Source organism: Platichthys flesus, chromosome 6 (assembly GCF_949316205.1).
Source record: "Platichthys flesus chromosome 6, fPlaFle2.1, whole genome shotgun sequence".
Classification (NCBI taxonomy): Eukaryota; Metazoa; Chordata; class Actinopteri; order Pleuronectiformes; family Pleuronectidae; genus Platichthys; species Platichthys flesus.
In genome coordinates, this window is record NC_084950.1 from 1,745,765 (window position 1) to 1,867,852 (window position 122,088).

At 43.3% G+C, this 122,088-nt stretch overlaps 8 protein-coding genes across 21 annotated transcripts in view; 3 read left to right on the top strand and 5 right to left on the bottom strand.

Annotated features, from left to right (window-relative positions):
* The window catches only part of dnaaf4 (dynein axonemal assembly factor 4), a 6,393-nt gene extending 756 nt beyond the window's left edge, over positions 1–5,637 (bottom strand). The window contains exons 1-10 of the mRNA XM_062389162.1: positions 5,404–5,637; positions 5,156–5,299; positions 4,521–4,668; positions 4,202–4,335; positions 3,928–4,117; positions 3,704–3,846; positions 3,332–3,441; positions 3,087–3,240; positions 1,369–1,474; positions 1–1,284 (exon numbers count right to left, since the gene is read on the bottom strand). The exon at positions 1–1,284 is cut by the window's left edge and continues 756 nt beyond it. Of these exons, the coding sequence (XP_062245146.1) occupies positions 1,166–1,284; positions 1,369–1,474; positions 3,087–3,240; positions 3,332–3,441; positions 3,704–3,846; positions 3,928–4,117; positions 4,202–4,335; positions 4,521–4,668; positions 5,156–5,278 (1,227 nt within the window). The 5' untranslated portion in view covers positions 5,279–5,299; positions 5,404–5,637 and the 3' untranslated portion in view covers positions 1–1,165. The remainder of the gene's footprint in view (positions 1,285–1,368; positions 1,475–3,086; positions 3,241–3,331; positions 3,442–3,703; positions 3,847–3,927; positions 4,118–4,201; positions 4,336–4,520; positions 4,669–5,155; positions 5,300–5,403) is intronic.
* Positions 5,638–11,039: 5,402 nt separating this feature from the next.
* Positions 11,040–20,373, top strand: LOC133954650 (aminopeptidase N-like). The gene is made up of 21 exons (XM_062389076.1): positions 11,040–11,384; positions 12,165–12,471; positions 12,756–12,898; positions 12,995–13,131; positions 13,331–13,457; positions 13,673–13,827; positions 14,386–14,499; positions 14,623–14,766; positions 14,999–15,064; positions 15,332–15,397; positions 15,475–15,647; positions 15,804–15,880; positions 16,385–16,518; positions 16,608–16,663; positions 16,848–16,995; positions 17,123–17,214; positions 17,315–17,422; positions 17,509–17,676; positions 17,778–17,918; positions 18,717–18,798; positions 19,788–20,373. The coding sequence occupies exons 1-21, from the start codon at positions 11,066–11,068 to the stop codon at positions 19,941–19,943; spliced, it is 2,913 nt and encodes a 970-aa protein (XP_062245060.1). The 5' UTR covers positions 11,040–11,065; the 3' UTR covers positions 19,944–20,373.
* Positions 20,374–21,900: 1,527 nt separating this feature from the next.
* Positions 21,901–34,069, top strand: LOC133954651 (aminopeptidase N-like). Its single transcript, XM_062389077.1, has 21 exons — positions 21,901–22,258; positions 24,476–24,782; positions 25,066–25,208; positions 25,305–25,441; positions 25,641–25,767; positions 25,983–26,137; positions 27,654–27,767; positions 27,891–28,034; positions 28,297–28,362; positions 28,633–28,698; positions 28,776–28,948; positions 29,105–29,181; positions 29,464–29,597; positions 29,687–29,742; positions 30,043–30,190; positions 30,353–30,444; positions 30,545–30,652; positions 31,221–31,388; positions 31,490–31,630; positions 32,149–32,230; positions 33,730–34,069. The coding sequence occupies exons 1-21, from the start codon at positions 21,940–21,942 to the stop codon at positions 33,883–33,885; spliced, it is 2,913 nt and encodes a 970-aa protein (XP_062245061.1). The 5' UTR covers positions 21,901–21,939; the 3' UTR covers positions 33,886–34,069.
* Positions 34,070–35,297: 1,228 nt separating this feature from the next.
* LOC133954654 (aminopeptidase N-like) lies at positions 35,298–44,457 on the top strand. Its single transcript, XM_062389079.1, has 23 exons — positions 35,298–35,477; positions 36,755–36,852; positions 37,338–37,454; positions 37,701–37,887; positions 37,964–38,106; positions 38,209–38,345; positions 39,279–39,405; positions 39,530–39,684; positions 39,769–39,882; positions 39,969–40,112; positions 40,222–40,287; positions 40,415–40,480; positions 40,555–40,727; positions 40,874–40,953; positions 41,049–41,179; positions 41,339–41,394; positions 41,823–41,970; positions 42,502–42,593; positions 42,767–42,877; positions 43,123–43,290; positions 43,382–43,522; positions 43,970–44,051; positions 44,134–44,457. The coding sequence occupies exons 1-23, from the start codon at positions 35,335–35,337 to the stop codon at positions 44,338–44,340; spliced, it is 2,886 nt and encodes a 961-aa protein (XP_062245063.1). The 5' UTR covers positions 35,298–35,334; the 3' UTR covers positions 44,341–44,457.
* Positions 44,458–46,614: 2,157 nt separating this feature from the next.
* Positions 46,615–64,283, bottom strand: LOC133954670 (synaptic vesicle glycoprotein 2B-like). Its single transcript, XM_062389102.1, has 15 exons — positions 64,183–64,283; positions 56,219–56,718; positions 55,514–55,740; positions 53,078–53,258; positions 52,768–52,919; positions 52,296–52,429; positions 51,839–51,928; positions 51,354–51,467; positions 50,448–50,536; positions 50,214–50,289; positions 49,838–49,926; positions 48,638–48,771; positions 47,721–47,921; positions 47,425–47,584; positions 46,615–46,860 (listed from the first exon to the last, which is right to left on the bottom strand). Exons 2-15 carry the CDS (start codon positions 56,449–56,451, stop codon positions 46,677–46,679), a joined length of 2,064 nt encoding a protein of 687 aa, XP_062245086.1. The 5' UTR covers positions 56,452–56,718; positions 64,183–64,283; the 3' UTR covers positions 46,615–46,676.
* A 6,429-nt stretch (positions 64,284–70,712) lies between these two features.
* ndrg4 (NDRG family member 4) lies at positions 70,713–101,920 on the bottom strand. 14 transcript variants are annotated; one of them, XM_062389129.1, is made up of 19 exons: positions 101,761–101,912; positions 98,159–98,235; positions 90,566–90,656; positions 88,534–88,698; positions 86,223–86,261; positions 81,440–81,545; positions 79,417–79,537; positions 79,154–79,216; positions 78,878–78,938; positions 78,687–78,773; positions 78,549–78,605; positions 78,304–78,407; positions 78,128–78,184; positions 77,747–77,798; positions 76,538–76,585; positions 75,934–75,969; positions 75,740–75,791; positions 74,882–74,920; positions 70,713–73,873 (listed from the first exon to the last, which is right to left on the bottom strand). In XM_062389129.1, the coding sequence occupies exons 2-19, from the start codon at positions 98,233–98,235 to the stop codon at positions 73,719–73,721; spliced, it is 1,410 nt and encodes a 469-aa protein (XP_062245113.1). In that variant the 5' UTR covers positions 101,761–101,912; the 3' UTR covers positions 70,713–73,718. The 14 variants fall into 14 exon arrangements, with proteins under 14 accessions (XP_062245113.1, XP_062245102.1, XP_062245114.1 ...); XM_062389118.1 differs by having other exon boundaries at positions 78,549–78,773; positions 101,761–101,920; XM_062389130.1 differs by lacking the exon at positions 74,882–74,920 and having other exon boundaries at positions 101,761–101,914.
* Positions 101,921–109,157: 7,237 nt separating this feature from the next.
* gins3 (GINS complex subunit 3) lies at positions 109,158–113,085 on the bottom strand. Its single transcript, XM_062389184.1, has 3 exons — positions 112,816–113,085; positions 111,587–111,820; positions 109,158–110,936 (listed from the first exon to the last, which is right to left on the bottom strand). Exons 1-3 carry the CDS (start codon positions 112,984–112,986, stop codon positions 110,706–110,708), a joined length of 636 nt encoding a protein of 211 aa, XP_062245168.1. The 5' UTR covers positions 112,987–113,085; the 3' UTR covers positions 109,158–110,705.
* A 1,822-nt stretch (positions 113,086–114,907) lies between these two features.
* The window catches only part of znrf1 (zinc and ring finger 1), a gene marked incomplete in the record, with an annotated part of 24,489 nt that continues 17,308 nt past the window's right edge, over positions 114,908–122,088 (bottom strand). The window contains 3 exon segments of the mRNA XM_062389198.1: positions 114,908–116,505; positions 117,277–117,368; positions 118,065–118,170. Coding sequence (XP_062245182.1) covers positions 117,311–117,368; positions 118,065–118,170 — 164 coding nt within the window.

Here is a 122,088-nt window from a genome sequence, read left to right on the forward strand (position 1 = left end):
GGGAAAAAGGGAGAATAGTGGCTTCTCAGGGTGTTTACAGATTTCAGTTGTGTCCCGGGTGTTGAGCGCCGGGTGTGTGGTCGACGCCTTCAAGTGCCACTTCACCGTCACATGGGACCTGAGCTCTGATCTGCTGAGATCTTTTCTGTGGACCCGGGTTTTAAAGCCGGTGTCTCAGAGTTGTTATATTTGTGTTATGTCCCGTTAAAGGAGTTTCAGAAGGATTGGAACCAGCAGCTAATAATGGACCTGCCCGGTGGGAGTAAAGCACCAAACCACCAAGAACCATCCAGGAACCGATCCTTCCCATGACCCAGCGGCACCGGGTCTCGACCCTCTGGATGGTCTGAGCGCTTGACCTCAATTTGCACTTCAGACTCACAGTGAAATAAAACAGCACAGAAAGTGGTTTCAAAGAAAAGCGGCGATTTCCAAATCCCCTCAATCTGAAACCAGCGTGTTACTCAGGGTTCTGTGGGGACGGGACGTGATTGGTCAGGGATGTCAGGTGACCACAAACACTTACTTCTGTGCAGGGGCCTCATTTAGATCCATTACCCCCTTCAGACCCCATTTTGTGTGTATACGCCCCTGCTCCTATCTATGATATCAAACCTGAATCCTGCTGTTCTATAAACGTGGCCCCGGACGTGTCAACACTTTATTTGGATCTGCAGCAAATTACAAAAACTCAGAAATATCAATCACCTGAATATGACTGAATATTATTCTCAACATTTGACCACATGGGGGCGCTGTGCACATACTCATAGAGTCTCCAGAGATACACAAGTCATGTTTTTAGTTAACAAACTTTTTCCTTCTCTCCACAAACACGTTCTGACTGAGTGGGAACTCATATTCACGTTCTGGATGTTTCCCCTGAGATTTATTATAAATATTTTCAACCTTCTCACTCATTTCTGTACAAATGTATTTTCTATGTTATCTCCCCTGATCATAGACGAGAAACTTGTGACTGTTCAGTTCCTGTGGATTAATTGATTATTAGATATTGTTTCTTTGATACCATCATATCATCCTTTTACAAACTCTTGTGAGTTTCTGGAGCATCTCTGAGTTTCTCCTCCTGTGCTCGTCGAGCTGTTTCCTGAGCAGCAGGTGAAATCCTCTGATGAAATCACCATGAGTGTGGTTTGGTTATTTAACCTGTGTCTGACAGCGCCTCAGTTCCCTGGATGACGTCTCGTATTCTCTGTGTGTCGTCCTGCAGCGCCTCGTTGTGAGGGTCGATCTTCAGAGCAGCTTGGTAGTCCTGAAGTCCTGAGGAGACACGTCACAAACAAATGAGCCAGCAGTCTTCAAACCCAAGTTAAAAGGTGTTTATATTCTGTAAAGAGTAGAAACCTTCGGCGTAGAGCTGCAGCTGACAGAACGCTGACCCCCGGCGCACGTGGGCTCGGGTCCTGGCTGCAGCGTTGGCAGCGACCGGTGGAGTCAACAGATCCAGAGCCTGCAGAGAAACAGGAGCAGATGTTTACACCAGTTCAATACAGCTGTGCATCCCCTGCTTTATGGTCTATTCTTTCTGGTCTTTGAGCAACTTTAGTTACTCTATGTATTCTTACTTTGCACAATAAGATTCCAGAAAAAACACTCAACTCATAATCTATGATGTACACTGTGCTGTTACAATGGTACAGTCTGTGTCACATGGTTCATCCACCTGCTGCCTACATTACCCAGAATGCAACCTGACAAAAGGGTGAAGTTTCAGACTCGTAGTCTTCTACTGAGCCTCTAAAGTCCTGAGAGAGAATTGGCTTGAGAGAACAAGTTATTTATCTCATGTGCAGCTTCTTATCTTCTCCACACTAGGTAATAAAATCTCCTTTCAGGACGGCAGCTGTTCCAGAGTCGTCATCACTCACTGGACTCAGCACATTTCAGTCCCTGTTGCACAGTTCTTTACATAATTAAAAAGATTTCAACTCGAGTAAGACTCAAAAAGAAAAACATGTGAATAGAGGACTTCAACTGGAATTGTGTAACTCAGAGGACATTATAAAATAATGCAACACTGAGAAGTCTCTTTAACATTACGAGGGCATTTTCTCCATCATCCCAGAAAACAATCTTCTCTAATCATTCAGAGGATTGATATCGATGAGTGTGTGTAGTTTAGTGCAGCTTGAGTGAATCTAAGTTGGGCTTTGAAGGAATGAACTCTTTTGTAGTTTCTATTTCTACTTTCCCCTTTGCTGCAGTGATAAAGGATCATCTCATCCCGTCTGATCTTCTGTTTGTTCGAGGGATTTGTTCGTATCATCTTCATCCTTTAACATGATTAGATACTTGTGAGGTCAAAGGGGCTCCTGCAAACAACCCCCCCCCACCCCCCCACTGGAATGTCTCTCAGAAGAGCTCATAGCTCGGCCAAGGCCCAACAGACCAACGTTCAACTCCTTTGAGATTGTTAGGACATATTTGTGAAACTGCTGATGCTCTAATGAATCCACATGATCTCAGCAGCGTACTGGTGGTAGTTTCAGGTCTGGAGCTCAGTTACTGGGCAGCAGCTGAAAGAAATCCTGCACCATATGAAACCACTTTTAAATCCACTAGATCCAGATTTTGATTTAAACACATCAGTCACCTTCATGTGCCTGATTGTTTCCATCAAGATCCATGAATCATTCTCTGGGAATTAGGGGAAATATCAAGAATTCTCTGAACTGCACAAACATTTAACATCTCACGTCCCATCTTTCCTTCAAGTTTACTGAACAACTGTTTGGTGGCTTCTGCAAAATCCTGCAGACAAACCAACAAACCAACAAACAAACACACAAACAAATAAACAAACAAACCAACGAACCAACAAACAAACCAACAATTGTGTAAACTACATTGTCTACACGTTGTTTTTGGTTTGTTTGGTGCCTTGTATTTCTTCTTCTACACCTCGTGCACATTTCACACTGATTGTGTTGAGATTCAAATGACAACAACAGTGACCCACACGGCAGTGACCCGGCAGTGAAGGCACCAGCGAGCAGCTTTGGTTCGATTCACTTTGGAGCATGCAGTGGAGAACAGACGGGCACAGACGATGAGGTACAGACCTTGGAGGAGTCCTCGAGGGCCTTGTGCAGATTCCGGAGCTTCAGGTGACACGCGGCTCGGTTTGAAAACAGCGCCGGCAGCTGCCTGTTGAGCCGGATGGCCAGGTTGTAGACGTTCACTGCACTCAGGAAGTCCCCGGCCGCAAAGTACTTACTGAAAGAGTCGGTTCACACGAATCAGAGAAACACAAGGGCTGCTAGATCTGTGGAGGAGATTCCACATGAGGAGAAGGGACTCCACTCACTCTCCCTTGTCCTTTAAGAAGTCCGGGTTCCTGTCCTCCTCCTTCAGGTCCTGCAGCTCGTCAACATCTGGATTCAACGCACGGCGGGCTTCAGCTTGTTTCCTGAGCCACTGGTGGTTGTAAAGTGACAACACAAAGCAACACAGTGAGTTAACACACAAACATCTTGTTTCAGGAGATTACCCAGAATTCAGTGCAGGTCTGAAAGCATCACGACTCAGCGTGAGGAGAGGGAATGAAAGAGGAGACATTCTCCATGTTCACATCCACTGAAGCATCACACTCATTTGAATCCAGCTGCTGCTTTAAGGAACATATTAAATGTAAAAACAGGTTTTACTCTGTGCTGTGTGAGAAGAGGAGAGGACTCACCTCTTCCTCCTCTTCGACCCTTGACTCCCTGAGGGCTGTTGGAAACACTCGAGGGGTGAACACCACCTGGATGTTCCCCGTGCGTCTCGGAGCAGGAACGTCCCCTCGTCTCTTCTGAGGCTTCACCTCTTTGACACTTTGACCTGAACACAGACACATGTTTATTATAACAGACGTGACAAACCGAAGAAGACACAGATTTGATCCAATAGGAAATTACAAACCTGATTTAACATTCCTTCCAGTTTCTTTCTTCTCAGTCAGAGCTTTGAGATCGTGTCTCTGACGCCGGAGTTCCTCTTCGTCCTCAGCTTCTCGTCTCTGTCTCAGCTGCCACGCCTCCAGCTCGGCTGTGGTCCTCGCTCGCTCTGCGTCCTTCGTCTTCTGGACGCTGTCTCTCGCCTCCTCTTCAAGCTGTGATCAGGTAAAAACAAACGATGGCATAAGAGTCCTCCTGTCGGTGCAGTGTTGGGATTTGGACGCCTGGTGATGTTCTACCTTCATCATCGTCTCCAGTGCATATTTCTTCTCTGCTTGCTGCTTCTCTTTCTTGGATCTGGACTCTGAGGAAAGCTTCTCCTGGTATTTCAACAGAGCTCGTTCCCTGATCTCCTTCTTTAGGGCTTTATCATCTGAAACACAAAGAACTAGAAGATGACTTGTATGTAGAAGCTCGGTACTCTGACTAACACACTCAGACGAGCTGTAGGCCCGACAGTCTGTTCATGAAACCTGATTGAAATCCACTCGATCCAGGAGGAAAAGGAGGATGTCACAGTTTTGTGAAATGTCCAGACGTTCAGCTGGAGGCTCTCACCTGTGTTTATTGTCAGATGATTCCAAACCTTCTTGTTTCTCTTCATCAAGTTGAAGATCGCGACCCCGTTTCCCACCTTCGCTGAGCTCCTGTCATCGTCCACAGGTTCCAGCAGGAAGGCCTCAAACAGATAGGGGGGGTAATGCACCTGGGAGACGTTTTATTAATAAAGAGAAACATCTAACGCTCTTATAAAAAATTCTCACATTCAAATCAGTGTAGACCTTTATCATTGTAAATACACTGACACAGAAACACATGCATGTGAGTGGGTCGGTTGTAAACATGTTGAATTAATGTTCCATCCTTGATATGTCCATGTTGGATAAATAAAGTATTTCAACAGTTAAGTTAATGATAGAAAACTGGCTTCAAGTGGCAGATGTGGTATTTATTAGTAAGGTTTAAATGATGCTTCAGATAAATAGATAGAAAAAAAGATAGATAGAAAGATAGATAAACAGAATGATGGATTGATAGATAGATAGATGCTTAAACAAAAAAAATGATTCTTTCATAACGATTATAATATTTTGCTTCACATTTAATTCCTGTACCATTGACAGGTTGTTTTTATGACTAAAGACCGGTTGGTTATAAATATGTGATTATTAAGATGATTATTCTAAGTTCACCTTGATGTACTCGTCTGTGGAGACGATGTCCACCCTCTCAGCTCGGGCTCCTTTCAGAGGAACGTGGATATGAACAGTCAAGTCCGTCTGAGTCCACGAGTGATCGGACACCAGCAGAGGCATCTTCTTCAGACAGGGTCAAGCCTTCAAGAGATGAAGAGCAGAGAAGAAGAAGAAACCTCAGCTGATCCTTCTTCACAGACACGTTCAATCCTTTAAAAAATGAAGAACAGAGAAAAAGAAGAAACCTCAGCTGATCCTTCTTCACAGACACGTTCAATCCTTCAAGAGATGAAGATGAAACCTCAGCTGATCCTTCTTCACAGACACGTTCAATCCTTCAAGAGAAGAAGATGAAACCTCAGCTGATCCTTCTTCACAGACACGTTCAATCCTTTAAAGATGAGAACAGAGAAGAAGAAGAAACTCAGCTGATCCCACTTCCGGGTGCTTGTTCCGTTTGCGTCTCGTTGATATGGCGACCAGAGCTGACGCTGCCTTCGCGTCGATCGGGAAAAATCTGAATCGTTAAAAAACAATTTAATACCAGTTTAGTACCAGTTTAAAACCAGTTTAAAACCAGTAAATAACCAGTTTAAAACCAGCCCAAAAGCTCCGTGTTGCGAGCACATTTTTTCACTGCGGGACAAACGCTTCACTTCCTGCTTCTGATGTAAATCGAATTCAAGTTGTAAAACGAGGAGTACCCTCTTGTTGGCAGCAGGTGGCGCTATCACCCTCTCTACACACGTGATGGATCTGTTCTGTGCAGCAGTTGGAGACATCAAAGGAATCTATGACCATCGACACGGTGACGTCAAAGCAAACTGACCACATGGATCCTGTGAAGTGTTCTTATGAATCCTGGTGGAGTTAAATTATATCGAGTCACAAACAAGTTGTTTCATCTTAACGATACACAACACAACAACCTGTCAAAAGTGACCCGGCTCAGTTTGTATTTTGTAAATCTTTGCAGTGAATGAATTTCATCATTACATTTTTTAAGGTTTTTCCCCAAATGCATCTGTTTTTGATCATCACAAATCCTTATTTCAATTTTTCCTTTGTTACTCTTTGAATAAAAATCATTTTTTTGTATGTACCCTTGTAATCCACAACATGGTTAAATGCATGAGTGTTTCTTTGCTATATTTTTTTTTAAATAAATGCATTTTATCAGTTAATAAAAGTATTCATTAAATATCTTGTTTTTGATTAACACAAATCGTAATTTTCCTTTTACCTTTCTTACTTTATAAACAAAAGTACATTTTGTATTTCAACAACACTTTTAAACACATGGCTCAAAATTACCTGTACAGTTGGGATTCATTTCACACATCTGATGCATGTGAGTCTTATTTTAGTTCATTACTAATGAGAAACCAGGAGGAATTGGTGCATTTTAGGGGGCGCTGTTGAGCCATTTTGCAGACCTTGTTATCCTTCTACTACTGTAACTGTTCCATTCAAAATGTGTTTTCTTCAATGCAAAGCTTAAAGCAGCAGTCACTGTCATTATAAAGCTGCCACTGCCACCTACTGGTGGAACCCTCCACCACCCCTGATTGATTGCAGAAGAACTAATGCAGCAACTTACCATCGATTACAATAACTACAAATATATTTTTACACCCTTATATAAATATGCCTTGGTCAGGGAGTTTCACAATTGGATTGCTCCTGAGTATGAAGATATAAAAGAACCATAAATTCCTGAACCTTGAATTTAGAACCAGATATTCAAAAGAAGCTTTTCAACTCACAACATTACATGATAATCATTAACATCGATGATTAGAAAACATCACAGTCAATGGTTTTATAGTTGTGGCTGATTGTTGTATTTCTAAATGACGACAGAATCCTGTTGCACCAGTTGATCGTAAGTAAACGTGTAAATTCATCAACACAGGAATCTAGAAAGGCTGATGAACCTGTTGCAAGATGAACTTTTACCTCTTCACATTTTTTAAGTTATGTTTTTTATCGACCTCGATGCTGCTGCTCCGCTTCAAGATGGCAGCATTCAGAGAGCGAGGAAGAGGAGCTGTGTCATCCATCTTTATTTACAGTCTCTGCCTGACGTGAGCTGCACTTCACTGCAGTCATGGGACGATGATGCTGCGGTGGGACCACGTGGGAGCAGATCGGAATCAGATCACGGTTTCTCCGACTGTATTTACAGTTTCCAGCTCAAATCCACGGGGACTGAACTGTTTGAGATCGACACTTTACGATCTGTTTCCCAGTCGGTCTTCTTAATGAGCTTCATATCTCCTTCATTCTTCTGTGGAACGAGCCGCTCACCTGTCGTTAGATAAGATAAGAATATTTTATTGGTCCAACGACCAGAATGCAGAATAACAGACTTCTTACTTCCATAAGTAATAAGTCCTCCGCGCCTGCACAGTCAATGAACTTGTGTCTTTCCCTTGACCTGAACATCACAGTCACAGAAGCTTTTATCAGAATGTTAGCGTGATAACCACAAGGCCACAGATATCGTCACAATAGCCAAGGTGATGTTTTACAGACGGATTGTTGTGTCATCTTGATATTCTCTCTCGTTTACCGGATTCTACTGCAACAAATTCACTTATCTACGTCTTATATAACTTTGAAGTTTGGGACGTGTTGTTCTGGATTTTAATAACTCTGTTTATCTCGGAGGAGGGTTGGAGTCATGCGAGATATGAATCTTCACCTCTTGGCTGTACAGCACGTTTAGCAGCTGACCCCGGGATGCTCCTCCTCTTCTCCACAGTGAGACACTCGTACAATCTGAGGTTAATATGTTGCCAAGGAGGAAACGTTAGAAAACCAGCTGCTGTGGTTTCACCAACCAGTGCAACAGGAGTGAATGGGATTACAACGTCTACATGGAGTCACTGGGATTTTATGGAAATACACAAAATATTTCCAGCTTTGAGAATTAGATGTTATGGTATACAGCAGAGATCTTCAACAGGGGGTCCGCGACCCCTAGGGGGTCCACGGAGGTACTTCAGGGGGGTCGCAACATTTTTGGTTGATTAGACACATTTTTCCAAAAAAAAATTGTTCAACTAATTTTTTCACCCCAAATGTAAATGTCTTTAAATAGACATTAACATGAATCCAACATATTGTAGCGAATGGATGAAAAACGTTGAAGACCTCTGGTATACAGAATAAATAATTTTTACAGTATTCTATAGCAAGTTGTGAATTAGAAAGAATACACAATATTTATGCCCAACAAATAGGCTACAGTGTAAAAATCCAAACTGAAACATTATGAATATTTAGCATCAGTTTTTTTTATTGTGTTTTTTTGTTTAACCAATCAGTTTAAAAACAATGTTGTAATCGTTGTAACCTGGTTAACATTAATGTTGCAAATTTAACATAAAGGGTGAATGTGAATGAACTGTTGTAAATTTGGCAAATGAACCAACCAACAGACACAGGTGAGAGCATAACCTCCTGTAGACGGAGTAGAAACATGACACCACAGAAAACTCTTCTTGGTGTAAGGACACGAGGATGTGAGGATATTTTCATCTGATAAAGGGCGAGTTAACTATCGTCTGAGCTCTCGGCTCTTTCCCCGTGTTCTGGAGAAGGACTTCAGTGAATCCATCTTTTGCCCAGGTCCTCGTCCAAGCTGCTGCAAAACGAGAAGCCAATGACCTCTACGGAGTGATTCCGGCAGGAGGAAGGGCGGAGGGTGGATCTGCAGATCCCGAGCTGTCGAGCCGAGCTGAAAGGTTGAGAGCTGAAAATGTCATTTGTCACGACTTCTCTCTCCTCGAATGACTCACGTGCTTCACAGCTGCGCCGCCATAAAAAGATGTTCTTAAAACGGCCCCTCTGTTAAAATGTAACCACAGAATATAACACAAGAAAAGTGACTTGAAGCTGACCTGGAGAATGAGAGAATTAACATTAGTGTTGTCATTCAGGTTGTAAGAAATATAAAAGAGTAAAATACTTTATCATTCCAAAGTTCAATTCTTGAGGAAACACAGTATTTTTTAAGTTTCTTTCTGGCCTACAAGTTCAGCAACTTTTTAATGTTTGATTATTAACATTAAAAGATATTATAAGTATTTTAGTATCAGTCTTCTACTGTTTTCAGGGGAGGTTGAAATCTGAAATCTAGTTCATATTAGTAGTTATTTGATGATGCTGCTACTTATGTTGTTTTACCATTTATTTCTGTCTATATTTTTTATATAATATAATATATAAATATATCCTGGATTGAGAAGCCTCTTATAAATAACATTTTACCTGAGTATGACAATTAAGACATAAAATCCTAAAATCCCTGAATTTTAAAGGCAGAAATTCAAAATAATGTTTTTTCAAAAGTTCAAATCTCAGTACAAAAAAACATGATATTCCAGAAGAACTTAATGTTTGTGGTGTTGAAGTTGTGGCTGATTGTTGTATTTCTAAATGACGACAGAATCCTGTTGCACCAGTTGATCGTACGTTGTTCCCATTTTATTTAATCAACACAGGAATTTAGAATAGAAATAGATTATTTTTTAATTTAAGTTTCATTTACTGTTGTGAGAAGCCGATGAACCTGTTGCATCATGATCGGTGAGAAAAGAAGTTTCACCTCCGCCGATAGCTGAAGCTAACCTTGATACTGCTGCTCCATCAATTATCAAATCACCAAGGATTGAAACCTTTGAGATTTACGATCCGTTTCCGAGCAGTTTTATTAAATTAGCTTTATACCTCCTGTGATCTTCTGTGGGAGGAGTTGCTCACCTTTCATGGGATAAGATAAGATTATCTTTTATAAGTCTTTATAAGTCTTTATAAGTTTTTAATCAACCCTTTCAATTATTTATGTTTGAATTACTCTTGTGAGGACCTGATGAACCCATGAATCATAGAAGATAAGAATATTTACCTGTGCCAAGAAAAACATGTTTTCGTGAACTGAACTGAGTCGAGGAAGAACTCATTATGTTCTGGTGATCAAGATCACGGGGCGGTTTCAATATTTCACTGAATTCCCAGAGAATACCAACGCACTGACATATGTGTGTAATTTGAAAAGTCTGTTAACGGATCAGCCGTAATATTTTAACCATACAAGGTAGACTTGCCTCAAGCTATGAGATTAGGAAACAATCTCCTCCAAATCGTGTCGGCTACGATCGGATCGTTCAGTTTTACATAACGAATAACAATGTACAACTCAAGAGGAAGCAGCTGGGAATCTTTGAAAACATCATTCCCAGTGGTTTCTGGGATGTGTAGTCCCCTCGCTCTCAAAATAGTTATGTTCACAGACGTGTACCATCGCCTTTTTTTCTGTTTTACAATCATGTCTTTGCTCTGAATCAAATATTTCATGGTCGATATTCATCCTGAAGCTGGTCGACCTGGTTCCAGGATCAGAAATATAAATTTAAAGGATTTTCTGAAATGTCAGTGGAGAAAATTGTTGGTAAATTTACTCCCGGAACCAGGGACGTTCTGAAAGTGGACTCTAACTGTTCAAGGCTGACTTCTATCTTTTCCCATATAACCCATATTTTTCACTAAAAGGTTCAACTGTTCCTTTAAAAGCAGCCATTCTGTAATAAATGTCATATATCCTGGTTCAAAAATTCAGAAAAAACAATGAGTGATATTTTTGATTGGATGGAGATAAATGAATCCTCTGCAAATATTCATAATTCTAATAAATGTCTTAACATGAGAATCCTCCCTGTTTACCTTGTGTCCGAGTTTTTTAACTCAGTCACGAGTCATATCACTGTGTCAGATCCTAATCTTCAATCTCACTGTTAATGTATCACCTGTTGCAGTGACTGGGGGGGAAGATGCTGTATAAAAGTTCACCTTCCACCTCTGCGTGCCCTCAGTGTGAGGATTCCCGTACAGGCGCACGACATGGGGAAAGGTTTCTACATCAGTAAAGCTGTTGGGGTGGTGGGGGTCATCCTGGGTGCAGGGGCCCTGGCAACAATCATAGCTCTGTCTGTGGTCTACTCGCAGGAAAAGGCAAAAAATAACGACAATCAGGTTTCACCTACAGACGGACCAACAGTCGGACCAACGACATCCAAACCCGATGTAACGACGCCGGCCCCGTCCAACGAAGCCTGGGACAAGTACCGGCTCCCCAAGAGCCTGGTGCCGGAGCACTACAACGTCAAGCTGTGGCCCCGACTGACGGCAGACCCCTCCACTGGACTCTACATCTTCACTGGTGAGAATCAGTCGGTTTCAATAGCGTTGGTGTTTGAGTTAAATAAAATCCTCCTCTGTCTTCAAGAAATAAAAGCTGCAGGAGTGTGGCAGCTTTTCTTTCAGATGAAACAGTGATGGAGGTAAAGTCTGACGAGAGGTTAATGAATTACAGGATTCTGGATCAGGATGAGTTCCCTGACATCTGACCCTCACTCACCCGTCACCTGAAGGCCTCGTTGACACATTTGTTTTTTAAAACCTTCTTTTATAAAAAGCTTTTACAAATGTGTCACATCGACTCTTTACATTTATTCTGCTTCATTATTTATGATTTCATCAATTATCTTCAAAATTTCTCTGCTCATGTTCATTTATTCTCAATTTATTTACCTGTCTGTTATTATTTCTTCAAGGAATAAACCTTAAATCTACAGTTTCTCTGATTAGCAACGACAACTGATTTTTACAGAACCCTGTGTCCTGATACATGATATATTATTTGATCCTGATAGGACAAATAAGTTGCTCCGAGATAAAGTTTAATTATATGATGTCTGTAGAGGGAGATAACATTTTAGTAGCTGAGTTCTCGTCATCGCTGTGGCAGGTTGCCAGAGACGCATCTGAGCAAACAAGATTTAAAAAACGACTTCAGGTGCCTTTTCAAACAGAGCAAAGAAAAATAACTTACTGACAGAGAGGACTGATATCTATGAGTCTGTGTAATGGGGTGGAGCTTGATTCAATCTATGGGAATGGGATGTGACTGAGTTTCTAAACAAGTTTCATGTGGTTGCAGGTGAGTCCACTGTGGAGTTTAAGTGCACCGAGGACACAGACCTGATTCTCATCCATTCCAATAAGCTGAACTACACCAAACTTGAGAATGGCCAGTGGGCGAGGCTCAGCGCGGTCAACAGCGGCATCAAGCCCCCGGCGATCAAGAGTTCGTGGCTGCAGCCTGTGACTCAGTACCTGGTCCTGCAGCTAGACGGTAAACTCTTGAAGGACCAATGGTACCACCTGTTCACTGACTTCACTGGAGAGCTGGCTGATGACCTGGGAGGCTTCTACCGGAGCGAGTACATGGAGAATGGACAGCGCAAGTATGTGAACTTAATGTGTGAGATAACATGGAGTGTGAATCCAGAGGGTTAAGAAACTCTCAGTTTGGTCCTAAAAATAGTTTTGATACGAATCTATTTCAAAAGGTGTATTTTGTAAGAACAAAAGACCCAACATAGACAGTTCGAAGTCTTTGTGCTGATCCAGGCTAAAGAGTTCATTGATTAAAGTAAATTGATCACATTAATTCAACCGTCTTGCTTTTGGCAAAACTCCATACAAGATGTTTTTCAAACACAAACCTAATTTGTCTTTTTCCTGTCAGGGTTGTTGCGACCACTCAGATGCAGCCGACAGACGCCAGAAAGGCTTTCCCCTGTTTTGACGAGCCGGCTATGAAAGCTACTTTCAACATCACTCTGATCCATGACCCTGTAACGGTCGCCTTGTCCAACGGGGCACAAAGAGGTGAGTTGCACGACAATACCACGTCTATATTCATCCTCTAGGACATATTGACTGAATGAGGAAGGTAATAATAAAAATAACTTTTCTCTTGTACAGACTCAAAGGCCGTCTCCATTAATGGCACGACTCTGAAGCAGACAGATTTTGAGCAGACTGAGAAAATGTCCACCTACCTGCTGGCCTTCATCGTCAGCGAGTTCGGATTCATCAACAACACCGTTGATGACGTTCTGGTAACTGACACATACCTCTGCCATGAATTTTCTTATCTACGACTTTCGTTACAAGTTAAACGACACAAACAACATTGTTTCTCACTAGCATGCGTGAAACAGCTGAAATCAAATTAAAACCATTACAGAATTAATGGTTTCAATAAATGTTCAGGCCAACAGAAATGAATGTTGCGAATGTGTTTGATTCTCTTCTCAGATCCGTATCTTCGCCCGGAAGCCTGCTATCGATGCAGGACAAGGAGAGTACGCCCTCAACAAAACTGGACCCATCCTGAAGTTCTTTGAGGGATATTACAATTCCAGTTACCCTCTGCCAAAATCTGGTGAGTCAGCCACATGATGATCTGGATCTGGGTGAGTCTGGTTTCACCCTGAGAGTAGATCCCTAATCAGTCAGCTGCCACTTTCAACCTGAGGAGGTTACTCTGTGTTTCGCGTATGAAGCCTTTGAGAGGCCAAACAACCTTAAATAGATAATTATACTTGATTATTCTATTCTCTGCGCAATGAACCATGAATGATCTCTTTCCTGAAACAGATCAGATCGCTCTGCCAGACTTTAACGCTGGAGCCATGGAGAACTGGGGTCTGATCACGTACAGGGAGACGGCACTGCTCTACGATGAAGCAGTCTCCTCCAACTCCAACAAGGAGAGGATTGCTACCATCATAGCTCATGAACTGGCTCACATGGTTCGTTGTCATTTCTGGGTTCACCTCCACTAATGTATAATGTCAAATCTTTTCTTTTGTCTGTATCTGTCGAGTGAATGAATGTGGTAAATCTGAATGTGGTGAACAACGATTGTGGAATTCCGAGTGGAATTCGTTGTGTGTGAGAGTGATGTTTGTGTGGAAGTGTTGTGTTTATCTGTCCAGTTCTTTTTGCATAATTCTATTGACCATCAGAAAGACAGACAAAACGGAAACATAACCTCCCAGGCTGAAGTAAAACAAGTATAGGGCCCAGGAGGAAACCCTGGGGAACACCACTGGAGAGCACGGCACATTATTGTGGTGACCCTTCAAGTAGACAGACAAAATGATAATTCTACATTACCTTGAAACAAAGGTCAAGAGGACTTGGATGCCTTTTGCTTCATGTCTCAATTGAAAAATATTCAAGTAGCTTCAAGAATAATGAATCTGAAATGAGTCGAGTCCAAACCATGCCTGCATTCCTACTGTTTTTGTTTCATTCATGCAAATTTTCTTGGCATTGTCACATTTTTCTCTTTAATGTCTTTATAGTGGTTTGGTAATCTGGTGACCCTGAGATGGTGGAATGACTTGTGGCTGAATGAAGGCTTTGCATCGTATGTTGAGTACCTTGGAGCAGACGTGGCCGAACGGGAGTGGAACATAGTGAGTATTTCCCAGTCTGTGTTCTCTCCTTCTCACCAAATGGACAGATCTGAACTCATGTAGAACACTGGAGCTGGTGTCCGGTGGCGTTTTCAGCGTTCTGTCTAATCTGCTCCACAACAGAAAGACCTCATCGTGCTCAATGATGTCCACAGGGTGTTTGCCGTCGATGCTCTGGCTTCCTCTCACCCTCTGTCGGCTAAAGAAGAAGACATCCAGAGACCAGAGCAGATCAGCGAGCTGTTTGATGCCATCTCTTACAGCAAGGTGAAGTCACACTCCTTCCCTTAAACCAAGTTCTCACTTCATGAGTTTAAATGACTTGTGTCCCACTCTCATATCATGTATTTTCCTAGCGTCAATGAACCCAGGTTATGTTTTATATTCCTGTCCTGTAGAACTATTTGATTGTCTGAAGGACTTGATTGATTTGTCACAATGCTGCTGAAACACACCCTAACCCTAACCCTGAACATGTCAAATGACTGTCGTTCCTCAGGGAGCTTCTGTTCTGAGAATGCTGTCGGATTTCCTCACTGAAGAAATCTTCGTAATGGGACTCAGGGTAAGAACCTCATTGAGGAACACGATAAAATAAATATTTTCAAATGTGTTTTCTCTTTGTTTCTCAAACATGAGAATGTGCCCATAATTAGGGTTGAGTTTGTCTCAGTTTTTACATATTGTAAGTTTAAAAAATTGTTCCGGAGCCGGAACACATACAGAAGCACAGAACAATGGTTGACAATGAGAAGGGCCAGGATAAAATGAAAGTTGAAATCAAAGAATTAAGTCGAACCCTGCAAAGCTAAGTAACATCTTTCTCTTGCAGACCTACCTGAAGGAATTTGCATTTGGGAATGCAGTTTACACCGACCTGTGGAACCATCTGCAAATGGCAAGTTCTTTTCTCCAGATTCCTCACATTCTTTGAACCCTTAGAATCGTCTGTTACTTATAGTTTTGTTTCCACAGGCCGTTAACGCCACTGGCACTAATCTGCCTGGAAGTGTCCAGGACATCATGAACACCTGGGTGCTGCAGATGGGTTTCCCTGTGGTCACCATAAACACCATCAGTGGGGACGTCTCCCAGAAGCACTTTCTCCTGGATCCAGACTCTGAAGTCACAGCTCCGTCTCCCTTCAAGTATGAAAACACACTTTCTATCCTCGGCCCTTCTCATAAGAACAACAAAGTCATGACGTACCAGCAAAATATGAATTCTCCACTATCGTCTTCACAAAAGGCAAAATGCATAAACAGCGAAAACTAGACTAATTGATGTATTTGTTTCACCTACAGTTATGAATGGATTGTTCCAATCAGGTGGACTAAGAATGCAACAGCCCAGACACCTTATTGGCTGGAGCAAAAATTAGGTATGATGTACAGACTGCAGCAACAATGTTGGGATTTTAACAAGTCACATTCATTCACACGCACTACTCTTAGATGGTTGTGGTCGGCCTTTCAGCAATCAATAATAAGTCAAACTAATGAGTAATCAGCATGTATCATTTTTGCCTCGAGTGACGAGTCCATATTTCAACTTCCGTTTGAATCACAAAGATATTACCGTGGCAACGAGATTAACAAAGCCAACCAGTTAATTCACTTTCTCATTTCATAAGGAACGTAGATTTTTTTTTACGCACTTCATTCAAAAAACGTTAGCGAATACAACAACTCAATTGACAACAAACTGACGTCGGACACACAACGTCTACCAACCAATCAGAGTCAAGTATAGATCTAGACTCCGGCCACATAAGTGATGACAACAGGACGAAATTCTTTAGTCCCTAAATTACAACGTGAAACCAAAACTAACAATAAAACAACAAGAGAAAATGTTCTAACTCCGACCTCCTTGTCTTCTGTAGCAACAAACGAAGCGATGAAGACGACAGGAGGCGACTGGGTGCTGGCCAACCTCGATGTGGTGGGTTACTACAGAGTCAACTATGACGACAGCAACTGGGACAAGCTGCTAAACGCTCTGAGCACCAATCATAGTGTAAGACACTTCTGACTGATGCCTTCATACAAACATGTTTCCTAATGTTTCCTTTCAAGAGAACTAACAGAGACATGTTGTTTTTCCAGGTTATTCAAGTGATCAACAGAGCGCAGCTGGTGGATGATGCTTTTAATTTGGCGAGGTGAGAATTGTTAAGAGAAAAAAGTTGTAACATTCAGAGAATAAAGTTGCAACATTAAGAGAATGAAGTTGTCACATTTACAATAAACCTCAATTATACAAATCAAGACAATGTCATACATTTCTGCAGAGCAGTAAAGAGTGGAATGTAGAACTTGTATTTTAACATGTTGTAAACTCCACAGAGCAAAGATCATCCCGACAGTCCGCGCCCTCAGTACAACCAAGTACCTGAACCAGGAGAGAGACTACATGCCCTGGCAGTCGGCTCTGGGGAACCTGAACTTCTTCTACCTCATGTTTGACCGCAGCGAGGTCTACGGCCCCATGCAGGTGTGCAACATTAAAATAAGAAACATGAAAATATAAAGAAGCAAAACTAATTGAGTTGCTTTCATGATCTGAACCTTAATGGAAATATCAGATTTCCTTAACTGCAGCATGTTCTCCTTGTTTTTAGGATTATCTGAGGAAACAGGTCGTCCCTCTGTTTGATTACTACAAGACAGAGACTGGAAACTGGGCTAAAGTACCGACTGGACATATGGACCAGTGAGTAAAGATCCCTCAGGCGTCCAGAGCACTTCACAAACATGCTCACTCACATCCTCTTCACGTCTTCTAAGGCTCGTCTTCCTCATGTGTCCTTCAGGTACAATCAGGTGAATGCCATCAGCCAGGCGTGTAAGACGGGCCATGAGGAATGTCTGACCCTGGTGAAGGGATGGTTCAAACAATGGATGGACACAAAGAAAAACCCGTGAGTGTAAAAACCATCCCAATGGAATTCTTATTACTCTTAAATCTGTGCTGTACTGAGATTTAGACACTTCTTCTCTTCTTCAGGATCCACCCCAACCTACGCACCACGGTGTACTGCAATGCCATCGCAGCAGGTGGCGCTAAAGAGTGGGACTTTGCTTGGTCGGAGTTTCAGAAAGCCACCATAGCTAGTGAAGCTGAGAAACTGCGCTCGGCTCTGTCCTGCACAACTCAACCCTGGCTGCTCCAAAGGTCTGCTCAACTTACCAAGATTTATACAGTATAAATACACATTTATACACACATTTATATATGTATTAACTCCTCCTGTTGCTGTGTGTTAATGCTCTCAGGTACCTGGAGTACACTCTGGATCCAAACATGATCCGAAAGCAGGATGCCACCTCCACTATCGTCTACATCGCCAACAACGTGGTTGGTCAGTCTCTGGCGTGGGACTTTGTCAGGGACCGGTGGTCGTACATTTTCAATCAGTGAGTGTGACTCAACATTTTCTGACGTCGCTGCCTGACAGTGAAACGTGAGAAACGTTTTACTGTCCAAAGAGATTCAGCTGTGCTCAGCATCTAGTCCAGAATAGGACACTTTAAATGAGAGTAGAAGGTTATAAACTCAGGTTTATGGAGTGTTAGGAAACACGAAGTGAAGCCCGGCTACACATAAAAAGATTTACTGTGGTTTTACAGTGCAGCTTATCATCAGTGAGATCTTTTATTGATACGGACGAACTTTGGTCACGACTCAAACGATGATGAGCAGCGTTTCAGTGCAGCTCATTCAGATCTGTAGTTGGACATTTCAATGATTATTCATATTCTACAAACTATATACATTTTTCACAAATGTAAGCAGTGTGATAACTGATAAGTATGTAATTGTTTAATGTCCAGACTGACTGAGATAGAGGTTACTAGGTCTGACAATGAGCGGAAATAAACTGGAAGAGGATGATCTTTATCTTTAATTTCGAGAAATAGTTTAAACGTCGAGAAAGAAATTAGCTGTCTGACTTGTAATTCTCTTTTGCACCTGCAGCAACATGATTGATTCCTATATTTCCATCTCCAGTAAAATGTAGATGCTTTTATTAAAAATTTCTTTTAATGAGATTAGTCTGTACACATGTGTTTTTAGTAGGTGTCAGGAAGAGCTATCATGTCCTTCAGATTCTTTTACTTTGAGGTCGTAAATATAGACAACAAACGGTTTAAGGGCAAAACTTAGTAGAAGTGGTTTTAAATAGCAGCTGATGGTTTGATTTCCCCTATCAGGTACGGTGGTGGATCCTTCTCCTTCTCCAACCTCATCAATGGCGTCACAAAACGCTTCGCCACTGACTTTGAGCTGAAACAGGTTCGATATTCCACTATGAGTTTTTATGGAATGACGCAAACACAGCGTTTGTCTCTTGAGCTGCAGTTGCTACAACACCTGAGCATTGAAGTGCTTCTCCTTGATATAGCGAAACACTTTAAACACAGTTGTTATCATACAGGGTTGTGGCCTTTACAGGAAAATACAGCATTGTTTTACAACCTCATAGCTGGTGGTGAGTCTACCTTGGATGGTTAAAATATTATGGCAAAAAATTTAAATATCTCTTCAGAAACTGAATGAGATTTTTCCTTTGGGACCGTAACCATTAACCAAAACCCAAAGAGATGTCATCAAATATCTTGTTTCGTCCGACAAAACTAAAAACTCTCAGCTTTTAAAAACTTGGGGAAAACACAGAAATGGTATCCAGCTGCTTTTATTTAATGAAGGAGGCAGAATCCGCAGGTTACGCCTCTAATTTAAAATCAAACATGAGCTTTGACGATTCTGATCTGACACTAATTTCGTTTGGAACCTTTAACTTGAGCTGAGCATTGAACTGCTTCTCCTTGATATTGGAAAACACTTTCACCACAGTAATTATCATACAGAATTATGGCCTCTACAGGAGATATAGCATTGTTTTACAATTTTGTAGATTGTTGTGAGTCTACCTTGGATGGTTCAATTATTATGGCTTAAAATTTAAATATCTCTTCAGAAACTGAATGAGATTTTTCCTTTGGGAGCCAAACCATTAACCAAAACCCAAAGAGATGTCAACAAATATCTTGTTTCCTCCGACAAAACCAAAAACTTAAAACTTTCAGCTTTTAAAAACATGAGAAAAACACAGATCTGATCTGACACAAATTTCTTTTGGAACCTGTAACACTGGTGTTTTCATGAGTTTATTACCCAGGAGAAGCTTTTCCACACTTTGTCCTCCCAGTCATCGGTGTTGTTATCAAACTGCTGAGTCACTTCCCCAGACGCTCATTTCTCTGTTTTGTTCGTCGTCACAGCTGCAGCAGTTCAAGGCCGATAACTCAGAGGTGGGTTTCGGCTCCGGCTCCCTGGCGGTGGATCAGTCCATCGAGAGAACCATCGGCAACATGAAGTGGATCGCGGAGAACAAGCAGAACGTCCTGAACTGGTTCTTGACTGAAACAAAGCCCTGATGAAGCTGCGTGTTCACCCTTCATGTACATGTGATTAGAAATAAACCTTTTCCAACACAACGAATGTCGCTCGGAGCAAGAGGAGATTTTGCACTCAACTGGAAAAAAGTAGAATCACAGTGTATTTCAATACTTGGAAAATAAAAGTATAATCAGAAATTATGTTTTTATATTTAAAGCCGGAGAGAAGATGTTTTTGTTGTTGTTTGTTTTATACTTTTTAATAAATCACAGTTTTAAATACTTGAAGTCTCTGAAATGAACAAAATTACTGTTCCTTTTTCTCACTTTTGGAGTTTTGTAACAAGTCAAAGTCACTCTTAGTTTTGTTCTTGTAATGTTGTGTAAAGAAAAACATGTTCATCCTCTTTTGTTCATATCGGCTCTGTATTTAATAATGTTATCTTGTAAATTAAAAAGTGGATGTTTATTTTCTTGTCACATTAGAAAATAATTTCTGATAAAGTTAAAGACATTCTTGTCTTTATTGTTCTGATAAAAATATATTTGTATTATTTTCAAGGATTGCAGGTGCAGATAAAAGTATATACAGTATATAAAAAAAACTACCTGTCAATACGAGATTAATCAATCAGGTAATCGATGGACAGGTATACAAGAAGAAAAGTAGAACAAGCAAAGCACGGCCAAGACCCAACAGTCCCTTAACTCAAATACAACTAAATCACACACACTCATAAATATCTACCCTCAAATATGCCCGATTTAAATCATCTTAATCCATGAATTATTCTTTGAGAAATCAAAGAAAATTTCGAACAACGTCCTAAGAAAGTTGTGGCTGACGACAGAATCCTGTTGCACCAGTTGATCGTAAGTTTTTCCCATTTTATTTCATCAACGTAGGAATTTAAAATAGAAATAGATTGTTTTTTTATTTAAGTTTCATTTACTGTTCATGAGAAGCTGATGAACCTGTTGCATCGTTATTCGATAAGAGATGAAAACGTTTTCGGTCGAATTAGTTAATTGATCATATAAAACCTGGCTGAGATCATGATTGACAGCTGAAACAAACCTTGATACTGCTGCTCTATCAATTATCAAATCAATAAGTATTGAAATCTTTGAGATTTATGATCCGTTTCCCAGCAGATTGATGTTTGAATTACTTTTGTGAGGACCTGATGAACCCATAAATCATAAAAGATAATAATTTTTACCTGCGCCAAGAAAAGGTTTTCTGCGAAGTCTGTTCAAACAGTTGTGGTCAATATACCATGAAACCTGGTGAGAGGATGTGAAATATGGAGGAATATATATGACCTAAGCATAATTAAACAAATGATAAATGTATAAATAAATACATAAATAAATGCATAAATAAATAATGAAATACAGAAATGAATACAGAAATGGATTAAATGTATTTCCACATTTATTTATTTCTCTAGTTCTTTGGCGGGCCTAACCGCAGTCTCATGCAGGATTGGTCACCGGAGTGTAATGATCCAGTTCTACTACTTCTGCCTGTTAATGCTGACTGGTGTCCAGTAGCTGTTTGCAATGTTGACCCATTGAGTGGCAGTTGTGCTCAGTTGACCACTACTGCTCGAGGCTGAGGTTGACCTCCTACCTCATTTACATATGGAAACAGAAATACAGAAATAAATATATGTTGAAATAAATATATAAATGTGGAAATAAGTTTAAGACATTGATTCATTTACTTCTGTATTTCTATCCACATTGATTCATTTACTTCTGTATTTCTATCCACATTGATTCATTTATTTCCACATTAATTGATAATAATAATAATAAATGTCTCTCATTACATGAGAATCCTCCCTGTTTACCTTGAGTCCGGGGCTTTTACTCAGTTACGAGTCATATCACTGTGTCAAGTCCTAATCTGCAATCTCACTGTTAATGTATCACCTGTTGCAGTGACTGGGGGGGAAGATGCTGTATAAAAGTTCACCTTCCACCTCTGCGTGCCCTCAGTGTGAGGATTCCCGTACAGGCGCACGACATGGGGAAAGGTTTCTACATCAGTAAAGCTGTTGGGGTGGTGGGGGTCATCCTGGGTGCAGGGGCCCTGGCAACAATCATAGCTCTGTCTGTGGTCTACTCGCAGGAAAAGGCAAAAAATAACGACAATCAGGTTTCACCTACAGACGGACCAACAGTCGGGCCAACGACATCCAAACCCGATGTAACGACGCCGGCCCCGTCCAACGAAGCCTGGGACAAGTACCGGCTCCCCAAGAGCCTGGTGCCGGAGCACTACAACGTCAAGCTGTGGCCTCGACTGACGGCAGACCCCTCCACTGGACTCTACATCTTCACTGGTGAGAATCAGATGGTTTCAGTAGCGTTGGTGTTTGAGTTAAATAAAATCCTCCTCTGTCTTCAAGAAATAAAAGCTGCAGGAGTGTGGCAGCTTTTCTTTCAGATGAAACAGTGATGGAGGTAAAGTCTGACGAGAGGTTAATGAATTACAGGATTCTGGATCAGGATGAGTTCCCTGACATCTGACCCTCACTCACCCGTCACCTGAAGGCCTCTTTGATAGATCTGATTTCATTTGAACTGAGACAGACTTTTTAAAACGTTATTTTATAAAAAGCTTTTACAAATGTTTCACATTGACTCTTTACACTTATTCTGCTTCATTATTTATGATTTAAACTTTTATATTATCCTAAATTTCTGTTCATTTACTCTCATTTTATTTAACTGTCTGGTGTTATTTCTTCATGCTAAAGTTCTTTATAGTTGTTTTCATATATCCAGATATCTAGTATAGTACATTGTATGAATACAGTGTCTAATAATTAATAATTGTCATTGTTGTTGTTATTAGTAGTAGAAATATTATGAATCACTATAAAGTAAAGTTATTTACTGGTGGCGGAACCTGTGTCGCGTTGGCATTGGGCACGGGCGGTGGACCAGGACCGCGGTGGTGGCTTGTGATGGGTCCTCCTGGTGGACGGTGACTGAGGACTGAAGTGGCGTCTGGTCTGGATGGTGGATCGTGGTCTAGATGGTTGCTGAGCATGGACTGTGCTTCATCAATGCTGCTAGAAACTTTGATTATTGATGATGTTGTCCTGCACGTGGCATCTATTGCACTTCTGTCCGTCCTGGGAGAGGGATCCCTCACATGTGGCTCTCTCTGAGGTTTCTACATATTTTTACCCTGTTAAAAGGGTTTTTTGTAGTTTTTCCTTAGTCTTGCTGAGGGTTAAGGACAGAGGATGTCACACCCTGTTAAAGCCCTATGAGATGAATTGTAATTTGTGAATATGGGCTATACAAATAAAATTTGATTGATTGATTGATTGATATTTTACATTGTCTTGCTTTTGAGGGAAAATCTTTTCCAAAACGTCAAATTCAACTTCATCAGAAAATCTTCTTCACTGTAGTTTTGTCACAGTGCGGCTTTAGATTGTCTTCAAGTTATTGATTAGTTGTTGAATGAATAAACCTTAAATCTACAGTTTCTCTGAATAGCAACGACGACTAATTTGTTAGACTCAATATTTCAGTCGTTACATCAATCTACAGGTTTGATCTTTTTGCTGCACAGGATTCTTTCTCACTTCATCAGGAAAGTTTCCTTTTACGGAACCCTGAGTCCTGAAACGTGATATATTACTTGACCTTGATAGGACAAGATAGTTACTCCGAGATAAAGTTTAATTATATGATGTCCCAAGGGGGAGACGGGTCAGAGACGCTTCGAGAAAACAAGATTTAAAGGACCCATATTATGCCCATTTCACCACAGTTGATAGGGTTCCTTGGGGTCTGAATGAAGTGTCTGTAACATATTTTGGTCAAAATACCACAATGATCCTTTAGAACAGCATCTTTTTACCCACTCTAAAAGTGCCCTTCTCAGATTGACCTGTTTTGAGTGCCCCGCCCCCCTCTCAACCCCATGTTTATGCGGCCACTTAGATGTCTGACGGGTATCTGCAGCGAGCTAACGCGCTCCACCGTCTCCCCGGGGAGGGACCGTCTCTCCCCAGGGGGCACAGTGAGATGGTGGAGCCCTGCTCCCTCGGCGCCGTCTCCCCGGGGAGAGGGTGGAGCGATTTAGCTCGCGAGCTAAAGCTAGCCGGGGAGCTGGTGAGATGATGGTGGGGGGTGGTCCAAGGTCATGTAGCGAGACTCCCTACATGGGTATGGTTGGAACATTACGTATTTTTTGGTCGTAATCCCATTCGACGCCATCTAGCGTATCGTTTCTGACATAGAGGAACCACAACAAATTGCGGGAGTTGTTTTTTTCCAGAGTTTTTGGGAAGTTATAGTAGGGATGGTAGACCTGCCAGATACCAAATTAACGTGTAGAAGCACTACAAAGTGGAATTTTAATAATATGTCCCCTTTCATAACGACTTCAGGTGCCTTTTCAAACAGAGCAAAGAAAAATAACTTACTGACAGAGAGGACTGATATCTATGAGTCTGTGTAATGTGGTGCAGCTTGATTCAATCTATTGGACTGGGTTGTGACTGAGTTTCTTAACAAGTTATTTCATGTGGTTGCAGGTGAGTCCACTGTGGAGTTTAAGTGCACCGAGGACACAGACCTGATTCTCATCCATTCCAATAAGCTGAACTACACCAAACTTGAGAATGGCCAGTGGGCGAGGCTCAGCGCGGTCAACAGCGGCATCAAGCCCCCGGCGATCAAGAGTTCGTGGCTGCAGCCTGTGACTCAGTACCTGGTCCTGCAGCTGGACGGTAAACTCTTGAAGGACCAATGGTACCACCTGTTCACTGACTTCACTGGAGAGCTGGCTGATGACCTGGGAGGCTTCTACCGGAGCGTGTACATGGAGAATGGACAGCGCAAGTATGTGAACTTAATGTGTCCGATAACATGGAGTGTGAATCCAGAGGGTTTAGAAACTCTCAGTTGGTCCTAAAAAGAGTTTTGATAACGTTTCTATTTCAAAAGGTGTATTTTGTTAAAAAAAAGACCCAACATAGACAGTTCGAAGTCTTTGTGCTGATCCAGGCTAAAGAGTTCATTGATTAAAGTAAATTGATCACATTAATTCAACCGTCTTGCTTTTGGCAAAACTCCATACAAGATGTTTTTCAAACACAAACCTAATTTGTCTTTTTCCTGTCAGGGTTGTTGCGACCACTCAGATGCAGCCGACAGACGCCAGAAAGGCTTTCCCCTGTTTTGACGAGCCGGCTATGAAAGCTACTTTCAACATCACTCTGATCCATGACCCTGTAACGGTCGCCTTGTCCAACGGGGCACAAAAAGGTGAGTTGCACGACAATACCACGTCTATATTCATCCTCTAGGACATATTGACTGAATGAGGAAGGTTATAATAAAAATAACTTTTCTCTTGTACAGACTCAAAGGCCGTCTCCATTAATGGCACGACTCTGAAGCAGACAGATTTTGAGCAGACTGAGAAAATGTCCACCTACCTGCTGGCCTTCATCGTCAGTGAGTTCGGATTCATCAACAACACCGTTGATGACGTTCTGGTAACTGACACATACCTCTGCCATGAATTTTCTTATCTACTACTTTCGTTACAAGTTAAACGATACAAACAGCATTGTTTCTCACTAGCATGCGTGAAACAGCTGAAATCAAATTAAAACCATTGAAGAATGAATGGTTTAAATAAATGTTCAGGCCAACAGAAATGGATGTTGCGAATGTGTTTGATTCTCTTCTCAGATCCGTATCTTCGCCCGGAAGCCTGCTATCGATGCAGGACAAGGAGAGTACGCCCTCAACAAAACTGGACCCATCCTGAAGTTCTTTGAGGGATATTACAATTCCAGGTACCCTCTGCCAAAATCTGGTGAGTCAGCCACATGATGATCTGGATCTGGGTGAGTCTGGTTTCACCCTGAGAGTAGATCCCTAATCAGTCATCTGCCACTTTCAACCTGAGGAGGTTACTCTGTGTTTCGCATGTGAAGCCTTTGAGAGGCCAAACAACCTTAAATAGATAATTATACTTGATAATTCTATTCTCTGGGCAATGAACCACGAATGATCTCTTTCCTGAAACAGATCAGATCGCTCTGCCAGACTTTAACGCTGGAGCCATGGAGAACTGGGGTCTGATCACGTACAGAGAGACGGCGCTGCTCTACGATGAAGCAGTCTCCTCCAACTCAGACAAGGAGAGGATTGCTAACATCATAGCTCATGAACTGGCTCACATGGTTCGTTTTAATGTTTAATGTCATTTCTGGGTCCTAAATGTCAAGGCTTTTCGTTTGTTTGTGTATCCGTCACTCGGAATTCGTTGAGTGTGAGAGTGATGTTCATGTGCATTCATATTAATTAATTCTGTGGGAAACGCTGCAGAGAAAGTAACAAACTGTATTTTCTGACTCTTATCACACTGTCCAGTACTTTTTGCATAATTCTGTTTACTCTCAGACAGACAGACACAACAGAAACATAATCTCCAAGCTGAGGTAAAAAAAGTATAGGACCCAGAAGGAAGCCCTGGGGAACACCACTTTAATTGATTAAGATTACCTCGGGGCACCACCCTTGAAAGGAAGGGAAAAGATAGCCAATTTGTTGATTAAGTCTCATAAAAGTACTAACTACAAATTTGGAACTCTGATTAAAAATTAAATTAATAACTGTAAACAAAATGACCATGTAGATAGTTAGCCTAGTTAAGGAATATATATTTCTTGACAGTGTAGAGGTTGGCAAAATTCAATAAAGCAACGTTAATGAAAAAACATTTGTGAAAGAAAAACATTTATTCTGCATATATAATACAGTATAAAAACACAAATTACTAACAGTGTACTTACTAAACAAAGATGTGTATGTGAGTGTGTTAGTCAATGTGTGTCAACATGCTTCCAAAATGGTGGCTGGCCACCATAAAGATAACACCCTCCCCCCTTGGAGTGTTTACGACATGTAGCGAGGGTCAGAGATAATTAGGTGAAGAGATATGTGTTTCTGAGTGTGTGTTTCTGTCAAGTTAGAGAAAGAGTGTAGAGTGAATTGCAAAGAAAAACTGTGAAGATCATAACAAACTAACATTAACTTTCAAATATCTTATAACCAAAATATAGCAACAACACAAATCAAACTTATAAACATCACACAGAATCGAATAAAGTCTTTGCTTAGCCTAGAATGATTATTAAGTCCAGTTGAGTTATCCGTCCATGGAAAGGGAAAAGAGGTTGCTGTGCAGTTTGCGGTTCGGTTCCGTCGTCTGGCTGGTTGTGTGGCTCCTGCCTTCGTGGTTCTACTGGTCAGTTCTTCTTTGAAGTTCTCCTGCAGGACATCGCGTCACTGCTAGGAGGTTGGTAGAGCTTGGGTTGCGAGGAGGTTTCCTTGGTGAGAAGAGCAGGAAGCTGCGGGTTATCCTCTCAAAGAGTTGGATGGAAAGAGAAGTTGTGAGCTGTAGAAACCAGGCTTCTCCCTTCGGAGGGATTGTAGAAAAGAGATAGAAGAGAGGGGCAACAGGCCTTATATCGGCCCGGTGACCTCACAGGTCATGGGATCCAGAGTGACCAATAGGAGTTGAAACTTGTGTCCCTGGGGGGTTTTCACACCTCTGTGTGACGTTGAGGCATCCTGGGAACAAAGGTTTTGACTGCACATAAAGGCCAAACTTTGTTTCACAAATTCCATGTACCGACATTCATTCATGCAAATTTTCTTGGCATTGACACATTTTTCTCTTTGATGTCTTTATAGTGGTTTGGTAATCTGGTGACCGTGAGGTGGTGGAATGACTTGTGGCTGAATGAAGGCTTTGCTTCGTATGTTGCGTACCTGGGAGCAGACAATGCCGAACCGGAGTGGAACATAGTGAGTATTTCCCAGTCTGTGGTGTCTCCCTCTCACCCAATGGACTAATCTGAACTCATGTAGAACACTGGAGCTGGTGTCCGGTGGCGTTTTCAGTGTTCTGTCTAATTTGCTCCACAACAGAAAGACCTCATCGTGCTCAACGATGTCCACAGGGTGTTTGCTGTCGATGCTCTGGCCTCCTCTCACCCTCTGTCGTCTAAAGAAGAAGACATCCAGAGACCAGAGCAGATCAGCGAGCTGTTTGATGCCATCTCTTACAGCAAGGTGAAGTCACACTCCTTCCCTTAAACCAAGTTCTCATTTCATGAGTTTCAATAATTTACATTGTGGGGACCTCGTTTGTGTCCCACTCTCATATCATGTATTTGCACATACATTCCTAACGTCAATGAACCCAGGTTATGTTTTATATTCCTGTCCCATAGAACTATTTGATTGTCGGAAGAACTTGATTGATTTGTCACAATGCTGCTGAAACACACCCTAACCCTAACCCTGAACATGTCAAATGACTGTCGTTCCTCAGGGAGCTTCTGTTCTGAGAATGCTGTCGGATTTCCTCACTGAAGAAATCTTCGTAATGGGACTCAGGGTAAGGACCTCATTGAGGAACACGATAAAATAAATATTTTCAAATGTGTTTTCTCTTTGTTTCTCAAACATGAGAATGTGACCATTCATTAGGGTTGAGTTTGTCTCAGTTTTTACATATTGTAAGTTTAAAAAATTGTTCCGGAGCCTGAAACACATACAGAAGCACAGAACAATGGTTGACAATGAGAAGGGCTAGGACAAAATGAAAGTTGAAATCAAAGAACTAAGCCTAAGTCTAACCCTGCAAAGCAACCTCTTTCTCTTGCAGACCTACCTGAAGGAATTTGCATTTGGGAATGCAGTTTACACCGACCTGTGGAACCATCTGCAAATGGCAAGTTCTTTTCTCCAGATTCTTCACATTCTTTGAACCCTTAGAATCGTCTGTTACTTATAGTTTTGTTTCCACAGGCCGTTAACGCCACTGGCACTAATCTGCCTGGAAGTGTCCAGGACATCATGAACACCTGGGTGCTGCAGATGGGTTTCCCTGTGGTCACCATAAACACCACCAGTGGGGACGTCTCCCAGAAGCACTTTCTCCTGGATCCAGACTCTGAAGTCACAGCTCCGTCTCCCTTCAAGTATGAAAACACACTTTCCATCCTCGGCCCTTCTCATAAGAACAACAATGTCATGACGTACTAACTGATACAAAATATGAATTTTACACTATCACAAAAAGCAAAATGCATAAACAGTGAAAACTAGACTAATTGATGTATTTGTTTCACCTACAGTTATGAATGGATTGTTCCAATCAGGTGGACTAAGAATGCAACAGCCCAGACACCTTATTGGCTGGAGCAAAAATCAGGTATGATGTACAGAACTCAGCAACCATGTTGGGATTTTAACAAGTCACATTTTCATATGATGTACAGAACACACAAACAGGGTCTACCAACCAATCAGAGTCAAGTATAGATCTAGACTCTGCCCACGTAGGTGATGACGACAGGACGTGCGTCTGTCAGACGAAATTCTTTAGTCCCTAAATTACAACGTGAAACCAAAACTAACAATGGAACAAACACATGAAGCTTAGTTCAGACCCTGAGGAAAAAACATTTTCTAACTCCGACCACCTTGTCTGTAGCAACAAACGAAGCGATGAAGACGACAGGAGTCGACTGGGTGCTGGCCAACCTCGATGTGGTGGGTTACTACAGAGTCAACTATGACGACAGCAACTGGGACAAGCTGCTAAACGCTCTGAGCACCAATCATAGTGTAAGACACTTCTGACTGATGCCTTCATACAAACATGTTTCCTAATGTTTCCTTTCAAGAGAACTAACAGAGACATGTTGTTTTTCCAGGTTATTCAAGTGATCAACAGAGCTCAGCTGGTGGATGATGCTTTTAATTTGGCCAGGTGATTCAATAACAACAAAATACTAGTAATTGTAGTTAAGTAATATTACTGTACAGCTCCAATTACAAAGATCCTGCCATGTCATTTTCAATTGTTTCTTTAAAGTTATGATGTTACACTTTTATTTTGTAGAACGCAGTATCGGATAACGAAACAAAAGTCGTAACATTAACAGAATAAAGTTGCAACATTACGAAAAAAAACATAAATTATAAAAATCAAGACAATGTCATAAATTTCTGCAGAGTAGTAAAGAGTGGAATGTAGAACTTGTATTTTAACATGTTGTAAACTCCACAGAGCAAAGATCATCCCGACAGTCCGCGCCCTCAGTACAACCAAGTACCTGAACCAGGAGAGAGACTACATGCCCTGGCAGTCGGCTCTGGGGAACCTGAACTTCTTCTACCTCATGTTTGACCGCAGCGAGGTTTACGGCCCCATGCAGGTGTGCAACATAAAAAAAATAAAATATATATATATATATATATCTATATATAGATATATATATATATATAAAGAAGCAAAGATAATTGAGTTGCTTTCATGATGTGAACCTTAATGGAAATATCAGATTTCCTTAACTGCAGCATGTTGTCTTTGTTTTTAGGATTATCTGAGGAAACAGGTCGTCCCTCTGTTTGATTACTACAAGACAGAGACTGGAAACTGGGCTAAAGTACCAACTGGACACATGGACCAGTGAGTAAAGATCCCTCAGGCGTCCAGAGCACTTCACAAACATGCTCACTCACATCCTCTTCACGTCTTCCAACGCTCGTCCTACTCATGTGTCCTTCAGGTACAATCAGGTGAATGCCATCAGCCAGGCGTGTAAGACGGGCCATGAGGAATGTCTGACCCTCGTGAAGGGATGGTTCAAACAATGGATGGACTCAAAGATTAACCCGTGAGTGTAAAAACCATCCCGTTGGAATTCTTATTACTCTTAAACTGCATTATCTGTGCTGTACTGAGATTTAGACCAGAGGTCTTCAACAGGGGGTCCGCGACCCCTAGGGTGGTACTGCAGGTACTACTGAGGTACTGCAGGGGGGTCGTGAAATGTTTGGTTGATTAGACGATTTATTTTTTTTAACCAATTTTTTTCCACATCTGTTAAATGTCTTTAAATACACATTAACATGCATCCAACTTATTGAGATGCTGATTTGACCCTCTGCCTGACAACCTCCATCGGTCCAAGGTCAGATAAGTTGTGTGCTACCCATCAGGGTCGTTTGTTTAAATTGAACATGAATATATGCACCTGTGTTGTATTTGAGTAGCTTCGTATTGAATTCGCAATAACAGGTTTGCTATGTTTATATAATGCACTAGGTCCAGTTTAATATAAAAAACAAATTTATACAATATATATAGTAGAGGGTCCCTGCTCCATCTCTCCACCAGTTTAGGGGTCCTTGGCCTGAAAAACGTTGAAAACCCCTGATTTAGACACTTCCTCTCTTCCTCAGGATCCACCCCAACCTACGCACCACGGTGTACTGCAATGCCATCGCAGCAGGTGGCGCTAAAGAGTGGGACTTTGCTTGGTCGGAGTTTCAGAAAGCCACCATAGCTGGTGAAGCTGAGAAACTGCGCTCGGCTCTGTCCTGCACAAAACAACCCTGGCTGCTCCAAAGGTCTGCTCAACTTACCAAGATTTATACAGTATAAATACACATTTATACACACATTTATATATGTATAAACTCCTCCTGTTGCTGTGTGTTAATGCTCTCAGGTACCTGGAGTACACTCTGGATCCAGACTTGATCCGAAAGCAGGATGCCACCTCCACTATCGTCTACATCGCCAACAACGTGGTTGGTCAGTCTCTGGCGTGGGACTTTATCAGGGACCGGTGGTCGTACATTTTCAATCAGTGAGTATGACTCAACATTTTCTAACATCGCTGCCTCACAGTGAAACGTGAGAAACTGTTTACTGTCTACAGAGATTCAGCTGTGCTCAGCATCTAGTCCAGAATAGGACACTTTAAATGAGAGTAGAAGGTTATAAACTCAGGTTTATGGAGTGTTAGGAAACACGAAGTGAAGCCCGGCTACACATAAAAAGATTTACTGTGGTTTTACAGTGCAGCTTATCATCAGTGAGATCTTTTATTGACTCGGACGAACTTTGGTCGCTACTCAAATGATGATGAGCAGAGTTTCTGTTCAGCTCATTCAAATCTGTAGTTGGACATTTCACTGATTATTCATATTGAACAAATGTTTAACTATTTGAATTTTTTCACAATTATAAGCAGCGTGATAGAGCTATCATGTCATTCAGCTTCTTTTATTTTTAGTTCACAAATTAAGAGAACAAATGGTTTAAAGGCCAAACGTAGTAGAAGTGGTTTTAAATAGCAGCTGATGGTTTGATTTCCCTTCACAGGTACGGTGGTGGATCCTTCTCCTTCTCCAACCTCATCAATGGCGTCACAAAACGCTTCGCCACTGACTTTGAGCTGAAACAGGTTCGATATTCTACATGTTTTTATCCACTATGAGTTTTTATGTAATGAAACATATACACAGCGTTTGTCTCTTTAGCTTTGCTGCTTTAACTTGAGTTGAGCATTGAAGTGCTTCTCCGATATAGCAAAACACGTTCACAACAGTAATTATCAAACAGAATTATGGCCTCTACAGGAGAATAGCATTGTTTTACAATTTCGTAGATTGTAGTGAGTCTACCTTGGATGGTTAAATCATTATGGCTGAAAATGTTGCCTGTTCGAGGTCATCACCCGATTGTTTTACAGATCAGCGTCAAACATTGTTATTTACAGAACTGCTTCGTACAGCTTGGTACTAATACAACATATCGTTAGAAAGCTAAGCTCATTCTAATTCCACTGATATAAACCATATCAAGATCCGATTGCCACAGCCGGTACAATCAACGTCTCAGTCAGACCGGAAGAAGAAAAAAAGACGATAACAAAGTCGACGTCACTCACCTAATAAGCTTCATATTAATCCACAGATCAATAACATTTCAACAAAAACTGTGTTGGTACATTGCCAAAGGTCCAGACGATCCACTCCAGTAACATAATCAGTCCATAACACACTATTACATCTAAAAAAAGGAGACAACCGGCAAATGACTGTGCAACAGTGTCCAGCTGTTCCCAGAGCCCCGTGAGTCAGGGTCGCGGCCCCGTCGTGACTGCTACATGTTGCTTAAATATATGAAAAACGTTTATTTGTATGAATCTTAAACCATATGACCGGTTTTGTCTCCTTTATATAAAAGTTTGATTTTAAGTGTAAAATTAGCCTTTTTGGCCTGGTTGGTTACCATGGTTACAGAGGGTCCTTTGGAGTCTCCCAATGGCCTTTGTGGAAAACTTCTAGACATGCGCTTAGGAAAGAAACTGTCAAATATTCATTTTCTGTGGTATTGTTATGATATTTGAACTTGGGCTAGTCGAGGCTTCATGCTAGGGTCCCATTGTGTTTTCCAGCTTATAAGTCCAAGTTAGAGTCATCAGCAGGCATCTGTTCACCAACAAATATTCAGGCGGAAATACAAACCTTCTACCTCACTCTGTGCCAACTGCTATTACTCAATGCCAGTAGAACTTAAAGTGATTTTGACTGTTAGGGGGCAGAATTCAGAATGTTACATTTCAAAAAAGACCAAGACCATGCATGAACTCCAAATGGTTCAAGAACAGCTTTCAATTTAATTTGGGTATTCCTCAGACAGGCGGTTTAGGGCGAATCTCACACGCCTCTTAAGATATCTTCGGAGGAAACAAATATCTTGTTTCCTCCGAAAAAACTAAAAACTTAAAACATTCAGCTTTTAAAAACATGAGAAAAACACAGAAATCTAATTCTGAACATGAGTTTATTACCCAGGAGAAGCTTTTCCACACTTTGTCCTCCCAGTCATCTGTGTTGTTATCAAACTGCTGAGTCACTTCCCCAGACGCTCATTTCTCTGTTTTGTTCGTCGTCACAGCTGCAGCAGTTCAAGGCCGATAACTCAGAGGTGGGCTTCGGCTCCGGCTCCCTGGCGGTGGATCAGTCCATCGAGAGAACCATCGGCAACATGAAGTGGATCGCGGAGAACAAGCAGAACGTCCTGAACTGGTTCTTGGCTGAAATGAAGCCCTAGAAAATAAAGCATGATCAGAAATGATGTTTTGATATTTAAAGCTGGAGAGAAGATATTTTTGTTGTTGTTTGTTTCATACATTTTTTAAATCACAATTTTAAATACACAAAATCTCTGAAATGAACTAAATTACAGTTTGGTTTGTAAAAGTCTTTTCTCAAAATTGGAGTTTTGTAACAAGTCAACGACTCTGAGTTTTGTTCTTGTAATGTTGTGTAAATAAAAACATGTTCATCCTCTTTTGTTCATATCAGCTCTGTATTTATTAATATAAACTTCTTCTGTTTTCTGTCAATTAAAGATAGGATGTCTATTTTCTTGTCACAATACAAAATAATATCTGATAAAGTAGAAGACATTCTTGTTGTGATCACAACATACTGTATATATATTGTTATTTTCCTCAAGGATTGCAGGTGCACATGAAAAAGTATATAAAAATAAGCACCTGTTAATACGATATTAATCAATGAGGAAATTGATAGATAAAACTCACACTCATATATATCAGTCCCTCAAATATGCCCATGAATTATTCTCTCAATCCATGAAAGTGAGAAAAAGATCCTTGATCAGGATCAAGGTGTAATTTGGTTCCCATCCCCTTTTCCCGTAATCCTGTTTAAAACAAACAATCAAACAAACTAGTGGAAAACAGAACCCCTCTAGCAGAAGGTCGAAATAACCTTGAACCTTTTCCCCTTTGTCGTTATAAATGTCAATTTGCAATTTGATTAAAAGACATCAGTAAAAGATACAGTAAAGCATTGATAATAATAATAAAAGCCATTAATTACAAAGTGCTTCCCCAGGAAATCAAACGCAGACAAGAAAACTAAACATCGAAGACAAGAAGCAAAGGAATACGATGTCAGTTAAAATCAATGACAGCAAATCATATCACATAAAATCTCAAATCAGAGAGATAAAATAATACAACAATTTTCAAAAGTAGTGGCAAAAGAAACGGATAAAATCAACAAACACATTTAAATAAGTCCAAACATCAGCTTATGGTGGAGCTTTCTCTATATTTTAAATTTACAGTTTTTCAGTATATTATGAAGGAAATGTTGCCTTTAAAAGGGCTTAAGAGAGGAATTCATGTTTAGTTACATCAACATGAAGCTGAGAGGACATTAGAACACACACAGACACACACACCCGCACACACACACACACAAACACACACGTGCTGTGCAGACCCTGATAACAGCTGAACTGAACTAAAGCTTTGACCTGTGAACATCGTGGGAGAAGGACAATAAAACCTTTTACGTCCTCTTCATGTGAACCTTCAGCAGACTGGTTTATATAACTGATTTGTCAACAGCCAATAAATTATGTGTTAGACAATGACGATGACCTCACAGAAACCAGGCGAGCTAGTTTCCCCACAGCGGCTGGTTTTGCTCTCAGTGTGGAAACCTGCGAGCTGCGTGTCGGAACATGGGGAAAACTTGCAGAGTCAGAAAGTTGTGCGTTCTGTGCGTGGTCTTGGCCTTGGCCTCAGTGGCGACCATCGTCACGTTGTGGACTATTGCCCTGACGGGGGGAGACGGGGGTGGTGACGTCACAGCTCCTTGGGACAGGTAGGTGACGGACACTTGTCCCCTGTGTCCTCTGCTGCAAGAACCAATCGTAGACTGAAGATGGAGACGCCCACTGTCTCTCCTGCACGGGACGTTATGTGGATTCAGTGCAGAAGGAGCCTCAGCTGTCAATCATAATGTTTCAGCCAAATGACTAGTTAAAACCCAACTCACCAGCAAGATGAACATATTATATCATCGTTATTTCATCCTTATCTCCTCTCTTTTAAAACTGTTTTAATTTATCATTGGTTTATCCTCTTTTAGTATTTTATTACTTTATCTTTATTTCTCCTTTATCTCCTGTCTTTTATTATTTTATCATCTTATCATACCATCATTATCTTTGACAATCCCCTGCTGGTGTTTACTCATTGTAAATTTATGACTTTTATGATAGTGATCCCTGTTGTAATGTTTTGCTGTGTCTGGTTGATCATTTGTTATTTCGTTCACAGGTTTGAAACTAATGTAAAGTAACTAAATACTCAGCTTTAACAGATTACAATTGATTTGTGTATTCAGCTGTCAATCAAGACGTTTCACCCAGTTTTTACATCATCAAATAACTATAAGAACCAAACTCATCAGAAACACGAACACTTGAACAAACATCAGTGTGATGAGAGCAGCCTAAATCAGAGATCTTCAACAGGGGGTCCGCGACCCCTAGGGGGTCCGCCGAGGTACTGAAGGGGGGTCGCAACATTTTTGGTTGATTAGACACATTTAAAAAAAAAAAACACCAATTTAAATAGACATTTACATGAATCCTACATATTGTAGAGAAGGGATAAATGGAGGCAGAAGACGTTATCATTCAGTCAGCAATGCACACACTGCAGCTCCTATACCATGCATGTTTTAAAAAAAAACAAGAATATATGAACCTGTGTATTATTTGACTAGCTTAGTATTGAATGCACAATAACAGGGTAGCTATGTTTATACATGGCACTAGGACCAGTTTTATATAAAACACAATTTTTATGCAATATATATAGTAGGGGGGGCCCTGCTCCACCGCACCATCAGATTGGGGGTTCTTGACCTGAAAAACATTGAAGTCCTCTGGCCTAAATGATAGAAAACATCTGTTATGTGTATTTCGGGTGCATGTCCCATCTGCTAACACGGAGGAGGTGGGTTTGTGACCTGTCCCATGCTGTCATGTCGTCCATCTTTATTTACCCTCATGGTTTACACCCTAACCTGAAACCTACAGAGGTTATTTATGTGAAGTATATGTACTCAGTAGAGTTGTGTGTTCTGCTCAGGCTTCGTCTCTCCAGCGCTCTGGTCCCTGAACGTTACATCATCAGCCTGTGGCCTCGTCTCAGCCGGGACCCGAACTCTGGCCTCTTCATCTTCACGGGTGATAAACGTCTCTTATCTGCTCTGGACTCACGTGTCCCAGTAAACACATAAAACCTCACATGATGGAAACACACATTCTTCATGTTTCTATTGGTACCATCGACTTTTATAGCTTTATTCATAACAGCACATGCTTCCAATTTAAAGTCATATTTCTATTTTGTAATCCTTCTCTCGTCATCTTGTGCTTTGTTCACCAGCCTCGAGAGAATTCTTTATTTTATTTTAAAAAACATGATGCACCATAAATCATGTAAAAGTGTGAGATTGAACCACACTGAGTTTTCATCTGTTGCAGGTTCAGTCTGTAAATAACAACATGAAACATGAAAATAAGCAGATTGTTGGTAAATTCCTCCCAGATGATCATAACTTATTTTTTATCAGTATAAGCTTTAGGTTTGTAGAATCTGCAACATGAGTTAAAACCACTTCTCTTCTTTGAGCTTCTGCTTTTCTTCTCCTTCTTTTGTGCGTCTGCAGGAAAATCCACTGTGGAGTTTGAGTGTGTGAAAGAAACACAACTGATCCTGATTCACTCCAACAAACTCAACTACACCGTGCTGAACAACACACACACTGTCAGAGTCACTGCTACAGGTACACACAGACACTCACACACATACAGTCAGAGTCACCGCTATAGGTACACAAACACAAACACACGCACACACACACACACACACAAACACATATACACAAACTATCGTTGTTGTTCATTAAACTAAACATTGATAAAATATTGATATATTTATTATTTATAAACATTTTAAACACAGTTTCAAGTTATATACAAATTCTACACTTGAAATTTCAACTACTTCCCCCCCACTCTGTGCGGTGCAGGCGGCGGCCCGGCTCCCGGCGTCCAGCTGACCTGGTTACAGCTGGACACTCAGTACCTGGTCATCCAGCTGGACAGTGAACTGACCCCAGGTCAGAGATACCAGCTGTACACAGAGTTCACAGGAGAACTGGCTGACGACCTGGCTGGGTTCTACAGGAGCGAGTACGAAGAGGACGGAACCAGAAAGTCAGTTTTCTTCAACTCCTGCTCTGAAGCAGTTTGAGGGTTGAGATGATTTCAAATATAAAGTTTGATTCCACAGGATCGTGGCCACGTCTCAGATGCATCCGACTCACGCCAGGAAGACGTTCCCTTGTTTCGACGAGCCGGCGATGAAAGCTGTTTTCCACATCACGCTCACTCATCCGCCCGGAACCGTGGCCCTGTCCAACGGGATGGAGACAGGTCAGTGAAGGCAGCACGGTCCACAGAGGATCCACGAGATACAAACCAGTCAGGGCTGATCCCAAATCAGATATCAATTCAACTTCCACCCGCTGGTTCTAGATATTGTGAACACCACAGTAGAGGGAGTGGCCGTGACGCAGACCACGTTCGAGCCCACCAAGAGAATGTCCACGTACCTGCTCGCCCTCATCGTCTGTGACTACACACACCTCCGTGCTGCACAAGGACACACACTGGTAAGTGTCTCAATGGTGTTCCTCACTTTAACATCATCAGTTTGTCAACAAATACTGACAACACAACCGAAGAGTCACAACACAACCAAATACTCACAACACAACCGAAGAGTCACAACACAACCAAATACTCACAACACAACCGAAGAGTCACAACACAACCAAATAATCACAACACAACCAAATACTCGCAAGACAACCAAATACTCACAAAACAACCGAAGAGTCACAACACAACCAAATAATCACAACACAACCAAAGAGTCACAACACAACGAAATACTCATAACACAACCGAAGAGTCACAACACAACGAAATACTCATAACACAACCGAAGAGTCACAACACAACGAAATACTCATAACACAACCGAAGAGTCACAACACAACCAAATACTCACAACACAACTGAAGAGTCACAACACAACCAAATACTCACAACACAACCGAAGAGTCACAACACAACCAAATAATCACAACACAACCAAATACTCGCAAGACAACCAAATACTCACAACACAACCGAAGAGTCACAACACAACCAAATAATCACAACACAACCAAATACTCACAACCAAATACTCGCAAGACAACCAAATACTCACAAAACAACCGAAGAGTCACAACACAACCAAATACTCACAACACAACCGAAGAGTCACAACACAACCAAATACTCACAACACAACCGAAGAGTCACAACACAACCAAATACTCACAACACAACCGAAGAGTCACAACACAACCAAATACTCACAACACAACCGAAGAGTCACAACACAACCAAATAATCACAACACAACCAAATACTCACAACCAGATACTCACAACACAACCAATGACCACCGGGGTCATAGTTAATGGAAAAACAATATGGAAGGTTATTACAATTACAAAAACAAAGATAACCCAGATCTGCTGCTGTGTCTTCAGATCCGTATCTGGGCTCGCCGGTCGGCCATCGATCAGGGCCAAGGGGACTACGCCCTCAATGTGACTGGACCTGTGCTGGACTTCCTCCAGTCGTACTATAACATCTCCTACCCGCTGAGCAAGTCAGGTGCGTCTGCGCTCATCATTCATCATCTCTCATCATCTGACCTTCCTGAGATGATCCATGTTCCTGCTCCTGGTCACAGTCGTCCCGTGACTGTGGGTCATTCAGTCTTCTCCCTTCCTCTCAGATCAAATCGCGATCCCCGACTTTTACTTCGGTGCGATGGAGAACTGGGGTTTGGTGACGTACAGAGAAACCAACCTTCTCTACGACCCTCTGACCTCGTCCATCAGAAACAAGGAGACCACTGTCACCATCATCGCTCATGAACTGGCCCACATGGTGACCTCCTGCTCTCCTGTTGTTCTTGTATGTCTCGTGTGTGTTGTCTGGTTCTCTCAGTGATCAGTGAACTCTGTGCTGCAGTGGTTTGGGAACCTGGTGACTCTGCGCTGGTGGAACGAGGTGTGGCTGAACGAGGGCTTCGCCTCCTACGTGTCCTACCTGGGAGCCGATCACGCAGAGCCCGCCTGGAACCTGGTCAGAACTCGCAGGTCCAAGCTGAAGGTCACATTAAAGACTCATAACCTGAGAATAATCTGGAAACGTTTCTGTCCCTGCTCCAGAAAGACCTGATCGTACTGGACGACGTCCACCGAGTGTTTGCAGTGGACGCGTTGACCTCGTCTCATCCTCTGTCCTCTGAAGAAGACAGCATCATCCGTCCAGACCAGATCAGCCAACAGTTTGACGTCATCTCCTACAGCAAAGTAAACCTGATTCTATACTCTGGATAAATCAGTCCTGTTTATGTTTGATGGTTTTATATATTTTCTATGTGTTGTTATTTGTGTTATTATTCACATGTTATCTCCTCAGGGTGCAGCCGTGCTTCGGATGTTGTCTGATTTTCTCTCCGAGTCGATCTTCGTCCAGGGACTCAGCGTACGTTTTTAATATTACAACAAAAACATGTTGATGTGATGAGTCTTCCTCTAATTCAGTAAAAACCTGATGACAACCGGATTTTAAATGTGATCGTTTCCCTGTCTCTTCCTCCTTTTGTCTCCAGCGATACCTCAATCACTTCGCCTACAGCAACACAGTAGGAAACGACTTGTGGCAACAGCTACAACTGGTAAGATGGAAGATTTCTATATTTTCAAAAAAAGGACGCAGCCCCTTGAATCGAGACTAAGTTTGTTCTGTCAGGTGGTGGAAGCCAACAACGTGTCACTTCCTGGTCCAGTTTGTGACATCATGAACCGCTGGGTGCTGCAGATGGGCTTCCCTGTGGTGACCATCGATACCACCACAGGAGCGGTTTCCCAGAAGCACTTTCTGCTGGATCCAGAGTCAAAGGTCACGGTCGAATCCCCTTACAGGTACGGGTTAGGGTTAGGGTTAGGGTTTCATGAAGTCTGCAGGGATGAGTCTATAGTTTAAGATTTAAGGATTCATTTGTCTCGTTGTCCTTATGCCTCAGTCGGGATGTTAAGTGTATCCCCCCCCCCCCCCCCCCCCCCCCCAGGTACGAGTGGATGATTCCTGTTCGGTGGATGAAGTCCGGTGAAGTCCAGAGAGACAGGTGGTGGCTGATGGAAAAGGAAGGTGTGTGATATTTCACTGATTAATGAAATGTAGATAATGAATTGTGAAGCTCAAACTTTCAGGCTGTTTTCACCGTCTGTTTTTGCCTCGGTCAGCTGTGAACCTGGAGATGAAGACTGGAGGTTTGTGGATTCTGGCCAACGTCAATGTCACTGGTTTTTACCGAGTCAACTATGACCTGGGGAACTGGGAGCGGCTCCTCGCCCAGCTGGACTCCGAGCACCAGGTACAGTGAAGTGTTTTACGTCCTCTGAACAAGGGAAAGCTACTACTAAAGATTTACTTTATTTAAGCGTTGCAGTTGTGCTTCCCTTGTTTCTCCAGTGTTTTATTGATGAGTTGCTTGTGTTTCAAACCCTGTGACTGAGCTGGTTCTGTGGTCCAGGTGATACCAGTGATCAACAGAGCGCAGCTGGTGGACGATGCTTTCAACCTGGCCAGGTGCGTCCGTCCACTTTCAGGTTTCACCTCATTTTCCTGCCTGGTCTCATTCGTACGTTATATGTTTCACGTTTCTCTTAATTCTTATAGTGTTACCTCACAACAGTTTCCCTTTCCCATCATGCACCACTGTGGTTTCATGGACGGCAGACGTCGGTTGTGAATGAATCCGACAGAATCCTGCAGTTCTCTGTTCTTCAGGAGAATTCCTTGAAGTTTACTTTCTCTTGTGATGTGACCACTGAGCAGTAGAACCTTTTTCAAAATTCAATAAACGGATCCATAAAGTTAATAAATAAATATGACCCGATCTGTCAGGACCGTTTTATAGCTCTTTTCTCAAACAATTTCAAAAGACAGATACACAAAAAACATGTGTGTGATTGTGTTTTGTATCTAAATCCTGTAACGGGCTCTTGTCTCTGCAGAGCTCAGCTTATCTCCACCTCTCTGGCTCTGAGGACGACCTCCTACCTGCTGCTGGAGACCCAGTACATGCCCTGGCAGTCGGCTCTGAACAACCTGCAGTACTACGACCTCATGCTGGACCGGACTGACGCCTATCAGCCTATGCAGGTGCAACACATCATATGTAGAGTGACCTGTGTGTTTCAGAGTTTTACTTCTAAAGGATTTTAGATCAGAGCAAATAGATGATGTTTGTCAGTGAATCTCTGTTTCAACCAGAGGAACTAGGGTCTAAATTAAGATACTGTCATTTTTAAAAGCCTTCAGCTGCAAAACAAAAGAAGATTTAGTCACGATAACATCGTTCGCAGTTGTGAATCAGAAAACTTAGTAACTTACCATCGTTGATTTTTGTGAGTCTCAATCATCTCACAGAGAATCTCTGCAGAAGCTCTTAGCGTCTCTTTCTTACTTCACAATGAACATTTTGAACATTTTGAAGAAGTTTTTTGTTCTTGTCATTTGCCGACGTTGATTCAATATATTAGAAAAGCAGTAAATCCATATTTATAATTATTGCACAAATACTCAGTTTTGAATATGTTTAATTAAGTGGCTGGTGCTTTTGATTGACACGCAGCTTCAGTCTGAGTTCAGATTAACCAGCGTCCTTCACTCTCCTCTCTGTAAAACCTCCAGAACTACATGAGGAAGCTGGTGACTCCACTCTTCCTGCACTTTAAGAACATAACATCAAACTGGACCCGTGTTCCTGACGGACTCACTGACCAGTGAGTAAACTCACCTGGAATACAAAGTCATTTTTCTGCCTCCTGATCAGGAGCAGCACTTACATTTCATGGATTCGTGGGTGATTCACCACAGCATGACAAACACCTGTCAACTTTGTTCTGTTCAACTTTAAGAACTAAAGATGTTTTAACAGGTTTGTCTCCCCCTGCAGGTACAACCAGGTCAATGCCATCTCTGTGGGCTGCAGGACAGGACTCACTGAATGTCAGAGCTTGACCACGGCCTGGTTCAAACAGTGGATGGAAAACCCCAGAGACAATCCGTAGGTCTAGCTTATGTTTTTAAGTCATGGAGCTAAGAAAAAGTTTATTTACTTTAACCCAAAACTGTGAAACGCTGAAGTGGCTAACCACTGGTCAACTGACATGAGTCACTTCTCTGAACTTCTGTTAAATCACTGACCAACACAGACGCACAACAAAGATCCAGAGAAACGTGCACAAACACTGAGAAAATCAGTTTTCATAATATCCAGTCAGTCAGTGTATTAACTGCGTCTCTCTCCAGGATCCATCCTAACCTGCGTACGACCGTGTACTGCAGCGCGGTGGCGGCAGGCGACGAGGCCGAGTGGGAGTTCGGTTGGTCCCAGTTCAAGAACGCCACATTAGCCAGCGAGGCGAGCAAACTCATGTCTGCACTGGCCTGCACCAAAAACAAGCAGCTGCTGCAGAGGTGCGTATCCTTCCTCCCTGAAGAGGAGGAGGACGTAGAGACCCAATGAGCCTGGGGAAATGACCAATGTCCATCTTGGTTCTGTCCACAGGTACCTGTCTCACACCTTGAATCCAGCCATGATCCGGAAGCAGGACGCCACCTCCGTCATCACGTCCGTCGCCAGCAACAGGGAGGGACAGAGTCTGGCCTGGGACTTTGTCCGGGATCAGTGGGAATACATGTTCACACAGTGAGTAACGTTTTGACTGAGGGTTATATGTCGACATGGAAGACGTCCGGCGTCGGGCTGGTTCAGGAACAGTCGATGGACGACAACTGACGCCACGTAACAGAAAGACTAGAGTGTTGAGTTGAGTTACCTCAGTGACATTGACCAATAGGGAAACAGATGACATCACTCTGCCTGCAGTGACGAAGACACACACAAATGTAAACAAACTGTTCGTTGTCGGAATATAAAACATAGACTTCGGGTCTGGAAAGTGAAGAGCCTGAAACCTGTCTTCTATGTACTGACCAGCAGGGGGGGACTCCTCTGGTAGTTTCTATAGAAGTCTACAAAAAGTGACTCTACTTCTCACTTTATAACTTTATCACTTAATAAGTAAACATGAAGGAGTTTATGTCTCTAGTCTTCTTCAAACAGCTTATGTTGATTTAGTGAATTATTTTTCAGGTATGGCGTGGGCTCTTTCTCCTTCGCCTCCATGATCAGCGGCGTCACCGCGAGGTTCTCCACAGCTGCTGAACTTCAACAGGTTGGCAGTTGTTACTGAATCTAACTTATTGTGTTAGTGTGGGTCTGTTGTCTGAACTGTTCTCCGTGTCTCCCTCTGCCAGCTGGAGGAGTTCGTGGAGCAGAACAGTGCAGCCGGGTTCGGTTCTGCGACGCTGGCGGTGGAACAGGCCGCGGAGAGAACCAGAGCCAACATCAAGTGGCTTCAGCTGAACCAACAGGAGATTCTGGACTGGTTCAACAGCCAGAGCCGACACCAGATCCAGAGACACAGTGCCGTCACTCGTCTCACATGTAACAAAGACCAATAAACAAGACACCAACATGTTGTTGTGATGATAAGAAACAAAATCCAGTCCGGCAGCAAAGAGTCGGCATTTGTATCGTAACCTTATTCATATAAATAAGTAATTATTATGCTAACATGATTTTTATGTAACGTCGTTTCTGTTCGTCTGTCCTGTCCTTGTGAAATAAATAACAAATGTTGAGATGGACTCAAGGATCAAGCAATTCAAATCTGGAGGTCAAATTTTGCTGCGACCCGACAAAGCACAATTGTTGCCTTGTGAACACAAATGTAAACACACCTTGTGGGAATTCCTTCAGTCCGAGAGCAAACGTTCAGTTCGATATAAGGAGAGACTGATTCTTTTTTGGTGGTCGTAAGGAACTGATTGGAATTCACATCCAAAAATTCAAACAGGAGGTCCTGTGGTTGGATGTATGACCGATACCCCAGCCAGCCACCAGGGGGAGATATAAATGCGTTGGCTTACATCTTAATTCAGTGTCTTGCCTGGACGAGTGGATCGATCCAGTGCAGTAACTTTCGAGGCCTCATTAGAGTTCTGACTAAACCCCTTTTCTTCTGGTTCTGAATGAAAACCACCAAACAGCAGAACGTGGTGACGAGCCACCGACTGTTTATTGGTCTGAGTCGTCACAGCCACAGATGCACACAGCGACAGACAGACATGAATCAAACAATAACTTATTATTTTACACGGGAGAGAAACGTTTCTTCTCCACTGACCAAAAGAAAAACAGTGATTTGAAGAACACGACTTTCAAACCAGGAACCAAACTACGTCTTTTTGTGTTCACAGACGACAGAGTCAGAATAAAAGTAAAGACACATTATTCAGAAGCCATTTCCAACACTATACATCACAGAAAGAAAAACATTAATATCAACACGAGACTTCTTTGATGATTTACAAGCTCCGATGTTTTTATGATAAAAACACATTATAATGTTTTTGCCATGAACGTTTATTAAAGGTTTTAGTTTAGCATGAAACTGAGGGAAAGTTGATGCCGGTTTTATCTGGTGGCGCCAAAACATATCTCACATTCCTCATTGAAATGAATTATTTTCTAAAACTGAAACATTTTCTGTTTAATCTAATTTGGTTTCTGAAATGAGACGTTTTGCTTATATTTCTAAATAGTGATTTAGATTCAGAAAGTGTGAGCGAAGCCGGATGAGGACGAACTTTCCCGGCAGCGTGATCGTGCTCATGCAAAACGACCGCGGCTCACGAGACAAGAAGTTGAGCTTCAACACACAAAGAGGTTTCACCTTAGAAGTGAAACCACTGCAGCATTCACCGATGATACTTCACCGTACTAGTTTGATAAGATGTTAAAAAACTCCTGTGACCGGCTGACGGTAGAGAAATCATGCGCCATCTATTGATAAATATTGGAATTACACGTGTGGTTAGTACTTCAGGTTGACTCCGTTGTTGATGATTTCAGGAAAAAACTAAATGTCTTCAGAAATAAGACGCAGCAAATTCAAGTTCTGACAATAATTTAAGAAATGTGACATTGGAGTGAGGTCCCCCCCCCCCCCGGTCCGTTTGTTTGTTGTTCATATCTCATATCTGTGATTGTGTGATTTGGTGCAGCCTGATTGAATATGAGGGGACTGTTATGCTGGTGGAGGAATGAGTTTTACTCTAAGGATCTTATTGAGTTATGGGCGCTGGAGTGCTGAGGACGACTCGATGTAGAGAGTGACCACGTTCGATTCCATCTCCTCAGAGAACAGAAAGTGTGTTTTCAAGTGTGAGTGACACAAAGTGGAGGGAAACTGTAACTGCAGACGAGTCGAGGACTTCAGCGCTTTCACGATGTCGACACACGTGGATTAAAAAAAACACTCACATTATTATTCATGCACCTACTGGTAGAAGACCAGTTTGATCACGTGATTTCAGAGTTTTTTTGGCAACGTAGAAGAAACTAAATTCTGAGAATAAAGTCATAAAGGAGAATTTACAACTTTATTATATGTAAAATTAAGATTCTTCTTGTAATATTATGACTTTATTCTCATAAAACTTATTTTTTTAAAACCACGATTTTATTCTTGTCAAATACTACTACTATTATGATATTAAGTGTTTTTATTTCAACATGGCTCAAATACTCAAAATAGAAATAACTCCAGTGAGTATCCGCCTCACTTTCTAACACTGAAGAACTAAGCCTCTAAACCCAAAGTGGAAACATCGCCCTCTTCTGTCGAACGTGTAAAAACTAAATGATGCACATGAGAATAAAGACGGAAGTCGTTTTGGTCATTTTTTTTTTACATTAAACAGGCGAGAGCATTTCTTTGAAACGCAGAACGACCTCACTGCAGGATCTTCCCCCGCGTGTCCGGCAGCTTCAGCGCCAGGAGGCCGCCGCCGGTCAGAGCAGCGAAGGACAGCAGGATGGGGACGGCCGTGGTGACGCCCACAAAGCTGGAGAAGATGGAGCTGCCGAGCACCGCGGCCAGTTTACACAGAGCGTTCAGCAGGCCGAACGCCGTGGCCCTGAGAGACAGAGGGACTCGGGTCAGAGACTCAAACTGTCCCCGTCACCACGGAGGACAAATACAAATCTGTTTGTATAAGGATGGATAGATGGATAGATGGATAGATGGATAGATGGATAGATGGATAGATGGATAAATGGATAGATAGACAGACAGACAGAGGGACGGACGGATGGAAGGACAGAGAGATAGACTGACAGAGAGATAGATAGATAGAGAGATAGAGAGATAGAGAGAGAGAGATAGACAGATAGACAGATAGACAGATAGACAGATAGACAGATAGACAGATAGACAGAGAGATAGATAGATAGAGAGATTGATAGATAGAGAGATAGATGGATAGAGGGATAGAGGGATAGATAGACAGATAGATAGATAAATAGATTTATAGATAGACAGACAGACAGATATAGATAGACAGATAGATAGATAGATAGATAGATAGATAGATAGATAGATAGAGAGAGAGATAGATAGATAGATAGATAGATAGATAGATAGATAGATAGATAGATAGATAGATAGATAGATAGATAGATAGATAGATAGATAGAGGCACCTTATAGAAGCCGGGTAGAGCTCCACCGTCACCACCTCGATGCCGTTCCACGCCGCCACGCTGACCCCACAGAACAGACACTGCAGGGCGATGATCGCTGATTGGCTGAAGCTCAGAAACAGGAAGAAGGTGCAGCCGGCAGAAATCAGCATGGAGCCCCCTGTGGAGAGAACACCACGGATCTTTATGATTTAAAAAGTAATGTGCAAAAAGATTTAATATAAAGAAAACTAGAGATGTTTCTTATTGTGAAATAAACAAGACCATCAACCAATCACTGTCCTCCATCTGATCACCTATGATCTTCACTCGGCCGATCTTCTCCATGAAGAGCGCTGAGATGATGTTGCCCGGCAGCACGGCCAGACTCCCCAGGAAGCTGACCAGGTAGATGAGCACGTCGTTCTCCTCGTCGTGGTCCAGGTGGCAGCCCTGCTTGTTGTGCTCAAAGGACGAGTTCTCCATCCGGCAGTTGATGAACTTCTCCTCCCACAGATCTGCAGAGGAACAGGGCCCGTTTGTCTCGTCTCTAACTGGAAGCAGACGTGATGTTTCCTCCGAGTTTTACTGTCTCTCAGACCCAATGACCAGCTGCTCCGGTGTCACGGTGTGTTCCCTGTCCTTATTTAATTAAAGAGGAGTTCTGGTACATTTTAACCTGGAACCAGTGTTTATATATTCGGGTGTAAATCTTATTTTTCAACATAGAGAACAAAGAAAATGTTATTTTCACCAATAAAAGGCTGAAATTGAGTCATTACACACGTCTCACTCTTCTGCTCGTTGCTTCTCTCTCTCGCCCTTTAAGGTTAATCTACGATCATAAATAAACTATTTTAACGCAGTTTTGCGCCCCTGCTTCTGATCATACATCACGATGTATAACTCCACGGTCAGCTCGCACAGAGACTCGCTGATTAAAACAATCACAGATATTGTTTTAATGTCAGTAAATGGAAACTTTAGTTGAGAATTGGTGTGAAAACCATCAAAGTGAACCAATTCCTGTGATGTGAGATTATGGAGATACACGATATCTGCATAATCCCGAACAGTAAAGAGAACTCAGTGATGGATTTTTCTCTTTGACCCACTTGTACGGACAAATGAGACACAGTGGACGTTTCTGGACCATGTGACCCCTCAGAGGACGGACGGGTTCCCAAACCTTTGACCTCTGACCCACGTTTACTCCTCCCCCAGCTGAACCCACCTGTGTTGGTGAAGAGCGTGGAGCGGATGGTGCAGTTCTCAAACACTGTGTCTGTGGACCTGATGTCCTCAAAGTGACAGTCTTCAAACAGAGAGTCCTCAAACTTCACTGACTTCATCTCTATTCGGATGAACCTATGGAGATGGGATGGGACACACGCACACACACACACACACACGCAAACACACACACACAAAGAAAACATGGACTCACTTCTATCGCTGTGGTGTCACAGAATCAGAGAAGACACAATGGGCTGTTATGGGTCAAATCCCTTCACTGTTCAGACATTTAACCCAAAGCCCGTTGAGTCATTCTTAAATTCTGCAGAAAGCATAGAAGTTCAATAATATACAGTTCTGTAGGAATCTGTATATCTGCAGTGAGAACGTCCTCCGGCTCCACTGAGCTGAGAGGATCTCATGGGACCTGGAGGCGCTGAAACAACGTTGTGCGTCTTCACCACATGGACAGAAAACCCCCGACATGCACATGAGTACACAATTCAAACCGTTCACAGTATGCAGAAATACTGTAAGTCTCTGTAAACACCTGGAGGTTCACGCCCCTCACAGGGTCACTCAGTGTTTTATTTGTTCTGATCTCGAACATGTGACGTGAGGTGATGACGAGTCACGTGATGTTTCTGATCACAACAGACCTGAGGATGAACTGACTGATAACTCTGAGTCCTCAGGCCGAGCTGCAGATGGAAGTGACCGTTTAAGACTGAGCTGATGTTCAAATGTTAAAATCTGATTGATTTAAACATCTCAACCCACAGATCAAGATGCTGCTGCTTCACTGGGATTATAATAAACACAACAAACAGAGAAGAACACAATGAAAGTGTTTTTACAGGTTAATATCTGTTTAGTTTCATAATGATTTATTCCTGTTTGGTTGCTATTTTAAAACTCAGACAAATCACAAACACAGTGGCCACATTATGAAACTATGCACATTATTAATATAGAATGAAATTGTTTAATTCTTATTCTGTCGCTTGTAACGAGGATGAAAAACACTGTCCTCAGTTTTACTTTCGAAATAATCTGAGCTACAGAGACGTATCTCATCTCACACTCAGTGTTTGAAACTAACAGATATTATATATAATATATTATATAAAGTATAATAAATGTATATTTGTACATACACTGCTGAGCTGTATCCAGACAGTGAGACCGTGAGACTTACTTGTCGTGGATATATTCTCCTTCTGTGTGGATCTGGTTTTCCAAAGAAAAGTTAAAGTGGAAGTTTTCCACTCGTTCTCTATGCAGCACCTGAGAAAAGAGACAGAACGATGTGAATCTCTTTCCTGCTGAAGTCCAGATGTGAACATCAGGAGCATCTGCTCCATGCTCCTGTGCTCGGGAGCTTCTGATTCAGAACTTCTCTTCCAAAAACACAAATCAGAAACAGGACCGGAGGTTGATGGTAAAGTTTTCTTATGAGCTTCATACATCCTTTGCAGAAAACTACAGAATCAAGCAGTTCCTAAATGTCACTTTAACTTTAACTTCAGATTAAAGCAGAGTCGCTCTGAGTTTCCATGACTTTATGACTTTACCTTGACCTTGGACTTGTATTCCTCGTACTGAAGGTGCTTGATCATGTCAGGGAACCACACGGACAGACCATAGTAGCTGTGATCGAGAGAGGACAGAGTCAATACAACTGAACTTCCACCCAGACTAAATAAACTGCAGCTCCATGATCAGATCAGGGATTTGCTTCTGCCTTGTGAAGCTGCTTTACGGCCAAACAGCAGTTTGAGGTGGCGGCTCTGAAGGTCTGAACCAACCTGAAGGCCATGCAGAACCAGATGACGGCCATGAAGAGGGTGGCCAGCCTCAGCTCTGCAGACACGAGAGACGCCACGTTCTTCAACACCTAGAACAAATATAAATGTAGAGTCAACTCTGTTTAGATTTACTGCTTCTCTCTCACATTACAATTTCAACATATGGGACAATTGTACTCCAGTGCAGATGCTAAGTTGCTGTGTGTGGTCTGCACTATTATACACTCTTCATATACGGAATGCAATGAATGCACCACCGACCTTCTGCTTAGTGAGCAACCCTCTCATGTTTAAGAAAATAACAAAATGGCCTCAGATATGAGCATTTTAGCTTTTGATTTGCAGTTTGAGTCAATCCAGTGGTTTCTGAAAGTGTGTCATGATCCAGGAAGTGGTGAACGGACTCGTCTACACACAGTGAGTAAATTAAATCTACCCATAGTCGTGTGTAGGATGTTTCTGTCTGTGCAATTGAGCTGCAAGCGTCCTGACTAGCACCAGGAAATTGTGTTTGATTGTGTCAACGTCTCAAATACTGGATCACAGCTTCCTGAGTGAAAGACTGAGGCAGTTTTTTCTTGACTGAAAAGATTACCCTGCTGTGCCCTCCTGTGGTGTGCCCCAGGGTTCTGTCCTGGGTCCTATACTTCATTTTCTGTTTTTAACTTTTTACTGCTCCAGATTCTCAGCTAAAGGGAGACATCTTTTAAAATGAGGAAAATACTTCAGGCTGAGTCAGTAGCTTTTGTTTCAATCAAATCTTAAAGCGCACTGTTACCGCATTCACTGATTCTACCTTACTCTAGTTTTTAATCATCATAACAGGAAGTAGGGTTAAAATTTTGGTTTGATGTCTTCGGGGCCTGGTGGTAGCCACAGTCTCAACCAGTGAGCGTGACCACATACCAGTTTGCAGAGCGTGAGCGAGCGCACAGCCCAGCGCTGCACAGACGTCCCAGTCGCACTCTGGATCTCAATGAACTCGTCCTCAGCTGTTTTCGGAGCCTTGATGTGAGTCACCTGAAAAGATGGAGGACAAGGAAAATAGAGTCAAAACAACGTTCTCCAAAATAAAACTAAACTTTGACTTCACACTCTGAATCCAGCTCCAGCCCTGAACTCTCAGATGGAATAAATGGTTCCTTCTCTCATGTCAAGCTCCTCTTCAGATTAAAAAAAATATAACATATTGACTCACAAATGACAAATTACACAGTCAGATGTTACACAGCAGTTTTCAATCTACAACAAATGTAAACAAGTAAGATACTGAAACAGTCCTGAAAAGTATTTAAAATTAGATGTTGGATATTCAAACCCTGAATATCACATATATCTCTTCATTGTGTATTTTAATAAACTTCTATTGTGTTACATCCACACGCACTCACAGTAAAGACTTTTTCCGGTTGTCCCTTGGCTCTCCAGTTGGTGTCGTGAACTTGCTTCAGGATCATCCACGCCTCATCGTGTTTGGCATTCTGCTCAACACACACACACACACACACAAACACACACACACACACACACACACACACACACACACACACACACACACACACAAACACACACACACACACACACACACGCACACACACACACACACACACACACACACACACACACACACACAAACACACACACACACACACACACACACAGATAGAAGTTTCAGCTGTTTTTTATCGCTAAGTCTAATTGTAAGTCTGCATTGAAGGTATAAGTGTTAGTTTGAAGGACACATAAAGTCCATATACAAGTAGAAATACACAGTTTGGAAAACAACCTAATAGTGGAGGCAACAATTTGCCCCCACACAGTGTCGGAGCTGAAGTTCTGCAGTCTCACCTCCAGGAGGAAGCGAGGGCTCTCCGGCATGAAGGTGAGTCCAACCAGAGAGGTGATGGCCGGGAGAGCTGCAACCAGGATGAAGACCCTCCAGCTGTGGAACTGGAACTCTGTGCCCATACTGAAGCCCCAGCCTGTACACACACAAACACACACACACACACAAACACACACACACAGGTGAAAACAGCACTCTGGGCTAAAGGCCTGCAGGTGTGAATCCGCCTCTTGAGAGTGTTGGGGTTCAATCTTTGCCCAAAGATTTGTCTGATTAACAATTGTTCCATATACAATAGGAATCAGCAAGGGGAGTATACAGTGGAAAAATATATCAAATCATCTGCAGCACACAGTCAATGGTGTGATTTCAAATCTGGAAACTCTTCGGTAGATGTTCCTGTTTCCGCTCAGGCAGCGTTAGAGGAGAGCTCTGCAGCATTTGAACAGGTTATTAGCATCTTTAAGTTCTCACCATATCTGGGGATGATGCCCCAGGCAGTGAAGGAGGCGTAGATCCCACCGATCATCCAGAACATACACAACCAGGACAGATGCTCTCCTCTCTTGTCCATCTGAAGAAACTCAGAGAAGTACGTGTACACGATGGGTACTGTCCCGCCGATGCTGAGAGGAGAGAAAGTTCCACTAAATACCAGGAAGTAGATACTAATACACCAATATCTGCTTTTTATTTAACTGGAGGTTTAAAGCAAATGTGAGCTAATGAAGCTGATGTGGTTGAAAGTGCTGTAAAAAGCTTGGTGTGTGTTTGTGGTCGTTACCCGACGCCAGACAGCACCCTGAAGAACAGGAAGAAGCCGTAGCCTTGGGCGAACGAGGACAGGAAGGCGAAGACGCAGTTTATCGCCAACGCCACAATCAGGCAGCGCCGACGGCCGACTTTGTCTGCGAGGCCCCCCCACAAGAAGGCCCCCACCATCATGCTCACGAAGACGGTCAGACCTGCACCGAGAGAAAAAGAGAAAGAGCAGAAATAATAAAGTTATATTCACTAATGTAAAGAAGTAAAAGTACTTTGTTAACTGACTGGGAACGGAACATGTCCTCCTTCTTCACGTCAGCCTGTCCTGACGTCTTGTGGTAGAAATGTTTCAGCTCACTCAGCTCTTTATAAGATTTTCATTAGTGCTGCTGCCTTCACCCAGTAGCACCTCGACTGGTGCCAGGTGCTGGCAGCGTCTCACTGCAGCATGCAGATGGCCGGGCCACAGGGGAGAGCAGTGACTGATCCTGGGTCTTACACTGCAAACACAGTATTTTATATAGATGTGCACCAGGACAGAAATAAAGACTCATATCACGTCCAGTTTCTCTAACTGGGTCTCGGGGATCTGAGGCAGCGCTGAGATGCTACAGCTCCTTTTCCAGAGGTCGGGACGGAGCATCAATAATTCTGACGCTGTCGTCTGCTGACTCAGAAACAAACCCAGACTCTGTGTTATCAGAAGAGGTAGAGAGGGAGAACGGAGGAGTAGAAGCTGTGAGGGTCTGAAGGAGGTCAGGTGATTCTCAGATGAATATAAAACACTTTATACCCGAGAGGAGAAAGTGTTTTTATTTTCTCAGCACTTCTGCAACTTCAGACAAATCGATTCCGTTCGATTCCTCCTTCTCAGTTTGCAACAAGATCGAGAGCAGATGAGATAAAGATAGATGGAGGAGGATGGAAATAGGAAGCATAGAGACAAGAGAATGGAGGGATGGTAACAGGGAGAGAAAGAGAGGGAGGGAGCTGTAAAAGTAAAAGCATCCCTGATTAGTTTCTCTGCCACAGGCCTGTCTGCTGCTGAGTCAGGCGTCTGCAGAGGAGACGACAAAAAGAACGACTGACGATAAACACGATTTAGATCGGCAGGCACGTTAAATCACAGTGAAGCCAAGTAACAACGAACTAATACTTTGTTACTGGTCTTCAGGTATATGTACTTTACTGGAGTATTTTATTTTTACTTTTACTCCACATTTTAAATATCTGAACTTTCTACTCATTATATTTTTTTTAATCGGCTCATTACTGTGAACATCAAGGCAGATTTAATACTAAATGGACGATAACACAAAGTAGTACTTGATGTATATGCATCAGTGGATATCTCGCACAACTAATATTATTATATTGGTATAATTACTTTCATATATAAATATATATTATATACTATATATACTGTACACTGTATACTATATATACTGTACTATTTTTATATACTGTCTAACAATAACATTACCATCATATCATCAGTACTTACCATCATCTGCCACTGCACCTTATCTACCCATTTATCTTATGTTTCTGTTTTTTATTGTTCCTACCGCAATATTTTATATTTTATATTCTATTCTATTTTATTTTATTTTATTTTATTTTATTTTATTTTATTTTATTTTATTTTATTTTATTTTATTTTATTTTATTTTATTTTATTCAAATGTACCGGCTGCTATGACGACTTAATTTCCCTTCGGGATGAATAAAGTAATCTATCTATCTATCTAATGCAACACAATGTATATGTGAGGAAATAAGAACATGGAAGAAAGTAAGGAATCAGAAAACATCTGTAAAAGTAGCTTTTCTACTCTTCATGGAGTAAAGAGGTTGAATCAGCACTTTTTCTTTACTTGAGTCGTTTTAAAGAAATAACAGAACCTGGATGACTGAGAGTCTCCCTCACATGCTGCATATATATATAGTATTTACAGCAGGAAGTCGTTAAGGACCACTAGACTGATTTACACAAATCACTCCTCATCCAACGAGCTGATTCATTCCTGCCTCGGAGCCCATTAGCTAATTAGACTGCAGCACGAGGATTTACAGAGAAGTTTCAGAAACCCAATGACTCCCCATTGGCTGCCTGTGTGTGTGTGTGAGTGTGTGAGTCTTTGTGTGTGTGTGTGTGTGTGTGTGAGTGTGCGAGTGTGTGATTGTGTGTGTGTGTGTGTGTGTGTGTGTGTGTGTGTGCGTGTGTGTGTCAGCTCTCCTAAAAGTGAAGCCAAAACATTTTGTTCTCCCCCTGGTGGGCTGGCTGCAGTATAGGTCCTACACCGTGCTGCCTCCATGTTAACAGATGGGACAACTAAATAATCCAAAAAGACATTTTCCTAAATATGGTATGTGTCGTTTCACGTTCATCATCATGACCACATCTCTTTCAAAGAAAACCCTTCAATCAACACCAGGCCTCTCGAGCTCTTACCCAGCATTCCTTTCTCTGCGTTGGACAGACACAGATCCTTTTCTGCGGAGGGAAGAACGAACGCAACAACAAAACATTCCACTCCATCGGCCATCAACGCCAGGCCCAGCACCACGAAGAGCGTCCACTGGAACTTCCCGTGGCCACAGTCCTCCATGATGTCCTCGTACTGCTCGGACAGCTCCTCCAGCTCGGAGACAGCAGTCCGGGCAGATCGAGCTTTAGCCCTGGGACACAGAGAGAGAACGAGAATAAGAACAATAATGAAAACGCTAACAACACGTGACCGTCTTTGTTGACACTGATAAAAATCTGTGATTCATTTTACACAGTTCTGAGAACAATAGAATGAGAGATGTTGGTTTGTGGTTTGTCAGCTCAACACAGTTCTCGTGTGCATCTGACTGAGCAGAGACGATCCTGTAGTATTTTAATTAATCCAGATGTCGACACAGGCTGCACAACACAACACACAACACACACACATCTATTTCACGCTATGCAACTGCAGCCCAACGTGTATGATGCGAGTAAAGAGTGAAGTGTTGTGCGGCTATGAACTGCAGTGAGATGATAATTTCGGAGAAAGTTTGGTGACTGAAAACAAAAAGGTGGAATGAGGCCACTGCAGTTGTTTTTGCACTTTTCCATGTTTTTCGGTTCAGTGAAACCATAAACAACAGAGGAATCGAACGTGTGCCTCACCGTGCCGCCCTCTGAGCCGCCTTCACCTCGTCAGGGTGAGGTATCCCCTGATACTCTCCCTCGTACATCTGGTCCTCTTCATCGTGTCCCTCCGTGGCGTCGCTCGCTGCGTCCTCTTCCTCCCGAGGGTCCATCTGGTACCCGTACCCGTCAGGCCCCCCCCCTTCTCCGTACGTCCCGTAGCTGTCGCCCCCTTGCTGTTGGTACACGTTGTTTTGGTAGGGGTCGGCCATCTTGACTCACCCAGCCCGCGAGGCTTAGAAATGATTTAAACGACAAGGCGTTCGTTTGACTTGTGGGTTGTTTCTGTTCCGGTGTCGAGAGATGAACACGTTTTTTTTTACGTTAGCATGATCACGATCTTTAGTTACAGTTATCTGGAGCTTCTCTGCCGTAAACGTGACGGCTTCAGTCTCTGGTTGTCGAGGTCGTACTGGTCGTACTGGTCGTACTGGTGGTGACTCCAGAGTCCAGTCGGGTCTCGTAATGGGTTATCACTCCTGAAAACAGAAAAATTCACATTAATTTAGTCTGAAGAGATTCACACAATATTCATCTGCTCCAAACACTCGTCATGTATAAGTCAGTATAATAAATAAGAATTTTGATTTCTCATGAAGAACATTTGCAGGATGTTGAGTGAGAGGTGAAAGGTCAAAGTATATAAACATGTAAACACAGTTCACTCTCTTTCCATCGATAACAACAAACTGAACTGGTGAGTTGATGGTGACGCAGGTCGACCAGCAGCTGGGACAGACTGGGACACATCCACAGTTGATGGTGTCGCTTTTAATATCTACACTGTGTTTCCACATTCGGCCAAAAATAAACTGGACAAAGATTTTATCCAATTAGATTCATGATGTGAGAGCAGAGGACGAGTGAGAGGAGCGGGATGAGATGAGACTGGACCTGGATCAGGACATGAACCATTTGAAAGGTAAGACGCTGTCGACTGAAGGTTTGTTGTCTGGTGAGGGTCCCTCCTCCTTCATGACTGTGACTCTGTCAGAATAACAGCAGAACAGCTGAGCTCTGCTCGTTGAGCTGCTCTGAAACGTCTGCAGGAAACTTCCACAGCTCCAAACACAACATGAGATACGACTTCCAGCTCGTTTCTGTGTTAACAAACACAAGACAGATTCACAGTCACTGAGCCAGACAGCATCCTGCTTCTTTCTCAGCATCGCTGGCTGACGTCAGTTTGAGTCATTGAGGTTTTTTGATTGACACGACTGCAAAGGGCTGTTTGTTTGGTCTCTGGTGATCCTGCCTGCAGGTTCCTTTCTGGGTCAGTGGACTCAGAACCTGAAGTACAGACCTGCTGCTGGACTCAGAACCTGAAGTACAGACCTTCTGCTTCACTCAGAACCTGAAGTACAGACCTGCTGCTGGACTCAGAACCTGAAGTACAGACCTGCTGCCGGACTCAGTCCAAAGAACCTGAAGTACAGATCTGCTGCTGGACTCAGAACCTGAAGTACAGACCTGCTGCTGGACTCAGAACCTGAAGTACAGACCTGCTGCTGGACTCAGAACCTGAAGTACAGACCTGCTGCTGGACTCATAACCTGAAGTACAGACCTGCTGCTGGACTCAGAACCTGAAGTACAGACCTGCTGCTGGACTCAGAACCTGAAGTACAGACCTGCTGCTGGACTCAGAACCTGAAGTACAGACCTGCTGCCGGACTCAGAACCTGAAGTACAGAGCTGCTGCTGGACTCAGAACCTGAAGTAAAGACCTGCTGCCGGACTCAGTCCAAAGAACCTGAAGTACAGACCTGCTGCTGGACTCAGAACCTGAAGTACAGACCTGCTGCTGGACTCATAACCTGAAGTACAGACCTGCTGCTGGACTCAGAACCTGAAGTACAGAGCTGCTGCTTCACTCAGAACCTGAAGTACAGACCTGCTGCTGGACTCAGAACCTGAAGTACAGACCTGCTGCTGGACTCAGAACCTGAAGTACAGACCTGCTGCTGGACTCAGAACCTGAAGTACAGACCTTCTGCTTCACTCAGAACCTGAAGTACAGACCTGCTGCTGGACTCAGAACCTGAAGTACAGACCTGCTGCTGGACTCATAACCTGAAGTACAGACCTGCTGCTGGACTCAGAACCTGAAGTACAGAGCTGCTGCTGGACTCAGAACCTGAGGTACAGACCTGCTGCTTGACTCATAACCTGAAGTACAGACCTGCTGCTGGACTCAGAACCTGAAGTACAGACCTGCTGCCGGACTCAGTCCAAAGAACCTGAAGTACAGACCTGCTGCTGGACTCAGAACCTAAAGTACAGACCTGCTGCTGGACTCATAACCTGAAGTACAGACCTGCTGCTGGACTCAGAACCTGAAGTACAGAGCTGCTGCTTCACTCAGAACCTGAAGTACAGACCTGCTGCTGGACTCAGAACCTGAAGTACAGACCTGCTGCTTCACTCAGAACCTGAAGTACAGACCTGCTGCTGGACTCAGAACCTGAAGTACAGACCTGCTGCTTCACTCAGAACCTGAAGTACAGACCTGCTGCTGGACTCAGAACCTGAAGTACAGACCTGCTGCTGGACTCATAACCTGAAGTACAGACCTGCTGCTGGACTCAGAACCTGAAGTACAGAGCTGCTGCTGGACTCAGAACCTGAGGTACAGACCTGCTGCTTGACTCATAACCTGAAGTACAGACCTGCTGCTGGACTCATAACCTGAAGTACAGACCTGCTGCTGGACTCAGAACCTGAGGTACAGACCTGCTGCTTGACTCATAACCTGAAGTACAGACCTGCTGCTGGACTCAGAACCTGAAGTACAGACCTGCTGCTGGACTCAGAACCTGGAGTAAAGACCTGGTGCTGGACTCAGTCCAAAGAACCTGAAGTACAGACCTAATGCTTGACTCAGAACCTGAAGTACAGACCTAATGCTGGACTCAGAACCTGAATAACCAACCTGCTGCTGGACTCAGAACCTGAAGTACAGACCTGCTGCTTGACTCATAACCTGAAGTACAGACCTGCTGCTGGACTCAGAACCTGAAGTACAGACCTGCTGCCGGACTCAGTCCAAAGAACCTGAAGTACAGACCTGCTGCTGGACTCAGAACCTGAAGTACAGACCTGCTGCTGGACTCATAACCTGAAGTACAGACCTGCTGCTGGACTCAGAACCTGAAGTACAGAGCTGCTGCTTCACTCAGAACCTGAAGTACAGACCTGCTGCTGGACTCAGAACCTGAAGTACAGACCTTCTGCTTCACTCAGAACCTGAAGTACAGACCTGCTGCTGGACTCAGAACCTGAAGTACAGACCTGCTGCTGGACTCAGAACCTGAAGTACAGACCTTCTGCTTCACTCAGAACCTGAAGTACAGACCTGCTGCTGGACTCAGAACCTGAAGTACAGACCTGCTGCTGGACTCATAACCTGAAGTACAGACCTGCTGCTGGACTCAGAACCTGAAGTACAGAGCTGCTGCTGGACTCAGAACCTGAGGTACAGACCTGCTGCTTGACTCATAACCTGAAGTACAGACCTGCTGCTGGACTCATAACCTGAAGTACAGACCTGCTGCTGGACTCAGAACCTGAGGTACAGACCTGCTGCTTGACTCATAACCTGAAGTACAGACCTGCTGCTGGACTCAGAACCTGAAGTACAGACCTGCTGCTGGACTCAGAACCTGGAGTAAAGACCTGGTGCTGGACTCAGTCCAAAGAACCTGAAGTACAGACCTAATGCTTGACTCAGAACCTGAAGTACAGACCTTCTGCTTCACTCAGAACCTGAAGTACAGACCTGCTGCTGGACTGAGATCCTGAAGTACAGACCTGCTGCTGGACTCAGAACCTGAAGTACAGACCTAATGCTGGACTCAGAACCTGAATAACCAACCTGCTGCTGGACTCAGAACCTGAAGTACAGACCTGATGCTTGACTCAGAACCTGAAGTACAGACCTGCTGCTGGACTCAGAACCTGAAGTACAGACCTGCTGCTGGACTCAGGTGTGAAAGCAAGATATCTGAGCCACAGACCGACAGGATCTGAATCCTCAGATGGAGAAGAATAAATAAAATAGGAATCATAAAACAAGACCAGACAAACAGGAAATACAATACACTCATAATGTCCATCACAAAACCAAGTGTCTAAAAAGTGATAATTCAAAACTCAGATCCTTCAGAGAAACACAGACTGAGTAAAGAACAGATCCAAGGTCTGATGTGAGTCAGCAGTTTGACGATTTGATTGACAGATGTTTTATTACAGAAAGCTGGACGGGAGGAAATGAACAATCTGGACCGGCCGAGGTTTGGACTGTTCATCCATCAGCGTCACATGACGGAGGTGTCACATGTCTCTGAGCTGATAGAGGACAGAACGTGGAGGCCAGGTCCACAGGGCGTCTTCCTGAGAGTTTACACTTCTCCTTCCTTATCTTCTACTTCTGGAAGATGCTGAACCTAATCAGTAGAGGAGAAGGTTTCCGGACCTGGAGTCTGCCTCCATCTTAATAAACCATCGGTGGTTTGAACCCAACAAACACGTTTCTTTAGTTTTCTGTTTCTGGCGTCAGATGAAGAGCTGATGAAGAACTGTGTGTGTGATAATTAGTGGTGAAGCTGAGGGGAACGGTTCTGAGACAGATGGTTGGTCAGGTTGGGATCTGATAGTTCACTGGTTTCACACGTTGACGTAAGAATGTGCACACGAACATGGTTTGTTTCACAGCAGCAGGGATTATGTAATCTGAGATGAACCAGTGAGCACAGAAGCTCCTGACTGGACTGAAGCCCGTTCTCCTGTCTTCCATCCACTGACTGTGGAGCCCGGAAAACCAACAAGGGACGAGAGAGATGCTACAAACATGTTCCAACAACATTTCACAAAACACTACACACACCCTGAGCTTATTTGAAGTGTTTTATGTTATATGTAGTCTTTCTATTCGGATGTAGTGTTTGTGTATTTTACATTTCACCTTGTTGAATATCACGTTCATGCTGCCACTGTCATAAACCAGTTCACCAGCAGGTTTCAGCTTTTCCTGTTCATGAAGGGACTTTATTCAGGTTTCTGACTACTCCAGGACACTAGAGGGAGTGCTGGGCTCAGATCGGACAAAGGGAACATTAACAAGAATTGCTGAGTTAACAGTGACCTTTGATGTGTTCTTAGTTTTGCTTTATCATCCAGTCAGTGGACAGTTTATTAGGAACCACTAACTCAAACTACTGGTTCTCGTCCAACAGTCCTTTGAATTCTGTTTTTCTTCTCAGTTCTCTTTGTGTTTTACTCTCAGTGTTTCCCAGCGGTCGCTCATTTATTCCAATAAACCATCAGTCACATCCTGCCAGGTACTGGGAGAACAGACAGCACAGCTCCCATAAGCATTGTGCAGTAGTACTGAGCCCTGCAGGTTTCCATCACTTATTTATGAAACCTCACTGCTGTCGACCGAGAACCTTCTGGAAGTGTGTTCCCTCGTCTACACACTTTTTATTCCATTTTGTTTTATGCTTTTATCCAAAGTCTGTTATTATTATTATATTATTCATGAGACTAATAGGTAACATGGCTGCCGCCGCAGCGAGTGACGGTGAAATGCGTAAAAGCTCAGTCACAACAGCTGACCTGGGATCAGATACGACTCTAATTTCAGTTATGAACCGACGTGATGTCCTGAGCAGGAAGACAAACACATCCCTGAGGAAGAGGAGGCTGAAGAGGAAGCTCCAGCGTCAGTCCAGTCATTGGGACAAGATAAATAATTCATCACGCTCCTATCCACAGCAGGAAGACCCCCCCCCCCCCACACACACACACACAGACACACACTCAGTGCAGTCTCCTGTTTCAAATCGGAGCAGAAGTACGCCACAGTCTGTAACAGCAGCGTGATCGAAATGAACCATCTCATTTCAAAAGACCAGGATTTCACACTATCAGCAACAAATCCTCCATCTTTTTTGTCACATATCGATTTTCACTTCATCGTTAAAGTCACTTTGCAGCAACTGAACATTCAGCAGGTTAAACTAATACATATATTAAAATGTGTTTGAACTAAAACGACCTGATTCAAAACTGTCCTCTGAAGAATATTTGTTGTTTCTTATGAAGCTTTAAACTTGTTGTACCTTGTTGGTAAAATGTCTTTTTTTTTTTTAACAGTATTGGTTTGTTGTTCGAGGCCATTGATCTAACGAGGGCTTGATTTGGTGAATCTCATCTCCGGCTCTGAAGCACATGGAGCTTTCAGGGCATCTCCAGATGTTTTGTTAATTTAACTGAGTGTGAAGGTTCCTGTGCCAGGTGCCTAGTTTGAAGAGCATTGCGCTCAGGGGCCTTGTTACAGATCAGGCCCTCAGAGAATAGAGACTAGTTCTCAGCAAAGACAGTTTGGGTTTGGATCCCAGTTTGCCCGGGGCCCCAGGAGTCCCCTGAAGAATTGGTGTGTGTTAGCATGACGCTAAAACACCATATGAAGCATTTACCTTTCAAAACAACATGGATGCTGGACATTAACATTCAAATTTTGGTTGATTTGAAACGAGCAGACACGTCTCACGTCCCTCTCGGTTTGTCTGCAGCCATGTTTAGATTAGATTAGATTGGATTCAACTTTATTGTCATTGCACAGTACAAGTACTTATACAACGAAATGCAGTTTAGCGTCTAACCAGAAGTGCAAAAAAAGGAGTTAAAGTGCAGAGTATTGTGCGTATTTGAAATGTCAATAAATAAGATATGTACAGTAGCAAATATATATGGAATAATACAGTATAAACAGGTATTGTATGATATAAGAACTATGAGCAGTAATAAAGGAAATAGTACAGTACATGTCAGCTGCTGTGTCAGACAACGTGAGCTAACATGCTCACAATGACAAATATTAACACACTGTTATCAAACCAGTGTTAAAGTCCATATTTCACCAAATATACAGTAGGATGGGGGGGGGGGGGGGGGGGGTAACCACAGTCCAACACAGTATAAAGCAGCATTTGTACCTAACTATCACGTAGATGTTTCCGTCTGGATCATAACGTTTGATAAGTTCCCGGACAGACGTCCCCGTCACGTTCTATCGCTTGGTTTCCTGTCCCGTCTCGTTGTCATGCAGTAAATGAATAATGTCCTCCCCAGAGACACACACAGGTTCTTCTAGAGAGACGAGCTCTGGAGAACTCCACTGTCTGACGCTTCCAGGTCAAGCTTCACAAACTCATTTCTGTTCCATGTTATCTCACGACAGTTTGACGCTACTTGAAGGAAAGAGGAATCTAAAAACGACACATGTGACTTTACACTCATCACCACTCCAGAAGCTTGTGTACGAGACACAGCAAAGACACAAAGACACAAAGACACAAAGCCTGTGTCCTGCTTTTGTTCGTGTGACACAGAAAACGAATCAACAGTCACAGCAAAAACACAAGCGTGTGTATGTGTGTGTGTGTGTGCATTGATTACATAATGTAGTGAGCAAACCATCCCTGCTGAATAGCAGCTTTTCGTGCTTCCAACTTATTAATAAATACGTGTCCTCGTTTAGTTAAAGACTGAAACTCAGTGTCCTCACAGAGTCTTTCTCCTCGTCACAGATATAGATTCAGGATGGGAGCAAATCTTCTGATATCTGATCTGTACGTACTCTGAACAGTACTATCACTACTAAAACAAGACATAGAAGCAGATTACACATGGCAATACTGTGTTTTATCTGATATTTACAAACATGTACAAACTCAAGAGCAAAAGAAAAACTGTATAATAATTACACATATCTGGTTGTGCAGCAAAGTCTCTCTCGAGGTTATTTTTGTGCTGCACCGCAGTTGAAATCATCTAAAATTGATGACGTTAACCCGCTCCACACGGAACACACAGCAGCTCCAGACCAAGTCTCACTCAACACCAGCAACTCAAACTCCAACTGGAAACCAGTTCTCTTACCAGAAGGAAAGTGAAGTTCACGTCCAGGCGCCGGCGTCCGGACCTCACGACGCTCCTCAGATCCACTGAGGCCCTCAGACGTATCACAGAGCAGAGAGCATCACACACAGAGAGGCAGCACTGAGGGATTAGAGGAGGAGAGGATGGAGCAGCCTCTGCCTCCCTCCCTCCCTCCCTCTTCCTCTGCAGCACTCCTCCCTGCGTCCCACCCACCCCACCCCGCCACACGCTCAGTGGTTCAGTCCACCTCTGTGCGCCAGACGAGCGGGAACCTGCCATTTTGACGACGAAGGGGGGACAGAAGGGGGCCGAGGGGGGGGGTGGGTAGGGAGGTGAGCGTGGGGAGGGGATTGGAAGAGGCATATGGGCGGCTGGTGGGCCTTGGGGGGGGTGATGGTGGATGGAGGGAGACAGGGAGGGAGGGAGGGGGGGGGGGTGAGGACAGAGCGGGTGACAGATGCGTTGACTTAATGTGAGAGTGGAGATGGTTGATCAGAGACTTTCACTGCGCTGATGGAAACATGAACACTGAATAAAAACAAACCTCTGATTCTTTATTTCCATTTAAATGTCTTTATTATAGAATATAGTGAATATCTGCCGTAATATTTTAAGCGTCCACGGTAGATTTACCACCAATGTTATATTCTCCTGTAGAAGTTCATTAATCAAATGAGTTGAATGAAATGAAAAATATGTTTTATTTGCAATGTCAAGGAGAAATACTAGACTACCCACAATCCGTGGGGGGGTGGGGGGGCGGGGGTGGGATTAGGCATTCAGCGTGTGATGGGTAAGGGGCTGGAGCAGAGGATGGTCCCCATGATTATAGAATGACAGGGATGTATCTCCGACCATATGGAGCCCCATTAGGTTCTCATTAGTCTGTACAGGCTGGAGGGGAAACAGCTACACACACACACACACACACAAACACACACACACACACACACACACAAACACACACACACACACACACACACACACACACACACACACACACACACACACACACACACATACACACACACACACAGATGTTATCTGGTGTTCACTTTGTCTTCTGGCAAATGGAGGAAAGTGAATAAATAATAATCATGCTCATTAACGGTTTGTTTGTGAAGATTAAAAATCAAGATGCATCATAATCATGTGTCACATGACGGGAAACTCACTTTTCACCAAATGTTATTCCACAGTCATTATTTCTTATTTCCAACCGACTGCTTCGATGATGAATGATGTCATTTCAATCAACTCTGTATTTAATGTTACTAATTATGAATACATATATATTGTACATCTGTTTATTTGGTGGCTGGCAGAGAGTTAATGGTATAAAATATGTAGTTGGCATCGGGTATAATGTTTATTGCTGAGTCACCTGTACAGTATGATGGTAATTTAATCTGTTGTTGATTTGAAATCCTGTGAAATCAAAGCGATTCCAATGTTCCATGCCTCAGTGGTCCAATGGGCCAGATTCCATCTCAACACAACAACCAAATAAAACAACGTACACCAACCACATCTCCACCATCTGACCCCAGACGCCTGGACACGGAGAAGCACTTCCAGCTGTGTGCGACGTGTGTGTTCAATAATTTAGAATCGACTGTGAAGCTCTTTATAGACGCTCCCTTGATGAAAGGTTCCTGCTGCTCTGCAGAATGAGACGTGTCCCAGCACATGTCTCAGCTTCTGAACGCAGAGTGTGTTCAGTTGTGTTGTGCTGCAGATACAAGGAGATGAACCGGCTCAAGACGCAGCTGACACACAACATCACTTTGTGTTACCTTCAGTGCAGAGCAAAGGAAAACTGCACCGTCAAATTCCACGTTTTCCATCATGAACCTGGGGTCTCGAATGAATCGGCCCACGTTTGGTCACAGAACACCCCCCTCGGGCATTCACACATGGTTTGGACCAGCTGGCCTTAATCCCCTTCAGAGCCAACAGAGTGACTGGTGGGTTTGGTTTGATCTGCGGTCGGTAATATACGGCAAAAGATGTCCACAAACAAATAAACACACACTGACACACACTGACACACGCAGAGGATGAGGGGTTGTCCTTAATCCCAGTGGAGAATAAAGCTGATGGCCGAAGATTACACTGGACCCATCACGTCCGCCAGTGGAGCAGGAAGTCAGCTGGAGAAGCAGGAAGTCAGCATCATGAAGACTCTGTGCAGCAGATCTCAGGCCAGCGAAGACGTTGGCATGTTAGTGTAACAGATGGGAAAGTTCCCCTCGATCACTTTGCTCGCTCAAGATGAAGCGTTTGAACTCGAACAAACGATTCTGTGAGTGACACGAGTGTGAAGGCAGCATCAGACCTGTCACTGTTGTTTCATCGTGTTTGAAGACAGGGGACGACTGGTCTGACTGGGACAGGGTGCAGCTTTGTCCCTGTCTCAGGTGAACCAACAATAAGAGGTCCACATTAGACTCTGCTTCATTTCAACGGGTTAAAAACCAGATGCACATTCTCTCTGTGAAGCTCTGGTTATCATCTTAATAACATCTCCTCTCGTGAATGATCTCTGAGCTGAACCCGAAACATTTCACCGGACAGTGCAGTGATTTAAACGATGGAGAGCCGAAACGTGTGTTGCTCTTTTCATCATAGAACAGAACCTAACTAGAAGAGATCTCTGACCTGTAACGCGCCTCGGAGGATGATTCTGCAGAATGAGATCCAGACGGACGAGCTTCCAGGGACGGATCTGCTTCATCTGGAGCCACACAGCAAATTAAATGGGTTTGGTTTGGACCGGACTGCCAAAGATATTAGTGCTGCTCATTCTGCAGCCGGAGCAAAGTGAAGTAGATTCTAATTAATGAAGAGGACGGGGACATTAAATCAGGACTCTGATTCAGCTTCTCCACGTCTCGTCAGCGATTTGTCAAATTCTGAACGTTTCCTCTCAGACTTCCTTCTGCACTGTTTGCTCCTCATAAATTCTTTTGACACTAGATTGTGAGGTACTGTACATAAAGGAGTAGTATTCTCTTACATGGGTTGCAGTTTTCGCTACTATGGAATTGTATATATCAGTGTTTCATATCATGACAAAGGTAATATTGCATAACCACTAAATTTATTTTTGATATCTGTAATATTATATAATCACTATTTTGATGTATATTAACTTTTCATATCTCTAATGTAACCTATTTATAATGTAAGGTATGTTTTAAATGTTTGATATTGGTATTTAATGTTTGTTTTAAAATGTTTGATGTCAGTATGTATGTCTTAAATGTGGACCCCACTAAAGGAAGCTCTGTCTTAGGGTAGAGCTAAAGGGGATCCTTCTAAATAAACAAATAAATAAACAATAGCTGTTGAAATAAATTTGGATTTTATGGTAAATCCACAGCGAACTGTTTCTCATGTGTTTACAGTTTATTTCTAAAAAGCCTCCCGTGATTCAAACGTCTCGGTATCGTCAGTATTTCATTATTTAAACGTCTGATGTCTGACGTAGAAAGTAGAAATTTCACTTTAGCTACAAAATGATGACGAATGTGTTTTTCTTGGTGAAGCATTTTGTATTCAGTGCAGGTTTTAAAGGTGCAGTGATAATCAAGTTATTGAACTTTTCTGTAGTTGATTCATATTTATGAGGCTGTTTGACAAAAAGAAAAACTTAGAGATAAAAGAAGGAGTGAAGTAAAGATCTGAACACGGACACACGCCCCGAACATACGTGACACTCACATGCAGTTAAGTTACAGTCTGAAATTACCAATTCCCCCAGTCACCTCCTTTTTCTCCTGCTTCCTCAGTGTACTTCCTCTACTCCTCCTTCTCCTCCTCCTCTTCCCTTCATCCGCTCTCTCTCTTTCCAATTACACTCCCCACCTGGTTTTCTTCCCTGTGTTATAAATCAGGTCAACCCAAACAGCTCCCTCCCACTCTGCAGCACTGGGAGCCGGTGACACAGTGGGAAACAGGAACACTTTTCAGATAATCTATGAGTCTTCAGAGGCTCGTTTCACTTCAGGCACGAGACCGTGACCGGAATAACAATGAAAACACAAACGTACAGTTCAGCATTAACAGAAAAATGATCTAACTGTAAACTGTAATGATATGATTCATATCCGGGGGGAAACTTCTTTAACGTACTACGATTCAAATATGGACCAAAAATCTGAATATTGTTAAATATTAACAATTTAAAGCTGAATAAAAATGTAGACAACATGACAGTTGTGAAGCAAAAACATCTGTATCGCCCCCTGGTGTCTGGCTGCAGTATAGGTTAAAAAAAAAAACCATCTCCTCCATGTTAGCAGATGGGACAACCCACTGAGACGTCACCAGCTGGTTTGTGAGCTGCTGGTTTGAAGCCTTAGTTTGCAGAGTGTTTGGGGGGGTGGAGACACCCACCTCCACCTGCCTCCACTGGACGGTGCTTTATGATCTATTTGACTCATCAGCTCTATTGGAGGAGACTTGAAACTAGAGACTGAGACATAAACTCCTGAATGTTTCCTGACGTTATAAAGTGAGAAGTAGAGTCATCTTCTCAGGTGAGTCGCCCTCTGGTGGTCATTACAGAGAAAACAGGTTTCAGGTACATGAACTTTGGCTTCACTTTCCGGACCCGGACTCTACGTCCATTTTTATAACGGTCTGTGGTTATGATTGACAGCTGAGACTGGTGGACAGCATCAACTCCTCTGTCTCTACTGCAGAGACTCCAGATTACAGGTGTGTTCCAGATGCAAGATGGTGGTGCCTGCATCTGACCTGTGTTTGAGATGTGCCGTCCATCTTTACAGTCATATCTATTAGTATGATAATTGACTAAATCCATTCATATCCTGTCCTGCTGATGACTTCTCCTCATGGACACGACATCTTCTAGAATCTGAGAAAACTTTACTTTAAAACATTTAACTTCACAAATGAAACCTGATTTGATAATAGGATGATGATTGGCAGCTGTCTGTCATCACCCATCACAGATCATCTAACAACCAGAGCATGAAACCTCTCACCTGCTCCTCGATGCTATACAACATTTATCATCACAGTGAAAGTCTGAGCTTTATTTACTGCTGCATGAAGACATGAAGAAAACCACAGAGGAGGTAAAGATGGAGGGTTCGTTACTCACCTTATCTCCTTCTGGAAATGAGGGAGGAGGCAAGGATTTCCCTTTGCTCTCTCTCCCTTCCACTCTCTCTCTCTCTCTCTCTCTCTCTCTCTCTCTCTCTCTCTCTCTCTCTCTCTCTCTCTCTCTCTCTCTCTCTCTCTCTCTCTCTCTCTCTCTCTCTCTCTCTCACTCTCTCTCTCGCTAGCTTTTTGGATGCTGGAGTCCCCAGAGCATCAACGCAGAGGGAGAGAGAGAGAGGGTGTGGGGGGGAGAGGGAGGTAGGTTTCTTGATGCAGTCTAGACAAGGTTTGAATACTTATCAGCTCAGTGTGTTTGTGAACAGTATCACAATCAGTGCAGCCTCATCTTTGTGCAACACACACACACACACACACACACACACACACACACACATACACACACACACACACACACACAGAGAGACATATATGTGTTTATTTTATATGAACCCACATCTGTTATGATCTAATTGTCACTTCAGGTCATGAACCCCGACTGAGCGGCTTCACGTTTCACAATTTCAGTTCATCCCACAAAAAACACACAACTGTTCACACTTAAAGTTGTTCATCTCTCATCACGTTTCACCTGCAACACAAACTGTGTTGCTGCATTTATGTAGGCCAACAGTAAAGTGACCACATGTGGCTACAGGGGGCGCTGTTGCTCAGTAGAACTATCATAGTTTTGCTTTAACGTTATTACTACATATAGATTTCTTCTGGTACAACATATAAAATGTGTTTATGATTCTGTGTAAAGGTCAGAATGATGAATTCTCTTCCACAACATTTACAAACCACAGTCTGAGTCATCGGAGGTCAACAGATGGCGCCAGTGTCCCACAAAGAGCAACACTGACCTCTGCTGGTGTAGTCTGGCATATAGGTTGGGGGGGAATAAGTATTGTGTGAGAGAAAATACAACATTTATATTATATTAATATAGAAACAGGCCTTATAATAAACATGTTAATAAACCTGTTGTTGTTTATGTCCTAACACGTCTGTTTACCTTCGTTTCACTTGTTTTTCTTCTACTTGTTTTTGGTCTGAGGTTGAGTTAAGTTTTATGTGTTTTTCAATAAGATTATCACTATCATTAATAAACCTGCATGTACAGCAAAATGATCTGCTCATTACAGAAATAGCTTTTGGTTCAGAGCAGCTTTCTGAAATACAGATTTTGGAAGAAGCCTCTCAAGAAAAGCACAAATTATATTGAAGATACTTTATAAAAACAACTGTTCATTAATAGTTGTTTGATTTAATTATCTTACAACTTGCTAGTGTCATATATTTCTTTGGTTTTAATTTCTTCAGCAGATAGAACTTATGAAATACTAACTACGTTTGATCCTGTAGTAAAATCATAAAAAAGACCCAACACCTGAATCTCAAATTCTGACATCAAGTCTTTATTTTTCACTTGTTACTTGATCAGTACATAGACAGAGACAGTTTACCTTGTATATGTATTAATATATATTTAAACTTAACGGTACTTAATGACAACAACGCAGCGCTTCCCCTCCCGATAGAAACAAGCCCACAGGGAAGACCCCCCCTCCCGCCCAATATGAAACACAATCCAGACGAGGAACAGAAACAGAACTTATTGCTCTATACAAATCATCATAATGTTAGTAAGAAGAAAAGAAGCAGTACACGAGAACCAATATCATTATATCAAGATGAGGTTACATCCTATGTTTGAAAAAGAGGAACTCCGAGGGAAGAGGAACGGAATCGAAGTCGATGTTCACGATACAGTTGCGTTAAGAGTTAAAGCGTCCGGCTCAGGTGACCTGCTCTCTAAATAAAAGTATCTACAAGTGCAAGGAGGACTGAGGTCGACACAAACTGATCCAGAAACAGCTTACAGGCGGTGAGGACTTTCAAAATAAAGCGCGAAGCAGTACGTGACTACGTGGAGACGTTTAGGAGGAGCAGGGTTTTCATGTACAGGGTCAAGGGTCAAAGATGTGGGGGGGGAAGAGGACAATACTGTACAGCACTTCATTAAGGGGACAAAGTACATTCAGGAGCCCCCCCCCCCCCCCCCCCATGCAGATTGAATATAAGCTGAGTTAGATGGTAGAAAATATTCAAACTATTACCATTTACAAACTGCGCTACATGCAAACTTCAGTGTTGGTGAAATGAGGAATGACTGTTTTAATCAGACCAGTATCCTCCCATTATCATTATCATCATCATCATCATCATCATCTTCATCCTCATCATCATCTTCATCTTCATCCTCATCTTCATTATCATCTCCGTTCCACATTTTTCAGTTTCACGCTTCGACAAAAAAATAAAAATCACATTCTTTCTCTTTGACATTCATCCTGTTCTACAGAATCTCTCTCTCTCTCTCTCTCTCTCTCCCTCTCTCTCTCTCTCTCTCTCTCTCTCTGTGTTGTGGGAACAAACTCTCCTCCACATCTCTGGCGCCCCCTGGTGCACGGAAACAGCACAAACACCAGCGCTACTTTAGAAAGTGACTTCAGCTGATAGCCCTTTATGGTGGCGGCCGGCTTGCCTGTGAGAGGCGGGGCACCTTGTGAATTGGGTTTTTTGGCAGTTGGGGGGTGTGGGAGGGGTCGTCGGCTGGGGGTTGCCCTACATTCCGAACTTGGCGCCCAAATGGCTCCAAAAAAGCCCCGCCCCTTACAGGCCGCCTCAGGCAAGCGCGCACCTCAGCGATTGGAGGCTCCGCCCCCTTTCTGACAGGGGACCAAAGGGTGTTTTGGTAAAAGGGGAAACAGTTGAAGGGGACAGGGGGGGGGGGGGGGACATGAACACAGACGTTACCTGGGGACGCCAACTCTGAACGCCACGGACGAGGGGGTCCAGTGTTAAAACAGACAGCACCGCACGGCTTCACTAGATCTACACACATGTACTGCACAACACGCTAAGCACAGAGACACTCCTACTGGTGAATTCTATGAAAGCTTGTATGTGATGTTTCCTCTTTGGCTGCGTTCCCTTTCAGAGTCCAGCTCCGTGTAGTTTCTGTTTGGACACAGAAACACTCACACACTGATGATGGTTCATGACTCTACTTGACTTGGTGCTGATGGAAGACGCTGCACTAAAGCTGCTACTACTCAGATACTAGACTGCCCCACGATGTCACATTCACATGCATATACATGTTCATTAATAGTTATTCTATTCTACACTCATGTAGTGGACTTTCTAAGAAATGATGACACACATCTTAAAGCTGCACTCGACAACACAACACTAATCCAGTAAAAACGTTAAAATTGAGTTGTAAAATTATCAGAATGTGTCATGTTCCAATTAGTGTGAATAAGATTAACTTCTATGTGATGGTCCCACTTTGTAATTTAATATCAAACATACATTAGACTGAATATTCATATTTATAATTCATTGGAATGGAAGCAGTTCACAGATTGTCAGGTGGACGTTAGCTGAGCTGCCTGGTGGTGAAATGTACGACTTGTGGTTTCCTGTCACGACATAAGAAGAAGTTCCAGAACAAACTTATCAAACACGATTATTCTCTAAATCTATATTTGTAATACGTAAAGTGTTTACGAAGATTAAATAGGTCCGTCCATTTCCTCCATGTCAGTCGTACACCTGTATCACACGTGTGGAAACACTCACACGCTTCATATTCTAACACAACTTTACAATTGTATGATATGAAATCTGACCACATGCAGCTGGAAATCAGTGTGTGAAGCTACTCAGGCTAATTTATCTCCTCTAAGAACTACAGGTGCACTGGACTACGATTGGCTGCGCTCTGCCGTCTGTCACACTCTGGACACGCCCCCCCCCCCCCCCTTATGCTCACCTGTCACGTGGAGAGAGATACACAACACAGAGAGAGAAACTCACACTTCTGTAAAACAGCAACAACAACAACAACAACAACAACATATATTGCTCGAAACTCTTTCTTTGTCAACTCCCTGAAAAGATAACTCCTCCTCCTCATCCCTCACTTTCACGTACTCACACCACATTGTGAACAGCAGCTCCAGGTCACATGATGCTTTGTTGACTGTTGACAGGCAGGGGGGGGTGGGGGGGTGGGGGGCGCGGCTAGAAGGGACGCAGGCAACGAATGAGGAGACAATTAGCAAACACAAGAACAAAAACAGTTGCCCATATTGTGATGGGAAACGCGAGGGGGGAGTTGAAGTGGATATTCATAAGGTGTGTGTGGGGGGGGGGGTTAGTAGTAATACATACGATATTATACAGTGGGGTTGGGGGGGAGAAGATGGCCGACAGAGAGAGCTGTCTCAATTCTGTCTCCTTCACATCTAAAAACAACACCTCCCCATCTCCCCCACCTCCCCTCCTCTCTCCACCCCTCCCCCCCCCTCCCTCCCTCCTTCCACGGCCCTTCAGCAGGACACCTCCATGGTGTGGGTGACCGGGCCCACCCCCTCGGTGCTGTCGGAGTGGGTGCAGGCCCGAGAGCGCGACCCGTCGATGGAGCTGGCGCTGGTCAGGGAGGCCGTCCTGGAGCGCACCAGGCGGGTCATACTGGCGGAGGGCACTGGGAAGGAAGAGGGGGAGGGGAAAACATGGGGGGGGGGGGGGGGGAGCAGAGATAAAAATAGATTAGCATCACGTTTTTTTAGAAAGATGAAAAAAAAAGAAGTGAGATCAGTTGATGTCGGAGAGATGTGGGGAGTTCATGCTAATGAGAACTAAAGAGTAACTGGTTTCTGCTGCTGGTGAGACGCTGCTTCGTTCAACTGGGACTCGACTGGTTCGGTCTCTGAAGGCGTTAGTGTCTCCACAAGCAGACACAGGAACATGCTGGAGAAACTCTGGGATCACTTTGTACAGTTTAATATATCCGTTATGGAATTGTATTAAAGTACACATCAATATTAGTCAAGTCGTGAATTGTGTTGAGTTTAGAACGAAGCCTGAAGCTCGATGAACTGATCCAGGCTCTGATTATGTTCAGGTTAAATCTGAGCAAAAAGGTAAAAATTTTAATAATTCATCCAATAGAAATGTATTAACATTATATTCATAAATTTAACACAAGTGACATAGCTGCCGTTACGTGAGTTATGGAATGTTTACACCCTAACTTTCTGAATATGTGCCTTAATACTTTATGATAAAAAGAAGAGACATGAAATTCTCATTATATAATATGATCTTTAACTTTTCAAGTTGAATGAGCATATTAAAGGACCTATATTGAGAGTTCATTCTTTTAACAAGTCTATAGCTATTCATTTGTATATGTTGACAATCATTCTAAAGTCAGGAGGCTCCAAGTTAACTGAAGGCCATGCAAAGAGCGGTACTGGAGATGTGATGGTAAAGGAATGGGGGGGGGGGAGAGTAAAGACAGTTTATTTTTCCATGGGAGGAAAAATTATTTTTGATGAAACAAAGATGGGCAAACATAAAGATTCCATAACAGCCCCAAAAATAGTGTATTAGTTGCAAAAATTAAAGATCAACATAAATTCCAAAATGCCAATATCATCCAACAGGGCAGCAATAAGAGGTCAGAGGTGAAGGGGGGAGGAGGAAGTACCTGGCCCTCCACTCAACCTCCGATCCTTCACATAAGCGACTGAGAGAACAGGGCAAGGGAGACAGAGCAGGATTAACACAACTCGTATTCTGTCACCACACACAGAACAACTTCCACTGAAATGAATGTACAGACTTGTGTCGACCGCAGAAACTAGGACCACTGTGTACATTTCCACCATGATCCAAAATTAAGTTAAATCTTTTTACCCCCTAAAAGTGTCTCAAATCGGCGTGGGGGGGGGGGGGGAGGTGGCGTTTAGACGATATCTCACTTCCATGTCGAGAGCAACGTGTTATATCAGCCGCTGAATCGCAGCAATAGTTATAAAAATCTGTTTCCTTAACTCTGGTGTTATGAATAATCTTTGTCACTCGTGCTGACGCTAAGTCACTAACAGCGTGATTTACGTCTCCTACATGTTTACTGTTTTTCTAGTGCTGCTACATTTATGAATAGATTTTCCATTATACCATCTAAATGTGCCAAACTGTCCGAATCATATTTGTCCCACTGCAGTCTCTAAACACTTATCAGTCGAAAACATCCATAAAGTTTTTCCCATCCTCTGCACACTTATGTTTAAAATCCTTTAATGTCACTTTCTCTTGGCTGCAGCATGCACACTATTCCCAGAAGGCATTGTTGTTGTATAGTATTGCGCATTACCGCCCCCTGGTGGATGTGAGAGGAACAGCATGTAGCCATATGTCAGCACTCACACCTGGTTTTCAGATCACGGTGGAAATGCATCCGAACGACAGCCTGCAGGAATGTTTTAGTTCCTTGAATAAGATCCAGCTACTTTTGGTCGAGACCTCTCACTCACAGAGCACAGTTGTGGTTCTAGATACTTACTGTAGCCCATTCCCTGCAGGAAGTACTTGAAGGCTTCGGTCAGCTTTCCAGGCTGGAAAACAACACGTCACAGTTTTCATTAGATCGGACAGTTTAACATGATGCCTTCAGGGTCCGTCTGGATTCTGATTATAGGTTTCATTTGATTGTGCGACAGCCTGTTGAGTGTGTGTTGCTGTTTGTTGGTGTGTTACCTGTGTGAGCTGGGGGAGTCCACCAGAATCGGCCATCTGCCACAACAGGAGAAACAAGCTCACAAATTCAGATTGACACCCTTTCTTGGTTAGTCTCTGTCGATTAACTTTTCCTTCTGAGAAGCAGAATATGAGGATTTATAACCATCTATGACAGATTTTAGGCAAATCCCTGAAATGAGTGTCTTTCTATCAGCAGAGCATTTACTACAGCTACCGACACAGTTACCATAGACACAAAACCATCTGCCAAGGCCACATTCTATCACAAAAAGCACTTGGTATTATTTTTGTGTGCACACGAGAGACCGTTTGTTCCCGTGTTCTGATTAATATGAGATTGGATTCATTGTCTCTGGAGTCCACACATTAATCGAAACATGGCAACTAATTAATCTCTTTCTAAATTGGTTTGATTTGATTCAGAGACGAACTATCACCATGTTTACGTGCTCATGTTGTTAATGGTTGATCTGGACAAACGGTTAAATCGTCACATTTGGTGATTTAAATTTAAGAAAAATAAAAATCTAAAACGTCAACAGGTTCTGTGTGGATGTGCAGCAGCTGCAGGAGAAACCATTACACCGGGACGAACCATTACCTTCAGGAAGGTGGTGTTGGTCGGATCCAGTTTGGAGTTGCACTCAACCTGGAAAAAACAACGACAGAAATGAATAAGCAAAAAAATAAACTGATACAGAGACAAGAAGCCTGATGATGTGTTGAAGTTAGAGATCCTCAGGACGTAGATGTGGATGTTATTGTTTGATTATATGAGTGTGTGTGTGTGTGACCCAGATACTGCAGTGAGCTGCAGAGATGAGTCACTGCTGCAGCCAATAACACAGCCGTACTGTTAACACACACACACACACACACACACACAGACACACAAACACACACAGGCACAGACACAGGCACAGACACACAGCGTCATTCACACACAGACTTTGTTTTTCCTCTCTGTGTGTGTTTGCATGCAAACATGAATAAAGCAAATGCACGTTTGTCTGTTTTCTCTGATTTGTGCTCATAACGTCTGGATGCAGATTCAGATTCAAGTCGGATAATAATTGAAAATCTCCTGCCTGAGGAGCAGGAGACGTAAACACTGTGTGTGTGTTTTGGATTTAAATGACGTCTCTGAACGGATTCGTCTGCGATGCCAGAGGAAACAACACAAATTCACAACTGCTCCTATCGGCGGGTATGAAACATTAACCTGACCTCCATCTGTCACATGCAATAAAACAACCTCTGTCACCGCTCTGTGGCTCCCTATCTCTCCATCTTTCTCTCTTTCCGAGAGGTTTACAACAACATCCCCCCCCCCCCCCCCCCCCCCCTCTGCACCTCCGTCCCATCCCTCCTGCAAACATGCAGAAGATGAACTGGTGCCGAAGCACAAATATCTGGGCCACTTGAAAGTATAACGCTAGAGACAGAGCGTCCCGGCCTCACGGGAACAGCAACACATACACACAAATGGATACACACACACACACACAGATGGACACACACACACACACAGATTGACACAGACAGACTGGAAACAGACACACACTGTGTGGGTGAACCAGGTCTGTCGAGCTGAATGAGGACAAACAGTCTCTGTGAGGATTCACAAAACACTGAGCAGAGGAAGAGGAAGAGGAGGGGGAGGAAGAGTTCAGTGTTTCTCAGAGAGACGATCACCAAGAAGGAAGAAGGAGTGAATTAAAGAAGAAGGTAAATGAGAAGGACCACCAGGGGGCGCTGGTGAAACAGAGCTCCAGCCTGAGGAGACAAGAAAAGGAGAAGAAGGACTCACCACTCCTTCCTCAGCCGGAGCGTTGTCTCCTACCACCAGCATCGTGGGACACCTGCAGGAGAACAGCGGCCATGTTGGATTTGATGGAGGATCATTTCATTTAAGATTTACTGGTTTAGATTTTTGGGGCTAAAGAAAATTATGATTCTTCTCATTATTTCTGAGTGTCGCAGGTTTTCAGGTCGTTTGCTCGTCACAATGTTATATTAGATTTTGATTGTTTTTATTATTTTATTGCTTTTAACCAGGTATTTGGTCTTTAATGCTTTATTTTACACATTGTCTTGTTAAATAGTTGTTTTGTTTATGTAGGAAATAATATCATCAATGATAAAAATCAATGACTTCTTTACCAGAACCAGAAAACAACCAACAACTCACTTCAGGGTCTTGGCGTTGATCACCGTCCCGCTGCGATTCATCTCCAGGTCCCTGCGACTGAAGGAGCAGACATCATGATGACAAGATGAACTGTGTGTGTGTGTGTGTGTGTGTGTGTGTGTGTCTGTGTGTGTCTGTGTGTGTGTGTGTGTGTGTGTGTGTGTGTGTCTCTCCACCTGTTGTACATGTTCCAGAAGAGCTGCAGGTTGAACAGGTTGACTGTGTTGTTGATCTGTTGTCGGTAGCTCTGCACCAGCTCTGTGTTGTTCATCAGCTCCTCCTGCACACACACACACACACACACACACACACACACACACACACACACACACACACAAAATGTCAGTTTCCCGTTTGTACCCTCAAAATTATGAAAACTGAAACAACTGAGTCCATTTTTCTCTGTGGACCGTGAACGCACCTGACTGAAGAGATGTGGCAGCACCACATCCGGCAGCGCGCTGGTCAGACCTGACAGCTGAGGAGAGACAACAGGGAGATTATTACCATGAGGAATCGAACGGTCGGGCTTGATCCGTGAGCTGTGAGAGGCGAGCACCTTGGTGGTGGCCCAGTCGATCCATCCTTTGCCATTGGGGTCGATGTTGAGCAGAACCAAACCCTCCACCAGGTCGGGGAAGATCAGCTGAGAGCAGAGAACACAGACCGATTCAGATGATATCAAATCTAAATATTAAATTCATATCTTTAGAGGATCATTTAGAAGATATGTGGTTTGATCGGACTCACAGCGAACTTGGCCAGAACGTAAGCTCCGGCTCCAACTCCGATCCCAACGATGCTCTTAAATCTAAAAACATCATTGATCCATTAGACGCCGTGTTTTAAAAGTGAAGGAAACACTCTGATGCTCGATGTTACAGAATGTTGATGGTGGACAGAGACACGGATTTATGTATAACAATAACAATAAGATTCGATTGGTGTCACCAGATCTTAAATGTGTGTTCTTTGTGTAAAGTGTGTGAAATTAAACATTTGAATTTAAAAGCGAGGAGCACAAACCCAAAGTGCTGCACCACAGTCGGCAACATCCCGGCCAACTGGTCCATGGTGGGATACAGGTACCTGCAGGGAGACAATATACATGATGACATTAAGATCATAAAGACAACATTAAAGAAGAAGACAAAGAAGAAGAAGAAGAAGAAGCAGAAGAAGAAGAAGAAGAAGAAGAAGAAGAAGAAGAAGAAGAAGAAGAAGAAGAAGAAGAAGAAGAAGAAGAAGAAGAAGAAGAAGAAGAAGAAGAAGAGTTCAGGCTCCTTTACCCCTGGGGCATCTGAGACGCTCCGACCTGCTGCCCCGGGGCGTCCACGTGACAGACCACAAAGTGCTTGGTGATCTCCTGCATGTCCTCGTTGTTGAAGAAGGAGTTGAAGCACAGTTTGTCTGTCGGAGAGCGGGGGAGGGAGGAAAGGAATCAAGGGAGTCAGTCAGAGGCCGGAGGAAGGACAGAGGAAGTGCAGCTGTTAACAGAGATCAGCAAAGATGTCGTCTGGATCTAAAACGTAATAAACTACCATTTGACTTAAATCTCTTTTCCCCCAACAACCCCCCCCCCCCCCCCCGAGGATTCCTCTCCCTAACGAGCTCCATGTCCTGAACCAGTTCAAACTCAGTAGAGTGAACTCTGACGTCACATGTTCGATACTTGTCTCTGCAGATGTCCCACTTTCCGCCCGTGTGCGTCAGACTCGTTGTGTCCTCTGGTTGAGTGGCGTTAATCAATTGGACCAATGGACACGACAACTGGGTCAGAGGTCGACGACCCAGAGGCGGTGACCTCTCCCTCTGTGCCACAGCGCCACCTGAGGGCCGAGGGGAGAAGTTCCTCCCACCACGATTGTGCTGAATCATCGGCGAGATGAAGTCTGCACCGTGACCTACTTCCTGCTTTTGGATTTTTCTTTCTCCCTCTCCGACTAATCCTCCGGTTCTCTCTCTCCTCTTCTTCTGTTTTTGTTCTCCTCCTCTTCCTCCCGTCAGTTTCGGGGCCACGACCTCTTTTCCTTCTCCTTCAATCATCCTCCTCTCCCCGACACTCTTCTAATCTCTTCTTCTCTTTTTCACTCCCCTCTTCTCTCCGGTTCCTTTTATCTTTACCTCTGTGTTTCCTCTGCTGGGCCGTCTGCCGTTTGGACTCATTTTAAATTCATCTTTTCAGTGGAAACATTAAGATTTAAAAACCATTTTCCCTTCTCTGAGTTCCCGCTCCGTCCTGTAAATGCAGCAGAGTCGAGTGATTTATCGCCTGCTCATGAATATTAATAACCTCAAGGTGCTGCAGCGAACACAACTTGGACACTGAGCTAATTCTGAGCTATGTGACTTCATTCTATACTTCCCTGTGTTTGCATCGTGAATTCAATCTGTTCTAAATAAGATGCATAATCGTTTTATTGAAATCCCAAATTTGCAGTTTTTGGATCAGCTCCCGTCCCTGACATGGAATCCTCCAAACCCCCCCCCCCCCCCCATCCCCCCCCCCCCCCCCCCCCATCCCCGTCCCTGTCCCACCTCCACCCGTCAGTGCTGCATTGCTGCCGGCCGCGCCCCCCCTCCCTCTGCAGGATGTTTTTCTGACCTACATTTCATCGATGACTCTCGCACTCAACCCGTTCCTTTGCATCCTCGTCTCCTTGTCTCCTCGTCTCCTCGTCTCCTCGTCTCCTCGTCTCCTCTCTTCTATTTCGGTCGCAGCCCTTTTCTATGTCTCGTTGATTTTGTTCTAATCTCCTCCTCCTCTGATTTTCTGCACATCTGTCCGTCCTCTCCTCTTCACATGGATTTATGTTGTATTATCCCTCCCTTTATTAAATCACTGCTGACTCAGAGTGTACAGAGTGTTGGCAGGCGGAGCTCTGGCCTTTTACAATTTACCACAGAGATGATTTTATAACCACAACACCAGAGTGTTTGTCTTTGTGTAGTGGTTACACAATCAATGAAATCAGTTGTGATTAAATTAACTTTAAACCCTTCAGTCTCTCAGATGCAGGAAAATGGGACGAAACCGAAACTGAGCTGAAATTATTTTAAACTTCATGACTCATTTGTCACTTGTCTCTTTTAATTGTGTGAAGTTGGTGACAACGACGATAACAGGTGTGTGTCTGTCGGTGTGTGTGTGTGTGTGTGTGTGTCTGTGTGTTGGCAGAGTGAAGGCAGGGAGGGAAAGTGTTGCACGGATGCCAATTATCACCTCTGTCACGAGCAGAAACACCTTACACAACAACCTGGAACATCTCGACACACACATACACGCACACAGACACACACTCCTCTACTCACGGTTCAGCCCCACATCGTGGTAGGTGAGGATCGCAGGCTTGTTCCCTTTGGGCGCACCGCGGATAACCACATGCAGCATCCCATAAGGAGTCTCGACATCATGTTCCTGTGAAACACAAAGAACATTCTCACCTGGGGCTTCACACACACACAGACACACACACATGTTCTCACACAGAGCCGTGAGCCCTGATCTCTTTATTTTATTCCTTTAATTTTATCCTCTGGACTGTTCTTCATTAATCTTCTTCTGCAGGAGCTCGAGTGGAGACGTGAACCAGGTTGTAATTTATGGGACATTAATTGACTTAAGAGGCGATAACTCAAGAGTAAAAGATTTCAAATGTGAATAATAAAAATAATTATTAAAATAAAGACGCAAGAATGAAATATAACCTGGAGTGACAGAGCCTTTTCCATTCTAACAAATGTAAAGTGTCTTTGAATATTGTTAAAAGTCAGATATGAATGAAATGAATGTGATCGTCTGATAATTAAACATGATGAAGATGAATCTGCAGCTGGAGTCACTCACATCTGGAAATTAAAACTGTTTTGATTCATTCACGTAGGAACAAAGGATTTTCTTTTTTCTAATACGAGGTTTTGGAAAGAGAGAGAGATCAGTTAAAGCAAATCCCAGTGACTCCTGACCTGGGATCAGTGTTACACAACTTCCTCTTTTGTTTCCTGTTCGTTTCTCTCCTGCAGCTCAATCATCAAATAAAGGAAACAAATTTAAGCTGATGTTTCACAGAAAATCTGTAAAATCGTTTCCAAAGACTTTTTTCCACAAATGACTTTAATCTTCAGGTTTTTTTTGTCCTTCACAGACGAGACATGATCTTTAATAAACACAAAGAGCGAAGAAATGTAGAAAAGTATATGAGTCATAAACACGACGGCTGTTTAGATGTCAGAGAAAAACAACGAAGGGAAATGACAAATTACAAATCTGTGGAGACATCTCACGTCTTCTGTCAAAATGTGATGAGTCATCAGACCAACAGTGACGCAGCAGATTCATTTTACCTGAATAACATTTATAACATATAATTAAATATGTATATCATGTAACTTTACACAAGATTCATAACCAAAATATCCCAGATATAAATTTTAAAGAACAATGGAGGAATTTTATTCAAACAGCCACAACAAAAATAAATGTAAATATCGTAGAAGTTAATTCAGGACTTGCTGATTTGTTGTTGTTGTTTTTCACTGCTCGTGATTCAGAATTCTCTTTTTGTTCTGACCCACATTTTGTCTGCGTTCGCTGGTCAGAGGCAGACAAACTCAAAATGGAGGAAGGAGATATGTGGCACCCCGAGCTGCGTATTGTAGCTGCACACACACACACACACAGATGTACACACACACAAACACAAACACACACAGTTTTTATTCCGCCTGCTTTTAGGGGCAGTGAAGCTTTCGCTGCTGATTCTGACACTTGTGTCTATTTACACTGATCCAACACACACTCACACGTCGGCAGCACAGAAACAAACAGTGCTCATTTCACTCGGCTGCCAAAACTCAGCCTGATCCTCCCGGGGGGGGGGGGGGGGGGGGGCATCGTCATGCATCAGACGGACGTGACCAGTTAATCCAGGAAGATTATCTCTTTATTATCTCTCTGTTAATTCAGCATCAACATGCGTGTTATCTGCAATCAGCTCTAATTTGGGGCCACGACTCACAGCCTCAGCGGCCGGACCCTGGGAAATATGAGGTGACCTGATGACCTTCACACCTCCAGAGAAAAGACACACAACATCTGTCTGTGGGGGGGTGGGGGGGGGGGGGGGGTAAACCAGGTTTCAATATAAGAAACTGCTTCTGTTCATTTCCTTTAATTCCTTTTGTGTGATTTATTTTACTTTGCAAATCACACGAGCTGCACACCTCATATAATCCTCCCCTTCCTCATAAACAGCTTCACTCGTCCTCTTCAAGGCTGAGAACATGGATGATAACAAAGATGGATCAACACCTCCTTCACACAGACACACAGACACACAAAGACACACACACGTGTTTATCTGCAGACACACACTGCAGTGGCACGTTGCTGCACTGCACAGCATCTGTTTACATGCCTTAGTGTGTCAGTGGGCCATGGATGAAGGACCGACCCCTGATCTGACACTGACGCTGCAGTTTCTTCATCTCATCATCATCGTCATCATCAGACAAAGATGAAGACATTTATTCTGACTCATTCCACACCAGATTCCAGATATTTTTTTTTTTTTTATTCAATATTTCCAGCCCCCTGTCTGTGCCCTCAGGACCCATCATGCACTGCTCCCCCGCCACTCACCCCATCCCAGCACTCAGGCATGGCTCCGCAGGGACTGTACTCTCAGCTGATGAAGAGGAGGAGGAGGAGGAAGACGAGCAGCCAGGCCTCTCCTGTTTTAAGGGACTAGGTCCTGGTGAGCGCTTGCACTCGGATGCTGAGCTGAGAGTCGATGCCGCGGGCTGCTGCAGAGTCTTTGTGTGCTCGGCTCCCTCCCTCCCTGTTCAGCTGCCGCCCGCCTCCCTCCCCTCACCCTTTATAGGCACCACAGACAGGGGGTGGGGGAGGCAGCTGACGACTGGCTCACCGCTCCGTCTCCCCCTCAGGATTGGTCTGCTGTCTCGTCAGTCTTCTCTCTCTCTCTTTCTCTCTCTCTCTCTCTCTCTCTCTCTCTCTCTCTCTCTCTCTCTCTCTCTCTCTGATATATTCAGTTCTGCTCATCAACCTTGTTCTGTAAAAGCCTTTTGGCAAAAAAACAAAACCTCTGCCGTTTGTGTAAATGAGGCGTAATGAGGCCGAACCTCTGGAGGACAGATCACCAGGACAAAGGAAAGCGTCTCTCAGTGGAGCTCACATCTCGTCCAAGGCCTTTAGATTCCATCAGGCTGCACCAGAATACACAAACATGTGGATATCAGCTCTCTGAATATGTCTGATCATCAACCACCATGAATGATTGTCTGAGAAATCTGTGAGAATGCAAAACAAAGCAGCGATTCAAGTTAATTCTGGATCCTTGTGGACCAGATGTCTCCTCCTTCCGGCAGGTTGTGTAGAGATCTGTGCAGGGTTGTGTTTGACTGTGATTTAAGAGTCAACAATCTAGACTAACGGCTTAATGTAAAGAAAATGTGTGTTTTAAAGAAAGCAGTGAGAGAGACTGGATCTGTAACTATGATTTGCAGAGTTGTATTTTATTTGATTCATCTTGCAAACCTGCATCACTGCTGCGAGTTGTGTTTCCAGATTCTACAACACTTCTGTGTGTTTGGATCTTTTTGACCAGTGGATTGTGTCGAGGAGTCAGTGACTGAGTCCTGTTGATATCACACTGTGACCTGAAGTGTCTCGTCTGATGGAGCAAACAAAAACCAACAGAAAGTCGGTTCCCAGGTGGAACATCAGGTTTTCAAACAAGGAAAACGTCAAAGTCACTTTTATCACAAAGGTTCTGGTCAAACTGGTGGAACCTGAAGGGAGCCGCGTCAATCATCGCCTGGAAACAAAGATGGACGACATGACGGCTCCTTTAAAGTGAAGCCAAAGTGTCTTGACCCCCTCCCCCCCCCCTGGTGGCTGGCTGCTGTATTTACAGTCAGAATCCGTTCGTGGAAAAGAACGACGAGAGGATTTGAACTGTTGAACTCTCATGTGCAGGAAGTCAAATAAAAGTCTTTACGGATTCTTTAATGCCACCTGGGGGCGCCGACTGGCTAAACTCCACTTCATGTAATAATCATCTTTTTATCCATTAATCTAAATATCTTCAGTTGAAATAAAATGAGCATGAGAAGTGTACGTGCAGATTCACAGGACTGCGATGGTGTCTGAGTGACTATCATGCTGACTGCAGCACACACACCCAGACACACACACAGACACACACACACACACACACTTTGTCATCCAGCAGCCCCCCCCCGTCTCTCCCTCTATCCCCTCTTTTCTCTCCATCTATTCCCTCCGTCCTGTTGACAGAACGCTCGTGGTGCTGACTCTTCTCTCTCGTCCTCTTTCCGACTCTTTTCTTTCACAGAGGAGCTTAACTCCCTCCTCCCTCGGCTTGTTTTAAACTCACCAGTCGCTGCCTGACGGACGGACGACAAACGGAAACTAGAGAGTTCATCACATGACTGATAGGAACTGAGGCGGCCGTCTCCATATTATAAACGGTCACAGATACAGAGGCAGAACCGTTGAGCTGCAGCTGACGCTTCTTGATAATCTGCCTGCGTCCCGGAATGTTTTAAAACTTTAGATTGTTCACTGTAACTCTAAAAACTTTGAGGTGAAATCAGTTTGTCAGGATCTGTGCTCAGTAACATCCAGGTCCAATCCAGGTTTGAAGTCTCTGTGCCTCTAAGCTGTAAAATGATTTCATCCACTTTTGATTAGAGGGTGTTAACTTGTTCATATATACAGCTTATAGATTCCAAGACGGTTTAAAACTCTAGGTGGCGCTATGAGCCAATGGTCAACCCATAAATTAACATAAGTTTCTATTTAAATAAATGTGTTAAGAAATTGGTATTAAAACCAACATGTGTTTAATCATCAACAGTCGTAAAGGACATTTAGTTTGCATTATATATTTAAAGATGATGACGATGATGATGATGATGATGATGATGATGATGATGATGATGATGATGATGATGATGATGATGATGATGATGATGATGATGATGATGATGATGATAACAGATAAAGACGAAGAGAGAGAGGCTCAAACTCTCCAGCAGCAGCAGCTCTTACCTTCCAATCGCCTGCAGGCATCAGCTGGTCACAGCTTTCCTGCACAGACACACAAACAGAGACAGAAGACTGAGAGACGGAGGTGGACACAAAGGTGAGAGACATCATCACACAAAGGGAGCATCCACAGAGGAGCAGCACAACCTGCACAGAGTACAGCCCCCCCCCCCCCCATCCCCCGATACTGGAAACACCCAGAAACACCCTAGTGTGACAAGTTCACCTGTTTCTACACAAACACACAATGTGTGTTTGAACACACATTTGTGTCAAAGTTAAATTAATCAAAGTTAAATTCTGCTATTAGGTGAGTTTAAATTGGCACTTCAGCAATTTATTACTGCAAACTCCAAAAGCACATGGGAGAGAACTACATTTCCCATGATGCAATTATATAATGCTTTCATCAGAACCCTAGGTAAACGTCTGAAAATAAAGATGGCCGACGCATCATCTGTTAACATGGAGGAGGCAGCGTTTATGACCTATACTGCAGGCAGCCACCAGGGGGTAATTTGATACTTTGGATTCAGTTTTTTCAGTTTTGGATTCATCCATCGTTATTAACAATACACAATTAGGTCCATGTCCCATCTGCTGACATGGAGGAGGTAAAGGTTATGACCTTTACTGCAGCCAGCCACCAGGGGGCGAGCAGGGCGATTGTATCTGGACGTCATGATAAATGAAATACATCTCAGTTGCTGCAAAACTCGATGCAGTGCCAATTTAAAAACATGTTCTAGTTTCCAGTATTTTATTTTTAGTACATTAGTTTGTCAGCAGAATGCACCTGTTGTGCGACAGTGTCTCTAAAACCAGATCATTTACTGAAGTGCATGAGGGGGGGGGGGGACAATAGAGTGAGGAAGGAAGGTGTTATTCAGGGTGACGGAGAGTTCATCATCAGGATTCACTCCAGAGCAAATCAACCCACATGGACATCGACTGTGAGGGAAACAAACTCTGGGATGAAAACAGCATTTTGAGCCAGAACAGATTTAAACCTTCACAGACGCCGGCTCCACTCGGTCGAGACAAATCGTTATTGACTTATGAATTCATCTGAAGCGTTTCATCTTGCAGCCGAGGCGCTCGCTCCGTGAGGAATATGATCTAAACTCTCCATTTAAGAAGAAATGTGTTGAAGCAAAACAGGTTGTTTTCTAACCCGTGTTGCTTCAGCACGTGGGGTTCACGAGTGTGTTCCTGCTCTGCCGCCTTCCAGGGCAAAGCAGGAGCATCTGGACAGAGGAGACATGGACATGCACGTGAGGTTAGGAACCAGCAGACACTGAGTCCTGACACATGCACAAGTCTGTGAGTTCAAGTGAGGGGATTTCTGAAAAGAAAATCTGTCAGGATTAAAGATGGAAGTTGCACATATACGATGGATCAGTGGTGGGAAGGAAAAAAGGGGGGAATAGTTTATTAGAGGAGAGAGGACAGGGACACGTCTAAACACAGATTTGTTTCATGCAAGAAGGAAAAATGTTAGTGGTGGCAGTTTGGTGGTCGGACCAGCAGGTGGCACTCTTTCCTCTCACTCCCACCCGGTCCTCAGTGAGAACTGACAGGAGTGTGTGTGCTGTGGCATCTGCATGAAATAACCGACTCTACGCAGTTCTTCAATGTGTCGTTGCTCTAGTGGCTGATTGTTGTGTTGCGCCCACTCGTCCTTTTCTGTCAGGATGTGTTTTTGTCTCTGATCCGATGAGTCTGCGCCTGGAGGCTGTTTTTTTTTTTTTGCAAATGTAGATTTTGTCCTAGTTTTCAGTTGTTTTTAAAGCGTCTCTCTGCTGAAGAGGAGACGCAGTGTGAAACTGAAGCCTCCATGAGAGTCTGAAGCTTTGTGTGTTTGCTCCATAGTTTCATCTGATCTGATAGTTCTGGTTTCACATTGTAAATTAGTGACGAAGGAAGTTTGTCTGACATGCGTACGTCCTGTCTTCATCACCTAGGTGGGCGGTGTCTACCTATACTTGACTCTGATTGGTTTGCAGACGGGCGTGTGTCCAGCACTGTTGCTCAGTAAAAGTTGCATAGTGTTGCTTTAAGTAAATTCTTGACGACTATGCAAACGGCTGTAAACAACCTTTCCATCATTGTATCTGTTTCACTCCTGTGCAGGCACTGGTTGTGTTTTAGTAGAAGTTCACAGCAGCTGTTAGTGGGTGAGTGTTGTGTCTCCTGTGGAGCTCAGTGACGTTCCTCTGTGTCTGAAGTCCGATTTCTCCGCTCGTTGAATTTGATTGTGTGTGTTTGTGTGTGTTCGGATGTTTCTGCTCGTTCCGGTGGATCTGGTAGTTACCGGGATGACCCCGCTGGTCCGACGGCGGGTCTGGAGGAGCCAGTGCCGTGCGATGACATGCCAACGGTGAGTGGGGCGGCTGGGGGGAGAGGGGTGGTTAAGGGGCGCGGGGCTGGCGGGGCAGGGGAGCCCCCCCGAGGCCTCATCCCCTTTATCCTGCTGTGTCTTGAAACAACAAGAACAACAAAGTGGTTATTGAGGTATAAACCGGAATAAACATGTTCTCAACAAAGACACTCAAATCGAGTCTGTTCCTGTAAAGTTCCTGTTCCAGCATCATCTCAAAGGTCAAAGTGAAGATCTACCACTTCATCCTGGAGACAGAAGACGTGTGTGAGGAGAGACGATTCATTTCCAACCTGAAAATCTAAATCCAGGAACCTGCTGCACCAGAAACTCTGTGAATATAAACTTCAGAGAGGAAAAGTCTGAAACGTTCAAAAGTTCAGGAGCTTTAAAATCTGACCAGACACCAGATTGTTCTGAATTTATTTCCTCAATAACTAAATTATATTTTCTCAATGTGATACTCCATGACTCATCTATTTATTTAGCTTTACTTTAAACATACAAAGTGTAAAGATTGGAACTGGTTATTAAATATAAATTATAATGTTTACACACAATATAAATCATTGAATTCTAATTTATAATTTAATGAGGATTTTCTTTTTTACAAATTCTCATCTGAAATCAAATTTGAACAATGTATTTCTATTTGCTAAGTGTCATGCAAGTTCTAAGCTGTTGTTTTTTAAATTAAATCTGAAAGCGTTTTTATATCCACTTGAAGTGAACCCACATTATTCCAACCTCACCGAGCTGTGAGTCTGACCCTAACCCTTGTTTGAACCAGGAGGTCGATGCTCAGTGACCTTCTCTTAAAGGTCATTTGGAGGAGACCTGTTGGGGAGCGAGAGGCGGGAGATGAACCCGAACACGCGTCGCAGCTGAAGTCGTCTTCGGCAGAACAATGAAACCCAGCGACACCATGAGTCACGCTAACATGTCCCAGGGTCGATGGGGCAGCGGCTGACGACCCGGATCGTAACGAGCAGCGGACCCAACGACCTTCTGCTCCACGAGCCGATCAATATGGAATTAGACATTTAAAGTGATGCAGCACAGGAAGCTTTTCAAAACGAGAAAATAAAACCTGATCTACTGTTTCTCCTAAGAGCCTCGTAACGATTCCTCCAACAAGAGGTTCTAAAAGAAGAACCGCTCCTCCTTCCAGAGAGCGGACCAGCCTCTTCCAGACGACTCGCTCTACAGAGGCCACGACTTCCTGGAGTCCTTCTTCTTCCTGGTTACACGTTCATTGTGTTTTGCCTTTTCACGAAGGCGCAGTAACAGTTAAAGCTGCAGAGTTTGGGGATGTGACTCATAACTGGCCTTCAGACTGCCGAGCAAAGTGTTAGAAAATCACCCAGCAGCTACTCGAGAGCATCTGACTGCTCCTGGATCTGTGCCCTACTCAGCAAATGACGAAGTCTGACTCTAAAGAGTCTCAGGAATCAGGAATCAGCCTCTAATGGCTGTTTGGAAAGTTTAAGGAGATAATGATTCACTTTCAGACAGATTCTCACGGGAAGACGCCTCCGGTTCCATAACTCCTGCAGCAACAGGCCCTCGAACATGAAGGGCCCCTGATTCCACCTGTTGCCGAGGTAATGCATGAACTGCACTAAGTAAGTGCTCTTTATATAACCACTTATATAATTATATAGCCTGCTCTCTATTTCTCTTCCACCACTCTCTCTCTCTCTCTCTCTCTCTCTCTCTCAGTTCAAGTGACTCTCATCTTCTCATCGTGTTGTTGTCACTTTCCTTGTAAACAAGCTCCATCGTCTGATTATCATCCACATCTCAGCCAATGAGCACCGAGACGTGTCTCTTCCTCCTGTCCTCGCTCAGCAGCAGGTGAGACAGGAAGGAGCAGAGGACACAGGACGGAGCAGAGGACACAGGGCGGAGCAGAGGACACAGGGCGGAGCAGAGGACACAGGGAGAGGACAGGAGGTGGACTCACCAGGTCTGAGTCCGCTCCTCTCTGCTCCGGCAGCAGGGGCTTCTCCTCCGTGAACTGCTGCTCCTTCATCCCCGCCATCCTGGTCAGCAACCTGTAGTCACACAGACACACACAGACACACACACACACGCACACAAACACACATCTTAAATTACACTATCATTTCATTGTGCTGGGTACTATCTTCATTTTACAAGAATTAAGGCTTTGTGTAAGAAAAACAAATCTTAGATCACGAGAAAAAAGCTGCAGTGTCAGAAAAAAATTGTAATTGAGAAGAAACTGATGTGGCACTATAACGAGAATATTATATATTACTAATAATATCACAGCAAAAAGGGTAGAGTCATAATATTATGAAAATAAATTCATAATATTGTGAGAATAAATTTGTAACATCAGTCCAGAAAACTACGACTTTGTTCTCGTACCGTTATGAAATCTTTTTCTTCACATGTCTCTAATGTGTGTGTCTCACGTGTGAAACATGATGATGACAGATCGGTTTCATTCAAATGAATAAAAACAGAGACGTCCTCGTACAAACAACCTCAAACTTCAACAATGGTGGACCTGTCGGTTCGACCCCCGAGTTTACAGCATGGCAGCTTCCACGTCTTTCTCATGAGGAAATCGTCACCTCCTCCTCCGCCATTATGTCTCGAGCCTGCACTGCACTGCACTGCCCTCTAGTGGTTTATTACAGTTTAACAGGTATGTGACAGTTCCATTGTTTAAAATGGACGAGACTTGTTTCTTACCTAAAAGCAGCAGAAATGATTCTTAATAGAGTTGTAAAGGCTCATTTATACTCAGTGTAAAAAACTGTTCATTAAAAGAGGCCCTCTGCTGGGCATTGTGACGACCCCACTAGTTGATCAAATCAGTTCAGGTCATTTTAACTGGAGACTTGTCCTCTGAGTCTTCTCATCATTTCTATCACTGAGCAACCAAAGTCATCGGGAGGCCTCAGCTGCACCGTTCAGAGGTGGAGGTCGGGACATGCTGACAGCAGCAGAGAATCTACTGAGATCAGACTCTTTCTATGCACGTAGGACATAACAGAGCACAGGTGAGGCAGCGGGGGGGGGGGGGGGGGCAGCGGCAGAGTCTCCTCCAGGTGAATGCTGTGCACATGACGTCTGCAGCAAAACAACGAGCAGAGCCACGACAGCTTCAGGGCAGAACATCGGTCATCAACACTTTATCTGTCAGAATCTCTCCTTTGTAATGACATTATCTTTCCTCCTCTTTCTCCATCTCCTTCCCCTCCCTCCTCCCTCTCTCCCTCTCTCCCTCCTCCCTCTCTCCCTCACTCCCTCCTCCCTCTGTCCCTCCTGCTGTGACCCTGTTATTAAATGGCTGTGTGACCTTTCCGAGGAGAACAGACCAAACAACAGCGCCTCTCTTCCTCCTGCAGCCAGGAGGACTGCACATCCTCCGGGTTAGTGGATGGGACATGGACCAATCTAAAAAGATGTTGTGTAACTTTAGGTCGTTGCTGATTTTACTGATTATTTGTACAAACACTACTTTGAAGTAGCCACTATCCCAACCCTCGTCTCTTCTCTCTTCAATCATCTCGTCTTCTCTTCCACCGCTGCCCTGTCGCTTCACTTCTTCCTCTCTCAGCGGGTCGTTCACACCATCCTCATCCTGCACCTCTGTCCTCATCCCTCTCTTTCTCATGTCTCTGTTCACGCTGACGTGCTTATGTAAGGCAGCTGGTTGTGAAATCAATTACCATTGCATTATCCAGCTATATTTGGCCTCGTGACGCCAGAGGCGCCGGTGGAAAGATACCAGCGCTGTCCTGCTCTGACTTTATTCTTTGTCACCAGCTGTGGTGAGGTCTTTGTTGGGATTGGATCTGGTGAAAGCATCAACGCTCCACACACGACGACTCTGTTGTTTATGTTTCCAAAACTCCTCTCAGGCGTCAGTAGAATTTGATGTTGTCGTGAAATAATTATTCTAAAAAACAAACAGGGGTGAACCCTCCTTGTTGGAGGATCGACCAAAATCACCTTCTTTTGAGTTCTAGTTCGGTTCATATCCCATCTGCTAACATGGAGGAGGCCGGGTTTATGAGCTATACTACAGCCAGCCACCAGGGGGCGACCGGGACGCTTTGGCTTAACTCTTGGGAGCTGTCATGTCGTCCATCTTTATTAAAAGTCTGTGGTTTATAATAGGAACATTTCCTCGACCTGAGAATGTCCCCGGAGCACGTGCACCAGACCTGTGTTGCCATGGTAACAGTTATATAAAAACACCATCGGGGGGGGGGGGGGTGGAAATGGTCTCAGGTTGGTTCGTACTGCAGACGGCCTCCAGGGGGCGATGGAGACACTTTGGTTTTTATGGAGCTGTGGTGTCGTCCATCTTTTTACAGTGTGGCAGGTAAAACGTTTTGTTTGTCTGTTGTTTGTTTATATGTTGATTATATTGACACGGTGGATCCCAAACGGACCCGTCCTCTTTTCAGTTCCGCTCCTTTTTCTAAATCTGCCTAGACAGCGTTGCTATGACAACCAGTCTCAGCCCCGTGGGGTCTGGCTCACCTTCTCCTTCCCTGCTTTAGATATATATTTATATATATATATTTATATATATTTTCCCACCATCTTATAAGCCTCAGAATTAAGTATGTTTTCTCTCAGGTTGTCTTCCTGCTCTTCACACTGGGTTTATTCCTGATGAGATGTGTGAAGATGGTTTTTCATAGGGTTAGGGTTAGTGATAAAGTGATGGAAGAAGAAGCTGCTCTCCTGATTTAGATGAAACATCATGTGGTCTCTGTCGTCCACTCACACGACACGTTGACAGATTCCACATCTCCCAGTCGCACCACAGTGACCTGCTCTCTCTCCCTCCTCCAGCTCACGTCGGGTTGTTCTGTCGCTGATTACTACTGTGTTCGTCTCTGCAGGACAAAACAAAGGTGAGATGTCTGAATCAAATATGACCAGACACCTCCTTCAGCATCGAGCTCAGATGAGAACCTATCAGTCGATTGTCTTTATCTGACGAGCACGAGGTCATCGTGACCGACAGCAGCCGGGGGTTCAGCTCTTCAACAGGACGCAGGGAACGGCTCCGAGAGCAACTTCCTGTCGGAGCAGAAATCAATCACAGAGCCACGTGGATGATCGAATGTACGTCCACCGGATCGATTCCTGGAAAGTGGGACGGCTCCGAGAGACAACAGGACGAGCGAGGGTCAGAGACAGAAAGAGAGAGAACTGCGAACGAGAAACAGGACGAGAAACAGATCTTTCTAGAAATAATCGTAAAAACACAGATTTACTTCTTCCTCATTGTTTCTAAAGTTTTCCACTACTATCGAAAGAGTGTAAAATAATATTCCATGATAATGATGTGAGAATGTCACAATCTGTTCCAGTGTTATCCTCTGATTATCTGATGTTTTTATTTATCTGCAGGTCAAAATTGTACGCAGGGAAATATCTTTACACCTTAAAATATCTTTACACCTTTTATCGATATGAACATGTGATGTTATTGTAAATGTTTGTTTACATGTATATACAGCCTGATGAACTACTTATAAGTTATTAATAATTTATTTAAATAACATGAACGAAAAGGTAATTTGACTGTTTTTATAGTTAAATCAAACATATATTTTTGTTGTACTCGTACTGTACTTAACAATAAAAGATATTCTATTCTATTCTGGACTTAAGTTAAATAACTATCGTGTCTCTTCAGGTCACCGTGAACCAAACACACATGTAGCTGTGACATCGCTGACATGTCGAGACAAGAAAACCAGATTCTCTCCAAACAGACGAACGAGCAGAGGAAGAAGCAGCGAGTCGTTAGAGCTGGAAACAGGAAGCTGAGGAGGACATGATGGAGTTAATGCTCCTCCTTCACGTCTCTGTCCAACCATCGAGCTGATGAATGAGAATCTGAGACCTCGTTCAGGAGGAGACTTTGTGAAGGAGCCTGTTTGTTTGTGGCTCACACGTTTAAAGATCTGCTCCTCTTCTCGACTCCACACCTGAGTCACGAGTGAAGTTGAGGGAAGTGCAAGTTGTAATCTTTGTTTCACGTTCATCTAAGAGCAGGAGCCGCAGTGTAAATGATTTAGTTTACAGAAGATTTGAATATGAGTTCTGGAGCTTGGGAGGGGGGGGGACATAGAACTGTAAATATACATTTGAAGAGAGAAAACTATACAGAAAGTATTCAGAATCCTCCACATGATGTTTTTACTTTGTTTCCTTTTTAAGATATTGAGTGTAGATGATTTTATTGATTTAAAAACACAACGTTGTGGATATGAAAACCTCCTGAAGCCTCAGAATAACCAAACCGAAGCAGATTGGGGTTTAATATCAAAGCCCTGAGACAGGTTTTGTTGGGTTAGCTGTTTCCTTCACTGTGTAAAGGTCGTGTTTAAGGTCGTCTGGAGAGGAGACGCATCAGAATCCAGTTTGACGTTTTGTCCAGCTCCATCTTGGTCTTTTGAAACCAGAAGTGACCATATTTGGAGGCGGGCGGGGGTGGAGCCTCACTGAGAACGCGAGGACACGGCACGCCCACCTGCACCTGAGACCTCCACCCATTGGACGCTACTGTCTGTCCGTACCAATGCACACGCTGCTTAATTTACAAATTAAAACAATGAACATCGTGCTCTATTGAATAAGACTTGAAACTTGTGGAGTCGCCCTCTGCTGGTCATTTGTGAGAGTGCAAGTGTCAGACATAACCTTCACCGATTCGTCCGGCTCCTGTCACATGACCACTCTACGTGGAGCATCCATTACCAGCATTACTGACCCTGTTGTCTGTGCTAACAGCTTGTCCCCAGTGTAACAACCAAGTGCTTCCTGTTCACATGCACTCGCCCAGTGCACGTGAGTGGTCACATGCTCGAGCCTTTCAGACTTGTTACTATGAACAAGGAATTTAAAACTGATACGGAGCCAAAACGCTCGTAGAGACAGAGTTTGAAAACGCTGCTTTCAAAGTGGAGCCTCAGTGGTTTCCCTGGTTTTCACTGGAACACCTGCTAACATGTGACCTTCACCACTGGTTCAGACGCCGCAGGTCGGGACTTGTGTTTATTTGGCACAAGCTGAATGGCGTGGTCGGATTCTCGGGCAGCCGAACAGAACATGAGAAAATATTTGTAACCAAGCGTCCAGTGTGGTGGTCGTGTTTGTGTGGATCTCCCACCGAGCGGGGGGGCAGACGCCAGCGAAGGCAGACGGAGAGACAGTGTGTGGCGAGGAGGCCGAGGAGAGAGGGGAGTGGCCCCGGCCGGACCACCAGATGTCGAGGGACCAAGCCCAGTGGAGCTCACATGATGGGATGAATGGTTCACTGAAGAGACTCAGGGCTCTAATTCAGGGTCCAGTGAAAACAGGGTCATCACCCAGAAGGCCTGGGTGTTATTTCTAAGCAGGACTGGAGGTGTAGAGAGTTCAGTGGAGTGTTAGTTGTTGGAAACATTATTTGTATAGATGTGGATCAGAAAAAAGAAAAACTATTGACTACAACCTAGAATAGAATAGAATAGAACGTAACCTAAAGTATTTTCATTCTTATCATATTACAATGCCAATATCATATTTTTTGCAAACTTCTTAGTTTGTAACCTAAAAAACACATTTTTCCCAGAGGATCAATCAAGTATTTCTGATTCTGAGAACACAAAAGAGTATTAGGAATAAAGTTTGTGAATAAAGATGAAATATGGAGAATTAAGTCGACTCCTCTTCATCAAATCGAGTCAGAGGAGCGACTGTGCCGGTTTGACCGTTAATATCTTTGGATTTGTTTCAGTTCACATGAATTTAGAAATATTTTATTAAACGTTCGACTTTTATCTTGAAAGTTCAAATTTTTCATGATATGCAAAAAGTTTAGTTTAGATTTAGTTTGACTTAATTCTTAATTTATTTTCTAGGAACTCATTTTATTATTATTTACTTATTGCTCCATTTTTCTTCGTCCGCACTAAAACCGAGAACCAGAGTTTTCAAACTAAAAGCATTTCCAAAAGAGCCCCGACTCTTGTGAGGGACAGTTTGATATTTATCGATTATTTCTCTTGTCTCTGCAAAATGGAGAAAGAACTAGCAAGTCGTGCAGAATCATGATGATCATGAAGGTGAACAATCAGAATACATGCAGTGAATGAATGAATGAAACAACATGGATCTTAAAAGACAGTTTTTGGGAGTTTGGATGAATTCACCTAGATTACGTTTATGATTTATTGTTTTTTTGGTTTTCATGTTCATATTCATGTTTCCTGAACGTTTCAGCAGGTTTTGAATCATATCTGGTTTCAGTAGCTGCTGCTCAGTTTCCTGTGGCTGCTCTTATCGCTCAGGACGCGGAGCTGAGTGGAATTTGAGGAGGTGATACGGAAATTCACCACACGTGTTATTTTTAGCTCCATGGATCATGAAGGCAGGCGTCTATTTTTGTTCTTTACAAATGAGCCAATAACTGAAGCACATTGTCTCTGGTTCAGAACGAATCTCCGTCCAGGAGCATTTTAAATCTCTGCTGCTGAGCCGAGCGAGAGGTGGATTCAGTGCTTCTGTCTTCATCAGCTGCTTTTCAACACACACACACACACACACACTGTGAGATTGAGACAGGAAGGTAGAAGGTGTCCTGAGAAGCACAGAGGGAGGTAGGATCAGGAGCTTGTCGGACAGATCTGCTCGGGGAGCTGGTTCCAGTGGGTGCCTTCACCCTGAGGACCTCAGGTTACAGCTAGAAGATCTGAGGAACCTGGGTTCACGTCCAGAAGAGGCCTCAAAAGTCATAAGATCTCAAAGTCAGTTCTAAAATTGATCCAAAAGCAACGAAGAGAAGAGACGATGAAAAAATTTTAAAATTAAAGTCCAACGTGATGGCAGACATAACGCTTATTAGTCGCAGGCTTATAAGAGAAGCTCATCTGCAGGATTACACAACCATAAACCAAACAGCAGTAAACTTCAGCATGTATCTCAGATGATCATCTATGAGCCGGTGGATAAAGAGCTGCAGGTGTTTCCTCCTCATCATCTGACAAGTGCCATAAGTTCCTGATCATGCACATGTGATCAGATGGAGATGGCTCAGCCTGATTTCATGTTGTGGTGGAAACTCAGGGATTCTTCCCTCAGCTTCATAGAGCGTCAGCGACTGGGTCACATTTGATCTGAGGAGCAGTTTGTTCAACGTGTGTCACCTGGAGCAGGTCGTCTGCTCTTCTGAGGGATCAGTTTCAGGATCTGGCTCCACTCCCAGTTTAATTCCCACTATCTGTTCCAGTAGCTGTTGTGGTTTTAAAATGATTATTTTGTCACATGACAGATGGACGACTCCTCCCCCGATCATATTTAACAGTCATTAAATATGATGGAGTGTCGGTGCAGTTGTGGGTGTGAGCCCGCTGCTGCAGGATGAGCATGTGAAACACTGGACTGACTGGTTTGACAGAATGGAACGGATGGACGGGAAGATGCCATAGACACATCCACACAGGAGAGACCTGGCGTGGCACGGTATGGGGGCGGGTGTGTGGTACGGTGGCTTCACGATCCTACGTACATGGTCTGCAGGAGGCTCTGTGGAACCGTGCAGCCAGCCGCCTTGGGAGGGAAGTTCCAAAACAATCCAGGCCCCATCTAGCAGCAGGTATAAAAATACAAGAGACAAGATCCACTGTACTGGTGCATTGCAGAGGCAAAGGCAGAAACAACATTCACAGAATCACAGGAGGAGACTTCATGCTATAAAGGAGCACAGGAGGTTACATAAGGCAGGAGGTGCAGATTGATAAGATCCTGCTGTGGAAATTAATAATTATATCTTATTTGTCGACATAAAAGAAAAAATCAGCCACTAGCAGCGACTCTGACACCACAGACTGGGATTCACACAAAATCAAACTGGTTTCCCAACAGATCCAACAAAGAGGTCCGGCAAAGGGGAACGTGCATCAGCATGCAGGACGTGTAACGACGACAACAACACTGCTCTTCACCCGCGGTGCCAACCTCCTTTCTGTGGCCGCTGAGAGGCCGGGGGGGGGGGGGGGGGGGGGAGATTTGTGGGACGCCCCGAGGAGAACGAAGAGTCTCTGTGAACCAGAAGTCCTGAAGATAATAATGATAATGAACTGTATTCATATAAAAGCTTGATGATCTCTGAGTTGTTGAAGTGACACTCACAACTTTGTGTTTGTGCGATACCTCTGCCGTCTGTACGATTAAGACTATACGATCGTCTCATTGGTCCGTGAAGCTTCAGGTGTTTTATTAATCCACTCAGTGAAACACGGATCCTACGTCTGAATATCGCTTGTTGTGTTGATTTACGTGAATATGAACCATGCTCCTGTTTCTTCTACGCATTCCCTCTCGTGTGGAATTTAAACTTCTACACCAGAGTGAACATAGCAGAGTCATCAGAGACATGACCACTTGAACAAACATCATAAAATAACTTATTTTGATGTTTAAGCTTGGTCCATGTCCCATCTGCTTACATGGAGGAGGCATATACTGCCGCCAGCCACCAGGGGGCATCTGAGCAGAATGCACAGTCTATGGTGCAGAGATTGTGTGACATTGTGTTTTATAAAAGTCTAAACTAACCTTTCCCGTCTGGCAGCTCCTCTTCTCTCCTCCACGACTTAAACTGATATTCTAATTGAATCGTAAATAACAGTGAAGCTTGTTTCAGTCTAACGAGCTTTAATGAATCACGTCCTAATTAAACATCTTCGTCAGCTCACATCTGTCTGAAGAGGTCGGTGCAGCAGTTACTCCTGTAACTCCAGTCCACAGGTTACAGCAGCACGATGATGGTTTAGGATTCATGTGACTTCACTCGGTGCTTTTCACCGCGGCTCGTGTGACTCGTGCAGAAACAAGCCGGAGTGAATTCGCTCTTTGTGAATCTATTTATAAACCTGGTGCTGAGAATGTGAGCCGCTCCCAGAGGAAAGGCTGGCTCGGCTTCAGCGGCAGATTCATGCCCGAGAAGAGGAACGAATGAAAAATATATAAAAGCTAATAAATTGAATAGCTTTAAAACACAATGTGGAAAACACAACAATACGATAAGAGCAGAGGAGCCTGTAGATGATACGTTACACAACAGGAACAAAATGGGATCTGCAGCCACTGGGTTGTTATTGCAAAGTTGTTTTTTAAATTAGACACAAAAATCTGTTGGATGCTCATATTTCTACAGATGTTCTCGCTCTAGTTGAAGAGTTGAAGCTGCTGAACTCAGGATTTAAATAAACAACAACATTTTATACAGTTTATAGAAGATTTCACACAACATCACACAACCAACTTGACCTTAGAGCAATTACAAGAGAATATAACGCTCTGTCAACACCAGTGAAACCTGTCAGGTCACACTAACGTTATCACATGTTGTTTCTCTGGCTACACAGAAAACACCTGAAGATTTACTTTAATTTAAAAAAGTAATTCATAATCTTAAAGGGAATTAAAGGGATTTAACCCAAAACCAGAATATACTACTCCAGATACTACAACAAGAGTATTAGGGTAATTTAAAAAAATAATTTATTGTTCAGATTTCAATTAAGTCATAATACGGTTACTTAAAAATCTGAAATATTACAACTTTTTGTTCGTAGAATTTCTCCAAATCGCAGCATTGTCCTCCTTCGAGTCGCCCTCACACTCAGTTTCACATCTTTCATCGCCCTCTTGAGTCTTTTTCTAAATCTAGAATCCAAACAGCATCGTTTCCTCTGCGGCTCCCTCGTCCATTCCAGTCTCTCAGGTGTGATCAGCAGAATTCAGCGAACGCCAGTAAAACAAGCCTGCACCAAATTCAATCAACCTTTATGACTCCCGCCCACAGAGGAGTCCTCGTGCACTCACCTCCGTCTGCTGCCAACCACACACTCCTCTCTGCAGCTACACAACTTTACACTGTGGTGCTGACCGACTTCAACACATCAAACTGAACTTTATTAATACAATACAAGATAAATACACTGCCGTGCTAGAGGGATGTGGTGTAATAACTGTCCTGTGTGTCAGCAGGATTACACAAAAACTACACAACTGATTCTATTGAAACTTTGTTTGTTTTTTTCAGAATTTTGGGGGATTTTCCAAGAAATATGCAGATAGTTGATATCAGGGGCGGATGTAGGGGCGGGACCGGGGGGCAAAGTACCCAGCTGGAATCTGATTGGCTCCTATTTCTGAAAAATAAACGAGTCACTAACTAACAACAAATATGATAATCTGTTCTCATTTTCTTAGCTTTTTTAAAGTACACAATTCTGTTACACGGTATCAATTGTGAAAACATTATATTTGTTTTTGTGTAAATTATATATATATATATATATATATATGATACAGTAAATTTCCTGATAGTGGGACAAATACAGGATTCTTTATTCTATTATCTAAACTATTATCTTTTCTCAAACTAGGAACACTTTTTCAAAACACATCCACTGATTTGGGGCTTTGCACAAATCTAAGAGCTGCAATCATTAGAGAATCAAATAAATCTGCACCAGAATCAGGACTCGTTCATGGAATGTGAAATATAATCTGTCCCTTTATGGCCCTGAATTATCCTGGATCGTATGAAGAGAGATAATATCTGTGAACACATTAAATTATTAAACATTTCTGTGTCCACTGTTTATGCATCTGATCTAAATACATGGTGACGAAGAGGACATCAGCCTGGACGTGTTATGTGCTGAGTGACCTACTTTCTTTTGGGGTTTAATAAATTTAACCTGTTGAGAGGGGATGGGAGGTGTGTGTGTGTGTGTGTGTGTGTGTGTGTGTGTGTGTGTGTGTGTGTGTGTGTGGTTGTGTGTGTGTTTCGTGGAGGGTGGGGTGCCAAGTAAAGCACACAAAGAGTACAACAGCCTCAGCAGCAGAATTCCGACACGATGCCAAAACAATCCTCCTTTTAACATCCTCCTCCACCTCCTGTCCTCCTCCAACACAAAGCAGCTCCGGCTCGTGAGAAGCTTCTCTCTCTCTCCACAACAGATAAAGTTTAAAATATTAAGCTTGAGACATTTTTATCTTCGATTCTGGTCCAAAAAAAACCCCGAAGGACAGTTTCCTACACATTCTCAGACAGAAGCAGCTCAAAGGAATGAGATGGATGAAGAGTCACTGTACCTGTGGAGTGGTTGAGCTTCTCCGGTCACTTCAGTGTGGTTCGATGTGTGTCTGTGTGCGTCCCTCAGGATAAGAAGGTCTGGACGAGTGCACAAAGCTCAGTTTGTGTGTCCGTCTGTGGGTGCACCAGACAAAATGAGAGAGAGAGAGGCACAGACTTCATCTCTCCCTCCCCTTCCTGATGATAAACAGAGAGCACGTGGCCTCACCAGTGATGCAGCACAGCGAGGAAGAGGGGGGGGGGGGGACAAGGGGTGACGAGGGGAGGAGGAAGAGGAGGAAGAGGAGGAGGAGAGGAGGAAATGTGGAGAGCAGACAGGAGAGGAGGCAGCAAGAGGAAAAAGGGGAAGAAAGCGTTGGAGATGAGTCTGGTGGAGAGACGGATGTATGTGTGTCTGTCTGTATGTGTGTGTGTGTGTGTGTGTGTGTGTGTGTGTTTTAAAGCGGGATACTGCAGCTCTGTGTTGTCGCCCACCAGCTTCAGAATTACTCATGCTTTTTTAAAAACCCTCTGTGGCAACACGGCAAAACAAATATGAAAGAAAATCTTCTCCTCTGAACATCAGAGCCAGAACACAAGATGACATCACATCAGCTCACAGACACACACACACACACAAACACAAAAACACACTTTTTTGTGGATTCAGATTCTGTCAGGACGAATTTGTTTGTGTTTAGAAATGTCTGACTCATCCCTGTATCTCTTGTAAATCACTGACTTCAGGAATCCATGATAAACCTCATCCTCATGCAGAACTCAGTGTAGATTACAGGAGCAGAGATTTGTGCAGATCTTGTAATGCGTCACATTTGTTCCCCGAGCCAGATGTTTGGTTGACAGTGTGAATGTGGGTGTGGTTATTCCCCAGATGTGTCGTGCTCATCATCTCGTCAGGTGCTGATGCTGGTTCCAGTTCAGCTGGAGGCAGTAATGAATGATTTCAACCAGTAAACCCTTTAAAAGAAGAATTTTAAATTACAGAAGCTCAAGCATAGAATTTCCAATATTAACAGAACTTCCATGTTGTGTAGGGGGCGCTCACGAGTCAGTACAGAATGAATGGGGCGTCATTCACTTACAATTTATTTATGTTGTAAATATAAGGGGTGGAAGTATCTTTGTGATATCAGATCTGCACCTGTGGAAGAAATCTCTCTCCCTATAAGAAAATGCAGGAACATTAGTATTTTAAATTTGTATTTTGATATGTAATCATTACAATATCAATCCTATATTATACACTGCACAAATATATATCAACAAGTGGACAGGATCTGAGTAGGGTCATTTTCTGACAACTGCTATGTGTGCTTTTTGTAAGACGACTTTTAAAGTAATTACATTTTGCATGTAAATGTTTTTCAAAGCATCTTTTCTTAAGAATCCTTCGCTTCCATGTCTTTTCTCTCCCCACAGTCCGACCCACACCAGCTTCACACCCACGGAGCTGCTGAACAACTTGTCCCAATCGAGTCTCTTAATCTATTTACAAACGATTGATGTTGTGGAAGAAACACCGGAAATGTTTCCAGGGGAAGTGACGGACCTGCTGTGGTTCAACTCTCCGTGGAGGAACTGAAGTCTGCTCCTCGGCAGCGGTGATGGAACTTGAATTTGCAAGTGTTGAGCTCAATGAACTTGTTTTCTCAATTTGCCTTGCGTTGAATTCTCTCGGCCACGTGCAACAAAAGATAAATTCCAAAACCTGAATTTAGTTCTTTAACCTTGTGTGTGGTAGCATCAATAATACTGAGTTCTCCCCTTGTGGTCGATACTCAGGGTCAGACCACAGCCTCCACTGACCCAGTGATCCGCCCTCGAGTGAGGCCAGAGACTGTCGCTGTTCTGCAGCTCCACAGCCACAGCCTCAATCTCTGCAATCTCAGTTCACGTCCATCAACAGTCACGTATCCTCCAAAACCACCTGGGGCAAGAAAACTAAACAAGACCCAGCTCGTTCCCTGGAAACACCGCACCACAGTGTCAGCTGAAAGCATGAATTAAAGAATAAGGGGTATTTTTAGAGAACTGTGAAAGATGAGTATTGAAACGTGACAAGTCTGAAGGAAGTGAGAGATGAGATCCCTCAGAAAACACTGGGATGGCCGGAGGCAGCTTCGTCGTGACGTGTTTGTGTCGTGTGGAATCTTCTGAGATGAGTTGACGTGTCACAAAGCTGTAAGATCAAACTGTCAAAGGACCAGGCTGCAGGTTCCAGGGAGGAGGTGAATTCTCTTATCAGATCTGGACCTTCTGTCATCGGCTCCTTTAACCACACGACCAACGAGAGCAGCTTCTCCTCTTCAGTCATCACCAGTTACTAAATGTGGCGGTTATATAACGTGAATGGACACAACATGAAGACACCAGCTCATTAGCAGAACTGGGATTATTCCTACAGAGAAGCTAAACGTTGTGTGTATTGAGTTAAAACATCAACATTATTGTTGTTGAAGCAACAACCTTTTTACGTTTATATATTTTTTAAAGAGGGCGCTGTTGCTCAGTTAAAGTTACATCGTGTTGCTTTAAAGGAACGTGAAATTCTAAATGGTCACTTTTGCTCAAGTAAACACAAATCTTCACTGTGTCAGTAGCTGGATTTATTAAAACTGTATGTTATTTCCAAAATACATGAAAAACACACTTTACTTATAAGAAGACATTTGAGACAAACAATTAACAGCCTGTCACTTTACATGTTGTTGTGTAAAAATCTCTCTAATCCTCGACACCATCACCAAAAATGAGCAGTTTACGTTGTTTTCCTCGATCTTACGTCAAAGCACTGATTGCTTCAAAATGCCACGTTTAAATCCACCTGTGGAATTTTGACAAACAGAACATGAATCTCATCCTAATGAACTTGTGTTGAACTGAATTGTTTAACCTTTGCTGTGTTCCACTTGAGCTCACCCGGGGCACCACAGGGGGGCTTCCAGCAACTCATGGAAACTGATCCCAGCAAAGCTCCGTTTAAACTGTTGCATTTCCTCTGAGCTGCAGGTGAAATGTCACCTGAACAACTTCCCCTCTCGTTATTGAAATCTGAAAGTTCTGGAGTAGAAATTAAAGATACTCACCGAAGTAAAAGTGACGGAAACTAGATCTGATAAAAAAAAAAAAAATTAAAAAGATCACTGAAGGATTGCATCGAGGTAAAAGTACTTTGTTACATCCCTCTTCTATAGACCTGAAATACGTGCTTTACTACTTATACGTAGAAAAACCAGAAAACAAGGTTTTTAAAATAACAAGAATTTAAACATTAGAAATATTGAGTTTTTAGGGATTTAATAAATCGCAGGATCTTTGATTTCTATAAATCAAAGATCATCTGTTTCTTTCCCATTATAGATATCTCCTCCTATTTAAACCCTGCCCCCCCCCCCGCACACCCCATGTAGACCCCTGTCATGCTCCAGAAGAGAGAGCAGAATGAGGAGCAGAAAAAGGACAGAGTGTCATGAAAGAGGAGCAGAATAAGAAAGAGAAAGAAAGAAAAAGCAGAGAGGAGGGCAGCAGCGCTGAGGTGTGAGGATTATCTGTATCTGAAGCAACGCCCCCGCTATGCTCCCCCCTCCCCCCCAGCCCCCCCTCTGCGTTGGCACAAGAGTAACAGCTCATACGAAGCCATGTTGTCGGGGCCGGGAAGGGGGGGGGGGTCCAATGAGCATTATGTGAAGCAGGTGGCAGCAGCCGGGAGGAGAAAATAGGCAGCTATTTGGTGAAGGGTGAGTTGTGTGTCAGACTATGCAGCAGCGATACAAGTATTAGTGTGATTGTTGTGGTCATGGCTGCTCTTTTATGTTGAAACCAATACGACTGATTATGACCAGATGTGTCGTCCATGATCCTTAAAGCTGTGACAATTCATATTTGATACGTTATGAATGCGACAGCGGGCGACGTGGAACATGAAGGAACCGAAGTCCGCACATTTTCCTGAGATTATATTTGAGGACGCAAACGTCCGAGTGAGTTGTTCTGGAAACTTTCTGGAGCTCTGCCTGTCGGGCATGAGGAGCTCATGAGAGAAATGTCTGAAAATTCACAGCGAGCGAGTTGACGTGTCGATGAGGAAACTGGAAGATAAGAAATATGTCAGGAGGAAAAGGAGGAGTTAGAAGATGAAGACATAAACACGAGGAGATTTGTTTTTTCACTCACTGGATTTCTATAGCGCCATCTTTGTTTGAATCCTGGGGAATCCTGGGGCCCCAAGGCTTGGTGCTGGGTCCTCTTCTCTTTGCAATATACCTCATTTGATGTGATTATTTGCTCGTATGGATTCTTAAATCAATTTAACAGAGGTGTGGACTCGAGTCACATGACTTGGACTCGAGTCAGACTCGAGTCATGAATTTGATGACTTTAGACTCGACTTGACAAACTGTAAAGAGACTTGCAACTCGACTTGGACTTCAACATCAATGACTCGTGACTTCACTTGGACTTGAGCCTTTTGACTTGATAAGACTTGCTCTTTTCCCCAAAACACAAAGATTAAAAAGTATGTTATGAAGGAGCGCTCTGTATCTTTCATCGTGTTTGTGTGCGTCTGTGTGTGTGTGTGCAGCGCCGCCGCTCCCAAAACGCCCACTACGCGCTGTGCGTCGGGCACCAAGTCCTGAAGGGGCACCAAAAAAATGCCACTGAAAAATTATCATAGTTATTATAATTATGTAGCCGAGCGTTTGGTTGTACCATAAGTCCGGCTTCAGCCGACAAAGGACACGAGAGCAGGTCATGCGCTCGGGACAGCACACCTGTTAATTCTCCGTTCATTTTACAACTTCACTCATCACAGCACCCACTTCCTTTAAAACCCCCTTTCAAAATAAGAGTCACTACCAACAACCCACTTAAAACCGGAAATACAAATCAACCCTCAACAATAACGTCATTAAATAAATTAGCTTACAATTATAATGCCGATATTATTTCAGTATAGAAATATTAGGTACCTTTTAGCCATGTATATCACAAAAAAGGCAGAACAAGAGATATATTAAATTGCTCAAAAAAAGTTAAAGAAGATTGACTGTTCTTGTTTGTACTTATTGATGATTATTTAATGAAATCATAGAGGAGTAATGCTTAGGGCACCAAAATGGCTCGCAGCGGCACTGGGTGGAATCATACTACGTCCACATCGTGCACAAATGACTGACAGACTTTTGGCCAATTTGGTCTTTTGCAAATGCAATTCAGCATAGGGCCCTGACATATAAAAAGCACAACCCTGTTCATTGTTATTTTCAAGTATTTGTTATGTTTCTCACATGTACACACACACACAGACAATATGAGGTGAGATAAATGAGATGAGATAAACACAGGACAGGACAATGTTGTTAGCACTTTTGTACAAATAATTACAGTTGCACTTGTTTTTTCAAATGTGTTCATTCTGTAGGAGTGGTTGAAAATGAAGAATATTCTTGCAAAATATGAGTTAAATGTTAAAAATGACTGGTTAATAGTGCAATAGAGAAGTGCAATGTTGGCACAAATTTTTTTCTGTAATTTCAATTGCACTTGTTTTAATAAATAAATAAATAAATACAGATTTTAAAAGCATACTTGATATGTGTAAATATATTATTACTCAGTGATCAAAAGGACTCGAAAAGACTCGAAACTCAAACTGCAGGACTTGGACTTGACTTGAGACTTGTCAGTCTTGACTTTGGACTTGACTCGGGACTTGCCTGTCTTGACTTGGGACTTGACTCGGGACTTGAGGGCAAAGACTTGAGACTTACTTGGGACTTGCAAAAAAATGACTTGGTCCCACCTCTGCAATTTAATGCAAAAAAAAACAACACATGATAGTTTCAGTGCAGATTTCTGCTTCTGTCAGACCCACAGGACACAGAACGCCACCTTCAACTGACCCTTCAACATCCCGATCAATCATCCTCTTCATCACAGTATCTCCTTTGTCCCCCACCCCCCCCCCCCGTGTGTGTGATCAATTCAATCGCCCAAAACCCTCACTCCCCTTCCAACATTCCCATTCTGAGATTAAGCCATAAACTTTCTCTTGTCAATGTGGACTGAGTGTCCTGCGTCTGGTTTCCTCTGTTGACCGCGACAAACACAGTAAATCATTGTATTTAGAAGTTGACATCATCGAAATTTCCCATGATGCAACGCAAAGACCATTTACAGTGTTATACTGTTGGGCTCTGTCTGTTTACCAGAGCCGAGCTGAGGACGCTGCTGCTCATCCGACCGAGCGCAGGAGTTTTAACAGCTCGGATGGGGACAAATAATATTGTCTCATAAAGATCCATAACAGACTTTTTGAGAGGAAACTTTCACATTTTTTTGCACCTCAACTTATGTTTTCATTCTTCTTTGTTTGTTTCTTATAAAACACAGATTTGCACAAAACTTGAAAGAATGGTAGTTCAGTGAAGATCAGGAAATTACTTAATCACTTTCTTAAACATTATGAGAATAATTCAAGGATCCTGATGAAAACGACCAGGCATATTCACAGGACTGATATCTACGTGTGTGTGAAATGTGTTGCTGCAGAGTTGTTCCTCGAGGACTGGATTCCTTTTTGCACGGTGGTTGTTTCTGTCGCTTCAGGTTCATAGACTCACGAGAACCAACTTGTCCTCAGAAAACACAGAAGAGCTCTGATCTCACAGTTCATTGCTCTTTGCAGTGAAAACCACAAATGAATAAGACGATAATTTTCAATCAACAGTGCATTAATTAAATTCACAGAAAGCTTCAATAACAATGCAGCAGTGTACTTTAATAGACTAGTCTTGAGGAGCCTAATTAATTAACAAGCTAATCAACTGCTTAGAGGTTAATTGGTACATGGTGAACTGGTGGTTCTGCTCAGAATGGAAGTTCTGTCTCCACAGGGGAAATTATAGAATAAATAATAGAATATCATTTAAATGTCCTTACAAATCCAGATACTTACATGTAGAAAGTGAGACACAGGGTGAGAGAGGGAAACAGAAGAAGCCTTGGGCCCTTTGTACACAAACGCTTTCCCAACAAATACCAAATGTCAGTGGTCCTTAAAGGAGACAAAAGCCAGAGGCAGCATTAGTGTCTTGTGTGTCAGCTTCCTGGACGCCCCCCCCCCCCTGCCCTTTGCTGGAGCTGGAAGCAGCGAGTGTTCACCAGGAGCCGCAGACAGGTGTAATGAAAGGCCTGTAATGTATCTGCCTGTGGAGCCAGGTAATCAGACAGCAGAGGTTCAGATCCAGACACTAACAATTCACACCGTTCAGATTTCTCACAGTAAAAATGAGTCTTCTGGATGGGACTGATGGTCTGTGTCCCCTGGGAAATAACAACAACTTCATATAAAACACTAACACAAGAATCAAAAGGTGAAAACAAAGAATTAATGTTGTAACTAATTTAATTTCACAAATATCACCAGGTTGCAAAAATGCCAGGATTTACAAGAGGAGGCTAAAAACAGCTACACATTTATTTCATGAATTTCTTATTTTATTTTAACATTCTAGGACAGATTGCGTCACCGCAGAATAAAATGTAAACGTGACAAAGCGGAGAAGGGAGGAGTTTTAGGTTTTGTTTAAACTCTTGTCCCGGACAGTTGGTCACAAGCACATTCCTTGGATTTATTTTCTGGATACGAGTCTCACAAGCTGCCCAACAACGCACATGTGGTCGCACACCAGGACATTAAAACAAGAGGGTAACAGTCTTTAACTACATTGAGCCTGAAGAGTCAAGAGACAGAAAATCTTCACAGCAGTAAAACAAATGTTGGAACTTTTTGTGCGGCCCTCTCTTTCAGAACAATCCCATATCAGGATCAATGGTTTCAGCCCCGAGGCAAAATCGATATCTTCATCAGCAGTGACCCGCCTCCCACTGGCCAGCGTCTGACCCACATTTAACACTTCAGCAAACAGCTGGGCCACCTCACATGTGTCTAAACATGCCTTCACTAACTAATCCATGTGTGAGCACTTACAGCAGCCGGATGGTAACACAACAACAGCAAACAGGCTTTTCCTGACTTGTTCTGTTGTCGGCATTTAGCCCCAGTTCAGCTGTGACAATGTGTTGTTATCAAGACAACAACATTTCCATGAAACAGAAACAAAATGGATGTCACCATGTTTCTGTGTTATAACAATCACGACTCCAGAAACCCAAGTTAACTGCAATGAGCTACGTCACAACCAGAAGACAGAACCTAGAATTAAGCTGGATTTATGGGATTAATAATTAAAAACATTTGCTTTAATATAAATTCCTATGAAATGAGATGAACAGAAGAGTCGTGAACTAAATGTTCTATTTCTGTCTAATTAAACTCCAGTGTGTCTTTGAAGTTTATCATCTGGAAACTTTCACACGTTGGCACTTGAGTTTCACCTCTGGATAACGAGCGGTACCTTGACTGGGACAGGAAGCTGCTGATAACAGCAGCTAAAGGCCAAAACACTCACACACAGAGTACACTCAGAGTGTGTGTGGACAACCCCCCCCCCCCCCCCCGTGACACTCGAAGGATTAACACCATAGATGATTGGAATTTTAACATTTGGTGTTTGTTAAATGAAAGGTCCAATCTGAAGGTTTTTGATTTTGAACATTTTAAGAATAAAGAGTCTTGAAGAAGTAGGTTGTGTCCAGTTGATAACATTTAACATGGTGGTCAACTCACAAGGTCAGACTGCATTGAGGATCCTGGTTAATGAAACACTCCACTCAGCTTCTCCTCAAGTGGACGTGAAGTGAAAGTGAGTAGTAGGAAACACACCTATCATATGTCCATATTGTAATCCTTGGGCAAAGAAATCTCACAGTATCCTGTTGCTGTTGTACTCCAAAGTACTGGCTGAAGTACTGACTGAAGTACTGACTGAAGTACTGACGAGAGTTTGACATCTTTCTACTGCAGGTCGGGGGTCGGAGGTCAGTGTGGGCCATCGGCCATCTTCCTCTTGCGGTAGTTGAGAACCAGGCTGGAGGCGGTGAGCTGTCCGGCCTGACCCTTCTCCCAGCTCTGGAAGCCGTTGAGTCCGCTCTGCCCGGACTTGAACAGACCTTTCTCCAGAGAGTCCAGACGCTCCACCAGAGCCGACGTGTCCTCGTTGTAGGCGTTCTGGGACGAGTCCATGGTCCGGCGGAACCGACCGATGAACGTCTGCAAGGAAAGACAATTCAAACAGATTCACACACACACACACACATCGTAAAAAGAGAAACTGTTGAGGTTTCCAAAAGATATTGAGCGGTTTTCAGAAATGTAAACTGGAGCTCTCGAATCTCGTCATCTTCCCAAAATGACAAGCTCCTCTTTTTTTTATCCTGAATCGTCTGTTTTGTGTTAGAATCACTCGCTGGGAGTTCACTGGACAAGTTCCTGCTGCATTCTCACGTGGGCTCACTCAGAGACTTGAGGGACATTTAACAAGGCGGCCGTAGGAAAAGTTTTTTTTAAAGTCCACTGAAACAGATTCAGACATTTGTTCTGACAACAGATTTTCTAATGAAGCCATTTGTAAATCTTGGGATGTTTGAAGCTACCAAGCTATCAACGTTCTAGTTTGTCATGAGAGTCAGACTCAGTCTGCCCGGTAACAGCTGCACCACACAACATGTATGCTCACATGTTTTCTGATCTGATTACGCCCCCTAGCTGTGATGTATGAAATAACTATGTCTTTGAGAGGCCGATTATTTCAGACTTTTGTCTGGATTATCTATTGCAGAGTATTCAGGATTTAATGTAACTTGTCCTCTATGAATGAGCAACACTCTTTTATATGAATTATTGTTGTAAAGAATCTTCACCTGCAGCAGCGTCTGTGCAATATCTGGGTTCTCCGGGCTTTCAAAGTGCAGCATCTGGGATCCCAGGCTGTAGTAGTAGGGCCCCCTCTTGTGCAGGTCCACCACGTTGGGGTCGGCGTTGAACACGGTCCTCCAGCCCTCTCTGTAAACCTTCGGCAGCTCCACGGACAGCACCCTCCTCTTCTTCTCATAGAGACCCTTGGACAACCACAGAGGAAGCTCCATCTTTGTACCCTGAGAGGAAGGACATCAGAATTTAAAAGGTTAGACAATCAATTCAATACATGCTGACCATCTCAGACTTGCTTTCTACTTTGTAGAAATTATATTTGAACTAAAGAAACACTTCAGCTCATATCTTCTTTGTTTCTGAGATATGTATCCTTAAAAAAAAAAAAGGAGTGACTCACAACAACCAAGTCTAGAAATGATCAAGTTCACTGGTTGTTTCTTTCTAACTCTTCTTGCCACACACTTGATGTTTTCACCGATCGCTCCACATTATTAAATGTCTTGAACTTTTAAATGAGTTGGCCTACAGCTGCATATTCAAGTTATTGCTTTCTGAATATTGAAGTCAAGAATTCTTTTCATGCTTTGGAGCTGGACAGATTTCTGAGGCATTAAACTTGAACAAAAAGAGATTTCAGACACCATTACACGACTAATTCTACCATAAAAACTACCAATTACCAATTTATTGAAATATGACCTTAATCCAAAGTATTTCTGAACATGATTGTTTTGGATCTGGTTCTTTTCTTCAATAGTTATCATGACTTACTAACTTCACATTATATTTATGTATTCATGTGCTTCTACATGTGAAGACACGTGTTTAACTGTCCTGTGTTTTACACTATCACGTTAAATGTATTCAGATCAATAACATTACTTTCTAAACTGTGACAAGTACACTGTGTAAATGTGCAGTAACCGAACAGAAATATACATTTATTTTTATGTTTAATGATTTTTACTATCGTTTACTCCAACATGTGTTGTGTTGATTGGTTGATTATAAATATAAAGTGAGAAGTATTTATTCTTTGATATTGTTTATAAACTTTCCTCAGTCAGACCAAAGCGAGGAGGGAAACAGAAATATGTGAAGTTTGTTGTTGTTTCTTCACACATTAAAAAAACAGCTCAGTTTGACACGTGCGTTTCTTCACCATGAGAACGTTAAGAACATTTAACCCGGGTTATCTCCCGGGTTATCTCTCTACCTCCACGATGTCCTGCGTGTCACTGGACCTCTCCAAGAAGCCGAGCCGGGGAAAGGTGCACTCGATCCGGACCGGAAGCCTCTCGTGAGATAGCAGGATGTCGTCCAGGGACAAGAAGTTCTCCTCCATCCCGACCCCGGCCTGGACCGGGAAGTACGGCTGAGCGTCCATCTGCGTGTGAGAGAGACAAACTGCGTGAAGCCACCGGACTCGAACCTGGAGCTTCCTCTGTTGTGTGTTCGTCTCACTTCCTGTTTGAGTCTTTGGCGCCAGGACCTGCGGACCAATCAGAGCGCCGCTAAGAGGTCTAGGCCAGAGCAAACGATTCATGGACCAATCAGTGCGCTTCTGGGAGGTCGAGGGTCGAGCAATCGACCAGACAGATTCCCGGTTTGGCCTCAGGTCCTGAGTAGAGAAATTCTGACTGGTCGTTGTTACTGGGAGGTGGAGGTGAAGACTGGGTGGATAGGACCAGTTGGTGCAGCAGTCACATACAAGAATATCAGAAGAGAAGGAGGCTCATATAATTGTAGATTTGGATTCAATGATAAATCTTGGTCATTATATTGTGATGGAAACAATCATAACTTTTATTAGAACAGCATCAAGACTCCAGTGTCAGGTCCTGTGTCCTCCGGAGTAGGAGTGTCCCTGGATCCCAGTGCAGGTGTTCTGTCCTTCTACAGAGTCTCTGACACCATGACTCTCCTCCACAGAGTCCAGACCACGTTCACTCAGCCTCTCTATGCTGGAGTTAGGGTTGGTATCAGAGCCACAGCTGAGTTATTGATTGGTTATTAAAGTAGTTTAAAATACTTTAATTTGGTTGTTTTTTGTAATTTATAAAAATTAAAACACAACATGCTGCATTAGGGATATATGATAAATAATTAAATGTGATAGTGAACTTACTTTACTACAGTAGTTTTAATTATACTCATGAATAAATGAAGATTTCCCCCTGATAGAAAAAGACTGGTGCAATTATGAAGTTAGCCTCTAGAGGTCAGAATATAACCATTTAATTTCTGAAGTCCCCGTTTGAAAGAATGTGGAGCAGAGATGATAATGTTAATATGATAATACTACGAGTAATACAAATAGTTATATTAATAATGGTAATAATATTAATAATACTATGTGTGGGTCATGATACACTCACCAGTACATGGCTCCTTGTGGCTCTTCCTTGGAAACACTGGCCATAAGGAACAGGGAAGATCTGAGCACTAAAGGATTCTAACACTTTATTTGAAATGTTGCTCACGAGGTATCAGAACCACATTATGATCAGAAATGCTTTAATATCAGATGTAATGAGGAATGAAACACGAGGGGATTTAATACTTTCTGCAGAAACCGATTTCATACCACATTCAATCTCCATCGGACATCGTCACATGACCGGTTGTTTGTTGGATGCTAAACGCAGCAGATGATTTATCGGATCATACACTAACTGATTTGTTGGTGTATTCATATAAAGTGAATTAATTCATTTCTGAGGGCAACGGAACAACTCAACCTACGCAGTCTGTGGTCGATACGAATCCTTTATGAGACGTTTGATCACGTTATACTGAAAAAATTCTGATATTCACGACTGTTTGCTCTCAAATTTTCCACCTATGTCTTGTAAAAAATGAATCATTCCTGAATTTACTTTAAAATCAACATTTTCAAACAAGCGAAATTCATAAAGAAATTTAACCTGCAAGTTTCTTTAAGGGATTTAAAGTGTTCTGACTTCTATCTAAAATATAAACCATGACCGGTGCAGGCGAAGGCCAGAGCAGCACATCAATGGATTCATCAGTGCACTGAAGAGGCTCATCTGAAACTCAATCCACTCAGTTGTGTTAAATGTCAAACGTTGTGGTTGAACCACATTTAAAGTTCACTGCGATGATCTCTGGGGAGAAGAGGCGATGACTTCACCACCAGTCACCACTAAGAGCAAAGTATCACCACACATGTCGGAGTAAACGATAGATATTGTTTGTTCGCTCCATTTTTTCTGGATTGTGATGTTTGATGCCCGGCGCTCGTTGTGTTGTGTGCGTTGTATGTGTCACAAAATCAAAATAGAGTCTGTCATCTAGCACAATTTATTCCACCATTTGTTTACAGTAGCTTTTTGTAAATGCAGTTTGTTTGTATGATTTGGTTTGTAGTAGTCTTCATTGATCAGCTCTGGCATTCTGAAGAGTGAGTACCACCCCACACGACTGTAATATTAAACAAATATTGTTAAATATGAACAAATGAATAAATAAGCCCCGATCAGTGGGACTGCAGCGTCCTCCTTCAGGTCTGAGTGGCTCACGTATCCAGGAGCAGTACCTACTCTACAGAAACACGATGTGGGGACCCGACAGAAGCATGAACGTCACGCTCACACACACATGCACAGAATCACACGCACACACACACACACACTCTCACACTCAAGGCTCTCACTAGAAAATGACGAGTCATGATCACATGAAAAAATCTGGCAGATCTAAAAAAGGAAAGAACCAAGAGGTTACATGTATAATTTACAATATGTCACGTCGCGTCTCTGCAGCTGTAAACATCAGCAAAGTAAAGGGAGGACTGCCAGTCGCACACACAGGGAACATGGACATCTACACTGTAAACATTTCAATACATAGACACACACACACACACACACACGCGGCACTGTCCCAGTCGGCCCTCCACACTGACCTTTCATGCTGTCTTTCACACACACACACACACACACACACACACACACACACACACACACACACACACACACACTCACACACACACACACACACACACACAGTCACTGGGCTTCAGCAAAAGCTATTTTGTCACCGTTCCAAATTCTCTCAAACACACACACACACACACAGACACACACACCACATAGTGTACATACGCATACGGGATGAAGACTGACACCGGAGCATCCCAAACGTACATGTTACACAACAGGAGCGTAAACAACATTGCTGGCCCCTTCACCCCCCCCCCCCCCTGTCTGCCCTGGTGTGCACAAACCAGACCAGAACGGTTTCATTTCATTTCTATGAGTCCAAAAAAAAAGGGAAACGAAAGAAGCAGCACACCGGAGCCGAGTCGGAGTCCTGTGGTGAAATGAGAGGCTGTTACACGACTGTTTGTCATAGTTCTCAATCCTCCATGTGTCGCTGCCTTCCAACCTTTTCCTCTCCTCCTCTCCTCCTCTCCTCCTCCTCTCCTTCCTCCCCTGCTCTGCTTCCTCTCCTCTCCCCAGTTAAGGCCATGGGGGGGGTTGGACAGAGATGACTGGCAGATCTGGATCCAGGTTCAAGATGGAAGGCCGGCTGCTGGAGACCTGTGAGGACCTGAGCACCTCAGAGAGTCCATGGCTGAGTTGGAGGGGGGGGGTTTGAGGCCTGATGAAGCCCTTTGAGGGACTCGTCTGGTTCATCTGGATGTGGGGAGGGGGGGGGAGTAGTGTCTTCAGCGGATGTAAGATGGTGGGCTCGGGGGGGCTGCCCTTTAATGTACAACGGTGTGATAGTCACATTTTCTTTTTTTTTGGTTCACGAGGGAAAAACTGATCTTTAGGACGATGGTGACGTCAGTGTGTGTTGATCGCTTTGATTGTTTCATTGGATTTGGTTGCGTCTGTGTCCGAGTGTCCGAGTGGCAACGGCACGACCACGAGATGTTCTGGAGACAGAGAGGAGGACGGGGGGGGGGGACAGACAGAGAGACAGAGAGACATCTGAATTAAATCTAGCAGCATTGAACAGCTTGTGTGCGTTATCAGAGTGTGTGTGTTCTCACCTTGGACAGTATTCAGAATGTGTGCGATCTGAGAGTGTGTGTGTTCTTAGAGTGTGTGCGTTCTCAGAGTGTGTGCGTTCTAAGAGTTTGTGCGTTCTGAGAGTGTGTGTGTTCTCACCTTGGACAGTATTCAGAGTGTTTGCGAACTGAGAGTGTGTGCGTTCTGAGAGTGTGTGTGTTCTTAGAGTGTGTGCGTTCTTAGAGTGTGTGTGTTCTCACCTTGGACAGTATTCAGAGTGTGTGCGATCTGAGAGTGTGTGCGTTCTCAGAGTGTGTGAGTTATGAGAGTGTGTGTGTTCTTAGAGTGTGTGCGTTATGAGAGTGTGTGTGTTCTCACCTTGGACAGTATTCAGAGTGTGTGCGATCTGAGAGTGTGTGCGTTCTCAGAGTGTGTGCGTTCTGAGAGTGTGTGTGTTCTGAGTGTGTGCAATCTGAGAGTGTGTGTGTTCTCACCTTGGACAGTATTCAGAGTGTGTGCGATCTGAGAGTGTGTGCGTTCTTAGAGTGTGTGTGTTCTCACCTTGGACAGTATTCAGAGTGTGTGCGATCTGAGAGTGTGTGCGTTCTTAGAGGGTGTGTGTTCTCACCTTGGACAGTATTCAGAGTGTGTGCGATCTGAGAGTGTGTGCGTTATGAGAGGGTGTGTGTTCTCACCTTGGACAGTATTCAGAGTGGGCCCGGTGGTCAGTCAGTCAGACGGATGTTCGGGGCAGGACCGATTGATCTCAAACCACGAATCTATACAGCTACACACACACACACACACACACACACAGACACACATGATACAACTTTCTATAACCACACGTCTTTACACAACAGCTGCAATTACAGAACACACTGAGTTATGTGGGTCAGTCGCAGGGGAACAATCGTAAAGTAATGTTTAAGGAACAAAGAAATATAAGTTAAAACATAATCAATAAAGTAAATATCATCTGAATGGTCCTGCAGAGGCGTTCAGAGGTTTGTTTAATCACATGTTGGATCCACGTTTCTGACCTTGTTCTGCTGTTGTGTGTTGTGTGTTAAATGCAACAGGTTCTGCTGTTGTGTGTTAAATACAACTTGTTATGCTGTTATAATTTAAATTCAACATGTTCATATCGTCTTGTTCTTTCTTTGTGGAGCTCTAACACTGCGATATGATTGGCTCAGCAGCAACCAGTCACCTCCAGCCTGCTGTGATGTCATTACGCTTCTTATCCAAACACATTATGAGATGATGTGACAGAGAAGCATCGTTACAACAGAACCTTTAATATCCACTGAGTCAATGTGTATGAAACCAAAGAAGTCTTATCTCATCTTCATCAGTTAGTGGATTTAATTAGAGGGAGAGCGAGATTATAAAACAGGCAGGGAGTCCAAGTGCATGTGTGTGTGTGTGTGTGTGTGTGTGTGTGTGTGTGTGTGTGTGTGTGTGTGTGTGTGTGTGTCACCTTTTGTGGTAGATGCAGAGGCACGGCAGTCTGGCTATGGTGTCCCCTTGCTGCAGTTCCTCTAGACAGATCACACACTCACCAGCATCCCTCGCCAACACGTCATCTGAGGTGGCAGACACACACACACACACACACACAGACACACACACACACACAAAAGCATATATTAGTATGGACAATGGCAGACTGGTGCATTACACACAGTAGATCAGTGATATCTGGACTTTCAGCTCCTGACCCTGAAAATAACGCTGCAAGAAACTTAACACAATTCTTAAGCCACACGCACAATGTACAGATTTAATAATGGATGACAAAAATAACTGCTCAGTGAATTCAAGGACACAGAACGTTTTTTTGGTGCAGTTACTAAATCCCATTAAGCTCCATTGAGTTATTGTGAGTAGTCACTGAAGTGATGGGTCCTTTGGTTTGAATCTTTAAACCTTTACCAGTGTGCGCCCCTGATGTAGAAGCTGTAATACATGATGCTGACTGGGAATCAGACCTGTGTCGTCTCGGCCTTATCCTTAAAAAACATGTAACTTCTGATCAGCAATGAATTAGAAGTGTATTTGTGTGCTTGGATTTATTGGTGTTGGTGCTGAGGCAGTAGTCACAGCTGAGTTCTCCTTTCTCAGCCCTTTCTGTTTATTTCAAGCATCACAATGTTCAGCGGCTCGACTCGGCCCATTTGTCAGCGAGTGCTGCAGAGCGTATTAAATCCAAAGTCAACATCTGTTCCAAGTTTTGATAATCAAGTGAAGAGTCTCGTAAAATGTTTAAAAAATGAGGTCATCGGAGTGAAGTCCTCACGTCAGAGAGAGTGAATCTCATCTTCTAACCAACCTCCATCCACTTCCTCTGTATTTCACAGCTGTGGGATTTTATTCTTACTTTAAAACGTCTTTTGTGAACCAGCTTGTGACCTGAACTCCAGTTTGCAGAAGCTGAAACGAGGTCAATGCAGAATATAAGTTGAAACATAATGTGCTTCACTGAATCTTTAACAAGAGCTGCACTCAGGGAGAGAGGCGGTCCCCCCCGCTGCATGCACTCCTAAACATTCACTATGTGCTGCACTCTAAAAGGTTTAAGTATCACAAGTTAAAAGTTATAAAATGGACAAAATGAAGACATGATATATTTATACTTATTCTATTCATATTTTCAATATTGCATTGTTTTTGAATAGTTATTTAAACAACCTTTATCTGAAGCAAAGCAGTTCCAGTGTTTGTATATGAGCTTTAAATGTATTATACATAAGCAAAAATGTTGGTGTCGTGCCGTGACCTTTAACCCCTTACAATGCTAATGTATTAACATTTATTTTAAGAGTAATTGCTGCGCCCGACAGCTCAGATCTGCAGGTGTCGTCAACAGGATGAAATATGTATTTGAAGGTGGAGCAGAAACTAAGAACCAGGTGATGAAGTCTAGTCTGTTCCAGATCCACGACCAGGATCCTGGATCTGGTCTGGGATTCAGATCTGCACCAGAATTCAGTGGATTCTGATCTGCGCCTCAACCTCCACCCGGTTTAATGGTTGTTTGGTTTAATCCTGGTTACAAACCAACAGTCCCATTAAAGCTGCACCACAGCTCCAGTCCTGTACTCGACGTGAGGCCGGTGACTCAGAGGAGCTGAGATGTAAGATGAGTGACTCTGCTCAGGTCTCTGAATCATGAGCTCTCTTCTCACCTGGCCCTGTGTCCCTCTTGACTTTCAGGCGTCTCTCTCGACTGCCGACTTGCCAGCAGACGTATCGGGCTCCTTCTCATCGCTTATGAGCTGGAGGTGTCGCTGTGTGCGTCTCTGAATCACAACACAAAGTCTCTCTTTGTGTCCTGGAGTGACCCGAGGACTTGATGACACAAAGATGCACAAAATGCCCCGTTCTTTGATCTTCTGTCTCTAATTCCAGCCTCATGACTTCTGTGTGTGTCTCAGCCCCCCCCCCGGCCTCCTTCCCTGCGTGCAGGGCTATATTTAGCGGGGGGGCATTAAAATATCATCATGCAAAGTCAAAGCCCAGAAAAGATCCAGTGGTCAGATCATGTGCTGCTACCTGCAACCCTCACATGCTTCTCACACAGGACGGGGCAGTGCAGACGAGCACAGACACACAAACAGGCCTTTGGGATTCTGTGTTTTCATTTGATTTGCCACATTTTGATTTATGCAAGAAATTAAAGCTGCAATCTGTAACTTGTGCTCATTCAGGGCAGACGGAGCGTTTAGTGTCACAGAGTCCGGAGACTTTCAGCCTCTTCAACTTCCCTGAACTGAACATGCTGGTTTGAGTTTTTACCTTAAAGATTCAAGTTTAGTTTAAATATGCTTTAAAACACATCTTAACGTAGAGAAGTTCTGCAAAATGAGATTTAAATGACCAGCAGGGGGCGACTCCACTGGTTGTTTCTATAGAAGTCTATTCTGGCTTTATAACATCAGTCAACTTTTTCCAAAGGAGTTAATGGCTCAATCTCTGGTTTCAAGTCTTCCTCAAAACAGCTGATGTTCATTAAATAAAGTTGCCGAAGGTGCAGGAGTGGATTTGGTTCAATGTGGACATGTGACGTACGAACACTGGGAAGTGTCTCATCTCATCTCAGCGACTCTGTATCTGTATCAGTATATAAATGATATATATCAGTATATAATAAATAGTTGTTATTGGCTATGAAATTTTCCAGTGTCAAGTATGTGTTTGAGTTTTTAAAAAAAAAAAAAAACTGCAACCACAACTTTTTCTGAGTCTCTCAGACCCGACTCTGCTTTGTCGTTGCCCCTTTGACAACAATTACAATCTTCTGGTATAAGTCTCAATGAGCTTTGCACATCAGGTCAATCCTCCTCCTCCCCGTCAGACAGGATGAGAAGCCTCTGTGAATCTCCAGGTCTCAACAGATGTTCTGGAGGGTTTAAGTGTGGACCCTGGCTGTCGGGTCACTGGAGGACACTCCAGCATTGTCTTGACGCCGGGTCAGTGCTGAGCTGGAAGCTGAACCACTGCCCCAGTTTCAGGCCATCACGTGGACTCTGGAGCGGATGACCTCTCCGTACATTCATTCATTACCTCGACTCACTGCATGGACACCCTCAGCCAGCAGGGGGCGCCGCAGCAGGATCGTCAAAGCAGCCGATTGCCTAAGCTGGAATCCCACAAAGTCACTGCAGTCCTTTAAGTGTGTGATTACATTTTGTGCACCTATTGTGTGTTAAACGCTGGGCGATGTGTCGATGTGCACCGGTCACTCGGCCCCAGGTGATCGACAATAGACGCCCGCACATCCTGGAGAACAAGATAAGCTGCAGCCGGGCCAGTTGTGTGGGTCGCAAAATAAAAGAATCAGAGCAGAGAGAAAGAGGGAAAGAGAGAGGGAGAGGATAGGGACATGGAGAGGACAGGGACATGGAGGGACAACAATTTGCTGGAAATAAAGAGTGACAAGGCACACAGAGCAGGAGGGGGAAAGAGAGGCACGAGGAATTATGCGAGTCCTTCTCCTTTTACCCTCTCTCCTCTCATCCGTTATCAGCCATCAGGCCACTCCATCACTCGGGATCCCATCTTCCTGACGACAGCTTCACTCTCTCTCTCATCAGAAACACGATGCTACTGTCCTGAGTACACAAACACACACACCCACCCACACAAACACGGACGACAAGGTGACCTTCAGGCTCCAGATCAGACGCACATGTCCCCGGTTGTGAGTCAAACTAGTAGCTGTCAATCAACGGGCTGCTAGGGGCAGTGAATAGACACGGCTGCTGTCAATCATGTGTTTCCACACAACACCAGGAGCGGCTGCACAGGCCATAATTAAAACATGCTGAAGGCAATGAATGGCAGCCGGGGGGGGTCGAGAGTGTGTCTGCAGCAGCAACATTAGTAAAACATCAGTGTGGACACAGGGGAACAATGAGAACAGACAATCAACGACAACTCGCAGCATCACTACACATCGACAATAAAAACAGAAGTGAATCGTACAAATGAAAGATGATATT

What these genes read in the sequence shown, in the direction of transcription:
- LOC133954654 (XM_062389079.1), top strand. Translation starts at nt 35,335, where the DNA reads ATGGGGAAAACTTGCAGAGTCAGAAAGTTGTGCGTTCTGTGCGTGGTC. An exon ending in TGGCCTCTTCATCTTCACGG is followed by an intron (nt 36,853 to 37,337) that starts GTGATAAACGTC and finishes GTGCGTCTGCAG; the next exon opens with GAAAATCCACTGTGGAGTTT. An exon ending in GTGGCTGATGGAAAAGGAAG is followed by an intron (nt 40,954 to 41,048) that starts GTGTGTGATATT and finishes TGCCTCGGTCAG; the next exon opens with CTGTGAACCTGGAGATGAAG.
- ndrg4 (XM_062389116.1), bottom strand. Translation starts at nt 93,610, where the DNA reads ATGACCTCGTGCTCGTCAGATAAAGACAATCGACTGATAG. An exon ending in GGACCAGCGGGGTCATCCCG is followed by an intron (nt 86,262 to 88,533) that starts GTAACTACCAGA and finishes GTGTCTGTGCAG; the next exon opens with GAAAGCTGTGACCAGCTGAT. An exon ending in ACTGTGGTGCAGCACTTTGG is followed by an intron (nt 78,939 to 79,153) that starts GTTTGTGCTCCT and finishes TGATGTTTTTAG; the next exon opens with ATTTAAGAGCATCGTTGGGA.
- LOC133954670 (XM_062389102.1), bottom strand. Translation starts at nt 56,451, where the DNA reads ATGGCCGACCCCTACCAAAACAACGTGTACCAACAGCAAGGGGGCGAC. An exon ending in CGCAGAGAAAGGAATGCTGG is followed by an intron (nt 53,259 to 55,513) that starts GTAAGAGCTCGA and finishes CTCTCGGTGCAG; the next exon opens with GTCTGACCGTCTTCGTGAGC. An exon ending in CGCTCACGCTCTGCAAACTG is followed by an intron (nt 50,537 to 51,353) that starts GTATGTGGTCAC and finishes TATTTGTTCTAG; the next exon opens with GTGTTGAAGAACGTGGCGTC.
- LOC133954651 (XM_062389077.1), top strand. Translation starts at nt 21,940, where the DNA reads ATGGGGAAAGGTTTCTACATCAGTAAAGCTGTTGGGGTGGTGGGGGTC. An exon ending in TCTTCGTAATGGGACTCAGG is followed by an intron (nt 28,363 to 28,632) that starts GTAAGGACCTCA and finishes TTTCTCTTGCAG; the next exon opens with ACCTACCTGAAGGAATTTGC. An exon ending in AGGTTTACGGCCCCATGCAG is followed by an intron (nt 30,191 to 30,352) that starts GTGTGCAACATA and finishes CTTTGTTTTTAG; the next exon opens with GATTATCTGAGGAAACAGGT.
- gins3 (XM_062389184.1), bottom strand. Translation starts at nt 112,986, where the DNA reads ATGGACGCTCAGCCGTACTTCCCGGTCCAGGCCGGGGTCGGGATGGAG. An exon ending in ACACGCAGGACATCGTGGAG is followed by an intron (nt 111,821 to 112,815) that starts GTAGAGAGATAA and finishes CCTTCCTCTCAG; the next exon opens with GGTACAAAGATGGAGCTTCC. An exon ending in TTGCACAGACGCTGCTGCAG is followed by an intron (nt 110,937 to 111,586) that starts GTGAAGATTCTT and finishes CTTTCCTTGCAG; the next exon opens with ACGTTCATCGGTCGGTTCCG.
- LOC133954650 (XM_062389076.1), top strand. Translation starts at nt 11,066, where the DNA reads ATGGGGAAAGGTTTCTACATCAGTAAAGCTGTTGGGGTGGTGGGGGTC. An exon ending in CCGAACGGGAGTGGAACATA is followed by an intron (nt 14,500 to 14,622) that starts GTGAGTATTTCC and finishes GCTCCACAACAG; the next exon opens with AAAGACCTCATCGTGCTCAA. An exon ending in ACAGCTCCGTCTCCCTTCAA is followed by an intron (nt 15,648 to 15,803) that starts GTATGAAAACAC and finishes TTTCACCTACAG; the next exon opens with TTATGAATGGATTGTTCCAA.